This window comes from Anguilla rostrata, chromosome 5, assembly GCF_018555375.3.
Source record: "Anguilla rostrata isolate EN2019 chromosome 5, ASM1855537v3, whole genome shotgun sequence".
NCBI classification, from domain to species: Eukaryota; Metazoa; Chordata; class Actinopteri; order Anguilliformes; family Anguillidae; genus Anguilla; species Anguilla rostrata.
This window is the reverse complement of record NC_057937.1, coordinates 4427424-4563075: the sequence shown is the minus strand read 5'-3', so window position 1 is coordinate 4563075 and position 135652 is coordinate 4427424. Positions and strand designations below refer to the sequence as shown.

Here is a 135652-nt window from a genome sequence, read left to right as displayed (position 1 = left end):
TTGGTCTGTCAGTTACTGCACTGATAACTGATCACAGCATATGGATGTGGGGGTCCCTGGTATCAACACTCCGAAACACTACATTTTGTATTAATACAATCCTCCACATTGAAGCGAAAACAAAACCGAGTTATTCTTTCAAAACCAGTTTCCATAGTCCTCTGACCCTTAACTCCACAACAACCTGGGCTGGGAGCTTTTGCTTTTCACTCATTTTCACTGACTTTGTGGGATTAAAAAAGCAGGTCTGAGAAACTCAAGCAAAACACACATTTCTTGACACTTAAAACGGTAATATGCACTCATTTCTGTGCGAAAAAAAACAGCCATGCTTGTGTTTCCTTTGGAACTAGTTTTGTACTGCAATGCAAATGAGCACTTTTGATTTTATTTTTTTAATAAAACATTTTGGAATTTCATTCCGCAACGAATGACGTTAAGGGCACCAGAGGTTTCGGATTTTAGGCTGGGTGGTCTCACGGTTTTCGGTTACCCCACAGGGTGTGACTACAGAGGTGCTGAAGGGACGTCCCGAAGCTAGCAGAGAAGAGAACACTTAGCCACTGTTGGCACGGTGATGATGTCATCACGGCTTCCCTAGCACAGAGAGGGGAGGAGCCTACGGGCTGGAAACCGGCCTATACCTACTCCACACAGGCAGGCCTACAGAACCATACCGGTGAGTGTGTGTACGTGGGGGTGCATGTGGTTTGTGTATTTCGGTGGAAAATAAGCATATATTATATATTTAATCTTAGACCTTTAGCTTTTTTAAAGATTCAAAATTTCACATTTAAATTTTTTCTTGGTTATTCATTTCACTGGCAGCGCATCTGCATTTTAAAAGAGTAGAGCAGTACACATTTTCAAACTGGTTAATGAAACAGCAGTAATATCGGTTTTCAGTACATTGATCAACAGGCAACTGACAGAAAATATACAAATCTGCCATTAAAATATCAATAAAACTATAAAAATGCATTATTATAAAATTGAAAATTACAAGAAAATAAATATTGTGACAAACAGTAATCGCAGTAACAGTGTTTTGAAAAATATTTATTTATATTTATATTTATAAATATATATATTTTATGTAAGAGGGATTCACAAAGTGTGTTGTATATAGCGCCTTGTATTTTTTTGTTTCTCTTTTTGTGTTTGCGCCTCTCCACAGAGCTCATCACTCAGAGCAGAAACATCTGCTAGCTGGCGATGGCTGAGCTGCCGGAGCCGCACGGAGCGGGATATTTCAGGGAACATTCTATATTCCCCTCAGTAAACAACCCAAAGAATTTCCTGACCAGGAGAAGAAGGTTGTAAACAGACCTAAAATGGAGGTCCAGAGCGGCGGGCTCCCAAATCGGGGCGACCTCGCCCTCGCGCTGAAAAGCGCGTCCGCATTAGCGGCTGTGGCGAGCGGGATGGAGGGAGGGAGAGAGGGAGGGAGGGAGGGAGGGAGGGAGAGAGGGAGGAAGGGAAACCGCTTAAAGCATTGCCAAAGCTGGGGCTTTCGTTGTCCCCGCTTTACTCAAAAAACCACCGAAGCTGCGGTGGTTCCGTGTTTACGAAAAAAAAAAAAAAAAGGTCCCAGTTCGGAAGAAAATAAAATAATTATTAGTTCCAGTCTGGTTGAAATAAAAAAAAAAAGAGGGGCTGCATAGTTCCATACTGTGAAATGTGTAACCCTTTAAGGTGCAAGAGAGAACAAATGTGTGATCAGAATGTCCTGTAACTGAACATTCTAACGCTGACGTACGCAACAAGCACCACTGGCGGATGAAAGCAGCGGAGTTCTAGAACACTGACTTAGACTTTTTAAATAACATTCCAAAAAAAAAAAACCTACTCTCTCCAACAGGGTAAATAATTTAACGGCCGACGTCACGTCAAGAGAAAGCGAGACAGAAAAATACATAAGCTATCATCGCAGGGTACAGGGAGGGTTTGATTTGTTTACCGACAGTCTGTCGCGAAAGTTCACTGCAGTTTGGTAAAAAAAAAAAGGGGGGGGGGAGGGCGAGGGGGGGGGGGGCAGCAAACCTTTGTTCTGTCTGTCTCAACACAGTTTGGGTTAGCTTTGTTTGTGCAAGAAGACGTGCCACAGAGACCCCCTGACACCAGTGGACACAGCAGTGCCAAATTAGGAGGTCTGCTGGAATTAAAGCACACTGTTGTGCAGACAAGGTGCCCAAGTCATATAACTACTGTGGATAAAAACATGCGACTGATCGACTGGTTTCCACCACCTCCTCCCAGTCCCCATTTTGTTTCGCAACCGGCACTAGTGCTGCATGCTCACGTGCCCAACAGGAGGCCATGTTTAAGTCCGTTCACTCCTCAGACACACTATCCCAGGAGAGCCAGCGCCTCTTTCCCCCACAGTGAAAGACACGCTGGAGATAGTAGCCAGAGCCAATCAATCTCTCGCTGACACGCGGCCGGCGACCCTCCTGGACCTCGACCGGGTCTGCTTACAGCTCCTCTTTCGGGTCGTGAGGACATTCTTCCGCTCGTTTTACGAAGCGGGTAGCGTCGGCGAGAGCTGGTGAGGCCTTCGCCCCTGCAGGAGGAGCGAGGAGCGTCCCCCCCACCTGCAGACTGACGTCCCGTACGATAACGAGGTGGTAAACGAAAGAGATTCACGCTGACACCCCCCCTGCTACGAGCCGCCCACGTCCGTCTCTCTCTCTCGCTCTCTTTGGTAACGTTGACACAGTACACAGCTACAGAGGCCCAGAGGCAGTGCTAACTCAGAGGCCCCTGGCTAGATCATAGCCCTCCTAACCCCGGTGGGAGAAAAACCTATTGGGTTTCCACCACTGCAAACCCCTTGACAGTGTCAGCAAATTGCATGCCGAGGCTCCAGTTAGCAATGCTACGGCTATGCTGGCCTGTGCACGTGGCAGGCGTCTTTCCCAGCTCAGCCACTAGGGGGCTCTTGAACAAGTAAAGGACATCAGGTGAGCTAAGTTTGGGGTGTCTTGGAATTAGGATCTGTCAATGAACACGTCAATCAGAGAATGTAGCTGATGTTGATCATGTTGTCCTAGCATTTTATAAGTATATTCATTTTCATTTCACAATTTCTAATCAGAAAGCCACAAAATCATTAAAAATTTTGCGAGGTAAACAAAACACTGAAAAATAAACGGGGCTAAGGCAACTTCAGTTTAGTCATAGGTCCCTCAGGTTTAGAAACAATGAAGTAAACTTTTTATCTTGGCAGCCATAGAAAACCCCACCCCTTTTAATGACAACCAGTCAGACTCCATATCAGACTGAACACAGTGTGAAAAGGCTTAAAGACTGGAAAGGCCTCCGATTTCAGCCAGACTTTATGGAGCGAGCATTAAATATGTCCTGATAAGTGTCTGGCTGATTACCATTTTTATTTTTTTTGCCTTCATGTTTAAGATATTCTTATCTTCACCACCAGAGGGCATATCAATTTGAGATATTTTCTTTTGATTTGGCTCCATTGTAAGAAAAGATTAAAAAAGAAAAAAAATCCATTACACTAATAAAACAATTGCTGTATGTTAAGCATCTACACTGAGGTATACTCTTAAACTGCATCATAAAACTCAAAATGCATGCTATATTAAACTGTCAATACAGTTGATCACGATTAGATTTACGCATGGATGTGCAGTAGAGTATCTGCGTTTCCGGTGATTGACAGGAAATCGAACCTGACAAGTAACACGATTTCAATAATGCCATGTAATTATTTTCGTAACGAGAGAATAGTTTGACCGCACTGTTCCACTTGGCACGTGGGTGGGTGGGCGGAGCCTCTTCACACCAACAGACGAGCTGCCTGTAGGGCTCTTTACACCCATAAGTACTGAGCCAATGAGCGTTAAATATCAGCAGGCGTGTCACCGCGGATTTTTTATTTTAAACGCTCGGCCCCAAAGTGGTTTCACTGTTTACTTGGTGTCCTTTCACGAACGGACGGGTATTTGTTTTGAGAGTTTTAAAAAAAGATGCCACCGTGAAGTGCACACCAGCCACAAAGGAGACCTGGACCTCTGTCAAAAAACACAGTTAGTCATTTTCCAAATGTTTAGGTAGCGGGGACCAATTTAAACATTAACTTTTCCCAACGTAGCGCTATTTGCCTGCAGCATGAAAAAAATAAAAAAATGTTTTGAACTGGCAGTCTATCTACAGCTCCCAAACAAGGGTAGATGTGAAGCAGACAGACAGACAAGTATTTGCTTATTTACTTCAAAGAGCCAATATGAACGCACCGCAATGACTAACACGCTCATAAATTAGTCATCCACAAGTATAGTTTAGTATCGTTTCGCTCCTTCCAAAATCATACTGCATGGCCTGCACTTGGACAACGTTTTCAGCCAGCTCACTAGTCACTGTGATTAACATACGGTGCATTATGCTGCATCTGCATTTGTTCATAAATCTGCAACATCGGGAAAGTAATTCAGGAGCATTTGATTCACCAGAGAAACGCTACTGTGCAACCTCTAGTCTATTCACTGACTACTCTGGCCTTAATCGTTGCCAGAAAAAAAATGATTCTTAGTGTGTATCTGAGTGGGAATCGCACAATCAGATTCTCGCGTTGCAGCTCTTCGCGTTTCGGCAAAAGCAATCTGGCCCGGTTCAGCGCTGCAGTCCTGCTGATTCTTTATTCATGGACAGTCGGTGGAAGGGACCCGCTTTTCCCCGCTGCCGCTCAAGCAGCGCGCGCGGCCGGGCTAATCTCTGGGATGGAGGAGAGCAGTCCTCGCAGTCGCTGCTGTAGCGTATCGGGCCGAAAGGAATACTATTACAGGACAAAACATGGGGTGCGTTCCTGTGATTAAAATGGCGTGCAGAACGTCAACATCGGCGTTTGCAATTAAAAAAAAATTATTCACCAAATAAATCGCAACCCATTAAAACACAGCTGACTAAAAATAACAATCATTCATAAATGCATCATTCAAATTCATAAAAACAGCTTTAAATACTAATACTAATCTTTATACTAACGTAGAATGTTCATGCAATCTTTGTTTCTGCGTTTGAAGTGTCTAAATAAAAACAAATAGCAGCGTTTTATACTTCAGGAGCAGTAATTAGGGATAGAAACAAAAGGCGAAATGCGCGGGGGTTCTCCAAGACTTGGGTGGGGAACCGATGCGTTCCATCGTGTGCGTTTCCATGGAGAAAGAACTCTGGCATTAATACAGGATGCCTGTACCAGAAAATGCCAATAAGAGGCAGACGTGCAACATCAGTTATTCATAAAACGAGCTATAAAATAATCATGTCGCCAGATCCTGCTTTTAGTTTAAACAATATTTTTCCCCCACACTTTGAATAAATGAAGAACATGCAACAGATGAATGCGTAGTTTACACACAAGTCCATTTTTATGTTCATGAATTAATTGATTCGACAATATTTATTGGTAAGTGTTTTTATATTAAGGGATTGAATTGGCCACCGATGGGCTTTCGCCGGTGTTTTGCAGTCACACGTGCAACAGAACCAGCACAGCAACCGCCGTTGCAGCGCCAATGCAATGTTGAGAACACCATAATGCTTCTGCAAACTGAATGGCGTCCGTCCAGCAGGCCAGAGGCGTTCGGTCCCCCTGCGTGATTAATCCGAGACGCCTATCCCGTCTCTTTCTTCGCGCGTTCGGAATGTGCGTCTCTTTTTTCGCGCGTTCGGAATGTGCGTCTCTTTCCTCGCGCGTTCGGAATGTGCGTCTCTTTCCTCGCGCATTCGGAAGACGCATCTGTCAAAACTCGCCCGAGTTCGAGCCGTTTTTTTCTACAACGCTTTGAAATGGCATCCAGGTCTGCCCACCTTAATGGTTTTCACGATACATTAATTCCACTGGTGAAAATCCCAACCTCAATTACCTGGAACAAATTGCCCGGGTGAACTGCAAAAGGGGCCGACAAGTCAGATGTTTTCTGCGCAGCGAGAGCCGCCTCGGCTGGGTCTACACAGCTGTTTCGGTTCTCATTTAACCCTCTCCTCCCAAACGAATGCGCTCTCTCCGCTGCGTTTTCCCCGCTACAATATTAGAGTAATCCCAGCCCTTATTCCCACGGCCTCACAGCTACCACGGTACATCTGTTGAATTGGGTCGCCAGGCCGTTCAGCGTATTCACAACGTTGCTGATTGGCTGGTCTTCAACCACCCAGAATACACAATTACCTCTCCTGTACATCTAATCAAACCTGAAGACCCCTGCGCTGCAGTCTCCCACTGGGCAGGTAAGGGCGTGGCTCCTCCTCACCTGCAGTCCCCAAGCATCTTCCAGTCACCTGGCTGCTCTGTTCACCTTCACGGCCACGCCCACTAGCTCACCTTTCACCTGAACAAGCAAGTTGCAGGTAGGCATGGGTAAAACATCCAACCTCACAAGGTTGACTTTTAGTGAACGGGCCCGTTTAGGGTGACAAAAAAACACTGACACTTCGTAAACAAACAAAAATCATCACGAAGACTAATGAATGAAACAAAGTTTATCGATCATAAAGCATCAAGCTTGAAGCAAGAAAGGGCAGCAATAGGATACAAACTCCAGCCCAATTAAGGTCGTGCCCTAAACTGTGACCACAGAACAGCAGGGACCAACAGGCAGAATCTCTGTAAAGTCTTTCCCAAAATACTTCGTAAAACCGCCCGTCAAGGGTACACTCGTTTACATTTTTTAGACACTTCACCCACCCCCCACAACTCCTTTCAAAATCTCCAAACCCACACAGACACGGGGAGAACACGCACCACTGTGCCGTCCCAATATCATCATATAGAAAATGTAATAATTATCAGTAAAGAGGACTCATATTTTTGGCGGCTGTCCACCGGGCATTTCTGCCGTGCGGTAATTTCTGCAGTCAAGCGTTGGAGGTGAAAAGTGAAGCCCTTTGTGTGAAAGACAGCTCAGCCAGCTGTGTTTGAGAAACCTGTTTGAGAGCTGCGTTCCCTCACACCGCGTGCAAACACGCAGCTCCCCCTCCGTGACGTGGGCTGGATCGGCTGTCAGCTCGAGCGCAAAGGGCGCGCTGCGTAGCACACATTTTTCCCCACACGTCGTCCATTTGCACAGCTGGGCGGCTCACCTATGCAGCTCACCTGGGTCTCGACCTTACGACCTCCTCCTATCGACCTCTCACCCCCCACCCCACCCCACTCCCCACTGTCCCACACAGCCAGCCAATGTGCTGAGATGACCTGCAGTCACTGTTATTTCTATGTTTTATCGCTACTTTTTGATCTATATTTCTTTTGTGTGTGTACGTTTATAGCACCCCCTGCTCTAACACTCGGCCTGCTTGTTTACGTGTTGTGCCTGCGTTTAATCAACAAACAAACAAAGTAAAGAAAGCGCGCCTCATTAAAATCTGGACGTGCCGGACATTATTACAGCGCGTGTATTCCATCCTCTTCATTTGGTTCGAGCCGTACTCACGGGAGTGACAGAGCGTTGGGGTTTAACCCTCCCTGCCCCCTCCCCTCCCCCACCCCGCCCCGCCTCCCTGAGAGAGGACGGGGGGGGGGCGCGTATTCGGCGAATGCTGATCCACGGGGGGGGGGGGGGGGGCGCAGCGTGGTAATTCGGAATCGATTGGGGCGCTTGGCGGCGGAATGCGGCGAGGCCGGACGCGAGACCCTGATCCCGCGCGTAACCGGAGACCAGAATGCCCTGGCTGTTACTGTGCCAAATTGGTGATTTGCTCAGCGTGCCCCCCGCTTCCCCCCCCCCCCTCCCCACCCCTCACCCCCCCCCCCAGAACAGACTCAGGGGTCAAGTGAAGCTTCTTAACAGGTGCAGAAAAACAAGCCCCCTTCTCAACGTCTTCCCCCCTCAAACTCATCTCTTCCAGCCCCCATAATCACCCTCACAAATAGACCTGGAGATGTATTCAGAGACCAAAGTATTTTTGTTTTTTTTGGGGGGGGGGTTTTGTTGTTTTTTTGCACATCTCCTAACCAAGGTTCCTCTGAAACACTGCATCTGTGGCAGACATCACAGGTTCCTCCGTGAGACGACTGCATGGCCTTCTCTCCTGCTGGGTGTGTGATGATCACCAGACAAATAAGAAATCGAATCAAAGCTGCAGAACTGATACAGAGGCGACATCCACAGGCAGAATGAAGCTGCTTCATCTCCTCACGGGTGTGAAAGACACATTTCTGTACCCGATACCTTGCCTTATTCGCGTGTGTGATTCAGAGTGTTCATTGTTTTTGGATAAAATATCTGGTGCAACTTCCCTGCCCAAACAGTGCAAGATTACCCAGAGATCTCAAGACACCTGACAGTTTAATTCTCTGATTCCTAAAATAATTCCATAATTGGCTTTTATGCCCCCATCCTTTATTTTTACTTTGTCTTTTTTTTTTTTTTTTTTTTTTTTTTTTTTGAATTGAACTGAACTGCATTCTCCACTGAAGCCCTGTTTATTTGAGTCCTGTATTGAACCCTAGACTATGTTTTCTTTTGGACTTGTTTTTTTTTTTCTTCATAATTCTCAGTGTTCTAGAACTCCACCGCTTTCAGTTGCCAGTAGTGATTGTGACATCGGCATTAGAATGTTCAGCCGAGAACATTCCAGCCACATATTTGTGACCTCACAGCTCAAAGGGCCAATAGCTAGGTAGCAGCAGACCTGGGGCTCCAGACTGGAGTGTGATGGCGTGCCAAAGCCAGACGATTGGTGTTCAGCTCCACCGGACCTGCAGAGCACTCACCCTCTTAATGTTCTCTAGACCTTTACTGATAACAAACAAAATGGCGGAACGTTTTTTTCCGCACTGCTTAATTCATCCGTTCCCCCTCCGCTTTTCCACTCCGGTACCTGACTAGAATTCAGTCTCCCCCTTCGACCATGAAGCTGGGGTCTCCGCTGATGTTACACGCTGTTTACTTCTCCCCATGTGGACGTAATTGCCTTCATTATTTAATGAAAAAACAAAACAAGCAGACGTGTCTGTTTCAGATCTCGTTATCGTGACAACCAGGCTTCACCCTGTGACAGGCCAAATGTTGCTGCTAAACACCAATTGGCTGATAGCAAGCATGTGACCCCACAGTCTTGACCGTGGAGGTCTCTCCAAAACTTTATCCTGCTACACGCAATTTATGCATGGATTTTTTGCGGCCATGACAAGCTGTATTCTCATGATCAGAAATCCAAACTACTTGAGCTATAGAAAAACAGCTTCGAGTGTGTTTGTGTGTGTTTCTGTGTGTGCATACACCCACTGTGCCCCACTCCTAACCCCCTGCACCCCACACACTCACACACACTCACACACATTCACACACACACACTCTCTCTCTCTCACACACACACACACACACATTCTCACATGGATTGAGGAACAGGTGTGCTTAAGTCCCTGCTAATCCCTCTCGTTATCACGTTAAACCTTTAGACCCCACCCCCTCCCAGAGCTGGGACGCCACCCAGCCGTATATCAGTACGTTCCCGAAGACCTCTAATGAATAATTCACCAGCTGAGAAACTGAGGCAGTCTCGGGATCAGCCGTTATACAGAACTGGTATTCATATACCAACCCCGACGCAAATCCCTCTCCCTTTGCACCGAATTTAACATTAAATCTGCCCTTTAAAGCTGTATTCTGTGCATTTGCAGTAGTACATACAATTGCATTTAATACACAAATCCAAGATATAATCAGGCTGTGTGATATGTCAGGAAACTGGTGAAAACAAGTGAACCCTTTAAGGTGTGAGATCACAAATATGCGATCAGAATGTTCTTAAACTGAACGCTCCGATGCTGATGTAACAATCACTTCTGGGGATTGAAAGCGACAGAGTCCTAGAACACCGAGTTAGAATTCTGAAAATACGTTCCGAAAAGGCCTACTCTTCAAAGGGTGTTGCACGCACTCGCCTGTCTGTGTGCTCGCTCTCAGGCTCCCTTTGTCCCGGCTGCAGGGGTGCGAGCCGCGTGAGGGATGTGCTGTCGAGGTGCAGAGAGGGGTACGGGGAGTCCCGGGGTACAGCGTCCGCCTCTCACCGCCTCAAAGGCCCTCTTGTTTCATCTGCCCCGGCCCGACGAGCACAGCAAATTGGTAAATTACAGTGGCCCAGCGCGCAGGCCCAGCTGGGAAAGGGCCACAGAGGCCCCCCCCCCCCTTATTGTGCATTCAGAGCGGGGCCCCGACCCCCCGGGGGCCGTAACTCAGGAGCGCGCGGGCCCTCGGCGAAGGCTTCGGCCTTCACGCCCGCGGGGAGAGGGCCGCCGCATGCCGCCCGCGCCCCCTCTCCCCGACAACGGTTGCCGAGCCGGGGAGAACCCAGCCGGGCGTGGTCAATAGGCCCCATTCAGCCCCGACTTCCTGAGAGCCGGACCCAGTGAGGGAGCGAATGTGGGGAAAGTGTTTTTTTTGGGGGGGGTGTTGGGAAGGCGGGTGCTGGAGGGAGAGTGAGGGAAGGGGGGAAGGGGGGTACCTCCTTCCTGTTTGTGCGCCCCTGCCAACTCGCCTGTCAGATGACTGTAAATTCATCCCTGCCCCCCAATAGCAGGTCCCACCTCCAGCCCTACACAGCTCCCACTCACTCCAGCAATCCCACACATCTGGCACTTCCCCCCCCCCCCCATTTCCCCTCCCCTCCCCCCCGGACTCCCACATCCGGCACCTGCTGCGTTGGTAATCTGGGTAATCTGGCCACGGGTCCAGCTGAGCTCCTGGCCATTACAGCCTCTCAGAGGCCACTTACCGGGGATAAATCATTCATACAGTCAGAGGGGAAAAGGCAACGTTAGCACTGTGGTCCGCCGTACGCTGTTACAGCACGCTTTTATTAACACAGCGCTGCTGAGAGAGGGGCGTGGTCTTCTACAGCACTAATGAGAGAGGGGCGTGGTCACTAATGAGAGAGGGGCGTGGCCTCATACAGCTCTAATGAGAGAGGGGCATGGCCTCATACAGCTCTAAGGAGAGAGGGGCGTGGTCACTAATGAGAGAGGGGCGTGGCCTCATACAGCTCTAATGAGAGAGGGGTGTGGTCACTAATGAGAGAGGGGCGTGGCCTCATACAGCTCTAATGAGAGAGGGGCGTGGTCACTAATGAGAGAGGGTGTGGCCTCATACAGCTCTAATGAGAGAGGGGTGTGGTCTTCTACATTACTGAGAGAGGGGTGTGGTCTCCTACAGCTCTAATAAAAGAGGGGCGTGGTCTTCTACAGCAATAATGAGGGGGGCGTGGTCTTCTACAGCACTGCTGAGAGAGGGGCGTGGTCTTCTACAGCACTAATGAGAGAGGTGTGGTCTTCTACAGCACTAATGAGAGGGGCGTGGTCTTCTACAGCACTAATGAGAGAGGTGTGGTCTTCTACAGCACTAATGAGGGGGGCGTGGTCTTCTACAGCACTAATGAGAGAGGGGCGTGGCTTGAACTGCCATAGGATGGGTCCAAACTCATGAAGGAACCTGAGGAATGTCTCACCTGTCACCTGTCACCTCTGAGGGAAAACATGATGACAAAGAAAGACAGAAAGTGTCTATCAGGATAACAAATAACACTGAGTCACAAATTCATTCTTTAGCAGAGTACCATCCCTGCTATCTCTCAGTGCACACAGCACATTACAGTACTATTGCGTACATATATGTGCACATTGTCCATAGAAAGAGCAGGTGACCCAGATATCAGTCAGCCAGCTAGTCTGTATTCTCATACACAGCCATTTACAAACAGGCTGTCATACAGTCAATATGCACATTTTCTAAAAATAATTTAAAAACCGGAAAAAAGTAAATGAGCCAGTTCAGGAAAAACTGGAAACATTTTTTTCCCCTCAATCCTTAATAGGTGATAAAGCCAAACCTCCAGAGTTCCAGAGAATGGTATAAATAAAAGTGTCACTCAGTGACCACAAAAATGTGGGCTACAGGAAAGAATTCTACAGAAAGTTCTACAGTAATTAAGCATAGCATAAAGCAAAAACTCTGGAGTCTAGACATGGGCCTTGATTGATTCAATATTTGTCCCTGTTCATTTTACCTTCGCTAAAACAAGGTTTGACAATCACCCAAATTTCATTCACCCTGCTGCGTTTGTGAAGAAAGGAAAAAAGGAAAAAATGTACTTTTAAGTCAAAATTAAGGACAAATGTGGACTGAATCTTTGCCTGAGTATACTCTAATCTCCACTGTCACCCGAGCATGAGAGAGAGTGTTGAATGCAAACTGTGACTGAGTAAAACAAAAACAAAACAGCCTGAGTTCTGGAATGAATACATGCCTTCTCAATGTCCTCGTGGGGTACTGGCAACATCGTCAGCGTAGCCTGGCACGAATTTCACGGTCCTCTCAGCCTCCAGGCCAAAGATGGTGCACATATCTTGTCCTGCTGGTCGAACGGTCTGCAAAATTCTCTAAAATCCTCCAAGTGTCCTCAGCGCATCTGACAAAGAGGCCGGTCTGTTTAAATCCTGTACATTTTCTTTAAAAAAAAGTTTCTTAAACAGCTGACCAAGCTATCAAAGCATTGAGGGGCGATTTGGGGGATAAGAAGAAGAACATGGAAACACCTCAGGACCAGGAATTATCCACAGGATGGCAAACTTCTCAGGTAAGAGAGGTCTAAAACGTGCAACTATGAGTGATCCACAGGATGAAAGACTTCTCAGGTCGAAGACAGGTCTAAGTGGATGGTGGGATTCATGCCAACCCTACATGGAATGTTGCCAGTACCGCACAAGAACAGTATGAATGCATGCATTCATTCTAGAGTTTTGGTGCATTCTGGTTCCGTTTTGTTTTGTTTTACTCATTGTGTCTCATTGTGTATTCAAAACTGTCTCCTGCTCGAGTGACGTTGAATGTTACAATACAATGACATCGGTCTAGCCAAAACAAGGTCAACATCGGCCAAATCAAAATTGTCCTTCATTTTGACAAGACAGGGGTGGACCCATTAAGACGTAGGCCTGAAATTAATCAGCCTGCGTCCTCATATTCGCTCAAAGTTAAATGCAAGTGAGTTACTGTCAGATAAATTTCTGCATTAGCCAGCATGACATGTACAAGGAGTACTCAAACCTAGCGCTTTGCAAAAGAAGGCTCCAGACCGTCTTGTGACGGACAGGCAGGGTGTTTACAAATTGTGGCGAAACACGCCCAGAAGGCACGTTCATCCCCTACGCAGGACCCACGGGGCATTTTCGGATGATACTTCACGGGACAGGCGCAGAAACTTAAGAAGGTTTTTGTGGGATAAGACATGCTGGCATCTGAGCATTTGAAAACCACTTTCGCAGCTCAGTCCATTGTTTTAAATGGTAACCAGCTGGGATGAACCGAGCCCGGGGGTGGTGTGATTTACGCGCTCGTATGAAGATCCTGGCAGCAACGCCGGGTGTGTCTGAGTCTCTGTCAGCTTCTGCCTTCAAAGGCCGGAGACATGAAAGCACAATGAGACGTGGGAGATCGTCACCAGCCAGCCACACTCATGTTTCTCCGGGATCACTGAGAATGGCAGAGAGAAATCCGCAAGGGTCCCCCGTCGATACCATCCACCCATGCCTGCGGTCTGCTGCAAATTATAACCATCCTGCTTCGGCTGATCAATGCAATAAATTCATTTCCCTTTAAAAAAAAAATTTTTTCACTTGCAGCAGCCACCTCATTCTACTTCCTCATTCTATCTCTGTTTCAGCCCAATCTTCTCGCCCTGAGGACAGATGCCCTGAGGGAAGATCCCCTGAGAGCAGGTACCCTGAGGGCAGATATTCTTTAGAAATCACACTGAAACCACAGTGATTGCAAGCCTGTGCACACTGCCCCTTCTGGTTTCCTCATCTACACACTACCTGTGTATTAGACCCCACACCTGTGTCTCAGACTGTATGCCTCCACCACCGGACAAGGTTTGACTCTCCAAGCAAGTCTCCTCACACTGGTGACATCATAGCCTTGTCTTCCAAACCGCTCCTGCCGCCCTAAAAAAAAAGGGGCCTGATTTGTTCTTAAAAAGCCTTGACAAAACCCAGGCCACAGCGCCCCATCTGCTGTGCTGTGGGGCCGGGAGCACAGGCCGCGGGAGGACCAGCGCTTTTACTCCACCACTCCTCCAGGGTGACCTTTGACCCCCTCAGAAGAGGCATAAGGAAGTCGGTGCTGACTCCATCTGTTCCTCACTTTGAGTAATCGGGAGCCAAACTCACCCCCCTTCCCACATCCCCAAAACCCCTCCCCCCTCCCCACTCCACATGCAAACACACACATACAGCAGGTAGGCTGACGTCCCGCGAAGATAATTCCACAGCTGGCGCACGTGAATCGCACAAACAATCACTGAGATGCACGAGAATCAGTCATTTTATCTACACTGAAACAGTGAAACCTCTGATGTTGCACTGGAACTTCGATAGTGCACTGAAATGCAGGGGAAAAGAAACCTGACCCCAAGTGAACCCCCCAATACACGCCTTTGTGTCCCTAGCCTCGGGCTCCGGACAGGTACACTGAAGCGCGTACACACCTCCCCAAAATACAGCGAAACCGATGATTTTTCCACAGACGGACGCGGGGTCCGTCGGATCATAAATGATGAGAGCGAAGAAGCACGCGGTCAGACTTCCATTCTGAAGCAGAAGCCCAGGACTGCAGGGACAGAACTTTCATATTCCATCATTTCGTATTTATACTATACGTATATTTACACGTATTTAGGCCACCACACTTGATAAAAGCTTGGCAGCTCCGGGCAGCAATTTCAGCGAAAGCGAACACCAGTAATTTTCCATGTGCGCTGTGGCCCCGGCTTCTCGGAATAGGCCTAAATTAGGGGGTTGGTCTTCGGGTTAGGGTAATCATAATAGTAATAAAACAGAATGTAATATTGCCTGGTGACGCTCGAGACATTCCTGGCCGTTTTTTAAGTGCCAGGGCACAGGATGTGTAGCCGCTTTTGAAAAGGGCATTGGTGGGTGGTGGGTGGGGGGGAGGGGGGGGGTGGCACGACCTTGGCACAGGTTCCTCGCGGTGCGCGCCGTGTGCCACGGAGTACGCCATCCCCTTGGCAACTGTCCACCGGCGAGCGGCGGGGCGGGGCGGTGCCCTTCAAAAGGGGCTCCCCAACCTGCCGACTCCCCCCTCCCCAGCCCTGCCGAACGGGAGGAGGGAGGGGGGAGAGGGTAGGGAGGGGGGAGGAGGGATTAGCGCACAGAAGTGTCTGACGGGGGGGGGGGCATTTTTGGCCAAGGTGAGCGCGCCCCTCACAGGAGCCAGTCTGTCCCGCTGCCGAAATAAGTGAGAACACACCGCTGTCCACCCCAAAATGAAACTGCAAACGGGCCCGTTTCAGAGGACCGCTCTGCTACCTTCGGGCCTTTCCTGTCCGTGAGTAATACAATCCACACCTGCCAGAGGCCTTCGGACGCCTGATTGGACAGGTCAGAAGCCGCCTCCCATTCGCTCACAGGCTTGGTTCTCCCAGTGCCACGCCCACTTCCTCACTGATCGCACCTACTGAGCATGCTCAAACCCATATACTGTGTATACTCGAACCCCTTTTTACTGAGTATGCTCAAACACCTTTACAGGTGGTTTACAGAGACTGTGTAATAAAAAATATCTTCCTAGCACACCTACTTCAGGTGATTTAAGTGCGGAGGAAAGCGTTTTGCCAGGTCAGGTCAGGTCTTTCGTATGTTAGTGATGACACTAACTGTAAAATTACTTTTCAAATTACTCGAGCGTGTGATCATATAAAATATTTGAGTAATATCAACTGCACTGTTTGAAAACACTCTAATTTGCGATCACAGAAGCGTAATCTGCCAGTAAACTCCTTGTAATGCTTTGGCCGAGTTGTCCGTGCCTCTGGGGCATTCCTCACACAAATTATTCGGTTTATTATCGCGACCGTATTGGACCCATATGGGAGGTGGGCGAGCGACCGGTACGCAGCGAGCGAGACGAGGATTACTGTGTGTTTATTGTGCGATGCTAGGCGTGTTACGGGATGCGAAAATAGCATGAAAATAGCACGCAGAACAGATGGCAAACAAATCAAACGGCCAGTGGTTAAGGCAGCTTCCACTGCGCACCGCAAACAGGGGAATCAGAACTGAAATGGATATGATCATTACAACAAAAACAATTTAGAGCCCTTAGCCGACTACACAGATATTACCTGAAAGGTTTTGGAGTTTGCGGTGACCACATATGCTTATGCCATCAGATTTATGCTGAGCATAATACTGTTATAATGTCTTTCTACTTTTTTTTTAATTTACAACAAGGTTTATCTCCCTTTCCACAGACACCTTTGTGTTTACTGGATTACATGGCCCGACGTAGTTAATTTCTACTGGATGAATTATCAGCACGTTATAATTATCGAGCATGATCTGCTGATCCAGAAACCTGTGCCTTTCTGTCTGTCTGTCCTGACTAAGGCTACTAATATGATATTTGAAGTATGTTTCAGATGGAAAAAATGTTTTATAGATAAATTTGTCAGGTGTATGGTTCAGTTGCTACAGTGCCAAGCAGTATTATAGTTAGGCATCTCTCTCTCTCTCTTTCTCTCTGATTTGCATATTTAATCTGGGGAGTCGGGTGCCCTTGTAACTCGTCTCCTTCGCTAGGTCGTCCGAGCGCGGCTCGGGCCAGGGGCAGATGGGCGGGGCTCCGGAGGCCCTTTCCGAAAGGCCGGAATGCGCCGGTAAAACCCCGGGATTAGGGAGAGGAGACGGGCATTACCACAGCACCCGGCATCTGCCACGGACAGCTCCCCCCCCGAGGGTGGCGTCCGGTCCGGGGCGGAACCGGACTCACAAAAACAAGAGGTACGCTCCGGGGAACCAATGAGGAGCCTTTTGAGTTGGGGATGTTCTGATGGTTACAGCGCCCGTTCCCCACTCCTACAAAAACATTTAAAAGCCTGAGCTGCTTTATTCCCAAAATGTCTGTCATTTCTTCAGACGATCAGGAGAAATGGCAGACTGCTCTTGTTAGCGTTAAACTGAAGCTTCGATTACAATCACAGCCAGTTAGCCAAAACGCACTGGTTGGGCCACGCGCCTTTTCAGTCTGGCCCAACAGCCTGGTTTTTCATGCACTGCGACACACGGTGAAGTCATGAATGCCACAGCAGTGAGGTGGCCTCGCCACCGCTGTTGTCTGGGGCTGAAGCAGCCCTGTTTAAGGTGCCCGCGCGGGTCGTTCACATCAGCCCTCAGAGTCCCCGCTTTGCCCCGGCAAACGGACACTGACCCCAAACCCGGGGCCATTAGCGAACGGGAGAACAGGCCCCGCAGAGGTCGGGCGGTAAAGAGCGGCTCTCCCTCGCTCACTTTAGCACAAAGGGTGAGAGTCTGCTGGTATAGTATATATGAAATAGTACTTGGCACTCATTGTTTTGTGTACTAAGTAATAGTGCACAGTATAGTACGCAGATTAGAGCTGCAATCTGAATTGATGTATGTTGAGCACATCCATCTGTTTGGCCGGACTGATCACAAAAACCCATGCTGAAACTTATGAAAAATATGTGTATTTGCTAGAATCATAGGGCAGGATCATAATCATAGTGGAGTCTGTAACATATCATTCTCTAGAAAGTAAGCGATCGGGAGGAAATCCTTTTGTCAGGCAAAGGTCAGTGTTTGTATGTTTTGGATGCTTACGGTAATAATTCAGTCGGTCTCAAAATGCGCCAATAGTTATAAAACCATGTCATTAAAACTGAATCTGTGTACGTCTAACTTTTTTGGAAAGGTTTTGCTTTTACAGCTCCACAGAACTCTTTTTTTAAGTTTTTTTTTAAATAATTTATTTCTGGCGAACGGAAACGCCGGTGCTGACCGCATCGGCTGGCGTTCTGACCGTACGTCCCTGCCGTCAGCCCTGATGAGGGGTCTGGTTGCCAGGGCGATGAGGGGTCTGGTTGCCAGGACGATGGCGATCACAGCCGTTCCGGTGACCGCGGTAACAGCGGAGGCTGCCAGAGGGCGTGAAAAGGATGTGGTGTCGCGTTGCCCGGGAAACGCCCCCACCGAACACCTGCATGACTTTCTTTTTTTTTTTTCTTTTTTTTTTGAAGGAATGCAGTCTGCTTAAAAAAAAAGAGTAACCCGAGTGTAAATGCCACTTGCATTTCCCTTCACGTGTTTGTTTTCAGCAATGTAAAAAAACACTGGTAATGCATGTGTGCACCAATCCCTCGCCTACACCAATCCCTGTGAAACGGGGTGTTTTTCTGAGAGAGTGATGTTTAAGTGTAACCAGGAGACGTGATGTCTTTATTTAGAACAACACAGCCACCTGTGTTCTCCCCATGTCTGTTTAACAGGGTCACGGGGGGGTGGGGGGATGGGGGGGGTGTATCCTAGACAACTACGTGAGCATAACTCACCACACAATGAATCTGATTCAAAAGCAACAATTCCTCAGATAACCCAGGTTTGACAGATATGCACTGTTTGTCATTTGTGCTGCTGCAGAATTGATTATGTGTGCATCCATTAGAAGTATTGGGGGCACAGCACTGCATTTCCCAGCATGCACTGATGTTCTGAGGAGCTCTGCCTCGCACACAGTTACCCCACTTTCAGACACTAAGGTGTGAATGGACTAGATTCTCCTTTACCTGCAAGGACATAAAGTCCCCAACTAGGTCACCACAATCTAGTGCCGGTTGCTAGGTAATGCCACCCCTACAAAGGGCCACCTTTGGTTCTTTGTGTATAGCCATTAAAACAGTGATGATTTTGATTGCATACTTTTTCCAACAGATCAGTATGCTTGTGTTCAGCTACTGTATACGTATGTAAAACTCTGTAAATATATGTATGTAAAAGTCAGTATAAACGTGTAAAGCAGTGCTGTGTACAACAACCTCTCGTGCTCTGGGGCTGGAGACGCCCAGTAAAATGGTTTTCTGACGCATGCTGGAGGACATTTGCCATATTGAATGCAGATATTATAGATGGCACATTCTGCAGAGCGCCAAATGCCGGAGTCTAGTGAAAACAAAGAGCAACAGCACCACCTGCTGGCCCACCAGCTGTACTTCAAGCTGGAGGTTGACTTCACAGCCAACCCACACAAGTGCTGATTAATGGGGATTTTAGAGAATTCTCTACTGTGACGAAGGGCAAATAAAAATTAATGCACAGTACCTTAGGAAACGGCTTCCACTCATCCACACTCTTGACTAGAGCCATACCTGACTGCCAGGGCCAAGCTGTGCTGTGGTAGGCCACCAACATGGGCATATTCTCCAACCACAGTCTACTGCCGGTGTGGAAAAGGTTCACACAGGATCCATTACGGCTCTGGCCTCTCTCTCTCTCTCTCTGGAGTCCCCGGGGTAACAGCTGAGCGCTGCCAAGTGTGAAGTGTTCAGATTAACAAACTTTAAAGACCCATTTGTTCAACAGGCTGCATGTGTTAAATGTGTGATCTATCTCGAGGGGGATTTAAATCCATTTGCAGCACCGGTAACGCGATGCTTAGCCGTGGGAGGTTTCAAATCAAACATACGCTTCGCAACATTACTGAGGAACAGAAAGTTCTGCTACCGCACCAGTCACCGCGTCTTTTCAATCTGCAGCAAGCCAGCTGAACTGCGCAGTAAATGCATTTCATTTCAGCAGGCTAGCTTTTTCATGAACACTTTCTCTACCATATGAATAGCATCTTCCTCGGGATCTTTTTTATTTAATTTTGAGGTTTGTCGTGTTCGTTTTTTCGGTTCATGGAAAAAATAATGGAACGAATGGAAATTACTTTACATGTGAATTATTTTTAAACAAAATAATTACAAACTTGAACTATTTATTTATTTATTTATTTTTCGTATGGGGTAGGGCGGTTCTTATGTTAGGCCTAATTACTCAGTGGCAATGGCCTTCCTCTCCTGGCCAATTTTTAAAAAGAATGTAGGTGTAAACCGTTTTCCTGACCTGTCTTGAAGAGGCGGTGTGTCAAAACGCTGCTCTTTAGCAGTTGTCTCTGACACTTACCAAAAGTTCATCTTTCAGACACTGTCTTAGTGGTGGAAAAACTCACTATATAGCTATCTGTTTACATCCTTTTTCCAACAGTAATCCTAATGGCTTAAATGGTATTCTTCCTCGGGAAAGCAATGTACGCTTAAGTATTACGTGTTAAGTATTAGGTTTGTTGCACACAGAGATAGAAAATACCTGCTCTTATTCTTCCTTTACGAATTCGGAAAGTGGCAATGCTGGTAACCAAAAACCGGAGAAAGCACCTGGGATACTAGAAGAAATGCCAACCGTCCCCGGTTTCCGATTCACACTCCGACTCGCTAGACGGCGCCAGTGCACCATCAGCGTGGTTTACACCTAAATAAATTCCCGGGAAGAAGAATGGCCTTATACCTGACGTCACTGCCGTCTATCCAATAATATCAGAGATGTCATACATTTGAATCGACTGCTAGCGGTTGGTTTATGGATAGCTAAATAGAAGGTACGTTCAGTAATCTATTGGTTTTCATTATAATAATAGTTAATATTAGCTAGCTAAGTTCAGTTAAACATTAATCATAATGAGAATGTTCGAAATTCGCTGTACTTTGTTAGTTTGATAACTCGGTTCATACTAACGTTAGACTACTAGTTTATTCTGATGGCAAGATGTGCTGTGATGACAGCTAACTAGCCAGCCAGCTAACAACAGCTAACTGCCTTATACTAGTTATCAAACGCTGGACTTAATTGCTTATTCTGTTCAGCTTTCTAACGATTTTTGAATATTCAACTGTACAATCGGATACGTGCACTATTGAAATATGTTGGGCACTCGAATTCAGGTTATCCACCAATGTAGGTATTCCAGTGAACTGTTACTTTATTTATTCATTTGTTTACATTATTATTTTTTAACTTGTGTTAACGTTACCTGTCCTGTCCTACCACTGGTATCCATTCTCAAAATTACAACTTACATGCGAGCATAAAGTTCACTACGACTGCTCACGTCTGTAGCCTTATAATGTTAGCTGTCAAGGCAAAACTAAGTTTATTTTCTAGGTATTAGACTAGCAGTTAGTTGTTCAATGAACATGGAATTGCGTCCTTTATATCCGTTTCCTTCACTTTCAGCTTTCAAGTTGGCTAATAACGTTATACAGTCTTGAGATCCAGTTGGCGGATTCATTTAGTGTTTTTTCACCCTCTTCTTACTTGTGGAGACCTTTTTAATTCACGATGGCTGCAAGAAGAGGGTTCCAAGCTAATGGTGATATCACAGTAAGGCAGATTTATTTCTAAGTAAACATTTGGTTTTCTGGTCTGATTTTTCCAGCACAAAACTGTTGTAAAGTAAGATGTTATGTTTCTGTCATCGGTGTAGCCTGTGATGAGGCCAGTCGAGAGACTACCGTTGAGAAATCTACAGAATGAGTTGCATGGTCAGCAACTCACCTTGTCTGCAACTAAACTGATGTCCAGTAAACCTGCTTTGAAAAAGAAGGTAGGAACTGTAAATACATCGCACACACATTCCCGGTTTTATTCTCTTAAACCTGGTGTGCCGGGTGTGGCGTTGCGATGACATCACCTTTCTCTCCACGCAGGGTGAACCGGTCCAGGTGGAGGAGCTGCCACATTGCTCATCTCTCCATGGCACGTCCATCGGCAAGGCGCGTCTCGTGGATACGGAGCTCACAAAGGAGAACGGCACAGTCGTGGTGGCTGTGGATGACGAGCCGGTCCTTCAGAAGGGCTGTCCCGATTCCCTCAGAGCTGAGGTGATTGACAGGGAGATGGAGCTTCAGTCCAGGACCAGCTCTAGCACAGTGCCGGTACAGTTGGAGCACACGGAGGACATTACCGGCAGGGTGCTGACAGAACGTGCAGGGGAGGGGGCGGACACTGTTGACACACAGGACCAATGTGCTTCGGTGGGCTGTTTGAGTGACAGCTCGACCAGCTGTGTAACTCAACCCGCCACAGCGGACTCTGCTGTCGAACACTGCACCGATAACAGAATTGGGGACGTGACCTTCAAATCCTTCCTCTGTTCTGGGGTTGAGCTGGAGATCCCCGACGCCTCTGTTATGACAGAAGAGACCCTCCTGCTTTTGACTCAAAGTGCGGCAGACGTGTCCAGCGGCTGCTCATTTCAGAACGATCTCAGTGGTCTTCTGAGCTTCTCCCAGCACTTGGACCTGGATTCCAGTAACAGGCATGAAGACCATGCTTACTGCTTCCCGGAAAAGGATGACTCCTGTTCCAGGGATGAGCTCCTTCCTGTTGGAACCTCTGTTACGGAGCCACTGGAGCTGGAAGATCCTCCGGGTGGCCTGGACCCTACCGGCCAAGCTCTCATGAGTTCTGAGTGTTTGGAGACCATGCAGGACGGTAGCTCTTCACATCTTCTCCAAGAAAACAGCATATGGTCATCTTCAGCTCTGGAACACCTTACAGCTATGCAGAGCATTACTGCTGACCAATCACAAGACAAGACAGAGAAGAGTGTTTCTGCTGACCAAACACAGGACACTGCAGAAAAGAGTCTTACTGCTGACCAATCACAGGACACTGCAGAGGCGAGTCTTACTGCTGACCAATCACAGGACACTGCAGAGCAGAGTGTTACTGCTGACCAATCACAGAACACTGCTGAGCAAAGTGTAACTGCTGACCAATCACAGAGCACTGCTGAGCAGAGTGTTACTGCTGACCAATCACAGAGCACTGCTGAGCAGAGTGTTACTGCTGACCAATCACAGGACACTGCAGAGAAGAGTGTTACTGTTGACCAATCACAGAACACTTCAGAGAAGAGTCTTATGGTTGACCAATCACAGGTCACTGCAGAGAAGAGTCTTATGGTTGACCAATCACAGGACACTGCAGAGAAGTGCCTTATGGTTGACCAATCACAGGTCACTGCAGAGAAGAGTCTTATGGTTGACCAATTACAGGACACTGCAGAGAAGAGTCTTATGGTTGACCAATCACAGGACACTGCAGAGAAGAGTCTTGGTGCTGACCAATCACATGGCACTACAGAGAGTATTCTTGGTGATGACCAATCGCTGGCCACTGCAGAGAAGAGTCTTCCAGCTAGCCAATCACAGGACAAGGCAGAGAAGAGTCTTTCTGCTGACCAATCACAGGACAAGGCAGCAAGGAGTCTTACTGCTGACCAATCCCAGAACACAGCAGAGAAGAGTGTTACTGCTGACCAATCACAGATCGCTGTGGTTCCGACTCTTGCTGGTGACCAATCACAGTACATAACAGTTCAGGGTCTTGCTGCTGAGTGCAAAGAGAGTGAAACTCCCTCAGGTTTGCAGAGGGGGATCTCTGATGTCACCGCTGGGCATGCTCAGCCGAGACGCCCCGAAGGCCCTTCCTGCTTTTCTCCCTCCTGCGTGGAGACAGGAAGTCCAGCGCAGGCCAGGAGCTCCCATCTGAGGAAACCGGGCCCCGGGGGCCCCTGGGACGCTGCAGACAGCCCTGTGGGCCCCAGAGAGAGCCGGCTGTGGATGGGGAACCTGGAGAGCCCCATGCCTCTGCCACAGCTCAACTCCACCCTGATACAGTCCATACTGGGCTCTGCCATCGCCACACCCCAGACCACAAAGTCTAATTCAAGGGTACTGCCTCCTCCTGCTGAGGGGGGGGCTGGCCCCCAACCAGGACCCCAGCAGGCACCTGAACACCTGACAGGCACCCAAACAGGGCACCATCAGGAGAACCTAGGGCCACAGACACCTGAACACCTGACAGGCACCCAAACGGGGCCCCATCAGGAGAACCTGGGGCCACAGACACCTGGTCACCTGACAGGCACCAAGTTGGGCCCCCTGCAGGAGAACCTGGGGCTTCAGGCACTTGGAGACCTGGCAGGCACCAAGTTGGGCCCCCTGCAGGAGAACCTGGGGCTTCAGGCACTTGGAGACCTGGCAGGCACCAAGTTGGGCCCCCTACAGGAGAACCTGGGGCCCCAGGAGCTTGGAGACTTGGCAGGCGCTCAGTCGGGGCCCCTGCAGGAGAGACTGCGCCAGATGGGGGAGCTGCTCCTCCGGGCCTCGCAGAACCTGGTCCCCGCGGTGGAGCGCCACAGCGCCTCCACGTGCACGAGCCCGGTACCGGTGGCCGAGCACGGCGTCAACACCTCGGGCCTCTTCGAGCGCAAGAGGGAGTTCACTGTGGCCGAGGCCAGCACCAGCACTGACAGTCTGCCCTGGAAGTGAGTCTGGCCTTGAGTGTGCAGTTACAGTGTGTGATGGGTGATGGGCTCTGTGTGTGTGAGAGTGATGGTATGGTATACAGTGTGAGATGGGTGATGGGCTCTGTGTGTGTGAGAGTGATGGTATGGTATGCAGTGTGAGATGGTGTGGGATGCAGTTAGTGTGTGATTAATGACCGGTGATAGGCTCTGTGTGTGTGAGGATGTAGGGATGAGGTGGATGGTGATGGGCCGTTGGTGAGATGATGTATGGTATGGGTGTGATGGGTGATGGGCTCTGTGTGTGTGAGAGTGATGGTATGGTATACAGTGTGAGATGGTGTGTGTATATAATGGCGTCTCTGTGTCTCTCAGCCTGGCCCCCGAGGCCGTGGCAGGATACTCGCGGCAGGACCTGGAGCAGCGGCTCTTCTCCATGCTCATCATGGTGGAGGCTCTGTCCCAGCAGCTGGCCTCCGCCCGAGCTCACAGAGGCCACGCCCCCCCGCCCTCCGACCTCAGAGACCGACTGGTCCAGACCGACCATACAGAGCTCAGCCAGGTAGGACATAATCACCATCACCACACACGTACACACACACACACACACACTCAGACACACACACAAGTACGAACGTGTGCTGGTTTGATGGGCGGCTGTGTTTCCAGGGCGTGGTCTTCAGAGAGCTGTATGTGAAGGCCCAGGAGAGGATCCGGGCCCTGGAGCTGGAGCAGGAGCAGCAGGAGCGCCTCCTGCAGGAGCTGAGGAGCAGCAGCAGTACCATGGTAGGGAGGGCCTGCGCTCTTCACACCCGCTCCTCTTCATCTTCATCGCTCAGGGAAGAGTACTGAAACAGTCTCTCCCGCTTCTCTCTCTCACCAGGCTGCTTTAGGTGCAGAAACTGAGCACGCACTGTCCAGTGTGAACGAGATGGGCAAAATAGCCAGTGAGGACCAGGTCAGCATCTCTGAACAGGTAAGGTGTTGCCGTAGTGACCAGTGAAGTGTGACATCACTAGCGAGCCCCATCTATGAATTATGCAAAAAAAAAAAAAAAAAGCCATTCTCAGAAAGGGGAGGTTGTGTGTGGTGACTGTAATGGTGTGTGTGCGTGCGTGTGCGTGTGTGTGCGTGTGTGTGTGCGTGTGTGTGTGCGTGTGTGTGTGTTGTGTGTGTGTGCGCAGATGCACCGTATGAGGACCCTGTACGGAAGGTTCCGGGAGGCTCTGAGGAGGACGGAGGAGCGGATGCGGCGCTGCACGCAGGAGAAGCTCCTCATGGAGCAGCAGAGGGAGGAGGCGCTGAGGACCAAGGAGGCGGTAAGGGCTTGCTCCCGCTCCTGTCCAGGCCCTGTGTCTGTATGACGTCACTGCCCTGACCTCTGACCCCTGACCTCTCACCCCCACGCGCAGTCCCTGGCGGTGCTGGAGCAGCTGCAGTCTCGCCACGCAGCCCAGGTAGCCGAGCTGGAGAAGAGTGTGGGCTGTCACCTGGAGCTCCTCCCCGCGCTCTCAACCACCTACCAAGAGCAGGTACAAACACACCTGAGGACAGAGCACACACTCTACAACACACCTGAGCACGTAGCACACACTCTACAACACACCTGAGCACGTAGCACACAGACTCTAATCTATAACACACCTGAGCTGGTGTCTCACTTCTTCTTTTCCTCCAGGTGTCTTTGAATGAAGGGTATGTGGAGTCTCTTCAGGCTGCTGATGAGCTCTTGAAAGACACAATAAGCGATCAGTCCAGGATCTATGAGGAGGTGCGTTTCACGCTAGCTGTAGCACGGACTCACGCTGAACCTGTGCTTTAATGGGGGTCTGGAGAGCTTCGCTTTAGTGAGCTGGAGTGTCTGTTCCCTCTGCAGCTGAGCAAAGCCCAGTTCCTGCTCCGGCGGACCGGTCCGGTTCTGCTCAAGCTGCACCAGAAGGCTGCGGCGGCCCTGCAGGCCCACGACCTGCAGACACGGGACGCAGACCGGGTCGGTGTCAGAACCTGTCCGTCATCTCTGTCCGTCGTCTCTGTCCGTCGTCTGTGTCCACGTCCGTGCAGTCAGAGCCTGTACTGAGACCAGCTGGCCCCTGAGGTTAAAGGTCGTGTGTTTTTTTCAGATGCGGGATGAGCTGGAGCAGACCACGTCCTGCCTGCAGGACGCCCAGCAGGAGATAGGAGACCTGAATCTGCAGGTCACCATCCTCACCTCAGGTACGGCTGTCTACGTGCTGTTAGAGAGGTGCTGTGTAGAGATGTGTACATGCTGTGACTGTGCTGTGTGGATTTGTGTATATGCTGTCTCTGTGCATAGATGTGTACATGCTGTGTAGAGGTGAGTACATGCTGTGTCTGTGCTGTGTGGAGGTGTGTATATGCTGTGTCTGTGCTGTGCAGAGATGTGTATATTCTGTGTCTGTGCTGTGCAGAGATGTGTGTATGCTGTGTCTGTGCTGTGTAGAGATGTGTATATTCTGTGTGTGTGCTGTGTGGAGGTGTGTATATGCTGTGTCTGTGCTGTGCAGAGATGTGTACATGCTGTGTAGCGATGTGTACATGCTGTGTAGAGGTGTGTGTACATGCTGTGTAGAGGTGTGTGTATATGCTGTGTCTGTGCTGTGCAGAGATGGCTGTGCTCAGGCAGCGGTTGAGTGAGTTGGAAGAGGACGTGCAAGGCAGGCTGAGGGCCAGAGCTCGGCACGCTGAGCTAACGGCGTCTACCTTCTGCGCAGTGCGCTCAGGCGAGTAGAAGTGAGCGTCCTAACAGCACAGTCATCACTGGCACAGGTACCCTGCGCTAAGTGGCACAGCTTTCCGCTGTTTCTGTGCCACAAACTGCAACGATCAGTGGTGTTAACAGGAAGTGCCACCTGTAATGACCGTGCAGCCCTATCATAGGGCGATAATGCAGCCCAATCAAACTGCCATACCTGCAGTAGATATGACCGCCACAAAGCCTTATTACGAGCTGTACCTTAAACAGAGTGTGTGAGGCGTTTCAGTACAGCGCAGTGTACGATGTTGAGACTGTGTTTGGGCACACTGTGGTGGGTAGCTGTGCTGTGTTGTGCTGTGACCCCGCTGTGCGGCTCCTCCCCAGGCTGGAGGAGGTGCAGGGGGAGTCGTCCCGGCGCTTGGAGGAGCTGGGCGGGGCCCTGGCCGAGCGGGACGTCCAGCTGGCGCAAACGCAGAGGTGCCTGCACGAGCTCCAGACGCAGCTCTCCAGCACGCGGGTCAATGAGTTAGTCTGCCTGCCCGCCGACCTGTCCCATCTGCGCACCATCTCGCCCCGCCCCATCCTGTCCCGACCTGCCCCGCCCTGCCCCACCCTGTCCTGTCCTGCTGCACCCCATCTTGCCCCGCCCCACCCTGTCCCGTCCTGCCCCGCCCCGTCCCGTCCTGCCCCGCCCCATCCTGTCCCGCTCGCACATAGCCACTGTGCCCCGTAAAACTCCCATAGTGCTATTTCATTACAGTTACTAAAGCTCAGACTGGAGGGAGGAACTAATATTAAAATTCAGTGTTCTCCGACTGAAATCATTTTTTCTCTTGTTATATAACCACCAAGCCACACGGGGGCAGCCATGCTTTATGGCATGTGTTTGTAAGGCTAATAGCGGTGACACGGACGTTGTGTGTTGCGCGGTCCAGTTCCTGCAGATGGAGAGCGAGGTGTCGCGGGAGCAGGTGGTGCAGAGCGAGGCGCTGGTCAAGTCCCACCTGCAGGGCCTGAGGGAGAGGAACCTGGAGTGTGAGGACCTGAGGCAGGAGCTGCGTGCGCTGCGGTAAGAGCTGCTGTCTTAAGGACGCGGCGGTGTGTTTGGTTCTGAACGCGGCTGTGTGTTTGGTTCTGAATGTGGTGGTGTGTTTGGTCCTGAACAACGCGGCGGTGTCTCCAGGCTGCAGCGGGACACTCTGCAGGAGGAGGTGTTCAGCACCCAGGAGAACGCGCGCAGCTTGCTGCTGGACATGGGGAATCAGCTGGCCCTGGCCTCCACTGACATCATCCTGCTGCACCACAAAGTGTACACGCTCACCTCCGCCCTCAACACCACCCTCAGCACACAGGTACAGCACCTTTACCCTCAACACCACCCTCAGCACACAGGTATAACACCTTTACCATGAACACCACCCTCAACACAGGTAGAACACCTCTGCCCTCAACACCACCCTCAACACACAGGTACAGCATCTTTACCCTCAACACCACCCTCAACAGAGGTAGAAAACCTCCACCCTCAACACACAGGTACAGAACTTTTACCCTCAAGACCACCCTCAACACACAAGTATAACACCTTTACCCTCAACACCACCCTCGGCACACAGTTACAGCACCTTTACTCTGAACACTACCCTCAAAACACAGGTAGATCACCAGTGTGAAAGCCGCACTCTTCTGAGCGTGAGGGTTTTTTGCTGTTTTGTTCCAGACTGCCTGTTGAGTCTGCTGTGTGTAAACGTCCTGTGTGTGTCTCTCCCGTCTGTACGGAGTGATCACTCTCCAGTCCTGACTGTCTGTCTGTCTGTTCATGCAGAAGCCTGACAGCTCCTATAAGGACACGGCCCCCCCCTCACTCGCCGCCCCCCCTCGCCACTCCGCCCGGTCGTTCGTGGACTCCATCATGGTGGCCGCCACCACTGAAGAGGCACAGGCATCTGAGACGGGTACAGCAGAGCAAACCCAAATATTTACACTCGCCTGTGAGCAGAGATGCTGTGGAATTAGGCACTACGTGACCGGTGTGGTGTGTGTCACGTGCACCCAGACGAACAGTGACGTGCAAAAGTGTGTGTTCATGCTGTTTGAAGGGTGTATAAATGTGCTGGTGGTGTTGAATGTGTTTGTGTGTGTGTCTATCCTGTGTTGCCGTAGACGAATGCCCGTCTGCAGCTCTGGGCAGTGGAAACAGCGCTTTCACTCGCATCCCCACCACCACCCCGAAGAAATGCGGTACGTCACCCGCCAGTTCCTCTTTCCGACCCTGGGGGTGTGGCCTGACATTTCTAAATGCTGCTGTTCCCATAGCGTGGGTGTGGCTAATGCCGGCCGGCGTGGGCGTGGCTAATCTCTGCGTCTGTGATTGGCCCTCTCCCCGCAGTAGAGGAAGGGAGCGAGGTGCCGCAGTTGCTGGGGGGGCTGGGAGACGCCGTGTCCCAGCTGGTGTGCACGGTGGACCGCGTGCGCGAGCTCAGGGACCGGCAGTGTGAGGAGCTGCAGCACACAGTGTAAGCGCTGCCCGCTTATCAGCTATTAATACTGTATTTCAAACTAAGGATGGTAATCGGTCACCACTTTTGTAAATGTTTAGAATTTCTTCTAAGAGGCTTAAAAGAAAACCCAGATTTAGTCTCCAACACAGGCAAGTGTTGTTGTTGGCATCTGTGTTGGTGTCGGTGCCTGTGTTGCTGTAGATGTTTGTGTTGCTGTTGGTACTTACTGGTGTTTGTTCCAGTTCCCGCCTGCAGGGGGAGCTGGACTCTCAGGCCGCGGTATACGGGTCGCAGGTGGCTGATCTGAGGGGGCAGGTGGCGCATCTCCAGGCCCAGGTGGAGAAGGATGCCGTGGACCTGCAGCAGAAGGCCCAGGTGAGCTGTACACGTCACTGCAGCTTTAGGGCGTGTCCCCATGGGCCCAGACACTGCACCAGAACACAAGAAATTCAGTACTGTCAGAAGAGACTAAAAAGGTCATTTGAAGGTTGAATTGTGGATCTTGTATATACAATATATCATGTATTTAGGTGTTTAGACTTTACTGGTGTAGACACAGTGTATGTTGTATATTAAGGTGTGTATCTTACTGTTGTGGTTGTTACAGAGTGCATTTTGTAAGCTGTGTATCTGCTTTAATAGTGTATGCTGTCCTGAGTTACTGAGTGCATGCTGTACTGAGTGCATGTTTCTTATACTTTGTGTTCTCTTTCCTTTGTCTGTTCAGGAGGAGAAAACCTTGAGGAAACTCTGCAGTGACCTGGATGAGAGCAGAGAACTGCACCAGCAGCAGAAATCTGAAAATAAAGTAACGCATGCGCACATTACATCTTTGTGTAATTCTGTATCACTAACTTCTCCCGTGTGTTTGTGACTGTTTAAGTGATACATACTTTTGTACAAATCCAACACTGGCAGTGGTCAGTGACCTGGTTCCATGTGTTTAACCTTTGGATTGTCCAGAGGCTGTAGTTTGTATGTGCGCACGTGACTAGCTGAGTGTGTGTGTGTGCATGCGTGTGACTCGCTGCGCATGTGTTGCAGGAGCTGCGCAGAGAGCTGTCCGCGCTGCGGTCTGCCCTGCAGCAGGCGCAGGTGGAGGCGCAGTTCCTGAAGGAGGAGCTGTCAGGCGGACAGTCCGCAGGACGCTTACCGGCCCTGGAGGAGAAGGTCCGCCTTCAGAAGGAGGTACGAACGGCACCTCCGTCCCTCCTCCTCCCCACCTCCCCCCGGCCATGTGCTGCGAGCGCTGGACGCTCGTCTCTCTCTCGAAAACGGGCGAGGCCGAATGTGCATTTAACGCCCGGTCTGCGTGTCTCACAGGTGGATAAACTGAGGAAGAGTCTGAGTGAGACCGAGGACTCCAGGAGCAAACTTCTCGAAAGGGCCAAGAGACACGTGAGTGTTGTCGTGCGCTCGGCTGATGTGTGTGTGAACGTACGCGTTTATGGTGTGTGGTGAGAGTAACGATGAGCCTAACTATCTGTGCTGCTTGTGACGATTAATAAGGATTTAACGGACTCCTCTGATGTGAATCGCTACTTTGGCGGACATGTCATGTGTGTCATTCTGTCCCAGAATGCAGTTCTGCAGCGGTTATTTCCTCTGTCTTTCCTGCAGCAACTTGTGCTTGAAGCCAACCAGAGGAGTCTGGAGAGGGAGCTGCACATTCTGGACCAGACGCTTGAGACTGTGAAACGGGTGAGAGGGGCGGGGCTTGGGAAGGATGACTGACAGTCAGAATGAAGATGGGCGGGCTCATTCAGTCTAACCCTCAGCCTTCTGGCAGTTAAACTGCATTCACAAACCATTGTTATAAATAATGACCATGTGAATTTAGCTCAATGTTTAATGGTAGGTGTGTTACTTGAGCGAAGTGTTGAAATTATGTAGAATGTGAAGTATTTGTAACTGGGTGCTATCAGGCAGTGTGACCAACTTGCCCACTGAATTCTGGGAATTGGAGGCAGAGAGACCAAACTTGGAAATATCACTATTTTGGTTTAAATGGCTTAAGTTTGAGGGCATGTGCAGTAAATGCTTTAACATTGAATTTCTTGCCATTGCAGACCCTGTCATCTATTCCAGAAGTGGTCAAGGACTGTGAGCAGCTACAAAAACTTGTCACTTACCTTGGATAGTGTCACATTTTAGTTTTTTCTTTAGATAATCAGATAATTTTTATATGTTGTGTGTCACTTATTATGTAACTAAAAATAAACAGTTGTATATGTGGGGGGGCATTTTAAATAATAAAGATAATTAAATGCAGAACCTGCAAATACCTATTGTGTATTATTTTGCTTTTTTACAACTTTGGTTTTGTACTTCTAATTATAACTACTAGTACCTTTATTTATTGTTCAAAAAAGACCATAATAGTGTTGTGAATACTAATGATAAAATCTAGGCATGTAGTGCTACTTGTTTACAAACCTAAATTCTGTGTGTTAGCAGAAAGTGGCAGAATGGTGCCAAAATGCTGTCAGAAGTTAGTTTTTAAAATTTCAAGAATATTATGTGCAGATTGTGAGCCAGGGTTTACTTGCATCCTAAATTCTTTCAACTAACAAATTTAAGCAAATGGGGAAAAATTCAATTTTACCTGTATTCTGTATAGTGGCCAAAGACCTTGGTCAGACTCGGACTTATAAACATGCCAAGTGTGAGCTGAGCGACTAAGTCAAATCAAAGAATCTAAACAAAATATAAATCAGATTTAGGATGTTTATTTTAATTTTTTTGAGTTACAACCACAACAGATTCAGCACTGGAACATGCATCAATCACTTTGATCACCAATGTTCTACAAGCCGAATATAAGCTAGTTTGACACAGCGGTGTGGTTCTTGTGAGCATGCGGTCTCTACTACTCTTCCTGTTATAAGGAGGCTTTACCTTCAACAAGACAAATCAACGTTCTCTCGTTTCAGCTATAAAAATGTTCCGGAACGTTCTCTCGTGTTCCGCTATAGAACGGGAACGGGTCGCACAAGCTTCTGGACGGCTCAACCACTGCCTCGTTACACACGGAAGAAAACCTAGTGGTGCGGAACCACTGACAAATATCATCAACCAGAGGTCCTTTTTAAACTCTCAGGTCTAGCCTGCAATATAAAGCCGTGCATTAACCAGTGCTAATCACGGTAGCTTCTTGTACATGGAGAGATAGCTAACAGATCACCATAGCCCCTTCTGTAATTATGTTCCCTGGCATGTTAACATGTGAATCCTGCACTAGGTTAAACCCCTTTGATGGGACCATCCAAATGATCACAAAGTGGATGCGGTTCATGTGTAGGGTGTTAAGATTTTAAGTAAAATGCTTAAGCAGGTTTGGGGCGGTGTGCTATCATTCTCCAGATCAGTATGGGCTGCTTGTGTTACAAGAATATATGTGCAAAATTGTACTGTGTACAATAAACATTAAGTTTGAACTACTGGATATTTTGATATGGCAGACCTGCAGGAAATGTTAAATTCCTCTAAAATTTAAGCAGGTACCTGCATATAGTGAACAAACTTAGTTCTCCGTGTTTACAGTTCCAAATTTGAACTGGTTATTGTAATCGAGTTGACATTGGATTGATTATTGTGGTTTTTAAAGTGCTCGTTTACTTAAAGGCATCACTAAGCCTATTTGGCTCATTTATTATGACAATATTATTATTTACAACTTCTTAAGGACAAACACAGTGAAACATTGTGCGTAAATAGGGCTTTATGAAAGGCTTTTAAAAAGGGAGGCCAGCTCAATCTCACATGCTCGGTGGGAGTAGCTTGTGCCATATTTGAGTGTCCCCAAAAAGGCGGTGTGTAATTCCAGTCAGCGAAATAGTAGTAAGCAGGTTTTTGTTTCCACCAATTACCCTGGCTATAAACGAGTTATATCGACTGTACGCATCCATCCTGGTTCACTCATAGATTAGATCAAAGTAAGATGTTTCATACAGGGACACATCAACAGACAAATGTGAGATGGGGTAAAAGTGGGGGTTAATTATGTATTTAAGGCCAGAGGTTGGCATGGAAACCAGAAAAGCATATGGTCCTCATTGCCCACCACTGCCTTAAGAGTAGGCCACGGGGTGGCCTTACTGAGTAAGTGGTTTCTCTAACAAAGGTCAGACCCCCCAACCGATCACGAATATACAGGCAAAATGGCTTCTGGCTTCACATAACACTGATAATGGACTGAATATGTATGGGGAACCAACAGTGAGTGTTGAAAACGCAAGGCTAGAAGAGTAATGGGAAAAAATGATGGAGTGATGAGATTTTGATTGATGGGAAAAAAAGAAACTGAAGGTACAAAATGATTAAATGATCAAACAAACTTTTATTGAGTGAGCCACAATGCTGGGGAGTTGCCGACGGTAACTGTGGGCACTGGCGATACAGTTATGAATCACACCAACAAAACAAGGCTTCAAGTTTTATGTTCAGACTTGACTGAAATAGCTTTTAAAATATAAACATGGCAAAGTCTCCTTAGCCTTGTGGGCCAATATCCAGTCTGTTTCTTCGCTCATTTCTTTGTCAGTTAAATACATGTCACTGAACGTTAAAACTTCTGTGTCATCTCCGCGCCAAATGTTCTATGTTTCCAGTGATGCAGTCCCGCTACCGTTTTGGCCACGCCCCCTTGCATCAGCCACGCCCCTGTCCAATGGCCCGCACACCGCAGCTTGCCTGAGCAGTGTTCCGATAACGTTACAACTTTCGGAACGAAAACCTAGCTGCGCGTTCTATTCGATACAACTTTGGTTATGAAAAGCACTATGGGAGTGGCTGAAAGTAAGCATGATAGGCAGAGGCTGAAATTAAGATCAATCAAAACGGAATAAATAAAACATTCGGAATAAACAAAATGGACGTGTGTACAGTATACTCGTATTTAACTTTTTTACTTTTTTTTTTTTTTTTTTTAATTATTTTTTAAATATTTTTTAATGCAAGACATGGTCTCACGGCAACAATCAAAATCGTTCTAGAATGTTACGCCAGACTAAAATTCTGTAGCTCCGTTCACACAAGCTGCCTAAATTTCCCCATTCAAAACTGCAGGAAAGGGAAACGATCGCGTGAACAAAACTAGACACAGAAGTCTGGCTTCCTATGAAGTCAAGTACTGCATCAGAGATGCTCCTTCCAGTAACTTGCAACAAATCATAGTTCTACCCTCACTTCTCCGGTAAAAATAAAAATAAGCCTGATTAACATGTTAAGAAAAACTACCTCATTAAATATAAAGATTTATCAATAACAATATACGCTTTACTGCATAACACAAATCTGCCTTGAGAAGTGGAACTAGACTACTCAAGGCATACCTCCCTCCCTCGCGTTAAATTATGGGCCTGTCCGAATCAGCACACTTACCTCTTATTGAGTATGCAACTTGTATACTCAGTAGTAGGCAAGTGCACCAATTCAACACACTTGCCTCCTATTGAGTATGCAACTTGTATACTCAGTAGTAAGCAAGTACGCCAATTTGGACATGGCTACGGTACCAGTTTTAAAGCAGAGAACCAGTGCAATGTATCACTCGCTGCTCTGAGACTGGAAAGGGGCGTGGTGCGATTAAGCCCCGCCCCACCACAGACCTGCCCTTTCGACACCACATTCATACCGAAGCCCAAACACAGACTGAACAGTCTGAACATGAGCTCATTTAGTGCAATTATACATAGGGTAGCTTCCAACCGACATTTTAATCTGTTCTGGGTCGCTGTGAACCCACCGATTACAGTCACATCATTAACGCCTATAGACAAAGCCGATCTACAAGACACTACGGGTGCTCATATAAAAGCATGCGAGCTAGCGGTTAGCAGACTAGCTAGCTGTGCTCACCTCGAGATCTGCAAAAAAACACTGAACAAAACAAAAGAGGTACCCAAATGCAAACGCCAAAGCCTGTACAGAGTGGTTTGGAGACGTACACACAGAGGTATGTTTTAAGATGCGGGTTTGTGCGCTGTAAAGGTGCTGCCGTACATTTACACTGACCAAACGAAAGCCTGTCCACGTCTCTAGACCGCGCGGCATGGATCCCACTGTTCATATATGCGAGTGGCTTTCAAACAGCCCAACTGCTTCTCATCTCAAGCACCGTTTAAAGCAAGTGCTGCTGTTGGACATGTCTTAACAGCCCAGTGACTCCACTCCTAAACACACAATCCAGGGTCATGAGAGATGATAGTGTCCTACAGCTGGACTTCCTTCTTATTTTACAGAAGGTGGGAGCTGAGGCCGTATTTAGAACAACTGCATCTGCTGAAAGAAACACTTTGGGGGGGAAAAAAATCTCAATTATCACAAGCCTCTACTTTAAAGAATCTTCCTTGCATTAAGGAAACACTGGGGGATTTACAATGTGAATGTACACTGCTTGTACACACACTTTATACAGATTTTCACTGTATAAAATGACCAAACCGCAAAAAAAAAAATTAGAGGTATTAAAAACTGAATGATCTTTCAACAGGTTATTTTTAAAGGGATGTTTCCCCCGTTTCATTATTGATTAAGGGGGAAACGTTTCTGGGATAGTTAAATATTTCTTATATTTTAACTATTATGCAATGAAAATCAGTTCCCTTCAACAAGGATTTCAGTCATCTGGGCAAATAAATAACCATTGTACAGCAAATACTGCATTTCTGGTGTACGGGAGCAATAATAACCATCATGAATTTTGATGCTGTAAGGTTGTGGAAAATATGCATTTACATGCAAGAACACTTAAGAAAAGTGTTATAACAAGGAATAATAATTACAAGGATGTATCTTGAATCCTTCCTAAACTATTTCTTAGCACAGTCCTAAAAGGTAAAATAATTTTCCCTGGTTTAAGTATTTAAGTATTTGTAAGAGAATACTCTTATAATACAAGCACCAACCTTAATAGAAATCTTATGTGTAGGAACTACAAGTATTCAAGTGATTGTTTAAAGGGGAATATGTTAAATGGTCATTTCAGGGTATGAAAAACTCTCTGTTCTCCAATAAGGTGCTTCTAGTGTTACCTCATTTTGCTCAAGGTCAACATCAACACATGAAAGTGCTCAAGAAGCATCTCTCAATTTCAACCAAATTTCAACCCCCAAGCATCTAGGATTCTTTGTATTTTTAAAAATAAAACAAACTTTTTCCTTTGGTATATCAATTCAACAGCAGCAGTCCCTTACCAAAATATATTTAAAAGCAGTGTTCCACTTCTATAAGCTTTTCAAACATCTCTTTTTTTTTTCCCCTGACAAAAAAAATGTAAATTAATTTGATAAAACCCTGTTTGATTATATAACACCACATCAACATTTGATTTCTGCATCGCAAAAATACATTCAAGATCATTTCATGGTTCACCAGTATGGCAGCAAAACGCTAACAAAATCTAAATTAAATAAATACTGAAGTACTGCACTTCTGGAATGACGGTAACGAATTTAGTGTGCAAAGTCGAGAAATGCCACGATTGCATTTCTTCAGGATGATTAAGTTAACGAATGAAAGGCAAATTTCATGAGTTCAGACGTTACTTTCAACTTCAGTGGAATTCTGTCTCATGTTTCCCCTCAGTTAGATAACAAGTAGCACACCTAACCAGATCCATGGTTTATATACAGTCTAATATTATTATTATTATCTGGCCAGTGGAACGAAAATTGTTCATAATTTGCTCCTATATATACACACATTATATACTAGTGACCACTCATATTCTCTCTCTCACACACACACACACACACACACAGCTTACTGATTACAGAGTAAAACTGACAGAGGGAAAGCCTTGCTCTGAAAATCTGTTCATGATTTTCAAAGCCCCCTGTCAGATGGCCTCTATTCGCCGGAAGCTTCCAGAAAGAAGAGTTAGCTGGTAGCGGTAGCGTCTTGGTAGCGGCGGGGGGGGGGGGGCGTGGCGTGGCGGGGGCGTGGCCGGAGGGCGGGGCTCAGATCTTCACGGCCTGCTCTTTCTCCGCCTTCTCCTTGGCCTTCTCCTTCTCCACCAGCTTCTCCTCCTTCTGCAGCATGACCATGATTTCCGCCACTTGGGTGGTGGAGATGTCGATGTCCTCCTTGTCGATCAGCTCGATCACCTGCCCGGCACACACAACGCCACGCGGGGGCCTTAGACAGCGTCTCCGAACGAAACCTCGTCCAATCACAGCGAAGGAGCCCGGTGTACTCCTCACAGGGAACCAAACAGCGGCCACATCTCTAGAACCCACCTCAGGTGAGCTCTGTGAGTATGAACAGTGTGGTATAACGGTTCCCTCCTGATAAAGGTTAGTTCCTACAAGCCTTGCAGGGAGTTTTCACTCTAACCGATGTCACCTCTGCTTTGCGCTCTGAGCGTTTATGCCAGGGTCTACTGAAAATTGTTGTTGTTACAAATCTCCTGTAAATTTTAATTCACTTTACGTGGCATTACCCACGATGCATCGGTGTCGGCCCGTACCTTAATGACGTCGTCTATGTCGACCTTGCCGTCCTTGTTGTCGTCCAGCGCGTCGGCGATGGCCAGAAGCTTTTGCTCGGGAATGTTCTGGATTTGGCGCATGACCGCGATCAGCTCGGCGATGCTGATCAGGTTCTCCCTAAAGGTGAAGTACATGCTGCGTACAGGAAGCCGTTACTCGGTTTGACAGGCAGTAAGATGGTGGCGAGGACAACTTGCCCGCAGGGGTCCGAGATAACATGCTCGCAAAACTCTCCCCCCGATTGGACACGGCTACAGAAAAATACTGTCTGTCTGATTGGACACTGTGGTCAAACTCTTTTTCTGACTGGACACTCTTACTGGGAAAAAGTATTTTCTCTGAATGGATATGCTTACAGAAAGGCTTTCTTCTGATTGGATACTGTGGTCAAGCACACCGCATTCAACAGCTAAAGATTTTGTTGAGCTGCTAATTAGCAGAGCCAAATCTGGGTTGAAATGGAAGCCTACAGGATGGTAGATCTCCAGGAGCAGGGTTGGGAAGCCCTGTGTTACACCATATGCTCTTACAGTGGCCAAACATGGATTGGTTAATGTTTTATTTAAAACCTCCACAATAATCATTCAAACATAGTAAGGTTTCGTCTTTACAATTAACTGTAAAGGTAAATGAATGTAAATATTGAGTAAGCAGCTTTCAGGCTGTGATTTTAGACAAAGCAAAATCAGTAAGAATTAGTTTGTGCCTGTATCATATCATATGCTTATAAGACCATGAGTAATTAAGTAATCACCGTGTTCCTTACATCCTAATTAACAGGCCATGCCAGTAGTTCATAAATATTCAAATAAAAACAATTTATCTTTGCAATTAGCAGAGAAAATTTGCAGCACAGAAAGTTAGTCTGCGCACCAAAAATTAGGGTAGAAAAATGCATTTTCAACTTCTTACCGTGATTTGCCAGAGAATAATCTGTGAAATTTAGGCAAAATTTAGACTTTATGGAACAGAATGATGTTGCTTTTAGAGACTGGGACCCCGCCCCCCTGTTACCAATAAACCAAGGCTCAGTTCTGCACCACCATTTTAACACTGAAAACCGAACATCAACACTGAACACTAAAGACAGTCAGCAGGCACTTCCCAGCATGCACCAGCAACAACAAGACTGTTCTCTTCGTACAGCGTTCTGAAACTCAACTCTGCGAGCCACCTCCAGGCTGAGGCCAAACTACCATAGATTAAACCACTCCCTGAACAGAGCAGTAGTCTGACGCGAGCGTAACCGCTCTTACCCAATGGGAGGGGTGGTTCCGCTGTCCATCTGCCCGTCCAGCACGGTCTTGTCCCTCTCCAGCTCGGTGATGATGTGGTCTATGCGCCCGATCATACGGTTGACCCTCTTGGCGAGGCGCTTGCTGGCTTTGGACTCCTGGACCGCCTCCTCCTGTCCCGCCTTGGACAGCTCCTTCTTGATCTCCTCCACGTCCTGCGAGGACCACCCCAGTTTAGCATGCTACACACACACACCCAGGTGCACAAACCTACAGGCACACTCATACACACGGTCCTGCAGCAGCAGCAACAACCCAGGTACATCTCACTCATACTCACATATGTATACACACACACACACACACCCAGGTGCACTCACACACAGTCCTGCAGCAGCAGCAACAACCCAGGTACATCTCACTCACTCATACTCACATATGTATACACACACACACAATATACAAGCACACGCACTCACTCACCACACGCGAGCAAATACACAATATACAGTACACGCACGCACGCACGCACCTCGTTGTACTCGTTCACGTCGTCCTTCAGGTCCTCCAGCTCCTCCTTCTCCAAGGTCAGCAGCTTCTTCTGCTCCTTCAGTTTGGAGCAGGCGTCGCTCAGCATGTCAATCTCCTCCTTAGTGATCTCCTCCCCCTGGGGATGGAGAAAAAGGCACCGTTCAGCCCATCCACACACACAAGCCTCCATTCCACCGATCCATCCCAGCTGCAGGTATATCTGCAGCGATATCAGAGGTCATTCCCATTATCTGCTTCAGCTGAGGTCAGCTGGAGGTCGTTCTGACTCCAAAAGAAAATTCTGTGTTCAGACTCAGATAGATGATAGTTGGTTGGCCTTGCACCTGGGCAATATTACTGTTACTTCGGCAAACCACTGTTCCCATTCCTACTCACATTTTATTCTGTATAAAAAGCCAAAAAATGCTTGCCACTTGCTAAATGGCCCTGTTCACATTTCACACTAGAAACAACGCCTTTCTAACAATGGGTACACTCGTTTGTCCATTTTAAGCTAGCAAACTCAGGAGCAACTGTGTCTGTCTCAAGCTAGAATGCCAACTAGCATCATTGTCCATCTTAAGTTAAAATCACAGATGCAGTTTTGAGGTCCTGATATCCCATGGGGCATTGCTCATTGTCCTGGCAAACACAGGATCATAATATTGTGTTATTTGAGTCTGTAATGAAGGAAGACACAGAAAAGAACAGGATGTATAAGTTCTAAAAGCATGCACGTCACGTGCTGGCATGCTCGCAACAGACCACCTGAAAGCAGATCTGCATCTCACCTGTATACGGAGATACTTCTGCCATTTCTCAAACTGCGCAGCATGCAAGGAAATGAGCATTTAATATGGATGGAAGTCAAGCGGTTAGTGACAAAGAGCCATGTCCGTTCGAATGAGCAAAGTATACACTAGAGGAAATAACGGAAGATCTGAAATCAGAACGTAAAATTAAATCAGTGAGCAGACACGATCAGATGGAAACTGATGTTCTCATCTTCAAAACTGAAAGTTTTAGGCTCAGGTTACCTTAATGCCCTCCAACACAGGGGCGGTGTCTCTCAGTGTTTCCGAGTGGATGGCCAGGTCCACGTTTACCAGGTCATGTTCCGTGTCCATGGCAACCTGGCGCTTCTTCGCACTGACCACTGTGGCCTTCTGGTCCACCGCAGACTCCGCCCCTGTCTGTGAGAGCAGGAACACGCCCCATGTCAAGTCCAACTCCAACAAAAAAAAAAAGTTGTTAGTTGTTGATGTGCCAAGCACAACGTCCTCACACCCTCCTAACAATGTCCTCATGATGTCCTCACAACCCCCTTAGCAGGCTCCTCACGATCTCCTCACAGCCCCCTTAGCAGGCTCCTCACCTGCAGCGCCTCCTGCAGCACCTCCTTGGCCCTCTCGGCGGCGTCGGCCAGCCTCTCCAGCTCCCGCTCCTGGTTCTCCTGCTGGATGGCGGCCTCCTCCTGCAGCGTGGTCTCCAGCTTGGTCTTATTGTCCACCGCAGAGAGCTCCAGCTCCGCCACCTTCACCTGCGCCTCCTTCGCCTGGGGGGGGGGGGGGGGGGAAGAGAGAGAGAGAGAGTGAGAGCGTTAACTCCGGCTTTTACCAAGCGAGCTACCCAGCGGCAAAAAACTTGATTTGTTTTGGCTGAAATATGTTAAGTGTGAATGAAACGTTCCAAGATTAAAGTCCCCTGTCCTTCAGGACAGGCCAGGAACAGCGACAGGAACATGGTTTACATCACCTGGCAGATTTACAAAAGCACTTTGAGCTTTTGATAACTACAAAACTACAGAATTAGCGCAAAGGTTCTTTGGTAAAAAATAAATTTAAAAAAAAAAAAAAAAAAGAGAAACGGGTAAGTGCGGGGCCACGTAATGGTGAGGAGAGCGGCGGATACGTACCACGATCTCCGGCAGGGTCTGCAGCGTGGTCTTCAGCTGGTCTGCGGGGGACAGGGTGTCCGGTAGGAACATGGCTCGGGAGAGCAGCAGCAGAGAGGTGGGAATGTGCTGGTTCAGGTGCAGCTCCAGCCACTGGGGGGAGACAGAGAGCCTCAGACACAGACACACACAGCTGCATACTGGGGAGGGGGGGGCCCCTTTCCACACAATACTCCCCTGCATAACATTTCAGATATGATGCAATACCACTGCAAGGTAGCATCAGCTTTTTTCAAAAAATATTAAATAAAATAATCACCGTAAGTTCTAGCTTTAACAAACACCATACGGCTTTATAGTGTTTTAACAGGAACACAAACAGGGGAAACCAGGTAAAAAGGTATTAAGGACATTGAGCCTGTGTGTGGAGGTCAGTGCTCACCTGTTTCAGCTGCTCCCGCAACCTTTCCTCAGTCACCCCCAGAGAGCGCATTCCGCGGACCCGACAAGCGGCCTGCACCTCCGTCACGTTCAGACTGTCCACACCTTCCTCTGCGATCAGCTGCGCGCGCGCACACACACACACACACACAGTCAACATCCAATGTGCCACACTTGGGCCACACTTGGAAAGGTGTGGTGTCTAGGGCACACAGTACAGTGCAGGGACTAGAGGACACTGGGTGGGGACAAGAACACCACCACCACCCCGCCCCCCCTCGCTCCCCCTCCCTCTGGATGGGGCCCAGAGCACTCTGCAGGGCCTGACCTTGTCGTCGGCGCGGATGGCTCTCAGCTTCATGATGAGCTGGAAGCGCAGGAAGTTGTTGGTCCCCATGGACTGCAGCTCCAGCAGCTTGCAGAGCGCCACCAGCTGCGGCCGCGTCAGGTTGTCCAGCGTCAGCTCGTCCTCGAACAGCTTGGAGAAGCGGATGATCTGCTCGTTACTGGGCCGCTCGCCCGAGTCCCGGATCTGAAGGGGGGGGGGGTAACGGAGACGCGTCTGAGAAACCCTCCACAAATTTACCTGCGATTACATTTACTTGGTCGGCGCAAATCTCAGATAAAGAAGCAAAATATTTTCACAACACAAGCCGCAGTTCTAAATCAAACGCAGCTGACAAGCTCACACAACACTCATCAGGAAAGCGTTACGATGTACTGAAACTCGACAGCCGTTGAGGTGGACGGCACTGGAGGTAAACTGAGGTCAGCGGAAGAGCTGAGTGACATTCCAGAAGAGAATTACCACCCAATACAGCTGCTCTCTGCAGACACCGTAATTATCCTCCTGGAGCCCTGTCAAGCTGGGTTACACTGAAGCACAGTGTCTGGCTGAGGTTTCTGAAGCGATCACCTTCGCTCACCTCCTAGGTACGGCTCTCAGAAGCTCACCTCCCTCACCCGGGCCACGCCCAAAGCTCAGCGGACTCAGGAGGAAGACTCTCGTAAAAGCGGAGCGCCAAATTACCTTCTGGAAGAAGGTGGAGAACTCCTCGGTCACGTTGCCCTTGACGGCTTTGTTGCGCAGGGCGATCTCCTCCACCGTGTCCTGGAGGAACTTCGCCATCTCCAGCTTCACCCTCAGCTCCTTTTTCAACCGCTCCGCCTGCAGCGGGCAGAGACAAAATAAGAGTCAGATAGAGACTGAACAGGGTTACACAGAGTCTAAACACAGCTACGCAGAGACAAAACAGAGTTACACAGAGATAGAACACAGCTACACAGAAACAAAATAGGGTTACACAGAACAGATGTACACAGAACAGAATCAGATTTCAGATTTAAACTGTTACCAAGACAAATCTGAAATGTGTTCAAATCTGTATCATCTAAAATGTTCATCCAGCAACTCCCTTCAATGACTCTCTTCACCCACTAGAGGGTCCTGACCCGCTGATATTTACTGCATGCAGCTGGTACCTTTTTAGACTGAGTCTCAAAGGTGGAGGGCAGCATATTTGGGAAGAGCTTCAGCGCCACAGGAAGCAGGAACTCCATGAAGGGCACGATGATGAAGACCAGGAAGGGCAGCAAGCGGAACACGTCCGCACACGTCCTCAGGAACTGCAGGGGAAACGGGGGAAACCGCAGGGTCATACAGTGAAACCAGCCACTCAGGTTCACCACAAGGGGGTGCTGTTGCATCAGTCGTACACCATTGCCGAGCAATTCAGCCAAGTGAGAATGAGTCTTTGGTTTAATCCGGGTGATAAGGAAAGGGCCTTAAGCGCGGCTGTGACCGTTGCCGTGACGACGCACGCAGGCGAAGGGGGGGGGGGGCGGGCTCACCTGTCTCCGCTCACGCCGGGACAGGGCGTGGCCATGGAGGACCCTCCAGAGCATGCGCCCGGCGATGGTGGTGTCGATCCACAGCAGGCGGAAGCCGTGGTAGTAGTGGCGGATCTCGTCGGCGACGCGCTGGCCGATGGTCCGGCGGGCGAGCGCGGCGTCCACCACGGGGCTGTACACCGGCCCCCCCTCCTCCAGCTTCTTGTTCTTCTCCTTCAGGGACAGGAGCGACTTCTCCACCTTCGAGTCGTCCCGCAGCCGACCGGTGCTGTGCCACCACCGGACGGGGGGCGCGCCCGCGGGCATGCCCCCCCCCATGCCCGCCGCCACGCCCCCCCCCACGCCCGCCGCCACGCCCCGACACCCGGGGGGCGTGACCGCCACGCCGCTGTACAGTCTGTGTGACCCGGAGGCCCAGCGCGTGCGGCCATGTTTGTCTTTAGCGTACGCGGACGGACTGAAGGACAGCACAGAGACGTAGCTGCATCCACTGAGCTCTACGGACCTGAGGCAGAACAGCATAGACCTCCGTTACACCACAGACCTCCGTTACACCACAGACCTCCATTACAGCACAAACCACCTGGTCTAAAATAGACCAGGGCCCTGTTTCACAAAGCAGGGTTACTGAGTTAGCCGGATAACAACACCGAGTTAAACCCACAACCCTCACAGATCTGGAACATGGACTGAAAAAAAAAAATTAAAAAAAAAAAAAAACACCCAGCTGTTCCGGGTTTTACACAGCCATTACCCAGCTAACTCAATAATCCCGCTTTGTGAAGTACCCCTTAATGACCAGTCAAAACTGCTGTCCACAAACAAAAAAAACAAGAAAAAGGATAACCTACAATCAAATACAATTAAATTAAAAAAACAAAACAAAAATGTCTGCCATAATTCCTGGTCCCTGTCACCACGTCTGCGTGCATCAGGATTGAGTGGCTGGTGTTGTGGCTGTGGTGGAGTGCGAGGAGCTTACTGCTTACCTTTGGCTTGAGAGTCTGAGGGCTATGCAGCTGAAACAGACCCCATCCTGCGCTTTCCCTGAGAAGGAAAAAGGGGGGGGGGGGGGGTCACTGTACTGAGCCTGACATCATCATAACAGAGGGGCACACAATCTTAAGGCAAAACCCTTCTGCACATTCACCAACATCTCAAAACAGAACGCACATCGGATGTGGCGCACTGCAACGCTGCTTTTTAAAGTCACTCAGCAGAACCTTGTAACAGGTTCCAAATCAAAGTTTCAGTTTCCAAATCTAAATATTTTGTCAACAACTGTGGCTTCCTCTCTATGCATCCACACCGGTGTCGGGTAAACGAAAAAGATTTTTGGGTGAGCCCGTATGTCGGGACGGCGAGGTGACGTGCCAGCGTTACCGTAGCGACAGCAATCAAACAGAGCTCGGGGATTACATAGAAACCCGGGAAGTCCCATGACGACCGCGGCACCATTGTGGAAACCCTGACTAAAATGCAACCGCTGCTTTATGAAACACGGCCACTGGAAGCCCTGCTAAGCCACATCATTTCAAGCCATAACATGCAATGTAGATAATCTCTACCAGTTCTCCCTTATTTCATATTTTTTAAGAACTACAGTGTAAAAGCACTGACCACACCTTTTCTCAGGTGGTTACACGAGAAAGTTTACACAGAAAAACACTCCCTTTCACATTACACAAAAAACGGAATGCAGAAATCATAAATCACCGTTTCACTTCATTTAGAAACGCGAATGACACCTTTTACGCAGCAGTAAGAATGATAGCACTCATATTTCAAGTTGCAACACGTATAATGTCTTTTTAACAGCTACACACTCATTTAAAATAAGAACGTAGGATCCTCAAATCCTCACATCTCAGAGGCTGCATGGTTTCCTCCAAACATTATTAAAATCACTTTATTTCCAATGAACACAAGGTAGCCTAACCCCCCCCCCCCCCCCACCCTCTGCCCCCCACACACATATCTCTCCTAGATACACACACATTAACCCGCCCCCCCCCCTCCACCCCCACAGGCCACACTGGCAAAAACACTTCAGAATCACCGCGATTAGGCACTTTCGCACTTTGGACGTTAATCCCTGCGACAGCACGTGAACGTGCCACCCGCATGCACGCATGCCCTCTGCCCCGCAGGTCCTGTGAGCAGGCCGTGCAGGGGATTGGCTGCACAAGGAAGTCGGAGAGCACCATCCTGAAAGGGGACTGGCTGAGGAACTGCAGGAGGAAGAAACAGGAGACGTGGCTTTTAACGGTGGGGGTGAATCTGCGGTTACGTTTCCTCAGTTGTAACGCGGCTGTGCCAGTTTCACATGCCCGGGCACCGTCCTCAGACCTGCCCATTTCATGCCAGGGCACGGTATCCATTCCAATCATGCCAAACCACTGCTCCGGAAGAGACTGGTCACACAGGCACACTGTGTAAGGCCACAGAGGACAGAGGTCATACAAGTGTCTCCAGTATACTGCTCAGGGTCCCAAGGGTCAAACCGATACACTGTTCAAGGTCATGGTACAATTCTACACAGTGTGAACCCCGAATCCCCATCCCAAGGGCTATCAAATTAAGTTTCTCTTTTTTCAGTGCTTAATGTCATTTTATGATTGAATCTTTTTCCCTCTGGGTTTAAAAATATCACTCATCCTAAAGTTCCCAAATTAATTTTATGAGATTTCTTATTGACTTACAGAAATTAATAAATGGGTGGTGATCAAATTGAGTAAGTTCATCAATAGAATTTTAAGCATCTTCCACCTGGGAAAAGCAGAGACGATCCAGAGCAGTGGAAGCCATCCCTGTTCCCGGAGATCTACTGTCCTGTAGGTTTTCACTGCAACCCTAACAAAGCACCCCTCACTCAACAGCTAAAGCATCTCTGCCCAACCCTGTTCCTGGAAATCTACCAACCAGTAGGTTTTCATTTCAAACGTAAGGAAGCACATCTCATTCTACATCTAGAGCAGGGCTGCCCAATGCTGTTCCTGGAGATATACCATCTAGCTATTGGATGAGGTGTGCTTTGTTAAGGTTTGGATGAAAACCTACAGAAAGGTAGATCTCCAGGAACAGGGCAGGGCAGCACTGCTCTAGCTGTTGAATGAGGTGTGCTATGTTTGGGGGGGGGGGGGAGTACAGGAAAGCTGATCTCCAGGAACAGGATAGGGCAGCCCTGCTCAAGCTGTTGAATGAGGAGTGCTTTGTTTGGGGTGGAGCGAAAACCTACAGGACGGTAGATCTCCAGGAACTGGGTGGGGCAGCCCTGCTCTAGCCGTTTGGATGAGGTGTGCTTCCTTAGGGGTGGAGTACAGAAAGGTAGATCTCCAGGAACAGGGTTGGTCACCGCTGATCTAGCCGTTTGGATGAGGTGTGCTTCCTTAGGGGTGGAGTACAGAAAGGTAGATCTCCAGGAACAGGGTTGGTCACCGCTGATCTAGCCGTTTGGATGAGGTGTGCTTCCTTAGGGGTGGAGTACAGAAAGGTAGATCTCCAGGAACAGGGTTAGTCACCACTGATCCAGAGGTTCCTGCTGCAGGTCCACCTCCAACGTGATGGCCCCTCTGTCCATCAACTCTGGGCCTCGGCTAGATGCCTGCTAGGACTCCACCAAGCCCTAATCTGTCTCAGTATCCCCCAGAAGCCTTCAAGGAAAGCACAATGCTCTAATCCAGTCGTACGGACGCTTGTCCTTGGAGAACCACAAAGTGTGCAGATTATCAGACGCTCAGGCCTCAATAGGCCAGGCTTCCAAGACTGAACTGAACACCAATCAATGACCTCGCCTCACATGGTTATCTGGGTCTGCACCGGCGTCTGAATTTAAGGTGAAAGCAAAAATAAAAACAAACCCCCCGCTGCCGTCCGAGGTCAACAGTGAACGCCAAATCCCTCCCAGTCTCCCCAACAGCCTCATGGGTAACACAGGGCTTTTAGGACAGCAGCAGCCCCACTTGTGCATAACAGTCAAAAGCAGAGAAAGTTCCACCTATTTAAAAGACAAATCAAAAGCTAGAAGGTTCTCCATGGATTGGACTGTAACCTGGCATTTTTAAGTGGAAAACTGGGATTAGTGCAGCAATGTAGAACAGGTAAGCAGCGGGTCTTGTACCCTAAAGGTCATAGGTTCAATTCCCAGGTAGGAATTCCCACTGCCATTGTATCCTTGCGCAAGGTACTTAACTTGCATTGCTTCAGTATATATCCAGCAGTATAAATAGATGCTATTTAAATGCTATGTTAAAAATAAAGAGTTCTTTAAGTCACTCAGGATAAGAGCATCTGCTTAATGCCTTAATGTAATGAATTAGTCGGCAGCACAAATTCATAGAAGAGCATCTGAGACAAACCAGACCAAAGCACCAATACACTCCAGAAGTAGAACTGCTTCCTGAATGACATTCCACTTGAGTCCTATTGCCCAGCATGCTTCCTGTTATTTTAGCAGGCCTACTGCTACAAGAAATAGCCCTAAGTAGCTAAAATTATCATCATAAACTCATTCATTTTCAAGCTCTGAAACACTGCACAGCTTCCTTATGTGTACCTGTGAGTGCGCATGTTCAGCTTCAGACAAGCCAATACACAGAGCCTTTGGAGAGACAACCAATCACTCCCCACCGGAGGATTGTGGGATTGAAACAGGTGAGATATAGGCCTACATCTTTCCCTTTAAATGGATCCTTACTTCAAAAACTGAATTATTTTCACCTAATTCAAATAATTCCCACCTATTGGCAGCCAGTTCATTTTCACTGGTACCTCAAAAGTGTGAGCAATCCTTTCCTCATTGCAACACAACAGAGAAGACAGAGGCCATTTTCATCATTTTGAGAAACAAATTTAATTGTGCAAAACCCATTTCATCATTCAAAGGCACAGTGCTTGTATCAAAAAATAAAAGCACAACAACGAGCCAACAAACCAACAATGACCTGCTGTGCCATCTCCCTGGGATTAACTCTAAACTAATCCACAGCATGATCTGATAGCAGGGCATCTCACCACCTGGAGACATGATCTTTGACCGTGTGTGTGCAAATACTGGGGCTGGTTTCTGGGAGCACAGAAATAGACTGCTACAGTACATAAATAGAACAAAAACAGAAAAAAAAATTAATAAAGAGCACAGGCTGACGCTTACCACAGACTACTTGTAATTCTGCACTCGATATAAACAAAAATATAACGTACAGAGCCTGAGAGAGAGAAAAAAAGAAGGTTTATACGTTTCATTTCTGCTTCCTCCATTTTGAGCGAGTGCAGAGTCACTGCAAGGAAAGCCGCAGCCAGCGAGGCCCAATATCAGCTGGGCCAGTGTCCTCAGACAACCTCTCCAAGAGCCGAGTATTCACCCTACAGCTCGTGCGTCACAGAATACAGCCAGGAATCTGTGCATCGTGACAGTGTCGTACCCAGTGGTCACGTTCATTCATAAAAACGGTCCGTTATTCCTTATAAAGCTCCGATTTCCACCCTCCATGCAATGAGGGGAAATATCATTACAACATTTGAGAAAAAAAACCATGATGGAATTCATTTTCTGCACCTTGCCTTGTTCTGTTTCCCTGAGAGAGGTACTGAAAAAAACAACAGAGCGTTTTGAGCGACGTCATTTTTTTTATATGGAGGAGAGGGATTTATACAGCCACAGAGCAGGCCGGCGGCATCTAAATACTGAAAGACGCCAACGCAGTTTACAGCCTAGGCCCACATCCAACACAGAGTACCCCCGGCTCCCAAGACTGTCCAATCTGAACAGAGAGACTAACCACACCCCTAGGCCTGTCCAATCCAAGGGCTAACTGAGAGAAAGCATCAGCAGTGCAGACTCGTCCCATCTGAAAAATAAGAACACCATCAAACGCATTCAAGGCATACCTGGATGGGTGCAGCTTAAACTCAATGAAAACCTACATTGCAGAAACACAGGCCCACACAACCCTATTCATTCAGAAAGCACACAAAATGGAGAAGATTCTGATGCGTGGGCAAAGTCTGCTTTTATTAGATATAACCCACAACAGTGCTGTTGGGAAAGCAGGAATTTCAATGTACAGCAAGTGTGGCAAAGTAAAGACGGTGTCATCCGTCCTATTGATAATTTAGGAGAGGGTGCTGGAAATGGAACAAAGACAACCTAGAAGCATTTACAGTAATGCAATACAATGAGACTGGTGCTAGCATGCTCAGTGTCACTACCAATTGTAGTGGACTGAAAACACACAAAAAACAGTTATGTTCCATGCCCAATTCTTATTTCCTTTGACACGTATCTTTTGCAAAATATAATTATAGAGAGCTGAGATATTGGAACGGGATTGGAAGCACCCCCTTTGCACACAGAGGTCTGAAACTGATTTTTATGTCCAACAACGCAATCCGAGTAAGTCAGAAGACAGTCTTTTCGTTATGAATTGTGGACTATTTGGATCGATATTGTTACAATATCTAATAGCACGGTTTGAGGCACTTCATGGTTGATACGCAAGTACAAAGGCACCGGTGTAGTTACGGGAACTATGACGTCACGCCAGGATTCTCGCATTCGCTCTGTTCATCTAAAATGAAGGCTCGGCATGACTCAAACATTTATTTTAAGCGTAGCTATGATACTTTACAGATGTGGAAAAGACTCGTGTGAAAGACCAGCAACAAAAACCAGGATTCAGACACGATACCACAACTTTCCAGAAGCTCTTGTTACATCAAAATGTTGGCTAGCTAACGTAACGCGCGTGTGGTGCCGACATAATGGTTGGTTACAGTCTAGCTCGCTAAACATGAAAAACACACGTCTGCCTGTACATGCCCCAGCTGGTTGGTTAGCGGTAGGCTAGCTGCCCTAGTTTGCACCGAAAACATGTGAGTGACCCCACTTCATAAACAGATTTTGGGATGTCAGCATGAAACTTAAATAGAATCGAGTTTTGTCCATCTACACAGCACCATAAAAACAATCATTCAAATTACATTACTAATGTTGTCCCATCTGTTTAAAAAAAATCACCGGCACGAAACAGGTAACTTAACACTAGCTAGCTATCGTTACCTAGCCATCAGCACTTCACTCGCCGGCCGGTCGGCAGTCACGAAGTACCGTCGTACAGTCACTATTAACTTGGGCACTTTAGGCACTAACTTAGCTTTAACGTTATTTTGCGGGTTGGTAGGTTTGACTAGTATGCTATCAGGTGCATGCATATGTTTGTCCGTTATTAAAGTGCGTAGTCTAACGTTGCTGCCAACGGGCTCGCCAGCAAGTTCACACGGCAGCGCGAAGGTCAAACAATATTCGCTATGGGCAACAGGCTAGTATAACAAACTAGATAACCAAACCAATTTGTGGTCAGCACACTAGCTAAACACGCATGTTTATGATGGATGATTTTAATAACCAAGTCATTCCGCAAGTCAACCATCGCACTTACACAGTTGCAAGAGAAGGTAACATGAGGCCAACTTTGTTTCAGTATCGATATAGTACCAGCAGTAAAGGCTTTGTCCACAGCTAGCAATTAGATCTAACAATTTAAGGCATCACTAGTCAGCATAAACGTAATTATAACGTTAAAACGTTAAGGTTAGCCACATAATATATTTATTTAACAGCAATAGCAGGCTCGTGCCGTGTTAAATATCTAGACAGTTAACTGTTGGTTAACTAGTCAAACACAGCGAGTTAACTGGCAAATTTACCATCGTGCTTACTAACGTGAAATAAAAAACAGCCAACCTACCTTTTCGAAAATCCTTGTTTAACGACCGGGATGTTTTAATCAATGGATACCGCGATCTCGTAAACAGGATTAACGCCATTCTGAATTTGTCAGGGTTTAAAATCTGTGCGGCCAGCAGTTAGTTGACTTGGCTAAAATCAGTCAAACAATAAAAAGAACAGCCAGGGCCGGTTTAATGTGACTGTGGCTAATTAGAAAGCTAGTGATTGAAGTTCTTGCTCCATGTCCTATCGCCGGTGGTGGCGTTGATGCGCTCCCTGCTAACCCTGCGCTCGTTTCCGCCTTCCTCGCTGGACAGATTTCAAAACAGGGCAGCGAGCTCATAAAAGCGGCCCTGTCCCTGTCGCTGCATTTTCAACCAACGATCAGACCATGAACGGCTCATCACCTGGCCCCCTAATTAATCTCAAAGGTGGGGATCAAATAAGAATCTGAAAAGAAAATGATTGCGAGACGCCCGCTAGCGCGACAGTAGTTTCATTTAGCTTAACGGATTTTCTATGTATGGCAACCTCGCACTAATAATTAGGACGGCGAAACTGACTAATCTAAAACCATCGGAGATTAGCGCACAGTGTTAGCGCAGAGCTAAGCAACTACTGTCGGTGAACATTGAGCCGTCAAACCACCGACATTCAGCTGAAACTAATGGTCCTAATGTGTGTCGTGGAAATGGAGGGTGTCGCGGGCATGTAAGGTTTCTGTCCTCAAATGCACCCAGATGAGCGCCTTGCAGACCCGCCTCCTCACCCTAGATGCTAACACATTATTGGTACTCGATTCGGTTACAGTCTGAAGGCAATTGGTTTATCATTTCTGCAGCTTGCTATAGTTGATGCTCATATGCTGCTCACTGTGAAATTTCTATGGTTTTAAGAAAGGATTGTTACTTCTATGCGCTTGTTTATTTCCAGGTAAGTAGGAAGTCTAACTCTACGACGAACCCCTCTTCCCTGAAATTAAAAGCAAGTTCTTCTGGCTAAAAAGGGAAAGATTTATTTTTATTTTTTGCAAATTTGTTTAAGATAGGGCTTTTCAAACTCAGAGGAACCGTTTGTATGCTGTTTTTTGTTTAAACTACAATTGCAACCACACTTACTTGCTGTTTAGAATTTACACAATATGTGAATTATGTATGCTATAAAGAATTAATGTCCCATATTCACATCTCATAGTGGTTAATCAGTAAAACCAGCTGATTTTGTGTTGTATGCTAAATGACAAATGATTCCCTCTAATAACTTTTTTTTTTTGTCAAATCGGTGAATCATAGGTGATAGGTGAAATCAGATTTCATAAAAATCAGTGGAATAAAAATAGCTGAAAGTGTCAGTGAAATGAAGTGATATACAGTATGGAAAATGAAGTGCTGAACTGCATTGTGTTAATAGAAAAAAAAAAAAAAATTAAAACAACCTGCAGAGCCGTGAAACTAATGTCCAGACCAAACGTTATGGCCAGCTGGTTTTAACCCAGAACATTCACTGCATTTTCACAGCGATTTGGGCAACGGCAGCATTCTGTGGTTGAGTCTTGTGGCAAACGAGGACGGGAACGGGTTGGGACGCAGTACGGCCGTTCCGAAACGGACAACGAAAGCCTCCGTCACTCCCACCCCCTGCAGACGAAGAGGGGCGTCCTTTTCCCTTCGAAAGCCAAGAGCCTCTCAGCTCCCTCTTCCCAAATCACCACATCTCCTCCTCGGTCCTTCATTAAGTGACGCAGCAAAGCAAAATAATTGCAGTTGCACCCAGATTTCATACCTTTTTTTGTTGTTGTATACTTTCCATTTTCACTTAAAACAATGGCGAAAACGTTCAGCTTGTATTTGTCATGTAGGTGTTCACATTGCACCAATCAGAGGTAAGGAGTCAAAGGAAGATGATCAATTATAGACACAACGATGAAGAGCTAGGAGGTGTGAGTCTAAACCAAGAGTATCTGATCTTAACCAAAAATAACCAGTTTGGGTGCAGGGTCTTCTTGCCCAGTACGAAAACACCCCATTCAAATCACCTGCACCCACACCGACCCACCTCAGGTAAGACTAGACACCCCTGTGTGTGATGGAATGATTATGATATCCTGTATCACCCTTTTGGTGTTAAGAGGGTTTGAAATACAGGTTAACAAAAGAAACACAAAATCAATGGCTGCAAATATCTTCACAAAAATAATGGTGTCCAACAACTCCTGCATACCATGTAAAGACATTGTTTGTAAAAGGTTAAATTCATGGGAGGCAGTGTACAATCTTGTAAATCTTTTTTTTGTTCTTTCCTAGAACTCTTTCATGAGCTCATTAATTCAGGACTGCGTAAACCTCAACTTTGCCTTGAGCAGAGCCATTTTTATTCATGATTTCAAACACAAAACTAGTGCTAGAATTTGTTATTCAGGCCTAAAATCCAAGGATTGAGACACAATAATGACGTATAACTGTTCCCGGTAGTCAGGTTAACATGTAGTGAAAAAATCTGCTTGCAGTTGGCAGTAACTGAAAAAGGTATAAAAATGTGAAGTTCAGAAAAGGCCCATCTAAACGTACGGAGACAGCAAGCGAGGAAGTGGAGCAGATTAATCCAGAATTTCACCCGACTGCTTTTATTTTGGTTTAAAGATTTTAACACTCAACTTTGGGGCACACTGCGTCTCACTGATCTTAATAAATACTATCATCGCTATTGCTACGGGTTAATGTGTACCTTTGCTTCCTGGTTTCAGCTGACTGGACTACACGCCATATTGGTAACCAAACATCCTCAGTAAAAACCTCATTAAGGGGGGGGGAAATGTAAAAAATAAAAATACACAGTGGTACAGAAGTCAGTTCTGGCTGTTGTAAAGCCCACTCACATGCTCAAACTCTCTCACCTGTCTGGCATGTAATAAAAAAAGCTTCCTATCATTTCAGTGTTTTCATAACATTCGTATTCCACAGTGTGTATGGGACCAGATTCCCATTTAAAAATGAAAATAAAAATAACACTCTGCTTCTTGGAAAAAAAAACCACAACAACCTGTTCTGGTCCTGGATCAAGGCCAAAATCATAAAGTGTAAAAGTACGTTTCACCATGAAAACGCTTTCATGACTTAAGGCTCAAAGTCCTCTTCTCAAGTTGAGATCAGCTTCTTGCGTCCGTGTGCTTCCTACCCAGGTAAGATTTAAACGCCACCATGTTGGAGGCTTCCAGTAACCACCTGCTTGTATTACTGCTAAGCACTGTTGGTACATTATCCCTTTATTAAGAAAAATTATATATACTTTTCAATGCAATATTACTACATTTTAAAATGTACAGCTAATTGTACAGTGTAAAGGGAAACAAATACTGAGCAGCTGCCCCAAATTCACTGGAGAGCACTAGACAGAAACGCAGAGTCTTTACAGAGCGGACTGGAGAAACTGCAGCTCAAATTTCAGCAGAAGCTTGTATCAAATTTGACAGCCAACGGTGTTTGATGAAAAATTTAAAAAAAAAATCGGGTTGCAGTGTTTTGAACACAAAACCCACACACAATGCTTGAGCCCACTGCTGAAATTTCTACCCAACGTCAAGCAAGCCCACCTTCAACTGCACACACAGTTTGACTCCTCTTTTAATGTTCTCATCTGAAAATGGTAGATTCAAACCCCCCCAGTAAGAATCATCATACCATATTTATGCCAATTCAAAAATAAGCTACAAAACAAGGCAAAATAAATTTACTGAGCTATTAAATTCAACCTACACCTATAACATGAAAAAGACAAGTCGTTAAGAGCTACTAATAGTGTCTTTCCTCGTGTTTACGATATTACTTCTAAAACAGGTACTGGTTGCCAAACTGTCACTCTATAACAATATTCCAGTCGTATAGTTTTGGTCTTCAATATATAACTCTACCGTTTTAAAAAAATTATCTTTCTCAAAACAAAAGTGGAAAAAAATTCAAGTCTCACTGTAATGCTGTGTAAGTCATGAGGTTGTTTTCTCTGTTGTGTATTTCGACTTATGTGCTTAACACATTTTGTTCATCAGTGTAGAGGCAATTTTTTTTTAAATTACAAAGAGAAAGCAGGCCTTTGTCAAAGGCTAAGTGGAACTCCAAAGGCAACTGGGCTTCCCTGACAATGAAGTTACCTGTACAGTACTAAGGAATTGTGGGTGATTTCTGCATGATTTCTGTACAGGGAAGTGTGCACAGGACGCAGGGGTTCGGTTAGTCTCTGTCCCTCTTTAAGATCGCTTGTAGCCCTTGGACGCTCTGGGCCCGTCCATGAGGGGCACCTCGGCCTCCCTCCGGTCCAAAATGGGGCGCAGTTCCATGTCCTCGTGCTCCTGGCAGCACAACTGTCCCGTGGGGGCCCAGATCCGCAGCGCCCCCTCCTGGTGGGCCTTGCAGAAGGAGTTTGGGCACAGCTGGCAGAAGACCTCAGAGTTCTTCCCGCACACGTCACAGTGATGCCAGGGGCAGTCCCATCGGCCTGCAGAGAGACTGACAGTGAGCAGCTGTGCCCTGTACTGAGAGTGTGAGACAGTGAAACTACGTACTAAGTACTGCGAGGGTGAGGTACAGTGAAACTATGTACTGAGAGGGTGGGGTACAGAGAGGGTGGGGTACAGTGGAGCTCCATGCACTGAGAGGGTGGGGTACAGAGAGGGTGGGGTGCAGCGGGGACCCACCGAAAGGCCGCTTGGTGCGGTCCAGGCAGGACAGGTGGTAGGCCTTGGTGCAGCTCTTCTTGTCGCAGAGCACCAGCTGGCCGCCGTCGCCGCAGCGGAAACACTCGTCCTCCGAGCGCTTCCTCCCCTCGTTACGAGGCCGGCGCTTCTTCGGCTTCTTCTTCACCTTCTTCACCTCCGAGGCCTGGCTGGAGTTCTGCAGCACGGGGAAGCCGAGCGAGTTACACTCATACAACACGCACACACACATACACTCATACAACACACACACACACACACTCGCGCACATACACTCATACACAACACACGCACACATACACTCATATAACACACACACACATACAACACACACACACACACGCACATACACTCATACTACACACACACACAACACACACACACTCATACAACACACACACACACACATACAACACACACACGCACATACACTCATACAACACACACAGGCGCACTCATACAACACACACGCACACATACACTCATACAACACACACACACATACAACACACACACACACATACAACACACACAGGCGCACTCATACAACACACACGCACACATACACTCATACAACACACACACACATACAACACACACACACACATACAACACACACAGGCGCACTCATACAACACGCACACACACATACAACACACACAGGCACACTCATACAACACACACACACACACACTCGCGCACATACACTCATACACAACACACGCACACATACACTCATATAACACACACACACATACAACACACACACACACACGCACATACACTCATACTACACACACACACAACACACACACACTCATACAACACACACACACACACATACATACAACACACACACGCACATACACTCATACAACACACACGCACACTCATACAACACACACGCACACAACACACACGCACATACACTCATACTACACACACACACACATGCGCACATACACTCATACAATACACACACGGCCACAGACACGCATACAACACACACACACACACACACACAGACAAATACACAGACACTCACCTTGGGACGGTCTCCCAGGAAACCGCTGCAGTTGGGAGCTCCACAGCGGCACACGGTCTTCTCGTTGCCCAGGCAGTCCAGGTTGTAGTTAAAGGTGAGCTCAGTGCCTGGAGATCACACACACACACACACACAGACACACACACGCACACACACACACACACACACACACACACACACACACGCACACACACACACTGCCTGTTACAGACCAGAGCTCAGGTGTGCTCTGCTCCAACTGCAATAACAACAGCAGCAGCGACACGCCGCGCTCACCTGCAGGGACGTCACAGACGGCGAACAGACCCACGCGCGTGTCCCCGTTCACGGTCCACTTCTGCGTTTCGCAGTTGGGCTGGCAGCTGTGGTTCATGAACCGCGAGTAGTTGCCTTTGGGGCCGGCGTCGATGATTCGGTCCTGGGGAGGGACAGACGGGGGGGGACGGGGACGGAAAGGACGGACTGAAATTCCCTGCGTTTTTGCGTTGGTTCCTAAACCTTGAGCCCACAAACTACTTTTTCCTGTGATTCACCTCTTCTTACAATGTAGCCCAACATAGATTCAAAAATATGAAATTTTTTAAAAGATCTGTCAAAACAGTCACGTGCACACCGTAATGGTGGCTATGTAGGCAATAAGGGCAATGTTTAATTTGGCTGACAGGAACGCCTGGGGAGACCGTATGAAAAACAGCAAGTATTCCGTCACATCTCACAACGTAACTCATTCACTCACTACCCAGCAGTAGGTCCCCCCATTTTGCTAGGCTATTGCACTTTTCCTATAGTGCCACACAGGCCTACAGTGCGGCACACCCAATACAGTGCAGTTCATCTCCCTCCTGCTCCAGAGGCCCAGTCACGGTTAGCACAGAGCCCTGCTGGAGCACAGAGGAGCAGCACTAAGGGCGGTATAGCGGCTAGGGAACTGGGCTCGCAACCCAGAGGCTGCAGGTTCAATTCCCTGATAGGCAGTGCTGCCGTATTCTTGAACACAACACATAACATGACCTTCTTCAGTACATATCCAGTTAAATGCCAGGCGCGCATAAAGTAGTACACACAACAAGATTATGAATGTTCAATATCCAACAAAGAAACTGAAATCATTTGCAGACATTTTTAGGCTGTATTTTCAGTCTGCAGTCAGCAGTATGACCACTGAACGCCTCTGGGCAACTGGAGGTCTCTGATGCACTTCATTTGGGAGCGGTGCAGGGAAACGCTGGCTCCGTGCGGGTACCTTATCGATGGTCAGCATGTAGAAGTGCGTGATGTCGTTCTCCTGGGCGTACTTGATCCGGGCGCGGCACTCCACTTCATCAATCAGCTCGCCCACGTACTCGTTAACGAACTCGCCCTGAGGGTCCACACACGCACACGCACACGCACACGCACACGCACACGCACACGCACACACACACACACAGACAGGGTTACCCGTACAGCTCAAAGGGCTCCAAGCGGCCATGCTTAAACTTAGCAGCCCACTGCAAGCCTGTAGGTCATTTAAGACAAGCATCCCTCCCCCTTTCCACAACTGCCCCAACCCCTCATGGTCAAACAGCTCACCCCCTCCCACCTCCTCATGGCCACACCCTTGCACTTCCTCATGGCCACACCCACAGCCCTCAGAGCCACACCCTTTCATCTCCTCATGGCCACGCCCACAGCCCTCAGAGCCACACCCTTTCATCTCCTCATGGCCACGCCCACAGCCCTCAGAGCTACACCCTCCCACCTCCTCATGGCCACACCCACAGCCCTCAGAGCCACGCCCTCCCACATCCTCATGGCCACACCCACAGCCCTCAGAGCCACACCCTTTCATCTCCTCGTGGCCACGCCCACAGCCCTCAGAGCCACGCCCTCCCCTCCCGGTGGTCACCTTCTTGATGTCCCTGAGAGCCAGCAGGCCCCAGCCCTTGCCGGCAGTCTTGATGATCTTGGTGTCGGGGTACTGGCGCTTGGTGAAGCCCTGGTTCTGGCAGCGCTCGCCCGCCGGGCACACCTGGGGGTGGCACTCGTACATCAGCATGCGGTTCAGGCACTCCGACTCGAACCCGCACGGCTTCTCGTCCGTGGGCTTGCAGTTGCACTTGGGGATCTCAGAGATGTCCGCCGTGTAGATCTGCACCCGGCCGCAGGGCTTGTTCACCTGGAACACGGACGCGTGCACGTGAGAACATACACGCAACTACACAGTGTTCAAGCAAACACGCAACTGTAAACATGCATGTAAAAATATACACACAACTGCTGCTGAATGCATGTTAATCTACCATAAAAGTCCCCATTAGATGTGTTACAGCATCCTGTTAAAACAGTTCACGGCTAAGCCATCCAGGTCAGTGTTAACACTGCATACACGCTAGACTTAAGCCTCAAGACTCAAGCCTTAACATCCACCACTATCGCCGTGCCAAGTAAGCACTGAAGCTACATTAATCCCAGAGGCGTCTTCATTGTTTTAGCACGGGAAATAAACTGCAATCTGCAGCAGGCTGTTCTGGACTCCGCCCCCCCCCCACCTCTGACCCCACCCCCGAGCCTGTCCTGGCTCCTCCCCCCCAGCTGAGGACAGACCTTGATGTACTTGTAGGGCGGCGGCTTCCGGTCGTTCTCCTGCGCCTCCTTGGCCTCGCGCTCCTGCTTGATCTCCCTGAAGCGAGACTCCGCCTCCAGCAGCGCTGAACGATGGGAAATCACACGTCAATCATCAGTTTCCCCCACAGGCTCGGCTTCAAACACACAAGGAGGGCTGTACCCAAATCATAAAGGGGGTAAAACTGACGACACAGGGTGTCCTGTCCTGTCCCAAACCATCAACCATCAATCCCAAAATAAAAACCTCCTCTGTTTTTACTGCAAAAATGAACAAAGACCACCGACAAATAAGACCTTTAGCAATTTCTTTTTTTTTTTCGTTTGCGGAACACTGCTGTCTCGTGGCCTCGTTTCCAGGGGGGACACAATAGTCTGCCGCGCAGCCAGAGCTGTGGTCTCACCGTTCTTGAAGACCTTGCCGATGCCGTTCTTCTGGTACTTGCTGCCCCGGTCGCCCTCCATGTAGGGGAAGACGCGGCCCTGGTGGGTCCAGAAGTAGTCCTTGGAGCCGAAGAAGAAGACAGGGAACTCGCCGATCTCGTGCCGCAGGTGCTGGATGTTGGAGGGGATGTTGCGGGGGTGTCTGATCTCCGCAGGCCACCACCTGCAGGGGGGGAAGGGAGGGAGAGAGGGAGGGGGAAAGGGAGAGACACTACTGAGCTCCTGACAGAATGAGGTTACTAAGAAAATTAAGTATCCACACAATACCATCAGTAGGCCGCATCACGAGTCCCTGTTGCCTAGGAATCACCTCTTCCCCCCACCATTTTGAGCAGAATATAGATTCTGACTCAGAATCAGCTTCTAAAGTGATAATTTAAGCAACAGCCAAAAATTAATCTTTTAAATATGATTGCCAAAATATATATATATGTATATTTTTTTAATCTAGCACTTTAAAGGATCTCTGTCAGTGTTATGTGCGAGGCGGGACAGAGGCGGGGGCTGTGCTGACCTGTAGTTGCCCAGCTTGACCCAGATGATGTCCCGGTACTTGGGCTTCTTGCCAGCCCTGCAGTCGTTGCAGTACCAGCTGCCGTCAGGCATGGCGATGTTGAGGCAGTCTGGGTGGAAGGCCGCAGGACAGGACTCGCAGCACAGCAGACTGCCCCCTGCAGGCAGTCAGGGGGAAAAGCAGGAAGCTCAGTACAACACACACAGGTTTCAGTTTTACCTTGATTATAGTTCATATATGAACAGAAAAAAAGGACTTTGTATTACTCTGTCTGTGAAATATTTTAGGCCTTCAATAGTCACACTGAGAAAAAACTCATTTGGACACTGCATGGATGAGCAGACCGTTAAAAGTCTGATTTAACTGTGTGGAAAGTTCAACATACGGCCAGCCAGCAGCTTACATCATAAACTGGCAGCCCCTGAAGAGCCGTTAGTTTCAGTTGTGACAGACACACCCATCCCTGCGCAAGCAATCGGCTGTGCCTCAACACGATCCTTCCTGTGGTTTCTCTTTGAGACCACTCTCCTGCAGCTTTGTCCACGGTAAATAACCAACAGGTCAGCTAAACAGTCACATTCTTCATTAAAACTTTTGAGGAAGTGCAACACATTTAAGGTTCATTTCAGGTTTTACACAATTAATAAATAAATAATTGCTAGTTGAGCACGCTGACTTAAAACATAATTTTAAGTGGCTGAAGTGAAGCAGGCTCTTAGCAGAATGTGTGTGCATGTCCCCAAACCGTAATGGGCCTTTCAGCAAAGTATTCTCATGTCTCTGGGACCCCTGCAGAACCACTCCTGGCCTGCACCCGTGGGGGGGGGAGGGGGGGGGGGTCACTGACCTTTGGAGCAGACGAAGCACCAGCTGACGTTGACGTGGGAGTGGTGGCTGTAGCCCTTCTTGGCGGAGAAGTGGCTGGTGCACACGATGGCGCTGGAGGTGAGCGTCTCGCTCCCCGCGGCAACGCAAAGCTCCCCGGCGTGATAGGCCACTGGACACCTGACACACCGCGTCAGCTTACCTGGGAAACGACAGGGTTCAGGCTAAAGGACAGGTGTAGCTGGGTTCTGAGGAGCAGACAGGGGTTAGTTGCCCTGGGCTGACCTGGAAGCACTAGGGACAGAACTGACCATGCTCAAGCGGTGAAGCGCAGGGGTTAGAGACGTGACTGCTCACCTGGGAAGAGGACAGGGTTAGCTGCCTGGACTCCTGCTCCTTGGGAACGAGCGGGGTCAGACTGACCTGCTCACCTGGGAAACGACAGGGTTACAGACTGACCTGCTCACCTGGGAAACGACAGGGGTTACAGACTGACCTGCTCACCTGGGAAACGACAGGGGTTACAGACTGACCTGCTCACCTGGGAAACGACAGGGTTTACAGACTGACCTGCTCACCTGGGAAACGACAGGGGTTACAGACTGACCTGCTCACCTGGGAAACGACAGGGGTTACAGACTGACCTGCTCACCTGGGAAACGACAGGGGTTACAGACTGACCTGCTCACCTGGGAAACGACAGGGTTTACGCTAGAGGACAGGTGTAGCTGGGTTCTGAGGAGCATGAATGGACAGGTGTAGTTTGCCCCGAGGGGCTGAGTTTTGGAGCACTAGAGGATAGATGTAACTGGCCTGGGGGAATGCTAGAGGACAGGGGTAGCTGGTTGTGAGGTGTAGCTGGGTCCTGGGGGAATGCTAGAGGACAGGTGTAGCTGCCTGGGGGAGCTCACCTTTGCTGGCCTTGGGCCGGGAGCGGGTGCTGTAGTGGCAGGACAGGCAGGCGTGCAGCGGGCAGCGGAAGCCTTTGGCCTCGAAGACGGCGAGCGCGCTGAGCCGGGCGCAGGCCTCGTGGTAGAACTTCCCGCACTGCTGCACCATGCAGCGCCTCAGCTCCCCCTCACACTGCTTACAGGAGAAGCACGAGTGCAGCCCTGCGGGGAGGGAGGGGGGAGGAGGGCTCAATGCGCTGAACACACTCAACTCACAGTCACTCAACACGCTCACACTCAACACGCTGAACACTGAGCCACACTCAACACGCTGAACACACTCAACACAGTCACACTCAACATGCTGAACACTGAGCCACACTCAACACGCTCAACACAGAGTCACTCAACACGCTCAACACACTCAGCAGTCACACTCAACACGCTCAACATAGTCACTCAACATGCTGAACACACTCAACACAGTCACACTCAACACAGTTACTCAATAGTCACACTCAACACAGTCACACTCAACACAGTTACTCAATAGTCACGCTCAACACAGAGTCACTCAACACGCTAAACGTGCGCAACACAGTCACTCAACACGCTTAGCACACTCAACACATTCACACTCAACACGCTGAATGCAGGTACAGCAGTCTTACCTGAGCTGCACTCCTGGCACAGCAGCTTGCCCTGGGGCCTGCAGGTGAGCCCCAGGCACTGCAGGTGGAAGGTTCCGCAGCACTGGCCCTCACAAGGCAGCAGGGCGTCACCAGCCTCCTCACACACCTGCAAACACACAGCAGTACTGAGGACACGGCAGGTACACACACACACACACACACACACACACACACACACACACAACTACTACTACTGAGGACACTGCAGGTACACACACACACACGCACACGCGCACACGCACACGCACACGCACACGCACACGCACCGCCACGCACACGCACACACACACACACACAACTACTACTACTGAGGACACTGCGCGCACACATACATAAACAAACTGAGGGCATGGTGATGTGACCTAGTGAGTCCCTGTGATGGGAGCAGACACAGGTGTGAAAGGGCAGCAGTGCGGCTCACTCACGGGGCAAACGTTCTCCTTCTTGGCGGCGCCGTTGCGTTCGCCTTTCTTGGAGGCGTGCGTTTCGTCGGTGCTGTCACTGGGGGACTCCGCCCGCGACTCGCACACCTGGCGGAACGGGAACGCGTGAGTCTCTGCCACGCCCCACACCAACACCCACACCCCCCCCCCTCCCCCAAAAAAAACAGCCCCAACCTCAGGCTCCGGGCAGGGCGGGGTACGCCGTTTCCTGGGTGCTGGATCGGGAGACTGCGCACCTGGCGCCCGCCGCCTCTTCTTCAGTGGCTTCGACTCTGCAGGAAGGAGGAGGAAGAGGTGGGTGAGACACAGAGCTCTGCTACAAAAAAAAAATTCTAAAAAAATTTTAAACGGAGGAAACAATATCATCCGTCTTCAACCAAGACCCTTGATGAGTATTTACAGCATTCAAGGATTTACTCAGCAACAAAGGGAAGAATATGTGGTGAGTACAGAGTTGAGTTGAGCTCAGAGGTTAGAGCCCTTGAGCTTTCCATCGTCTCTAACGAGCACACCGAAAGCTGAACGCGCATCGGAATCGTACCGGAGGTGGTCGCCGGGGACGCCGAGGACGCGGTCTTCCTCTCCGCGGCGGATTTCGTTCTCGACTTTCTCTTCACCGCAGTGGTGGAATCGGACTGGAGCCCCGCAGGAGAGGGGAAAAGGATCCGATTGGTCACACGAGCAAATGCAGCACAACAGCCTTTTATCAACGGCACGAGGAACCGAGGCGCCAGCTTGTGTGGCGCGGTCGTTAATTTAAACTACGTCACGGTCATTCAGCTCTTACCCAGAGAGGCGTACGAGACTACATTCCCACTCAGACATCGCTAATTACATGTCACTGGTAACTGCACTGTCATTTCAGCTCGACACTGGAGATGTACTGGAAGCATACGGAAGTTTACAGGGTGTTCCATCCTTTGCTTCGACAAACCGCTGCCCACCTTGATCCTTTTTTTGGGACGCTCGTCCTCCTCCGGCTCGCTCAGTGGCCTTTTAGGAAGTCTCTTCTGCACCCCCGCCTTTTTCTGTCCTGCAGGGACGTTTAAATACGGGGGAGCGTTAAAAAAAAAGCCTTTCCTGTCAGAAACGCGTTCCCAAACGTATTCTACTCCTAGGCCTAATGTCAGTGCTGATGTTAAGTTCTACCAAAGACAAACTTTCTGAAGGCAAGACAATGAACATATAAAGCTTATTACGTTGGCAATAAAGACAATACGAGCTGACCTCATCTCTGAGGGAAATCAAGCATGCAGGTCCCTCTGGTCCAGACAAACACTGCACAGAAACTATAAAAACAGTCATGCCCTGCTTCACCTTTCAAATCAGACTTCGTATTTTCCTTTGTCCTTTCCTTCGTAGGGAGGGGTTTGGACCGTACAGGTTTCTTGGCTTAAGGAAACGAGATAAAGACTTCTTAGCAGAGAGGTTTTTTGAAATAATTATTTTGAGAAGGTTTTTTGTTAAATCTCCGATATGAATGTGGTCAAGGCGGGTCCCTTACCCGGGGTGGTGGAAGCAGGAAGTCCTGTCAGGCGAACTACCAGCTGGGTGGTCTTCAGTAGCCCACTGTCACACAGGGGGCGGGGCTTCTGCAGCTCCTCTCCCAGGAGGGCAGCAGAGGGGGTCTGCACGGAAACACACAGAAAAAAAAAGCTTTTTATTTATTTATTTTTTTTTTTTAACCTCAAGTAGCTAAACACTGCAAATGCTGAAAATGCTCAAAATGACCATCACTTAGTGCCGCGGCAAAGTCACACGGACACACACTAAAGATCTGATATCAGACCTTCAGACAGAATGTAATATTAGACAAAAGGACACCTACCGAACAACACATTCAAATTATTTCTTATTTAATGCAAAAATGTATCAAATTTAACTGATAATTAGCTCCAGCTGATTGAACACAGCCAGTCTCGATTGCAACCAACCCTGTTGAATCTAAACCTCACTCATACCGATTCAAATATGCAACAATAGAGGAAATCAGGAAGCAAGCAACCAAGCAGCAAATACGAGTACGGTGCCGTGAAAAAGTGTATTAAATGTCAACTGCACAAGCAACCAGTCAACTATGGAAACGGGTCTACATGAACACTAAAGAGCTATTAAAATACAACACATACCTGAAGAAGCAAATGCATTCAGACAAACTCTCAGAGGGTTCACCTCAGCCCTCAGCTTTACACAGGCCTACATACAGGGGCTGAGACCCATCCCTAAGCCCCAGGACAGGCATTATTTTACATTAACTGATTAAAAGTGTAGTTTACGGCTGGCAGACAACCCTTGCAATAACTCTGCTGTACAGACCTGTGAGGGAAGCTGCACAGGCTGATTCGTCTGCGCGGACTGCTTTGGCTGCGCTGGCTGCTGCTTCGTCTGCGCTGGCTGCTGCTTCGTCTGCGCTGGCTGCTTCGTCTGCGTGGGCTGCTTTGTCTGCGCTGGCTGCTGCTTCGTCTGCGCTGACTGCTTCGTCCGCGCTGGCTGCTTCGACCGAGCGGGCTGCTTCGTCTGCGTGGGCTGCTTTGTCTGCTGCTTCGTCTGCGCTGACTGCTTTGTCTGTGCGGGCTGCTTCGGCTGCGCAGTCTGCTTCATCTGCTTCTCCGTGCTGGGTTTAGCGGCTGTGGGCTTGCCTTTGGCGAGCGGCAGCAGTCTCCTCCCCTTCCCCGCAGGCTTTGTGCTGTTTGGAGTCTTTTTCAGAGCAGTCTTTTTGGCCTGAGAAGTGCTGCCGTTTTGAAGGGGGAGGGCGGGGTCTGTGCGGTCCGCGGGGGGGCTGCTCTGGTCGGACGCCCTGCCCGGTCCCGGCTCCAGCTCCCCCTGCACGTGGGGGTTGAGGTGCGGCTGCCCGCTGGTGTAGGTGAAGGTAAACTTGGCCAAGCGCTCCTCCAGCCCCATGATGGCCGCTCGCGTTGCCTGGGAGACGCCCGTGTTCCACTGCCCACGCAGCCGGTGGGGACCGGAGCTCAACGTCTGGACGACGGACAGACAGACAGACAGACATGACTCGACTCTTTACATATGAGTACAGCATGGCTGCTTTGCCCCCCCACTGCCTGACCCATCCACCTCCTGAAAGCTGGTCCTGCAGCAGACCAGGACGGGCCAGAGACAAGCCCATCAGTGTGTGCAGAAGTATCAGAAACAGGCCCCCTTATGCTCTATGCAAGCCACAGAAGGAAACTCTTGCTGGTACAACCAAGTCTAATACAGATGAATTTCCACCAGATGGCAGTGCGAAGCCTAAACTAGTTATCACTTCTAACTGCACTCTCAGTACTGAAATTAATCAACCATTTCCAAAAACAATTTATTAAAATCCCAGCAACACTAAAGAACCTAACCAAATAATTTACATGAGCAATTGGAAACTGAAATATTGCAACTCATGTTATACTGTATTTGTTACTCTGGGACAGAACAGTAGTCATTATATTTAATGCTAAATATATGGACATGCCCAATAATTGGGTTACTGAACCAACCAAGCGAAACAAACAGCCAGCAAACAGCTATACCAGCTACTAAGACCAGTCCCACTTCACTTGGTAATATGGGTTTCTGCAGGTAGAAGATCCGAGATTGAAAGCTTGTTCCCTTCATGCCATCTCACACAATACCAGGCTCACTGCAGAGGCTGCACAGGCCTGCTGAACCGTTAGCTGGCTTCCGTCAGCCCACGGATTTTCCAGGGACCGCGAGGGCCTACCTTCCTGCGGTTGCTGGAGACGGCCTGCTTGGTGCTGCCCCGGTGCAGTTCCTGGTACTGCTCCTCGCCCCTGAAGGGCGCCATGCTCTTCTCCGAAACGTAGCCGCGCTCCGGCGTGTCCCCGAAGTACTGCACGTGGTACAGCAGGACGGTCCGGCTGATCACCGCTGGGGGACGGGAGACACGAGCAGCGTCACGAAAACTTAACTTCGCCAGGGGCTGCAAATACGCCCAACGCACTGCAAGTGCTTTTAAAAAGACGTTAATCTGGGCCTTTTCTTTGTGTATGAAACACACGTTGTGTTCGCGGTAGACCGGTGTGGGTTCGAGCCCGGGCTGCGCCGCGTCAGGGGAGCGACCGCAGGAGGGCGCGGCCGCTGAACGCACCTTTCGGTTTGACGTGTTTGGCGAGCGCCGGGTCCTCCGTCACCATGCAGGGCCACCAGGGGTAGCCGGACACCTTGGTCCACACCAGGTCCCCCACGGCGAAGCGCACCTGCGGCTGCGGCTCCTCCTCCTTCACCTGCGCCACAGGCTCCTCCTCCTTCACCTGCGCCACAGGCTCCGCCTCCTTCACCTGCGCCACAGGCTCCGCCTCCTCCTGGCACACCTGGGAGAGCAGAGCAACTCCGCCATCAGTCAGAACAGCAACAATCCCCCCGACACAGGCAGCTAAACAATCCCTAAAGCAGGCATCAATCTTTAACGCTGGTAACAAATCCCAACAGCAGTAATAATCTCCAATGCCTACAATAATCCCCAAAACTGGAAATATGCCAAACGGCTGCACAATCCACACAACATTGGCAATAATCCCCAACCTTGGTAATCTGTGATACGGTGCTGCAGACACTGCAGATTACAGCCCTGCCAGAGCTCTCCAGTGCTCCAGAAAACTGACGTGTGCTTAACTGGAAAAATAATTTAGCAGCGCATCCACTATCCATTGGGACGCATTAGCGTGCTCCAAAATGTTAGCATAGAGCCCTGACCACAGTGCGCGTGCTCCTTCACTTTGACTGCTGTGGCGACTGCGCAGTGAGTACGTCATGTTTCCATATTCAGGCAGGATGGCAGCCTACAGCTACACTACTTCCGGGTTTTCGTACACTATTCCGCATCCCTCATTGAAATACACTCGTGACATAGGACATTGCTACCTGGAAAACTTTGAATAAATTATTAATACAGGCCGTACGCTGCTTAAGCAGTTAAATTAAATGATTGCAACGTGCACCAATCTCAGATGACAGAATCCATCAGCAAAAGCTGTAACAGAGGCAGTAATCTGAGGTCAGAAAGCACAGGACATGAGAAGGCGCATGTTCAGTACAGAACTGAGAGTGAGGTCCCGACCTTGTCCAGCACCGCGGCGCTCGCGTCCTCTGGCACCCCCTTCACCGGAGACACCGCGGGACCGGCGAGGAGGCGGGGCTTGGGCTTGGCCTTCACGGGCGCCTTCCTCTTCCTCTTCCTCTCCCTGGCCTTGCCGGGGGTGCCGGTGGGCTCCGGCCGGTCCCCGCCCCCCTCGGGGAAGCGCGGGGGCTCGAAGAGCGGCCTGCCGTTGGGCACCAGCTTGGTGATCTTCAGCTTGAGCTCGGGGGAGCTGCTCTTGCGGCGCGGGCTGGGGGGCGGCAGCGGGGGCGCGTCGGCCCCCTTCAGGAGGGGCCCCTCGGCCACGCACAGCTTGGCGGGCTTGTCCTGCTCGCCGTTGAGCACGCGTGACGTCAGGTCCTTCAGCCGCTCGTGGCCGTGCTGGCCGCCCATCTTCTGCAGCACCGTGTCCTGCAGGGTGACGGCCAGGTGGGCGGCGGCCTCGTCCATCAGCAGGGCGGGGTCGCTCCTCAGGGGGGCGGGGTCCGTGCTCTTGTCCGCGCGGCCCTTGCGGCCCCCCAGCGGCTCGGGGGGCGGCGGCGGCTTCATGCTGACGGGGTTCAGGGGCTCGGGCATCACAGGCAGGGAGCACCCTTTGCAGTCCATGGCATTCGACCCCACCGTGTCCACACTCATTCAGCTGCACCGGACACAGGGGGCACAGGGGGACAGGGTACACAGGGTATACAGGGGCACACAGGGGCACAGGGTACACAGGGGGCACAGGGCACACAGGGTACACAGGGGGACAGGGTACACAGAGGGCACAGAGACACAGCATACACAGGGGGTACAGAGACACAGGGGGCACAGGAACAAGTCAATACAGAGCACAGGAAACCAGCTCACCATCAATCACCTCATTCTCTGAGAACACACTTTCAAAAATAAGACACATTTTAGATCTGGGCTACACAACTCAGTTCCTGGAGATCTACCGTCCTGACGATTTTCATCCCAACCCTAACAAAACACACTTCATTCAACAGCTAGAGATCTCTTTGTGCCAAATTAGGGTTGAAATGAAAACCTACAGGTGGTAGATCTCCAGGAACAGCGTTGGGAAGCCGTGTTTTAGATGCATTAGACCAGACCTAATTATACTTCGCAAAGTCCCAACATCTGTTGTAGAAAATTACAACTGTTGCAGAAGAGCCGCAGAAATCAGTAAAATGCATAAAAACTCTAGAATGCATTCAATACATCAATGAGATGCTTATGTTCACCAAACATTTCCTGTAATTATGACAGAATTGTGCAATATGCATATATACACACAAGAGAATTTCACTGAAGCTGTTTAAAAGTTCAACCCAGCGACCAATTCCAGCAAATGATATATAGACTTTCAAAGCTCATACGAGATCCACAATGTTACATGATCTGGTTAGAATCCTGATAAGGTTTTTGTATGCATTTTTGCTGCAGCTAGCACCAGCTAGGTAGCGCTATTAGGCAAGATAGCCACACATATTGGCTCAGCAGGGTTCCAGCTGCAAAAGGCTGCACTGAATGGTTAGCAAAACATCTAATTTGGCTTTTAGATTACAGTAGCATGGCTTCAGGCTCTCCAACTGATTCTAGTAAAAATGCATTAGCATTCTATAGTGCTGCAGCTGCCTAGCTAGTAAGCTAAATTAGCCAAGAGAGGGCCACCCAGCAAAGGAAACTTGCCAAAATGAGCTGCCAGTTAAGTTGCTAGGCAACATGCATTTTCTGAGCTCCACTGAAGTTAAATGAGGAAATGTGCTTTTAAAAAAAAAAAGAAAAAAAAGTACATCAATACATTTAGTACATCAAAGTGCAATGTTTTGCAGCAAACACATCTGAAACAAGTCAAGCCGGCTAAAGTACTACAACAGCACCAAGGAATGGTTCCTTGAGCTTGCAAGTCTTACATTAGGACCAAAACCTGGATTTGACCAGTGATGTCACCAGTGATTAAAGACCATTAGACTTTTTTTGGGTTGCATTACCACTAACCTCACTGTAAAACCAGTGGGCAGCATAGTTCCAAAGATCCCGTTTACAAGGAACAAAGCAGCGAGCTAAATACTTAGATTTCAAAGAGGGGTTTCAAGTTGTAATGATCTCATTTTTTATTATTTACATTTTATTTTCCAAAAATAGTGTAAAGAAAACATAATATTAGTTTGGATGCACGTCATTTAAAACGTGACGGTTTATAGTTCAAGGAACAATGTACGTTTTTTTCAAACCCATATGGAGCGTCTCAAAATCTGAATGGGCTGCGTTACGTGATACAAAGAACTAACAAATATGAAAGAATTAGAACGGGAGTATCTTCACATTCAGCAAAAATAAGCGAATGTGCAGCCTGACTCCGAGAACCATGATGGCCACAAGAGATACGGGACAGGTGTCCGTGTGGAGACCGGCCATTATGGCGCCGGATGTAAGGGGGAAATGGACAACATGAATTTTAATCAGTCACTACGGCCCTAAAATGATAGCTGTACCGGCTTGTATTTCCTTAAAAAAACATCCGAAGCACTAGAGCACTAGAGTTTTTCAGGGTAATTGAACTGGTCATGTAAATAAAGGACTTGTGTCTTTTTAAAAAAAATCGATCTATGCGTTTTTGATTTATGAATCCCTATTTATAAAGATTCATGTTTTTCCCTTGACAGAGTGGTTACGTTCATGCCAGAAAGCGATGACTTTTTGCATATCTACGAATACAGCGTGAACATCTTTTTAGGGTGAGCTTAAGGAGCTATTCAAATTCAAATGATGGTTGGAAAGGCTACTCTGCTGAGGACCGAGCGCTGTATTATCCGTTAGAAGGAGAAGGACCAAGCGAGCTATCCGGCTTTCCAAAGCTGACTGCAGCTTGCTTAAGTTGACACCGCGGGGGGGCCGCTGTCTTGCTAAAAAAATGGCCTCCCATTCAAACTAAGCCCGATGTGCATCACTAGTTACACATACATTCTAATAAATGGGTATAAGAGTAGGTGAACTATATTAAAATTATTAAGTGAACGGGTTAAAGTAAATTTTCTGGTTCATTTATTCTAAATTCATCCAGTTACGAGGGAAACGGTTCTATAGTATCAAGCGCAGAATACAATCAAATGGAGCTGACTGTATATTTAACAGGCTCGCAAGTTAACAAAATCATTCTCAGTAAAAATAACCCAACGTTACAGACATTCAGTAACCAACGCAAGTTAGCAACTTATCTATCAAGATCAGTTCACGCTTTTCCTTTACAGCTGTGGGGTTCGTATTGGCTGTGGCACGGCGAGATATGAGAAAACATCGCCCAAAATGATTCATTCGTCTTCATGCATTCATCCTCGGTTTCATTCACATTTAAGTTATCTGGCACAACAATTCAGTCCGTATTGATGCATTCCTCTTTCACGAGTTAGCTAGCTAACGTCACATTCAAAGAATCTGACAAAGCACCCAACCTTATAAATACATTAGGCAAACCAGCGCTACTACAGCTGCACCTAGCACTGTAGCTATTGCTAACATACTAGCCATTTAGTCGGGTAATAAGCCAGTCACCGAAAATCTATTTTTTTACGTTACTTCAATGGCCATTTTGACTAGCAGGTTAACACAGACATCGTTTCCACCCTTGTACCAAGCTAATTATCTGACACTGAAATAGAGCAGGTCAAGCGTACCTCAGCCAAAATCACTTACCAATGCGTTTAGCGTAGCCTGGCTTACTTGAGACAGAAGCCGTAAAGCTACCGTATGAATTGTTAGCTCCCTAGCTAACTAAGAATATCGTTTCCAATAGCAAACAAATACTAATTCCCATAGGTAACATTATTTAGTTCATTGTTAAAAGGCCAAACTATAACAAATCAGAAGTTACCAAATGATTCATCCGTGCCCCTAATTAAATGTATATATATGTCGATAAATTCCAATCCAAATTGCACATTTCAAGTAAATTGCTCACTGTGTGACTGGGACGTTAGCTGGCTGGCTACCACTGAATGACTAACCCGCGGCTAATTTCTAGCCAACAGGCACAAGAACCGATGGAAATATACGTATGACCTTCCCTCGTTTTATTTCTCAGGGAAGTGAGTGCAGTGATATTGTGGACATTCATTGCACGAATAAGAATTCATGACAAATGGAAAAGTAAAAATAACCTGTTTGTAGCATCTTTCCAGCGCCGACTATGTGAGTTCGATTCTGTGCTTGCGGGAAGCACTAATCCCAATCAGCGCGAAAAATACTCACTTCCGATTGGCTGGCGGCGGCGGAGAATTTAACCGGCCTTTTCAAAAAAACAACCGTGTCTTAACTTTGTCCAAAGAACATTCCCAACGTTTCGGTTATGTGCTGGTGAAAAATGTCATCGCGCCTCTTATCAATTACGCATTTCGAGCATTTTCCGTCAAATTAAACGTCTCACGATTCATAAAAATTATGAACTGGTCGCCCTTACCCTCATAGAGAGAGGAACGGCATCCTTCTTAAATGACGTCACACAAATTGTAATACCCGCTCCACAGAAGGTGTCCAGATTGTAGCCAATGCAGATTTGCGGGGATTTTACTTGACATCAGTTGAGGATATTTTTCCCATTCTCCTTCCTCTCCTACTTGGTCATTTGCATCTTATCGTATCTGCGACCTTTGGAGGGGTACCAGATAAATAGACATTAGTTATCTAGAGTTCGTGTATATTATGTTCAAATACAAAATTTGGGTTTGAAAAAGTCCATTATTTCTGAACGATGCGGTTTTGTATTTAATTACAATATTATTTCCGCAACAGGAAACATCGTCAATAAATTTACTTCCAGTCAAGAGTGTGATTTGTTTTATAACCATATGCAAACGAGCTTACTGATATAAAACTAACTGAATGTGACAAAACTATCTACCAACTAACTAAACGCTATATTCCAGTGTGCTGTCGGTATGTCAGTTATGCTATGAAAACATCGAAACGAGCAACATTTTAAAAATCAAGAGTTTTACCACCTGGCTTCCTTTTTTTTGAATGACCATTAACAGCATAAATAGGGATTTATCGAAACTCTGGCAACCTTCTTCTTCCGCGCATTTGCCAGTCATTATGGAGGCTGCGCATTCCCACCTTTGGTGTGACGTTTTGGTGACATCACAGAGTTCATACTTGAACCAGCGTCGGAGTTTCTGCATTTCTTTAGGGATTTTCCCGCATATGAACGGAAGGTGGAAGAAAAATTCTGATGAAACAACATTTAAATAATAAATGGTACAGTGTAACCAAGCCTTAATTAAATACAAAATAATATTTTAATTATTTCACTATTTGATATTAATATATGTGCCTTGCTAAATGTACAAACCTACAAACTGGGAAACTTCTGTACAAACTGGGGATTTCTAAAAAACTAGTTTTCAATTTACATTTAGGTGTGTCACAGAGGTTGGGATTGTCAGTGAGGTGGCTAAAATAATCTGGGCTTCACCGCTTGAGACTGATTACATGGCTGAGCCAGACAGGAAATAGTTCATTGAAATTTTAGTACTTTCAGTATTTTTCACACCCTCCATTCATAAGGATAACATTACAGAGACATATTTTATAGCAGTTTATGACACCGATGAATATATCGTTTGGTGGGGGGAGGGGGAGAATCCTTACAGAATCTTCCAAGATCCTTCAGATCCTTTGGTCTTTTGGTTGTGCAAATTGCATATCAGGTTCCTGTCTTCCTGTCCAGAGGTTGAGATGGTCACTGCAAAACAGTATTTTGTGGTCAGTTAACCAATATATGGAAAACATATATTTGTTGTATGTCGTTCTACTTTATAACGCTACCGTTTATTATACTGGAATAAAACTCATTTGATAACATCTTATTTCTCAGTTTTGAGCTGCCCTTAGTGAACTAGCTCATAACACACTTTATTTAGAATCACATAATGCCATACTACGAAAGTTGAAATTCATAATGCGATTATTTTGTTCTGTGGCAGCGAACGCGTAACTTGTGTGGATTTACTACCACCTAGTGGCGGAATGCTGAATTGCGAATTTAAATGGAAAGTGGCGCATCGTAGCGCCTTTTTAAAATATGAAGGGTCTGACTTCTTTTTTGGGAAGATACGATTGAGTAAAAAAAAAAACTGTTATATGTTGTTTCAACGCTTATTTCTTACACTGAGTAAAATAAAGGCCAGGCCTACCAACTTCTCATTTTCTCTTTGTTATGCTCAGGTTTCTCGCTTGGAATATCCTCATTCTCTGTTATCTCACTGAATTCTGAATAATCCTGGTCCAGGGCCATTTTAACAAACTCTTATCAATCGCAAACAATTTAGATAAAAAAAAGTTTTGCAACAATGCAAATTTTTCTTAAACATTTATCAAGTACGTAAGTTAAATAATGGACTAACCATTACCTTTAAACCACTGTGAAAATAATAGTTGTGCTGGGCATTAATGGGTGTGTGAAAATCGATAGCAAGGAGTGTCTGTAAACACCATCTTCCTGTTCGGGGCGGGGGTGGTGGGGTGTAATTCTATAGCGCACGCAACGCAAGGTGAATGAACAAAAGAAAATGTTCCACAACATCAGAAGACACACAGGAAGTACTAGCATTTAACAAAGCCTCCAAGTGTAAGAAGTGGAGGATCGCCTCACAATGTCCCTGTGTCTGTAGGAGCTGCTTGGCCTGGAGGGTGTGGACCCAGCTGATCTCCAAACTGACAAGCAGTCTGTAACTAACACAAATGGTTTAGAAGATGAGTTCCTTGAAAATAAACGTCAGCAAAGTGCATTCAACTCCAAATTTATGGCCTATATCTGCAATAATTAAATTGAAAAGAAACAAATGGTTCAAGCTGATGGTTTTTCAACCACATGCTTGCAATACACAGGAAAACCTTGGTGCTGTTGACACACTCATACCTGCCTGTCTGATATCATCAAGGATGGTGTGACAAATTATGTTATGACCACACCTTAGTGTGATAGCCTCCATTTGACGAAAAAGCCACTTCTTGTGTAACCACCTTTGACTGCTCAGGGGGACTGTAGCTGCAAGTAGAGGCCTCCATAAATCATTCATCTAAATCTTGAAGGAGTGATTTTTAGTGATTTCTTTTTTCTTAGCAAAGTCATGGAGAACTCTCTGCTTGCCATGCAGAGCAGGGAGAGTAGGGTTCATGTCTTGACACTTTTGCCACAGCATGAAAAATCTCAGTTTTTGCAAACCAAGTGCACCAGCCGGGAATCGAACCCGGGTCGCAAGAATGGGAATCTTGCATGATACCCCTACACCACTGGTGCTCTTGTTTTAACACTTTGCCTGCAATTGGTCATGCAAAACTCTGCCAGTCATGTCACAAAGGGACAGGTGATGTCAGCAAAACCTTGTGCTCAAGCATGCCATGAAGACTATGCCCAACTCATAACTCTGTTGCACTAATTTGGAGAGCTTAGCCTAATGGCCCCACTCTTTTTTGCTCATTTGTGGTATAACACAAGTTATGGTATAGTGTTTATGATGGGCATCAAATCATTACCAGATCAAGAGCTAAGGGATTTCCCTAGGTGCTAAGGGTGTCATTTTAAAACAGACCAATTTTCATATGTAAGGAAGAAACACGGTGTGTCTTTCATACATATTGAGAATCAAGACTCGGACCAGGACTACAGCGGCGAGAGCACGGAATCATAACCACTTGACCACCAGGGAAAGGAGCCAATTTGACTCCAAAACAACATTCCCTGACCGGGAATCGAACCCGGGCCGCGGCGGTGAGAGCGCCGAATCCTAACCACTAGACCACCAGGGAAGGGGGTTGGCACATTTTCATAGGGTAGGGTCCATGTGTAAATCAAAAGTCGGTGGAATATTTGAATCATAATTGAAGGCCATAATCTAAATTATGATCACAAAATGTCTTTGCAACAGAACACAAAAAGACCTACAGGATATTTGTACTTTTTTTGATGCATCTTTTGATGCAATTTATTTATTTACTTATTTTTTTGCAGTTTATTAGAACTTTAGGAACAACCAACAGATAGTTTCAAGGCTCTGGGGAATGAAAGAACTCCTCACACTAAAAAAAAAGATTTTTTTCCCCCAAAACTTGCAGTTTAAACAATATATATTCTCACAAAAATATTCCAACAACCGACCCACCCACACACAATTTAAGTAGTTAATTTTGCTCCTATAAAGGGCTAGCATTAAAGTTTGATAAAGCTTTATCCTCGAAGAACTGAACAGATTCTCTCTCCATGCCCTTCAGCTCAGCTATATGTGTAGGTGGCAAGACACACCTGTGCACTTCTGCCGCTAAAATGACAGTTTTGTCTCAATGATTGATACCATGATCAAAACTGCAAAGCCTAAAGTGAATATCCCATGAAAAGACTCTATATAGAAGTCACAGGCGCACCCAAAAACACACGCGCACGCGCAGGCAGGCACACACGCATGCATGCACAAACACACGCACAAACACAAACACACACAAACACAAACACACACACGCATATATGTACAGTGATTGGTCCAAAGGGGAATGATTCCTTTTTCAAGAATCAGTCAGCGAGAATATGTACAGGATTTTACAGCTGATGTTTCAGCAGGCTTAGGTGATGTCACCATTCAATGTGTTTCAGATACGGCGAGCAGGGATGATGTCACCGTTTAGAGTTCAGTACGTTTCCGACAGCACACAGAGATGATGTCGCCGTTCAGAGTTCAGTGCATTTCAGGGACGTAAAAGAGAGTAAAAGCCCTAATGAAAAAGACTCTGCCCATAAAGGGTCTGTGAAAGCAGAGAGACCAAGGCTGGGTCCAGACTGGGACTGGGGGTTGAGACTGGGACAGGGGGACTGGGTGTGGGATTGAGACTTGGAGAGGGGGACTGGGATTTAGTCTAAAACGTGGACTGGGTGTGGGACTAAGACTGTGACTGGGTGTGGGATTGAGACTGGGACTAGGGGACTGGGACTGAGTCTAAAACTGGGACTGGGATTGAGACTGGGATGGGGACAGGGACTAAGAGCTGAGACTGGGTCCAAGGACTGGGACTGAGTCTAAAACTGGGACTGGGATTGAGACTGGAACTGGGGGACTGGGACTGGATCTGGGACTAGGATGGGAACAGGGACTAAGACTGAGTCTGAGTCTGAGACCGGGACTGGGTCCCGAGGACTGGGCCTGGGGCCGTTCAGTTCCGCAGGGCAGCCAGCCTGGACTGCATCCCCTCCATGTCTTCCTCTTCCTCCTCTGATTCAGGCCCAGCTGCAGCTCCAGCAGGCTCTGGCTCCGGGAGGGCGTCAGTCACTTTACCAGCTTTACCGAGCGCACCTGGAAGACAAACACCACCTGTGTGAACTCTGCTTTACCGAACAGACATGGAACACAAGCACCACCTGTGTGTACTTCACTTTACCCAACACACTGGGAACACAAGCACCACCTGTGTGAACTTCACTTTACCCAACACACCTGGAACACAGGCACCACCTGTGTGAACTCTGCTTTACCCAACAGACATGGAAAACAAGCACCACCTGTGTGAACTTATTTAAGGGCTTGCAAATTATTTTCTGTGAGAATTCTAACATCGTCTTGACTAGTTTCCCATGATGGTTTCTGGGTAGGGTGTGGCATGTGCTATGTTGAGAGGGTGAGCTTGTTACTCACTGTGACACCGTGTGTGTGTCTAGAGCTTTTTCTTCAGAACAAACACATGGCAAATTTTGATGAACAAGTCTGAATTCCGAAACATTCTTCACCTGCTGTGATCTCATAGAGAATCTTGTCGACCTCGGCCTCAGCAGCCTCCTCCATGTCCTCATCCTCCATGCTTTCAAAGGTGTCCTCCATCATCTCTTCAATGATGCCGGCCTGAAGAACAATCATTACATCATCATATTACATCACAATCACTTAGCACGTGTTCTACAGTTAGCGCACAGCACTACCGAATCAGGTAAAACACAATGCACACATTACGGTTAACATATACAACCATCGCCTAACCAGGTAAAACAGACCTTGGACATCTCCTGGGAGAGTTCCCTCATGGTAGCCTGGATCTCCGGGATCTTGACCAGGTTCTGCATGGCCTTCATCACCTCCGTACTCTTCTGCATCGCACCTGCCACTCTCAGCACGGCTGAAACGACCCGCGGCAAAGCCCCGCCCACTCATTTTCCTCACGCAAAAACCACCGCACGAATGGCGCAGCCAAACACAAACCAGTGAGTGCACTGTGACACATTACATTAGGTGACCTTTAGGGTACAAGACAAACCCCAAACCCATTATACTGCATTGCCACAGCGCCCACACAAAAAAGCTGTGCAGTCGCACGTGCAGCACTGCGATAAGCACAGGCACCACTGCAGGTCATTTGTACACAAAATAATAACATAAGCATGCACGTGAACATTTTTACATCTTGCATCTATACTTAAGGCAGGAAGCAGATTCTCTAATCCAGTGAGATTTCGACCATGCCCAGGCCCACACCCAGGGGCCTGACCACACCCAGCCCCATGCCCAGGGTCCTGACCACACCCACAGTGCAGCACAATGCAGGTAATTCCTGAGATACTCACAGAGCTGGTTCTTCATGTTCATCATCACAGAGTTCATGTGCGCTTTGGTGGCGTACATTTTGCTGATGGCCTTCTTGGACTGGATTATCTCCTTGGCCAGAATCACGCACACATCCCTCTGCCCTTTCTTGGCTGCGTCCTTGATGGAGCGCTTGACCTTTTCTTCCTCTCTCTGGATATCTGAGCCATAATTACAGCAAAAAACCTCACACTCTTACACACCTGACAAACCTCACTCCATTACAGACCTAAATGCCTTGCAAACTCTCCTCATACTTCTACAAAGAACACACCCCACAGATATTCCCCACATTCCTACACATCGCACAAACTCTCTCACAAGCCTTACAAACACTCACCACTGTCTCTCAATGAATAACAATGCATGCAAGTGTATATACATGTGTGTATGTGTGTGTGTGAGATATGGCAACCAGTCGCTATGTCACAGAAAAATAACATTCTTTCGTCTGAACTCACCTCGAATTTGTCTGTCAATCCCTCTCATCTCCTTCCTTATTTTGACTGACCATTCACTGACCTACAGATATTGAAAATGTTTATCACATTTTAAAAATGCATTGCTAGATTTATTACAATAATGCATTTTGTAAATACAGAAAGTTCTACAGACATTCCTATTGAGAAAATTTTACAGAACTTATATTCTTTTATTAAAACATAAAATTTCTTCATAGAGCTGAATCCATTATATTCTGTACGGCCCACCTTAACGTGCACACAAACCTATATTTTTGTAATTCATCGAGTCAGTGTTGCGCTTTTCGCTCTTCACATCTTTGACGTACAATACTGTGTTGACAAATCTTTTTTTTCTGCCAAATAAACTGAATTGTCACTGACTAACTTTGTCCAACTGAAAGACCAACTGTCATTTTTAAATGTTTCCTGACAAGTCATATTTAGATTATTGCGCAAGAAGCCAGTTAGCATGTGGCAGTTGGCTGTTAAGGGTAATGGGTTTAGCTTCATCGTACCAATTACGTCATGTATTTTGGGCAGAGTTGTACAGCCTCCATTAAGCGTAGTATTAATTTCTGACTATTTATTTCAGTAATTTCCCTGCGAACTCTGTTTTATGCTTAATCCTACCAAACCAGCAGAGCAGAGTAGCCTAAGCTAAGGACGGGAAATTTACAGAGCAACTTACAGCACTGTGAACCTGCCTTCATTTTAAGTTTAAGACCCTCTAACAGGTTTCGGATAAATCCATCTCATTTGCACCTTTAACATGGAAATAAATAACAGAGCCAAACACTTACTAGTTCTTTGGGTGGTTTCTCGTGTTTTCCAAAAAGTCCCATTCTTGCTAGCTTGGCAGGCTGAATCAAACAAAAAAATAGTGGGCGTATAATAACTTTAGCTAGCAAGCTATCTTAAAACACAACTTTACTTCCTACTTCCTACTTGGTGTTAAATAGCCTATTGTTGATGCTAACGACACCCGCGCCGAAAACCTTGAAGTCGCGTCCTTTCCCCGGATCTGTAAAGCATGGGTAGATGAAAACAATGGGACAGAACAGAAATGCCAGTCAACACGCAGATTTTACATTTCCGATGAGTCAAATGAACAACGAAAAGAAGAGAGAACGAGTTTAGAGTAGACGGGGCAATCCGATTGTTTTTAATAATGTGAAGAGGCGGGGTCATATTCATATCCAAAAAGTCAAAAAAGAGTGAATTGGTATGGATAGTTTAAGACACTTTTATACTAATGTAACAACATACAACTCAAGGCTAGGCCTACTCTAAACGAATTCGATGTTTCCTATTCAGAAATGCCATGCCAGAATTGGAGATTCTACCTACATATTGAGAGTTCCGAGGGACTTTTTCTGAAATCGTGCTGCATGGGCTATTTCTAAAGTGCAACATGTTGAACAATCTTGACCATTTGTGAAAGGAAGATGGACATTTTGAAAGATTAAAAAAACGTTTTAAAAACTATTATTACTAATGTGCTCTTATTTTTGCAATCTGTGTTATGTGGCTAGCTTTGAGGTAGCAAACAAAACAAGCACGACATCATGACAAAATTTTGAAATAACTTCTGGAATGCCTCACACGGTTCAGGAGGGTCAATAAGTTTTGAAATGTTTGCAATAGTTATGTCCTACCCTTTTATCATCTGGTGTCTCGCAGTCTGGTACAGTTACAACCAGAGAATTTAACTGTAAAGCAATCTACCACACTGCACTGTGTACACTTCTTGGCACGTGCATATTTTCATCAGACTATATTCTTGACTACATAGACATTATTACTCAGTTATTAAAAATTACGTATGTTAACAAAATGGATCACTTGTGATAAGATTGGGAAAACCCACAGGCTTCAGTTTAATTTCCTGGGCACAATTGTTGTTAGCGTGGACAGAAAATCCAGCAAGTTTCCACTCTTTGCATCGCCTGCATTCTCACATCCGAGATCATTTTTTCAGTTCCAGGTCATTTGAGGCTTCTTCTCGATGACGACGCAGTGTCACTGTGTGTAAACCATGGTGTAAACATAAGTCACTTATAAAATATATATGAAGAATTGTTTTTTTATTGAAACAATATGGTACAACAGAGATGCATATCTATCCTGGAAATGATGTTTTTTTAAAACACGAACAATTCTTTTATTTTGAAGCTGGGGAAAGTCCACCGGAAGTCATATTATTTTGGCTGGCTTCACAGTTCTCCGGCTGCAACCGTCTGCGAATGGATAGAGGACTGTAACAACTTGGAAATTTGCCTTGTCGTCTGTAAATATTTATTTAATCTTATTTCTGCTTGAATTTCAAATTGAACCAAACAGACTTGACTCTACCCCACCAGGCTACTTCGCACTTACATTGAGGATGTAGTAATGTAAACCTGTTCAAGTAGCGTAGCCAGCTGGAGTACTATCATATAACGTGTCTAGCTAGCTGAATAAAATGAGCTGTCTAATGTTAGCTAGCTAGTTAACTCAACGGTTGCTAGCCTGCCAGAACAGTGGTATTTATTTATACATTTTGTGTGAATCCATTGGGTAATTGATTACAGCTAAAATAATAACATTCAGTCATTATCCCAAGTAGTTAGACTAAATAGTTTAAAGTTAACACGTGAGGTTAAGTTTAGCTATTGTCTAACTCCAGTCTGGACCGGGTTCACACAGGGATGTGAGCACCGCGTTATTAAGCGGGGCTGTAGACTATAACGTTGTGCTTCAGTTTATATCACCCTAAATTAACTTAACATAGCGGCTGATATGCACCGTTTGTATGCTTTTGAATCTTTCGTATGATACAGTCCTGAGCTTTTTTTTTTTTAACAAACGCATTATTAACTAACTAACCAGCAGTACATGGCTAGCTGAGTGGGCTATAGAGGTGATTAACAGTGCGAAAAGACTAGTTTGCGTTACTAACAGGAGCCGCTGTCTGTCCCGTTAGAGAAAGCGGTCATTAATTTTCTGCATCAGTTGTGTGTTGCTATGAGCATTAACTCTTTACAGTATAGACACCGTGCAGACATGTTTAAGGACCGCTAGTTGTGTTTTTTTCGCACTGGGTTGGCAGGTTTTGAAAGTGTATTGGCCTTTCGATTAATGTTAATTAAAAAGATATAATCAGTACTCAGCAGAAATAGTCAGACAGGTGTTCATAACTGACCCATCAATACGCATTCATAGCTCGCCTGAAAATTATTGACAATGAAGATTTTGCAAATGAAGCCCACAAGCCACAACCATCTAATGTGGTTTATCTGGAACGGAAGCTGAGAAATAAGTAAAACATTTAAAAAATATTTAGATATTTCGTTTTGTACAAAATGCTAAGTAAGTGAGGTGACATCTTTATTTGGGTATGGGCCATGATAAGACGTGGCAGTTCGAATTCCTTTTTTCTTTTTCTTTTTTTGAAGTTCTGAATGCGGCGGTTGGTTTATTTTTTTTCCTGATCGTTGGACTGCAGCCCTTTTTTTGGCAACAGAATTTAGAAAGTAATTATTTTTACTCATTTTGTGACAGACTGCTCCTCTCTGTTTCAGAAAATGTTGGGCTACATTTGGCAGTACTTGTTCAGTTCGTTCCTGAGGTTCTGGTTTAAGTGGTTCCTCAGACACGTCACAGGGAAGTGTGAGCTGCAGAGGATATGCAGTGGATACAAGCAGGGTGCGCCCAGGACATCACGGGCAGGTGGGGCACGTAGAGGGACATGTATGTTCCTTAAAACACTAACATGTGACAAGCAGGTGGGGCAGCACACTCCTTAACACATGAACATGTCACAAGCAGGTGGGACATGTACATGCCTTAACATATGAATATGTAACAAGCAGGTGGGACATGTACATGCCTTAACACACAAACATGTTCCAAGTTGAATTAAATTCAAGTAGTAATTGCATTGTCTGACATTTCGTAGTGAAATTAATCTTATATGATTACGGAATTACTGATACACAGCAAAATAACAGTGATGCTTCTGAAGATTAAGCTATATTTTAGTTTCAACTTCAGTTTTCTTTGATCTCATTGCAGAATACTCTCTGGAATCCTCAAAGAGTACGGTAAGGGAATCTCTGTCTTCTTTGAGTCTTACAGCATCATCGTGTTTAAGGCAGGACTGGCTGAAATATAGGCAGAGTTATTTGATCATTCATTTACATGTTCTAGTTAATGAGGATATGCAGGAGTAAAGCATAGTGGTAAGTTTACAGATCATACAAAAATCTCCTTCATTAAAGCCTTCTAAGAGATTGTCCATTTGCCAGTTCTTTACATAACTTACCCGAATATGGAAAGTAAGTAGATGGTCTGCCAGTGTTTGACCTGGAAAGTTAACTGAGCTCAATTATCATTGGAAATCAGAGTGGGTGGGGTTTGGGGAATGTAAGTGATGTTGGAGCCAATCAGATGAAGCGGGTGGGGAGACTATCAAGTGGGCAAATGCGGAGGGATAGTTTTTAAGGAGCTTGTATGCCTGTAAGAGTCATTCTGACCGAACTGCCAAGTGAAAATTCAAACTGGCATAGATAACATAATTCATGTTCTCTACACTGAGCTCATTTGCCGTAAGCTGTGTTGGATTGCTGGCAGTCTGGTGGTGTTTACTGGGGATTTGTCACTTCCTTGCCTATCAGGTATTAAGAGCAGCTGTTAGTGTGGAAGAAGACCAAGTGGAGGAGTGTGCCATGGCTATAATGAAAGAAAAAAAGGTGATATCACAGAAGGACCCAGAGTAAGTTTCCCAATCCTCTCCGGTCCAGCTAGTGCAGATGGACACAGTCAGGGCTGTCCATTTGATCTCAAAACCCCAAGCTTAAGTGGAATAAACTACAAAGCAGAGTTTGTGGTCTAGTTTGTGCTCTATGATAATGGTCACGGTGAGCGATGATGAATTGTATTATTAAGGATAAATGCAATTACCTGTCTCTGTTCCAGGTTTAAAACGAGTCTGCAGGTTTGCTTGTGGCAAATATCTGGATATAAGAGGCTGTATGCATCTGTGGAGGATCTGAGGAAACAGTCGTTTGACTGTGAAAATAACAGCCACGAGAGCATGCTACTGAGGGTGAGGGAATCAGCGAGATTAATATCTCACTTCACTTCTCATTTATTATCGTTTGAGAGAGAAAAGGGTTCTGTTATTTTCTCTCTCTCATTTATATTTGTGCTATGGAATCAGTAAGTGGTCTGTGTGTTTGCAATGCACACACAGACAGTGTGTAGATGTATATAAGCTTGTCTGCACTGTGTTACTGCTGTTTAATTCAGGCCAAGGACAGAACATAAACGGGCCAAAGGGGGACATTGTTAAAGGAGCATCCTTACTGAATAATTTTTGTAATTTTTCATGAGTAGCGATGATGTGCATTTGTACAGCAAAGTATTAAGATTTAAACCTCAGATTAGAACTTAAAAAGCCTACTGTCCAATCACTGGCAGTCTGGTTACCAATGAGTTTGTTTTTGGCCCAATCAGCTGTGGGACCTGCTGATGCCCTCAGAGAAGCTGGAATCCAGAATTACCAAGCAGTGGGGCGATATCGGTTTCCAAGGCGATGATCCCAAGACCGATTTCCGAGGAATGGGGATGCTGGGGTTAACCAACCTTATGTAAGTATGAGTTTTATGATGTGTTAGCGCTACATTCATTAATTACAGTTTCTTGATAAAGTTCACTTCACAAAAATCAGTGTAAATTTACTGAGAAGCAATCATTGAAAAAAAAAACATACAAGTGAAGGATCTTGGTTTGTAGCTATTATGCCGTTTCAATCTTGTCCTGGTTTTTCAGTTTCTTTAGTGAGAAGTACACGGAAATGGCCCGACAGGTGCTGTCACATTCAGTTCATCCCAAACTGGGGTAAGATCAGTAAAATCCTGCAGTCGTGTAAAGTGGGTAAATACCCTGCTCTTCTCTTGACAGATAAATACCCACACACTGTTTGTCCATGTAACACGGGTAAATACCCATAAATTCTTCACTCTAATAAACTGGGTAAATACTCTGCTTCTGTCACTCATGAAAGTGTTCTTATGCATTATATCTAATCTGGTGTCCTATCAATGTCATGTTTTTGCTATTTTATTGGCAGCGCAGAATTGTTTTCACAGTTGTTGCCAGTGGCAATAGATGTATTTTGAAAGGAGCAGAGTCGTTTTAAAGCCATTACTGTCGAAGCGTTTGACAGAAGTCTGATTTTTTTCGTGTTGCAGGTACTCTTACGCGATAGTGGGGATTAACCTGACGGAGATGGCGTACAGCTTGCTGAGGAGCGGCGCGCTCAAACCTCACTTCTACAACACGGTGTCCCAGAGCCCGAAGCTGGAGCACTTCCACCAGCTCTACTGTGAGTGAGAGGGGGAGAGGTTCCTGGACATGGCCTGGTCAAATTATAAACCAGGGCCGCCCAACCCTGTTCCTGGAAATCTATCGTCCTGTAGGTTTTCACTCCAAGCCTATCAGTGATCTTTTTCTCTCTCTCTCCATCAGGTTATTTTGCGTACGAGTTTGATAAGTTTTGGATTGAAGAAAAGCCGGAAAGCATCATGGAGTTCAACCGCTACAGAGAAAAGTTTCATGAAAAAATGAAGGCTCTCTTACAGGAGCCAGACGTGTCCCTTTGTTTGACAGTGGATTCTAAACTGTAACAGGGAAATGTTATTGGGACCAAAACCTTTTTGTTTGCAGGGACAGCATTTTGCGTAATAAAATGGGAGCATAGAAATCCCCTTCCTTTTAAATTAAAACCCCACTTTTTTACCGTAACATTTATAAAGGTTTAGATGTACAAAACTAGAAAATATTAATATTCAGCCATAAAAGGCCATCATTCCAGGTCTCCCATGACCACTGTGGTAAATGTGTAGACTTAGTGTTTCCCTTTGAATGGTATGGGACAAATTTGCAGTCATGGACCAAAGAAGTTAAAGCGCAATTCTTGAAACAGGGCCCAGCATTTATCAACCAGGTTTGACTGTAACTGAACAGTACAGCTTCCCCTCCTTTAAATCAGCTGTTGAGCAGTTGTTCAAACAATATAATTGCATTCCCTAAAACTTTGTGTGTGATAATTTAATAATTTAATGAGTACTAATTCAGAAAAATAAGTGTAAAATCATTGTAGTGATTACTGACGTTCATTTTTTTTTTTTTTCCAGTATTACTGTGTGATACATTAAAATTAACCAAAAACCAAATAATTTACTGTATGGGTTATTATTTTGGATGCTCACTGTAAATGAAATACAAAATAACATTTCAGTGTTAATGGGTAAGAAACCAAGCGTTGGGAGTGATTATGGCCAGAAGTTGGCATGAAAACCAGAAAGGAACACAGTCCTCGCTTCCCACTGATCTAAGGCTCACTGAATATTAACTCCAGTATGGATGTTACGGTGTCACCTAGCAGCATTAGCCATGAATTGCATTCTGCGTATCGAGGTGGCTCCATTCTGCTGGGCCTGGAGCATGTGGCTTACTAACTGGTGCACGACTGCCTGTCCACATACAACTAGGATTCACTGCTCTTCGAAACTACAGGCGGCACGCTTTTAAAATGTAGATTTTATTTATTTAGAAATTACAAGTCAACACACCAAAAAACTGCAAATGTGTTTAATACCACTAGCAATGTGTCAAAATATCAAATCTCACCGTTTGAGAAATTAATAACATTTCATAACTACCCATAACATCAAAAGTGTGAAATAATCAAAAATTAATGAACAAAATCACTACATGCCAGTTTGACAGTCATTGTGCCAGGACAAATTCCAGTGGTTATAGCTACACGCCATTTATAAACTCAACGTTGGCAGTAAAGTGCCTTCAGAAGGGTGGCCCCATTACAGGAGGCATTGCCCACAGTGCAAGACAAAACAACAGCGGCCAGTCAATGATTTTTATTAATTAGTCAAGTGTTCCTTTCAACATTTAAAAACATGGATAAAAGACAGACGAGGACGAAGACAGTGGTTATGTTCAGCGCTTCTGCACGTTCGCTATGAGGTCATCACAGAGTTTGGTGAGCTCTTCGGTTTCCTTTGCCTGCAGGGAGTGTGTCAGTGGAAATGGTCAGCAGTGCTTGTATTGATGTGGTGTTGGCAATAATAAGTACCATAAGTCTACCCTTCACACACTAAAGCCTTCAACCCAATGTGTTTTGGATATTCACTTAACATTAGTTATAATATAAAGTGCCATCTTATGCACAGACGAACCGGGATACCCAATAACCAATACCAAATGCTCCTGTGGTAGGCTTTGCGAGCATAATAAAAACAGTTGTAACTGAATAATTGGCTTAATATCATATTATAAAGAACAAAGAAAAATGAATACTATCATAGCCAATCAGAGCTCAGGTACAGGGGCAGAGAGCACGGAGCAGCCAACCAGAGCCACGGAATACAGGCAGAAAGCCCAGTGCAGCCAGTCAGAGCTCAGGTGCAGGTGTGTAGTGTGAACGGGCAGCGTACCTTCTGCTCCAGACTCTTCTCCAGCGAACAGACTTTCAGCTGCTCCCTGCGCAGCTGCGCCTGCAACGCCGACGTCTCCGCCTTCAGCTTAGAGCGCACCTGTGCAATCTCATCATTTGCTCTGCGAGAGAGAGAGAGACATTAAGACCTGTATCACTGAGGGCTCACGTATTCCAGTGTGAAAGCAATGCTGGGGCTAGTCAGCCATTCTGATTCGCCACAAACTCCATGATTCACAACAGTGCTGTGGATTTGTTTGAAGCCAGGAACCAATCAGAAACTTGGCACTGAGGTGTGCATGCATGGTGAGCGGTCAGTCTGAGCTCTAAGGAAGACTTACAGGCTGATCTTCTCCTCCGCGTGCACTTTCAGGGTCTGGTAGCGCTGCTCCTCCTGTTTGATCCTGGCGAGGTAATCCTGGGCACACTTTTTCAGAATGTCTTCATTCTGGAGAGGAGAACCAACCCACCAATTACAATCTACACAGCAAGCTTACAAAATGAGAACATGCACAAGTTCTAGCAAAATAACCATCCACTCCTTGGCATTTCTGGTCAACGTTATATTTAAACACGGAACGGATATTGAGAGTAGAAGCTCTTGGTTTAGGAAAAGTCAAGATGGATAAGGCAAAGTAAAAGGGTGCTGGAACGGGCTTCTGACCTTCTTATACCCTTCGATGACCTCCTTGTACTTCTCCAGCCTTCTGAAGAGCTCGGAGAAGGAGCGCTCCATGGCGTTGAGGTCCATCGTCACCTGCTCCTTCTCCTGGACCACCTTTTGCAGCTCCTTCTGGGCCTCCGCCTTCTGCTTCTTACTGTCCGCTGTGAGGAGACATGCACTACAGTCAGCCACACCCACACCAGTGTGCACTGCAAGGAGACACGCCCTTCAGGTAGCCACACCCACAACATGCTCTTAGCCACACCCACAGCCCTGACACACAGTCAGTCTTTAAAAATTTTACATACTTTTCAGACAAATTTTAAAAGCCAGTGAACATATCCAGGCATTCGTCCACATACTGTTGACACCACCCCCCACCCACTCCAGCCCAGCCCAGCAAAAGAAAGTGACACATACCAATAACCTGAGATACTGTTGCCTCAAAGTCAGCCATGATGTTCCTTAAAAATAAAAAAATAATTATTGATCTGCAAATTCAGCTACATGCAGACCAGGGTCTACTGGTCTGTCCATTGCATTAAGACACATGCTAGCCTATAAATGGCACATGAAGAGCCTGTGAAATATCAAAGAAAGCTTGTACAGTGTGAAAATGACTTTAGACATCTACCCCATCTCCTTGTTATCCTGCGTCAATTTGTCAAACTTTGCTTTCCATTCTTCATCCCTCGCTTTCGCCTGTAGAAAAATATGGATAAAAATACAACTCAGTCTCATAAAAACGCCAGTGGTCAAAACAAGCAGTGTGCACGTCTGGACGCAGGAAGTAAAAACCGGGCCCGGCAGTACACCCACCTCTGCTTTGACCTTGGCGATGACGGCATCCAGGTCGCTCTGGCTGTACATCAGGACCTCTATGATGGCGGCTTCCTCTCCGGCGGGTTTGGGGAGGGCGGGGACCAGCGAGTCGAACGTAGAGGAGGAACTGGGCACAAAGGGAGCTGCAGCCTTGGGGGGAGGAAATAAAAATTAGACCAGTGTTTTATCACCTTTTAAGAGCATTTCCAACGCTGCACACACTGGGCTGGGCAGCCTGTAGAGGACTTATTGTATATTATACAATTACAAGATTCACAGTATGTACAGAGAGGAAGACATACTATAATACTTTAATTCAAACCTCCCTATGGCATCTTCTTGGTCGTTCTGTATCTCCCCCCCCCTCCACCCCGTCACTTTTGTAGAGCAACGCACATTGTCGTCGTCAAAACAGCCACATGACCAGTAAGAGTGGGAGGGGCAGTCCGATGTGGGACGGAGAGCATTGTGCAGCGGGAAGACAGGTGTTCAGCTGGCAGGAAATCGTTTGAGATGGAGCAGAAAATCCTGCACGTCCATGTTCACCGTGACGTACGGGTGTTTAATCCCCTGCAGGGCGTTAATCGGACGGAAGGGCTCGGCTCGGCTTACCGGTGCTGCGAAACCCTCCAGCAAGAAGAACGCGTCTGGCTTCTCCGAGCTGCTCACCTCCTTGGGTTTGGCTCCACCGGCCTGCTTCTCCAACCTGAAACCACAAGGAAGGCGTTACGCACGCACACACACCTGAAACCGCACGACAGCATTACACACACAAGCCTCTCACACACATACACTAAATGTTTGGCACAGGCTTTAAAAACTCAAGACCCTATGGTTAAAGCTGCACATGCAAGAACGGAGGCTGTACATGAAAATGGCCAGTCGTACAACTACATTTCCATGCATGGAGCGCTGGTATCCATACCATGCACGGGGCTCCATGTGTTACCATCGTAGCAGAGATGGGGCAGGGGTTTAGTCAGGCGCTCCTATTGTCCAGCGGCAGGCTCTGGTGAGCTTCCATTCACCAGAGGGTCAAACTTCAGGTACAGAGACTGCTTCCTCAGCGCAGACTCCTTGAGTCCTTCACAGGGTTTGAGACATAATTAGTACAAACAAAATAACCAGGCGCAACTCGAACAAATTAGACTAATTCAACAAAATCGGAAACTAGTTGGAAGATTGAGAAAGTCCCTATGATTCAAAGTCAGACTTGACTACAAAAATGTGTGAACAACTCGATAATTTAGTACCACCCGAACATACAGGCCAAGCAGTACATTTCTATGAAGGAACACTGGTGAAAGACAACACAGGTCGATACAACTGCTGCAGTACGTCTCACACCATTTATACATGCTGCATTACAGCACATGGACAATGTACTTACCATGGTGGATCCAAACTGTTCAAGATAGTCGATCTGGCCAAAATCAGCAGACATGACTGAAGTAAGGAAGAAAGGAGAGGCGGTGATTTAGTACTAAACCGGGCTACACCCACAACACATCACACAACAAATCCGCGAGTACACGTCAAGCTTACACGTAGCTCCAGGAACAAACTCTTCCTCCGTTGCTGCAAGGCTGTTCTGGGAGTTCTCGGCGGGACCCAGGCGGACGGGGATTTCTGGGGTTTGCCACATGGGCTGCCTGGGAATGGGTTCAGGAATGGACTCCGGAATGGGCTGCCTGGGAATGGGTTCAGGAATGGACTCCGGAATGGGCTGCCTGGGAATGGGTTTAGGAATGGACTCCAGAATGGGCTCGGGAATGGGTTCAGGAATGGACTCCGGAATGGGCTCGGGAATGGCTGGGCACTCTGGCACATCAACAGAGACCGAGGTGCTCTTTTCCAGAAGGGTCTTCTCCTGCACAGAAAGAATAATTTTCACAAAATTTATTTCCAGATGCAAGGTACCAGTAGAGTTGCCATGTCAGATTCAGTTGTAGCAACAATAGCTGCCCCAGACTGGCTGATAAATGGATAAGAGTGAGCGCCATTTCTAGACAAGTGTATCACTCAGATTTACAATTACAGTCTGAGGACCCAACTGTGATAGAGCGTAGCAGTCACTGGTATAACTGTAAACCAGAAATTGATCAAATATGGAAAATCAATAAACACTCTCCCCCCAAAACTTTGCACAGAGGCAATAATAGCAATAAACTGACTAGCAACATGAGAAAAAAAAACATGGACCCATTTTTCAGGCAAAAATGAAGACACCCATACCTCTGTGGCAGGCATCACCAAGTCCACTTTAACAGGAGCGACGTCTCCAACCCTGGAGAAACAAGTCTTTAGCATTCACTTCCGTGGCCGACAACAACAAATTTTTTAGCTTTTGTAACTTTTTCGTTGACTTGCTTGCAAGAGTGTGGTCCATAAAATAGCTTTTGCATTCGAGAAAACAAGTATACAGTACTGAAGTATTCAGATCAAATTATACTGGTGGATGGTAGAAAAGAATTTAAAAAAATAACACCACATGGAAACTGAATCATTTTTTAAAGAATAATAATAGAATTCACCTGGGCAAAACCTCCTTTGCATTATCCTTTTGAACAGGTGTGTTGTCCAGTGCAATCTCAGCACCAATGTCATCTTGCACAGAAGTCTCTACCTGCACATTTCCAGTCAGGCTTGGAATGGATTTTGTGCGAGATTTGGGAGCGCTCTCCATCTCTGAGTCCATGCCAAAAGGGGAGAAATCAAAGCTGTACGAGGCCTTGGGCGTCTGGACGTTCGGTGTCAAAGCAGTAGGCTTGCTCTCCGGCAGGACGGACTCCTTGCCTACATCTAGCTCTTTAGGCACCTCTGGAATGGCAGGTGGGGCATTACTGGGCTGTGGCTTATTAATCACAGGGGAATTCTGAAGTTTGGAGCCACCAGTTTGGAAGGGGTTGACAGAGTCCAGGTTGTCGAAATCGAAGTCGTAAGCCCCTCTCGGTGTTACAGGGGGAGTTTCCACAGGCTGGGAAATGTCGCCGCTGAACAGGCCATCTTGTTTGGGATCCAGCATCTCAGCCACATCCTCCAGTCCCGCCTCGCTCTGGGACTCCTCGCCCATCTGCTTCAGGTCGATGATCACGGTGCTCTCGGTGGAGCGCACCTCAGTCGACAAGTCGGCCAGAGAATGCTCTGAGAAGGGGAGGGTTTCGTCCAGCGGCCCAGCAGCTTCGACCGCCGTTCCTGGCTGCTCATCAGCGCAGTCCGTCAAGGCCCCACCCTGCCCTGTGGTCTGGGGCACTGCAGAGACCAGGGGCTTCACTGGAGAGTTGACCATCATGTTGGAAGCTTTAAAAGCATCCATGGCCTCGCACTGTACAGGGGTCCGGATATTGACTGGAGAGTTGACCATCAGGTTGGAAGCTTTCAAAGCACCCATGGTCTCACACTGTACAGGGGTCCGATGCTCTCCAGGGGTCTGGGTCTTTACTGGAGAGTTGACGATCTGACTGCAGGCTTTGAAAGGATCCATGACTTCATGCTGCACAGGGGTCTGGGGGGCAATACTGGCCGTGATTTCGGCCTGAGGCTCACTCGGTAAAGTGGTCTGAAGGTCTGTAGGGGTTGGAGTCTTTACTGGGGAGTTTGTCATCAGACTGGCGAGGTTAAATGGATCAATACCATCACTGTGTGGAGCGGTCTGAAGTTCTGCAGAGATCTGGGTCTTCAATGGGGAATTGACCATCAAATCAGAGCCTTTGAAGGGATCTTGAGCTTCGACCTGTACAGTGGCCTGGACTTCTGGAGGGATTGGAGTCTTGACCGGGGAGTTAGTCATCAGACTGCAGGCTTTAAAAGGATCCATGGCTTCACTTTGTACAGTAGCCTGAAACCCTGCCGAGGTCTGGGTATTTACTGGGGAGTTGACCATCCGATCGGAGGCTTTAAACGGATCCATAACTTCACGCTGCTCAGGGGTCTGGGGGGCACTACCGGCTGTGGTTTTGGCCTGAGGCTCACTCTGTAAAGAAGTCTGAAGTTCTTCAGGCACTGGAGTCTTCGCTGGGGAGTTACCCACCAGACTGGATGATTTGAAGGGATCTTGGGCTTTGCCCTGCACTGTGGTCTGAAGGTCTGCAGGGTTTGGAATCTTCACTGGGGAGTTACCCATAAGATTGGAGGACTTAAAAGGATTCAGTGCTTCCAGGTTGTCGAAATCCAGCTGGTACCCTCCTTTGGTCTGGATTACCATGTCATTTGAAAAGGGGGATTCAGCCTTGCCAATGTCACAGGACCCTAAATTTAAGAACAGTGGTAAGGTGTCATCATTTATTGACATGCCAGATCAACTGCCCTCAAAAAAAAAAACAACCAAGGTAGTTTTAAGTATGAGAGAAACCAAACAGGTCAAACATTTACCTGGTTTTGATTTTTCCATTACAGGGCTCCCTTTGATTTCCAAAGATGCCATCCTGTGCGCAAAAAACATACAAAAGCTTAAAATGCATTACAATGCCCCAGGGCTCTACATTGATCCCATTCAGGAGGATGTGAGCCTGAAATTTGATTTGCCAATTAGAAAGATTTAGCAGCACATCTGACTGGGATGCATTAAATTTCCCAACTTGTGCTCTTAAACTTAGGAAGAGCACATGTTAATGTTAATATGGATCTTCTTAAAAATGCATTTTCACCAGAACATAAACATCAACTCACAGAACATCACTGCAGCTATTGCTGAACTACACTTCTCATAACAAATTACAGTAAGTATTTTGATCATTACGGAAAGTATCACTGATTGACAGTGTTGCTGCAGAAATCCAAATGGGTTATACAGCCAGCAAACAATTACACTATTGTACCAGAAGTACAAAGGCCTGCAGTACATCAGTTGGAATGGTTCAGACTCAAGTATCAAGTTATCAGAAATAGTGACAAATCCGTGCACTAAGGTATTTTCAGAACGCTTTACACTTCAGTGAAACCTACTCCACCCCTCACCCATTTATATCCTAGAATTATTATGTATATTGATTTTATGGAGTGAATTATTAACAAACTGAATGATGGTACAAATATTCTTATCCTCAAAATAATGTACGTACATCTGATAATATCCCAAAATCCTTAGCACATGACTGACAGTTCACAGGCACATCATATACTTACTGCTTAGCCAATGACTGAAACAGATCCGAAGAATCCGTAACCCCAGAATTTTGGCGATTTGAGGGAGACATGATCTTCTTTGTGACCGGGTGTCTCTGGGGCGTCTGAAAACAAACCTAACCAGAAAACCCATACGTTTAAATCCACACAAAAATTGGTTGAATTTGTAGAAAAGTGTGGAAGGTGAATAATTAAGCAATGACTACTCTGTAGAAGGTGGAAATGCACCTTCGCCTTTGGCATGTTTTTGGACGGCATGTTCTCCATCTGGGACTGGCGCAGTATGGAAGGTCTTCCAGTGGGCTGGGCAGTTGATAGGATGTCACAGATCACCTCCAAACCAACGGGCTTTCGGCTACAGCAGTCTCCAATGTTTTCATCATTTACAGCAAGGGTGCTCATCCTAACAGGAGGGAAGATACACATACACATACACCTTAGTTACATAGCCACCACCATATTAGGATCACCCAAGATGACCATTTCATATTCTGCATTTACCTGATCACTAGCTTGTGGATTAAAAAAAGTTGAGAAAATGTGGGGCTCCTCTTTCAATTTGACGTCATGGTTCTGGTTCTAGCAGGCCATGGCACGTTACCGTTATGTCACGGTTGCTTTGTACCCCGGTTAACCCAGATGCACACTTTACAACGATACCCAGCTAGAACAGTTAGCTAGCTACAGCCAAAAAGCATTACGCTGTATTTCTAGCTAGCTAATGTTATCATGTGAATGTCTACGCATAACATAACAATCGTAAGAATGGCTACAATAGAATGTTAATCAACACATGCTTCTGCTTCTAGTCAATATTTGCTAGTTTCAAACGACTTGCATAATATATAAACATAAAAAGCATTAATTACCTAACATATCTACCTGGTAAAATTTATCTAAGAGCGGAAGTCAGGCAATATTCTGAACACTAACGTTAACTAGCTAACTACCTAAATTGCACAGAATCTGGAGACAACCTTCTCAACACTAACGTTAGATAATTTAGCTGACTAAATTGCACCGAATCTGTACGTTAGGTTAAACTTCATTATGAAAGTTGGTCGTCTGACACAGTGAACTAGCCACAAGTTCCGTTTCTTTAAAAACTATTTAACAAACGTACCTTCAGTAAAGACAGATGTTCTCTTTTCGAGGACTTAGTTTCTACATCCAGCACAACCTAGATTAGGATGACAAATGCTTTTGCCACGGCCAGCAGTGTCCGGTACATTTTAAATTTAAACTACTGACAAGCCACCAATCGGAATACGGAAATATGTTGCCTTTGATATGAACGAGCCAATGGTGTGAGTAGTGGGCGTGGCGTAGACGTCCACAGTTTGACATGAATGATCAAAAAGACAGCCAATGGAAACTGGGCTTTCTCGCAAAGACAAGTGCAGTTGCCGCAGAAATACGTTTGCATTCTGTATTTCTCTTGTTCTTAGCAATGACCTAAGGACTAAATAGGAGGCAGTGACGAACATATTAGAGATTGCGAAAATGCAACTGTGAGAAGCTGGGAGGTGCTGAGGAAAACAGAAAAACACTAAACAACAGGAAAAACGCGTTTTAAAGCTAACTGCATTTAGTAAGGATGGATAGAATACACCAGAAAACGAAAGTTTTCCCACAATATACAAGCACTCGTACTTTTTGGGTAAAAAAAAAAGTAATTTCAGTGTCAGTTTATGTTTTCAGTTGGCCCATACAGTTTTTATGTTCAATGAAGGATATTTTAGGCAATTACAGAAGCTTCTGATGAACTGACTCAGAGCGGTGGGGCATTTGGGACATGGGACTCCTCAAAGAAAGAGAATCCACCTCGTGTAACTCTAGAGAGGTTTTGTGTAACAATATTATGCTTCCAGAGGTTGTACATGTGATTAATTCTATAGAATTTATTCTAAATTATAAAGGCACATCATGGGTGGCAGTAACCGGGCCAGTACAGACATACATTGTGACTGGGAAGAGTGACCATACTGGGAAGGCATAGTCATGCCCCCCAAAGTTGGTGGAACTTTTCTCTGCCCTGTAGGCAGGAACCAACGTGTTGATGTTGATGTAAGCTGGAACAGGAAGCGAAAAAAGTAAGGAATGGTGAGGAAAGGTGTGACATGAGTATAGTTGGTAAGATTATAAACATTCTCTGCAGTTGCATTCTGGATAAACTGCAGGGCTTTAGAGAGGCACAGATGGGAACACTGGGGAACTGCAGTAGTCCGGATGTGAGTACCAGGGCCGGGACCGGCGGAAGACCTACATTGCCCTCTAGTGGCCACAGATGTTATCGGTCATTGTTAAATAGCGGCTGAAATGGAATATCCATATCTCATCTTTGCGGGCTGCAGTCTGACACACAAGATGCCCATTTACTCAGTGGAAAAACCCCTAAATCACACCAAGGATCCACTGAATAATTTCATCCAGGGGATCTCTGATCTAAATAGTTTAGATTCAGCTGAACGTGTTTGACTGTAGCCTATATAATTTTGGTAACAATCAGTGTTGGTTATCCTAACGGTATCAATTTTCAGTATCATATTTTGTTCTAGGCAGCATGTGTTCACTTGAGAAGTTATGTGAAAGGTAGGCTACAGTCCAGAAGAAGTATGGTCATATTAAGATTTCCTGTACAGTCTTTTAATGAGGATACATTTTTCGAACAATGGTCAGAAATGAACTAAAACCACAATGTAAACGTGTGAACACTAACGTGGAAGAAAAAAAACTAATGTTTTAAGGCACAGTGTCTAAGTGTGTCTATTATCATGTCATCACAGGGCGAGAGACCATGGAGCGATGGTCGCGTCCCGTCGGCTACAGCAGGATTTGGTAACGGGCTGTCTTATTTTTGTGATCACGTCCGATCACGTTGGTGGGCTACTTATCCAGAAGTGTTATCAATATAGCCATTTCCGTTGTGATGTATTCGTTTAAATCATAATACAAGAAATATAAACCCAAAGATAACTCTCCGGTTAATACTTTGCTACATCCCTCAGCATATGGAGTCTCAAATTGTTTTGCTTGAAGGCGCGGTTTCGTGTCACTGACGTGCACCTCCAATGTTTTCATTGATATTCAGTCGAGTACCCCAGCGGAGCAGGCGGAGGGGACCAGCCGTGGTTAAATAGCGCAAAATAAATTCAGAATCGTATGAGAGGAAAGGAAAAAAGCAATCTCGATTCGGGCGTTCTCATTTGAGTTCAATGTGATCTGATGGATTTTGCCAGAATATGGTGGTGAAATCGTCCGCAAGGTCAAATACACCTTTGATGCCGTATGCTGGAAAGCTAACGATTAGCAAGGTGGGTTGGTCAATACGAATAACGCTGTTTCTGTGTGTCATTGTTATGCTTTTCAATTGTCTGTCCAAACTTGCATGTCGCACTTGACATTCCATCACATATTTTCATAATTCATGCACCAGGACCTTCCTCCCAGAACCAAGTGTAATCAAATTACATTTTATTGAGGTGATTAAGTCCCAGGTGAGGTGTTCAGTCCGTGGAAAGAGTAAAACCTAGGTTCGGTCTTTGGAACCCCTCTAGCCTATTTATTAGAGTATGCTAGGCTACCGTGTAGCTTGCAGTAAGATTTTCCGAAATATTAACAGAAATGTTTTTTTTTCTCTCTTTGGAAGCACGGTCTCTTCTGCCCGGTAAACAGTAGTCTGTCCTGTGGGAACGTGTAACCTATATGCCAGTTCCTCGCTGGATTTATCTTAATTGTCCTTAATGATATTGCAGGTTACATATCGTATTCATTAGCAGACATTCGTTAAGATGCAATGTCCAGAAATTGAGACATTGCCATTTTCTGAACTGTCAGCTGTTTTTCTTCGCTCAGGCCTCCGAATTAACCTACTTAGAAATGAAACATAATCGTCAGCATTGCAATTATGGAAAAAAGGCTATTACTGCAATTCTCACAATAGTCTTTATGTTCCCCGGTATGCAGTGTGTCAGGTGATATCGAGAGGTTGAGTTTTTCTATTATTATTAGTTTTGATTATGTTATTTGAAGCAAATATGATATAAATTCTATTATTTTTCAATATACAAAACATAATTAATTATTTATGCAAAAATAAACCTTTTATAACCCGGTAAAATATTTGATATTGGTTGTGTTAATATAGTCATAAAACATGAATATGAAAATGCAACGTACTATATGAAGCACACAGTGTATGAAATAAGTGATCAATAGTCTATTTAAACTAAACAATTACTGTACATTTCAACCTGCAATCGAGGCATTAGAGACATGTTATAATCGTTGTGTTTAGCCTATGGATTTTTTTAAAAGTGTGTAGTTGTGCATTACCAAAGACCTTCAGTTTTCTTTGTGACAAAACAAGACTCATACCAGCGTAAACAAATAGAACATAATGAAACATTCACACAATACATAAATTATGTTTTACAAGGACATGATGAGCTTTTCCTCTGTCTTAAGTGTTTCGTGGGCTATTTATGTATTTTATCGATAATTTATCCTTTTATTTTTTAAAATGCACAGCGTTTTACGTCACTGATTTAATTTGCCATCGGAAGTAAGATAAAAACCTTCCACATTTATTTTCGGAGGGAAGAAACCCGAAGCTCAGACTTGTTTCTGGCTGTATTGACGCACGCGAAGATTTCGTGAAGTATGTGTCAGGTATGTGCAGATTCTACTGCAAAACTGTTGGATTGCTGCACGAGCTCGGGTGGAATAGGTGTTGGAAGTTCAGGTGTTAATAATTATAAACTGTTGCACAGCTTTGAAAGTGAAGGAGATGAAGGTGTGAGTAATATTGCCTTTGAGAAAAGGCATTAATGTATATTTGAAACACGTCTATTCAAAGCAAATCTCCATGGACCCCTAAGGACACAGTCACTTATGTCTGACAGATGTACAACATTTTTAGGTTAAATTAGGTTTACTTTATTTTTCTATTTCATGTATTTTTCTATTTGAACTCCTAGTAGAGTGATCCTTGGTAGGCTATTCTCCTGAAGGTCAATCAAGTAATTCACAAGTTGTTTAGTTTTCTCTTAGATTTATAATGATATTAGTATGGTGTTGTGATGTGTGTTTTATTTTGTAATTGTGCATGTAGTTGCCGTTGAGTTGCTACGTTTTGTTCTGTGTAGAATTTCTCAGCAGAGCTGTCTGGATGACTTCTGCTCAGCTTGTGCTATGTGGCAGAGATTCATGACTGCGGTCAAACCACAATGGAAGTGGTGTGAATTCAGCCATTTTATTTATGCAGTCATTTTCATAGCCTGGACCCCGTCTGCAGGGACAGCCAATAGTTATCACAGGCTCTGTAGATCAGGGCTTCTCAAATGTGGGCCAGATCAGTAAGTCAACCAGGTATATATATCGGGACTGTAGTGACTATGTGTCCCACCCCCAGGGATTGTCTGCCATTTTAATGTCCCACCCCCAGGAAGTGTCCATCCACTCTATGTCCCATCCCCATGGACTGTCCATCCCCTTTATTACCCGGCCCCCCGGGACCTGGCCATTACCTCAAGGCCCCGCCTCAAATGGAATGATTGACAGGCACACCGACAAATAAAATTCAAAATTTATGGCTTTCATTTGTCAGGACGGTGATGTCCATTGGCAGTTACTCTTTCACTTTCATTACAGAATATATCAGTGCCCGGTGTGGGAGAGCGGTCTCCGTTTCACAGTTGGTGAAAGGGCTTAAATTCTCACGGCGCAGCTCGATATCGCGGCGCTGCTGCAGAGCCGCAGGCCTCGTATATCCTGAGGGCTCGACATTTATAGGCCATTTGCATTAGTGCACATTCAGCTGTGCAGTCGCACGGCCTGGGATCGGGTCACATTTAAAGAGCAACCCAGGTGTACCTAAGCTTACGCAGAGGCTGGCTGTCCTGGCTTAACGTCTGGATACCAACACCACACGTGGCAGAGAGATGCTAGACGTGTTAATTTCACATCGTGAAGTACAGTGTTTGCTCTCTCTCACACACACACACACACACCCTATAAAGAAATACTGTGTTGTGTTCAGCGTGATTCCATTCGGTGATCATTCTGTGTGAACTGCAGAGACCGGTGCCCAGTTAATGTATTGATTAATTGCATATTACCAATAAGGTATGTCATTGTTTAAAGGCTTTCGTTTTAAATTGTGTAAATCAAAAGTTAAACTCAATAGGGATGCAATCAAATAATTCTTCAGGCATGTACATTCACCAAGACTGCATGCAGAGCAAGCCAGCTCCTTTGAGGAGTAAGAATGAACTGCATAACTGACACACACAAGAAAATTCTCAGCTTACATGGCAGGCTTCCAAAACCTCTACTGGCAGTCTGGGACATAGTTGGTCTGTTGATGTTGAATTCTGTTAATTATTATATTGAATCTGGTGCCTTCCAGGGGAACTGAAAGCGGCATTCATTTAAATGACGATTCAAAAAAGTGTAATTAGTTTCAGTATTGGTAAAATGCTGGCTACTGTTAGTGTTTTCTCAGAGCTCAGGCCATGCTGGTTCATCAGTTGCATTCCAGTATAAAGATGCAATCAGAACAGAGTTTCTTATTGCCAATGACTGGCAATTATTACCAATGACTGTGTCTTTTAACATAGGTAGATAGGTTGCATATATATATATATATATATATATATATATATATAAATATAAATATATATATATTTATGAGTAGCAATATTATTTATTGCATGTATGTGCTTTTGTGAACTGCCATCGTTGGGCTGAAACATGTTTTCTTTTTTCTTTTGTAGGCAAGCATGATTTGTGGACTCCATTAATGTACAGGAAACTCTGTTTGACGGTTTGTCCCCTTATTTTGGGTTTATTGAAAGGCAATTAAAAATGGGTACTATTCCAGAGCCCAAAAGAACTGTCACAGCTGAGACGGTCCCACAGCCTGAGCCTGTGGGCTCCTTTGTAAGCCGGGACTCATGTTCCAGCGCGAATAACAAGACAACCCTGGACTCAAAACTGGCCTCTGTGTCAGCGGCAGAAGAACTGCCTGGTAACCTGTCCTTGAAGACAAATGATGGCGTAATAAAAAAATCTTCAGACAACAGTCAGCCAAATAAAAGGAGGGCTTCTAACACCTTGACCTCCCCGACTGGAGATCATGAGAAGTCGACTTCCACTTCCTCTGCTATAGCTAAGGAGAAATCCACCTTTACCTCCTCTACGGAAGATCACAAGAAATCCACCTTCACATCCAATCCTGGAGATCATGGGAAATCTACCATAATTTCCTCTACTGGAGATCATGGGAAATCCATCATAATTCCCTCTACAGGAGGTCATGGGAAATCTACCATCACTTCCTCCTCTAGAGATCATAAATTATCTACCTTGACGTCCCCTGCAGGAGACCAGAAGACCTCCAACATCATTTCCTCTACTAGAGATCATGAGAAATCCACCTTCACTTCCTCTACAAGAGATCGTGAGAAATCCACCTTCACTTCCTCCACTAGAGATAATGAGAAATCTACTTTCACTTCCTCTACTGCTGATCATACGAAACCTGAGCTTTTATCCAGAAAGGATTTGGAAACAGGCAGAGATCTGATAGGTGGGTGTGTGAGTGATGTCATAGAAAACCACAAGGACAGCAGTGCTAGTGTGAGAGTGTTACCTGCAGCTGAGAAGGAGGACATTCGTAAGACCAGCCTGTCAGTGTCGGCACTTACATCGAATTTACAATCAAATGATGCCAGAGGCAATGTGCAGAGTTCCACGGAGGTGTTGGTACAATCGAGAGAGATTTCTGCAAAGGGTGCACCTGAATATTCACAACCACCTCGCTATAAGTCAAATGTGATACAGAGGTCAGACCAGGCTTTTCATCCAACGCACACATCTCCTCTGGTACCGACAACCAAGCAAGAGAAAATCGCTGATGTTCGAACCTCGCGCGAGGATACCTCACTAGCAGCACAATCAAAGGATTACAAAGAGTCTACCGTAAGCCTACCTTCCGTCTTACCCAGCAGTCCAGTTCAGACAGGGAGCCAGCCACAGACCTCTGAGAGGGAAGCCACCGGATCAATCTTGGAAAACCTGCAGCAGGAGAAAAATGCGAAACCTAAGTCCCCAGAAGCAGAAGAGAGTAAGGCCATGTCGGTAAGCAGCGCAAGGCCTGATCCAGCACACAAAGGTCCGAGCCCTCTGAAGAAGGAAGTTGGAGACTCCGAGAGCACCTCGCGTAATCACCTGTCTGTTTTGCCTCGAAGCCCCTCACCTGGCGGGCCGCTCAGCGAGGCAGGCATGGTCTCAACAGTAGGCGGAGCTTCTCAAACCCCGGACACCACAGCGGGGGAAGACCACAAAGCCCAACGAGAGTGCGGTTCACGGTACAAGGAAGCCGCGACCATGACCGTCAGCACGGAGCATCGCTCGACGTCCGAACGCAGCCGCCACGATGCCGGGGTTCAGGCGGTCGCCAGCGTCAGCAGCCGATCCGTCGGGACCAGCCCTGGCCTGTCGTCACAGGGAGGACCGCTCAAGCTCAACGGCAGGGCGACGGAGGGGCAGGAAAGGCTGACCGTCACTTGCCAGAGGAGTAGCAGGTCTGCAACCGTCTACCAGATCACCATGGACGACGGCTGGTCTAGCCAAAGCGGTATTCTTAGCGACGTCTGCAGCCAAACTGTCCTCTCCACACAGATCCACGGCGAATCCTCTCACCTCACCAGCAAGCAGATCTGTGACCACCTCCCAGGGCAAGCCAGACTGAAAGCCGGCCAGTGTAACAGTCAAACTTCCGGCGTAAATCACAATTCAGACCCTGCACTAAAACCAGATGGAAGGGGACAGGGAAGCGCGCCCAAAGAGCCTGCAGACACGGCCCAAAAGTGGCTTCCACTTTTACAACCCGTTTATCAGATTAATATCGAGCCCTGCGGCCAATCAAACGTGACATCTAACACCGGCCCCTGTGATAAAGAGCCGCCGGGGCCCGGCTCGACGTGTCAGCGCAAATCAGGCACTGAGAGCGGAACCGGCAGGCAGCGGGGTGAGAGAGGGCGTTTCCCTGGAAACGCAGCGTCCAATGATGTGTGCCAGGCCTCTGCGGACGCGGCGGCCCTTCCCGCTCGCTCGGTCGGGTCCCCCGCTGCTAGACCCTCCCCTTCGCAGGTAGACGGCCTTTTGCCAGGTGCTCCTACCGGGGCGACGGAGAAAGGCGAGCAGGAAGCGAATCCTCCAGTGGCGGCAAAACAGGCAGCAGGCCGGCCAAACCAAGACCCTAAACGGCACGCGCCCCAGAAGGCAGATGGACGCGTCTGCAAATCGGGTAAGAGTGAAGAGAGGGGGAAAAAGAAGGAGCCCAACCCGAAAGAAGGGAAGAAGCAGTCGCAGACCGGCAGTGGTGAAAAGGGCAAGACCAAGAGCGTGCACGACGTGGTGTGGGACGAGCAGGGCATGACGTGGGAGGTGTACGGGGCGTCGGCGGACCCCGAGTCCCTGGGCTTCGCCATCCAGAACCACCTGCAGAGCAAAATCAAGGAGCAGGAGAGGCTGATCAAGGCTCAGGTGGAGCGCAGGAGGTCCGGGGTGCCTGCGTCGCCCGCGGGGAAGAGGACCAAGCGGCGGCAGCAGAACGTGTTCCGGTCCATGATGAAGAACGTCAGAAGGCCCAAGTGCTGCGCCCGCCCTCCCCCGTCCTCTGTGTTGGAGTGACTCTGGCTCTGGCTCTACCAGCATGGCCCTCTCTGCTCTACTCTCTACTCAAAGTTGCTAAGCCAGGATACAGAACCTGTTTTTTTTACAATCACTTTTCAAAATCACTACGAGCTTCATACTAAACATCAGTTTATGCAGAACACCCAATATACATTTGTGAAACAGGTATGCTCATGCATGCAGGTTATGACCTTTGACCTGCAGTGGGTCTTCTTTGTCTTCTTCTACTAGTTCTTAGACGTTTCTTTCTCATGGGGTGCTGTTTAACTTTTCAAGTAATTGGTAATGTCAGTATAACAGAAACTTGCGATTGGTAGCTACTGTTTAACCATCTCTAAAATAATTCTCTAAAGTAAAACTCTGATTCCGATTGGTAGGTGGACTCTAATGTGACCTGTGACTAAACGACCTGTAATACCTAGTAATGAGCGTGTGAAGTTAAACCCAGGTGGTGGCAGATTTGGCATAAATGTGTACCTCTGGATGTGGTTCCTACACCAGGTGTTGAAGTTGGTCATGGGCATGTTTCTTCTCTTTACACTGTAAAAGATGTACCAGTGACCCTGAAGAGAGGCCAGTGAGTGGCCCTATGAACAGGGAAGCCAATCAGAGCGAAAACAAGGAGCATAAAGTTTAGTATTATTGAAAACGAAATGACAATAATATGTAGTAAAATGCATGTGTCTGCTGTCGCTGTAGTGTTTGAAAATGGCTAATTATGTGAATGCATAATTGCAGGTACCTTTCAATATGTCCTTTTTTGTGCAATTAAATATTATACATGTTGGTTTTTAACCAAGTCTAACTATTTATTAAATGTTTATGAGGATTTATCTAGCACCCTGTATTTCAGCAAATTCATAATATTTTCTTAGTTGAAAAAAAAGGTATTAAGAATATTTGTCTGGGTAACCTATCAGCTCTGCTGGACTCTATATCAGTCCCAAATCAAGCCTGTGTGTAATGATGCTTCAATTAATATCAGTGTCCTGTTACTTTTATATTAGGGTAAGGAAATTCTTTTCTGCATTGTTTGATTTTTAATACTGACAAATAGGTATAACCCCAGCCTCAGGTTGGGGGGGCATTCTGTCAGATGTGAAATCTAGAATGTCCAATAAAAGTCCTCTAAATTTAAAATGACTGTTAACAATGTGTTTGTCAGCCTGTTATGTTCTCATTACTTGCCACAGACTGCACAGACATTAAAGGCGGTAAACTATAACTTGATGGGAAAAATAGTTTTTGATTAATAATTGATAATACTGACAATCAGAAAATCCATTCTTTTTTTTCTCCTTCAGAGAGTGTCTGATGTTGAGTGTTTTTCCCATTCTGCATAATAAATGAATATGTTTCTCCTGCTTTTCTCCCACGGATGAAATGCGTATAAATAAGTTTAACGGTAAACTCAAAGTCTGAGAGGCCTGTAGTCTGTGGGGAACGGTGGTTAAAAAAAGAAGGAAATTCACATGGGAACAGGATTACAAAATGCCAGAAGGAAGGTGCTGCTTGAGAATGTGGGTTTGTATTAATTATTTTTGTTAGACAATGTGTGTGTGTGTACAAGAGGAGCATGCTCTGTATCAGTGTGTGTGTATAAGAGGAGTGTGCTCTGTGTGAGTGTGCATGTGTGTATGTGTGCACAAGAGGATCATACTCCATGTGACAGTCTGTGCATGTGTGTATGTATAAGAGGAGTCTAAGTATCTTTAGTATTATTCGCTTTATTATTTCTACTGTTTGGGGGTGACCCCATGTGCTTATAATATGCAAAATAAAAGTCTGTCACAAAACCTTGCAGACTGAAGTTCAGCACTGATGATGCAATAATTTATCTGACAGAATGTGAATAAGAGTTTTATAGAAATCTCCAGTGAAGCCATCTCAGCCAAGTCCTTTATTACAGCCGATCAATATGCTGGCTTCGGTGACATTTGCACAAGAGATTTGTTTGTCTACATCCTCTCTTCCCACTATGGATAGTCTGGGATCTTTGTGCAAGTTCGGTTTTACTGGAAACACTGACTACAGTTACGGGCAGGAGGACTTATTTGTCATTTTTCATGCTTAAAGACCTTTACATACAACTTGAGTGAGGAAGGAGGGTATATTAAAATATAATATAAAATCAAAACTGCAAAATGTACACTGAGGGTAAATTTGACGAATAGGGACATGAACATAAATGGGTGCCAACACAAAGCAGCAACATCAAAAGCAATCATACACAGACGGCACTCGACGTAGCCTTCTGTGATTTCATTACCGTTACATTATAGTCATTTAGCAGCGGTGTGGACCGAGGGACTCATAAACTAGATCCGCTGGGTGGAAGAGGAAGAAAACAAACTCATGCGTGTGGTAGAGAGCCAGCAGTCACATGGGCACTAATAACAGGAGGCCGCATGACTTGAGTTATATTGCTTACTGCAGGTGTTACTTCTTCAAAGCTTTACAATTAGCCACATTCACAAAAGAATTGCAAAGCGAGTTGATATTAGAGATAAATTCACAGTATCGGACATTTACAGGGGGTAATAATACATATTTTAAGGACAGATAACCTCAATGCCTGTTCTTATCTCCTCCCTCTATCGTGAATAGATAGTAATATGCTGCCTCTGGCTGAACAGGACGGTGGAATGTTTACTAGTAAGCTCTTGGGTCTTCTATGTGTTTGCTGAGTGATTGTATTGTAATGGAATGAATATGTCTTTGGAGATTAATATGTAATTGAGAAGCCAGTTAGTCCATAAATTCAACTGTTCAGCTTCACATATGAAGGTTCCAGATCTTTCTAAGCTTGTTTTCTGAGCCTCCCCAATTTTCTGTGACTCACCCCTTCAAGTATATTTTGAAAACATTATCAAATATTGAATGAAAATGTTTCAAACATACACAATGCTAAGTACTGCTTTGCATACAACAAGTGTAGCTTTTAATGAATTAAATATTAAATATTTTATAATTTACAAAGGAAATAACACAATGTCCTCACTGGAGAATCTTGCCACAGAATAAGAACTGTCCTTTAATATTTCAACCCACATCACTATCAAAGCATTTGCTTTTAATCCAGTATAATTATTATTACTGTTATTGTTTTTATTATGATCACTATTAGTATTAGTAGTGTTAGCAGTACTATTAGTAATAGCAGTAGTACCCCAGCTGTGCTGATAAGGGCTATTCAGCTTTGGGAAACACTAGCCTGAGGCCCCAAACTTTATGAAAGTACAAAAGTCCAGCCTCTCAAAGGTCATGAGAGAGAGACTGTTATAAGCCTGAGATCCACCTTCAAGCAGACCTTACACGCCTGTGCTGTGCACAAGCACCCGTACATCTCCACCGCAGCTGAGCACCATGGGAGAGGAATGTTCCAGAAAGGGTCGGAAGACCTTCACCACCCTGGAGAAATGCCTGATCTTTCTCTTTGTGGCCCTGACCGGAGTGTGCATCGGCCTGATCGTGGCATACGTCTTAGAGCGCCAGTCCTCCACGGGGGGAGATGAAGAAGGAGAGGGTGAGTTTTAACTGCCAACTGGATACTACATCTGTCTAATTAAGGAGCATTTTCAGAGTCATTACAGCTCTCTAATTAAGGAGTATTCTCAGAGTCATTATAGCTCTCTAATTAAGGAGTATTCTCAGAGTCATTATAGCTCTCTAATTAAGGAGTATTCTCAGAATCATTACAGCTCTCTAATTAATGAATATTCTCAATCATTACAGCTCTCTAATTAATGAGTATTCTCAGTCATTACAGCTCTCTAATTAATGAGTATTCTCAGTCATTACAGCTCTCTAATTAAGGTCATTACAGATCTCTAATCAAGGAGCATTCTCTAATGAAGGAGCACACAAAGTCTCCAAATCTTCAGAGAATTTAGCTGACTGTTATTTGCAAGAAGTACCCTCTTTCACGTGGATTATATTGTGTTTTTCGGTTATCAGCTGGTTGTAGTGTCTAATGAAGATGACTGTGAGCATTTATAGTGTACAGATGCATGTGGTAGATTACACTTCGACTCTATCAAAGCTGTAAATTATTCACGAGCTGTTGGACATCTTATCTGCTGATACACTATATGACCAAAGGTATCTTGGCACCCCTTGGTCTGGGGCTGTTTTTCATGGTTTGGGCTAGGGCCCTTAGTTCCAGTGAAGGAAAATCATAATGCTACAGCATACAATCACATTCTAAACAATTCTGTGCTTCCCTTTCCAATTTCAGCATGACAATGCCCCCGGGTACACAGCTAGGTCCATATAGGAATTGTTTTGTTGAGAGTGATGTGGAAGAACCTGCACAGGGCCCTGACCTCAACCCCATCCTACACATTTGGGATCAATTGGAAAGCCAACTGCAAGCCAGGTCTAATTGCCCAAACAGTGCCCGACCTCACTAATGCTCTTCTGGCTGAATGAAAGCAAATCTAGTATAAAGAATTCCCAGAAGAGTGGAGGTTGTTATAGCAGCAAAGGGTGGACAAAGTCCACATTAATGCCCATAATTTTGGGTGAGATGTTGGATGTCAGGTGTCCACATACACCAGTTCAATAGTATCAGTGGAATCCGTTTTGAAAATCAGTTTTGAAAATGAAGAGTTAAAATGTCCTGTTCATTCACAGATGCCGTGATCGATTCTGGATGTGGAAATCCACAGCAGCTAACGGGGCCTTCAGGGGAGTTCTCCAGCAAGAACTACCCAAATAATTATGACAACGGCAATGGCTGCAGCTGGCACATCACTGTCAGCCCAGACAAGGTACAGGGCAAATTACGCATGAAAGACAAAAACATCACAATACAAAAAGAAGCTGGACATCTTTTACACATGACCTCATACTTATTCTGTTTTTACTTATTCAGGTCTTACATTTTAATTAATTTAGCAGATGTTCTTATCTAGTCACTGGTGGGTGGCATGCTACGCAAGCTTTGAATTCTGGGAATTGTAGTATGTGACTGCCCAGTGAGTTTTGATCCAGAGAGTACCACCCTGATATCTGATATGTTCGTTATAAATGACTGAATATGCACAGATATAAATATGCAAAATGGGTTATCTATATTTATTTTTGGCTGATAATAGTTCTTTTTGACTGATATGCAGGATGTGGTACACATTTTCATTTTACTGAAAACTGACACTCGGCTTGTGATCGCTCACAGGAATGTCTCTTCCAATGCACTGCCACTGTTTAGGTCCCATGCACCCTGTCATGGTTTAAGTAGCCCATGGCACTCTGCTATGATTTAGGTCATCCAACTGTGGTTTGAAGACTTCTCTCTAGAGGACACAGACTTGTGCTCGTCGGATTTCCTCACTATACAGGACAACCTGGGAACCATCGGTAAGCGTCCAAAACCATTTTTACGGTCTAATCTAGAGTGCATTTAATATGCTGTATGTTTGGCAGAACCGATGGCGAAATGTTTCTTTCTTTCTGGGTTTTATAGGGAAGTATTGCGGGCGCACAAAACCCAAACCGTTGGTTTCCCTGGGGAACAGTTTGGTGGTGTACTTCGACACCAATGACCAGGGAACAGACAAAGGATTCAAAGCCCGTTACAGCGCGGTAGCTCCGGAGAGCACTGCAGGTACTATAGCCCCACACTGCATAACAGCAGAGTTCTCATGGACAATGTACAGAAAACCTCCTTCCACTTTGCAATACGCAAATTCAGGAAATAACAGTCTGTGTTTGACAAATGTGCAAAAGGGCTGACTGGTCCATAGACCCTTTTGCCATGTCCACTTCAGGACTGTGTGTGTGTGAAGCTGACTGGGCCCTGTCCCACTGAACAGGTGCAGAAAGTGTACCTTCTTCAGCAGAAGGGTGTGGGTGAAAAAGTCCTCTTTTGGGGGGGGTCTTTGTGACTGAACGCTCTCTCTGTCTTTCCCTCCATTTTCCAGAAATAGCGGGAGGAGGTGGCCACCTGCAAGGTACCTATGGGGAGATCAAGAGCCCAGGATTTCCCTTCCAAAATTATGAGAATGTGGCGCTGTACCAGGTACCCCCCCCCTTCCTATTTGGGAGCTAAGCTGCTTGTTAGTATTGTTACGTGTGGATCCTCTATTTGGGGATCTATAGTGCTCTTCAGTAGCACTGCTACTTGTGTGAAACCTCCTGGGATCTCTGTTGCTACTTATTAGTACTTGGGTGGATTCTTGTGGGGCTGTAATACCGCCCTTTGTATTTCAGTGGAAGATCACGGTGCCCGAGGGACAGCAGATCAGACTCACGTTCTCCACCTTCGACCTTGTTCCGACCAACTGTGGAGACTACGTGGATGTTTATGACTCGGCTCACTTGGGTAAAGGATAATCACGATATGAAATGAATGAATCATCACACAGAATGCTTGTTTATTCTTTGCATAAGTCAGGTGTGGGTGGTGATGGTCGACATTAAGGTCTCAACTGAGACTCAGAAGTATTGTGTGAGAGATTTAACTCTATGAAATCTGCTCTTACGTGCTAGAGCACTATTCACATTAAGGTTTATGAGTAGAAAATTAATTATGTTAAAACTCACTTCTGAAGGGGCTTATAAAAAATTAAATTAGAACTTATAAACTTTACAAGGCCCTCATTAAATCCAACGCATTATATTAAATATGGATTTAATTTCAGGCTCGCTTAATCTAGTGACCATTTTTCAAGAAGAATGAAAATTGGTTCGAAAACAGAGAGAACTTAAGAGCTTGTGTCCTTAGGTCGTTTTTGCGGTGGAAAGACTCCCAGTCCAGTGGTCTCCACCGGCAACACCATGGTGATCCGATTCAAAACGGACAGCTCCCTGAGTAGAAAAGGCTTTGACGCCACCTACAGGCTGGCCAGTTCCAAGCCTTTTCCCAGCACCACGCCCCAGACCAGTACCAGTGCCGGTCCCAGCACAACACCACCACCTGTCGGTAAGGCCTCAGTGTCGCATTACCCAAAACTGGATTTTATACATTTCCAACTTTGAACTTACACACTAGTTTTGTACAAGCTTTTACATAACCAATATGATGGGTTTTTATCGCTTTCTTGTAGTTTTGTATGCTTGAACTCCCTGTAAAGTACTTCAGTTACTCTGATTCTGTAAAGTACTATTCCGTTAAAAATCAGCGGGCAGTAATCCAACCTCGATCAGCGCAAACAGAATTAAGTGAGCACCTATTCCTGTTTTACCCACATAGCTTACACGGCTCCTCCATTTTTTTCAATTACTTTCCAAAGATTGTGACGACGTGCAAAACCCTTAACACAAAAACCTAATGCCTGTGCTCAAGCAGAAAGAACTGTAGCCTCCGACAGCCCAAAAACCCCCGCAACGGGCTCAAATGGCATTTCACAAATCCAACTACGCTCTTCTCCTCCTCCGTTTTTAGACTCAGGCTGCGGCACCAATGCGGTGCTGACCGGCCGTAAAGGTGAGATCCAGTCCAAAGGTTACCCGCAGCCCTACCCAGCCAACCTGAGGTGCGCGTGGAACATCACGGTGCCAGAGGGCTTGCTGGCCAGGCTGCAGGTGACCGCCATCTCCGTGGTGGGAGAGGCGGGGAACTGCGGAGAGGACGGACTCCAGGTTTCCGACAGTCTGCAGTCGATGGGTATGTACCACGTGCGCCACTGGCGCTATCGGCTACAACACGGCATCACCTGCCGGTCCGCTCAATAATTAAACACGTAAACAATAAATGCAGGCTGTTTAGACGGCGAGATGATAGGTTGGTGCTTGTGTGTGTCCTGTACTCAGAACATTGACTGAAGTCTGAACACAGGACGTCTAATGTTTGTGGGCACGTGTGAGTGTGTGTACGTGTATGTGTGTGTGTATGTGTAGATTGTGTACGTGTGTGCACGTGCATGTGAGTGTGTGTGCACGTGTGTGTGTGTGTGTCTCAACACTATGGCTCTCTTTCAGGAAAACACTGCGGGTACGTTCTCCCTCCTGTCATCATCAGTTCCGATAACAGGCTGTCCGTCAGTTTCCAGTCCGACTCCCGATTGACTGACCACGGCTTCTCCGCCAGGTGGGAGGCGACATACCCCGAGGACATTTCAGGTAAGACACACACCTGGCTCGGGGTACCGTCGGTCAAAGAATTAGCCACGAGCATCGATAAAATCTTCAAAGAGCTGCATAAAGTACAAAAGTCACGTGAAATACGTTATCCAGCGGTGTGATTTGTGCTGCATGACATTGCATATACAGCAGATAAGATAGACACTATCGGAGAGTCAATTACTGGGACTGCAGACTTTCTGAAGCAATGCCAAATGGTGTTCCCTATGCTGTTGTCCAAAAAAATAAAAAAATATAAAAAAACTGGTAATTTCTGTGAAGCTAATCATGTAGCCAGATAAAACTGTGCCTGATTTGTCAAACAACATATTTGGCCTGTTGGTACAGAATACTGCCATGGGTATCAAACTCGCCCTCCTCCCCAGCTGAGATTAATATGCAGTAGTACGCTGATTTAAAATACATCGCCAGGCTGTGTATTTGCTTGCAGCTGCAGTTTTGGCGAAGCTGCTCATTCCTATTCATTGGTGTCATCTGACATTATGTCCCAGATGTGCTGCGAGGATGTGTTAATGAGGATCAGTAAATTAATCAGTGCCGTGGTACATCTCTGATGTTCTGCCCATTTTCAGTGCAGCCAACAAAAAATTCTACATCAGATTTTTTTCAGAATTGAACTTTTTTAGATCCAAAGCACATCATGGACATGGTTTGATTCTCCACAAGGGGACGCTATTAATACTTGTGGTGACTTGCATCAATGACACCGTGTTGCCTAGCTTCTTTCTTAGCTATAAAATCTGATATGTCTTTACTCCATTATGATTTGGGGTGCTGCTGAGACATTCTACTGGTTGCCAGATGTGGAAAATGCGCTTGAAAGGTCTCATCATGCATGACAATGCGCTGACATGTGAGATAGAGCCTACAGGTCTGGCGCTCTGGAGTGAACACCTGCGTGGTGTCATCCTCAGAGATCCAGGGGTGTGGTGGAGCTTCGCACGAGGAGGTTGGAGTCATAAAGACGAAGAACTGGCCCATGAACTACCCCGGTAACAGCCAGTGCATGTGGAGCATCCGGGTGCCGGCCGGAAAGACCATAACTCTGACGTTCACACATTTCGAAGTGGAGGAGCCCGGCCCACTGATCGGAAGATGCTACGATAACGTGGTCGTTTACGACGGCACGACTGCCGGAGCGAAGAAGCACGGTGGGTGAAGAGTGAAACTCTCAGCTCCTTTTGCATGTAAAGTCACACAGCACACGCTATTTTAATAGTGTTAATTAGATAATAATTTAACTGCCAAGTAGACATTTCAAGCTTTTGTCTGAGAGTACGATATACGATATTGCGCAATGATAAAAACTATTCAAAGTATCTTTTGACATATTAGTAGACCATCAATAAAATTCAGTGGGTTTAGTACACCCATTTAAGCAAGCAGCACCACTAGTGAAATGTCGGCTAGCATTAGCTAGCATAATCCAGGCTATGTTTCTGCAATATTATCAGTGTTGTATAGCAGCCCTACATGCAGCAGAATGAATGTACCTCTTTGTACCTCTTCCATTCCAGGCCCGTTCTGTGGGTCCAAACTCCCCGCTGTGATCCAGAGCACAGGGAACAGCCTGCTGATACGCTTCCACTCGGACTTCTTCACCGAGGCCAAAGGTGTCAGAGCCACCTGGACGACTGACCCCTCCCTGCCTGCCCCCACAGAGCCCCCGACGCCCCCCAACCCCTGGGACGACATCCCCATCGGTAACCATAACTGCCCATTTCCGTCTTTAAACACAGATGTCTAAGTTGTAAGATGTTTTCCTAACTGTGCCACACGGTCTTTAGACTGGCCTGCTACCTGCGGCACACCCGCCATCCCCCCGATGATCAACACACGCATCGTCAACGGCGAGCCCGCCAAACCTCACTCCTGGCCCTGGCAGGTTTCAATGCAGGTAAATTCAGGTGTATTTCTGGGCGTGGCCACTGGTGTGTTTGGGCGTGGCTGTGCGAACATGTGTCTCTCAGCCCCAGCACGTGACGCTGTCTGAAGCATTCAGCGGTTCTCCTGTGTGTGACTGGTTTGGACGTCACCGCTGACGCACCTCTTTGACCCCTCTACCCACGCGCAGGTGTGGCCGGCCAGCCAACCACAGCCAAGGTTCGCTCACATCTGTGGCGGGACCCTCGTCCACAAGAACTGGGTTTTAACAGCAGCTCACTGCTTCATAAAGTAAGTAAATCACTCCTTAAACTCCTTTTATAAATTCAGCCTTTAGTCATTTTAAATAAACCTTCACTCTGTTCACTCTGGGATTCTTCACAAAAACCTGACCTACATGTTGATTTCCATACCAGGGGAAAATATTTGTCGTTAAAAATATTTAACTAAATTTTTACTACTTACTAAATTGTGGGGACTGCTCAGTAGTTTTGAAGGAGTGCTCAGTATGACAGTGCTCAGGCGAAGCGTTGACGGCGTTGTGCTGTGTGCAGCTACGCAGACGAGCTCCCGCGCTGGCGCATGTGCTTCGGGAAGCACAACCTGACGCTGACGGAGCCCAGCGAGCAGTGCCTGCCCATCACCGGCATACACAGGCACCAAGGCTTCAAGTACCCACAGGTGCCCACCGTGGAGTTCGACATCGCTCTGGTGCGCCTGGACGGCGAGGTGTTCCCCACGGAGGAGGTCAGCTTCGCCTGCCGGCCCTCTCCAGAGGAGATCCTGGCCGGGGGGAAGAAGTGCTACGCTACTGGCTGGGGCGATGAGACGGGTGAGGCCCCGCCCCTTTTTCGCAAGGGTAGGGACAGGTAGCCCGTCCTTTAGCCGAGGGGGGAATGACAGGTGAGGCCCCGCCCCTTCTCTAACCCTGGGGCGATGAGACAGGTGAGGCCCTGCCCCTTCTCTAGCCCTGAGGGGAGGAGACAGGTGAGGCCCCGCCCCTTCTCTAATGCTGTGGTGAGGAGACAGGTGAGGCCCCGCCCCTTCTCTAACCCTGAGGGGAGGAGACAGGTGAGGCCCCGCCCCTTCTCTAATGCTGAGGTGAGGAGACAGGAAAGACCGCCCCTCTTAAACCTATGGTCTCTTCTGGATATCTAATTTATCTATTCCAACATCTAATCTTCCATATTTAATTTTATCCATTTCAAAATTAAATTAAATTTAAAATTTTAATTTGCTCCCAAAATCACTGGGGCATCAGTGAGACCCAACAGAGAGCTTAATTATTATTTATAAAAGCAGCAGGTTAAATGAGTTACCCTTGGTTTTGCCTAGACTCTAGAGGTAAATATAATCAGCCATAAAGCATCATTTTCTACAATTGTCCACTGGTGGTAATTATCATAATAATACTGATGATGACCACTATAATTATCATCATCATTCTGTAGTCCTGTAGTAAACCTCACATAATCAGTAAAAAGCTTTGACGGTTGAATAGAATTCTCTAGATCTGAGCAACTGAACAAGTGAAGCACAGCTGCTAATAGAGCTGACTGTTGATGAAGTTTTGTGAGAGATACTTGGGCACTGAATTGGCTCACACTGCCCCCTTGCAACCAGGTAACTCCACTGCTCCAAAGGCGGCAGAGACACTCAACCAGGTGGATCTACCTGTGGTGCCCTTTGACACCTGTAAAAGGATGGACTACTGGTGGTTCCAGGTCAAGCCCTCTATGATCTGCTGTGGCTACAACAGCCCGGATGAGCTCAAGTCTGTGTGCCAGGTCTGTATTCCCAGGTTTTAATGAGCTCCAGATAGACAATGCTAACAGCCACCTCTGAGCAGAGGAACTCATAGCTGGGCTTCACAAGGGGAACAAAGTCAGTGGCTTTTTGGTACAATATTTGCCAGATTGAAGGGGGGGCACTCTCTCCCCTGCCACAGGGGGACTCTGGAGGCCCTCTGGTCTGCCAGGACAATGCTACCAGCCCCTGGGAGATCCACGGCATCACCAGCTTTGGGCCCATCGGCTGCATCATGGACAAGAAGCCCAGCGTCTTCACCCGCACCTCGGCCTACATCCCCTGGATCGAGCAAGTCATCCGCAAGAACATCTACGACCTCCAAAGTACGATGTCTCTGTGCTTTGCTCATTAGTTATCATGTTAATTAGCGGTGCTTTGACTCATTAGTTAGCATGTTAATTAGCGGTGCTTTGACTCATTAGTTAGCATGTTGAATAGCAGCGCTTTGCTCATTAGTTAGCATGTTGAATAGCTGGGCTTTGCTCATTAGTTAGCATGTTGAATAGCTGGGCTTTGCTCATTAGTTAGCATGTTGAATAGCTGGGCTTTGCTCATTAGTTAGCATATCGAATAGCGGTGCTTTGCTCATTAGTTAGCATGTTGAATAGCGGTGCTTTGCTCATTAGTTAGCATGTTCAACAGCGGAGCTTTGCTCCAGTAGTTAGTATGTTGAATAGCAGAGCTTTGCTCATTAGTTAGCATGTTGAATAGCGGTGCTTTGCTCCACTAGTCTGTGCAGCTCAGTGGTGTGCCTGGCTCTCTCTCCCGCAGTCTCGGGGTGTGGGGGGGCCAAGGACGTGACCGGGCTGAGGGGAAGCCTGTCCTCCATGAACCACCCCCTCACCTACAGCAACAACGCCGGCTGCCTCTGGAACATCAAAGCGCCCCTGGGGAAACTAGTGCGCCTGCACTTCCGCAACTTCTCCCTGGAGGACAGCGAACTGTGCATGAACGACAAGCTCAGTCTCTCCGATCACATCGGCTCCCTGGGTGCGCCGCGCCGCTGCTGCTGCTATACTACTGCTGTTTCCGTTAAAGAAGTCCAGGGGGCGGGTGCGCGTGGGGGTGTGTGATGCGTGTCTGTGGCGCATTGCAGAGATTTACTGTGTGTGTGTGTGTGTGTGTTGTATTGCAGGGACTCACTGTGGAAGCTCTGTGCCCAGTGATCTGGTGACCACCAGTGACACTCTGACCGTTCAGTTCACCTCCAACAGCAGGGTGGTGGACACCGGCTTCCTCGCTTCCTGGAGTGCCATAGATCCTGCAGACATCCCCAGTGAGTTACACCATAGAGCCCACATAAATCTCCACTGAGTTACAATACAGAGTTACACCAGAGAGCCCACATAAATCTCCACTGAGTTACAATACAGAGTTACACCAGAGAGCTCACATAAATCACCACTGAGTTACAATATTGAGTTACACCAGTTATACCATAGAGATCACAGACATCCCCACTGAGCTATACCATTGAGTTATACCATAGAGCTCACAAGCATCCCCAGTGAGCAACACCATTGAGTTATACCCTAGACTTGGAGCGCACACACGTCATCATTGAGCCGGACCACGGGGGGCACAGATATAACCAAGCTTGCTTGTTCTGCTTTCAGCTGAGGTGCAGTGCGGGGGACATTTTGGCAGTGAGCAGGGGGAGTTTGTGTCCCCCGGTTGGCCCAATGCCAACTACCCTGCCCTGAAGGCCTGCAGCTGGCGAATCACAGTGGAGCCCACCCACCAAATCTACATAAACTTCACAGACTTCCGTCTGCAGGCTCAAAATGTGCTGGGAGCCTGCAATGATTATGTCACCATTTTTGACGGAGTGGGCTCAGACGTCTCAGTTTTTGGTCAGTATTATTTTTGCTTTCCTTCATATGCATCCAAACTGGTCTGAATTTTACATGTCCATTTTTTATTGCTTGATTTAAAAATCTTTTTTTTTTTTTTTTTGCATAATATCAGCAATGGTACTGTTAAACTAGTTTTTTGAGCAGCATTATTAGTTCATAGAACAAGAGTACATAGATCTAAATGAGAAACTTCAATATGCATACAATAACAAAGAACAAAAATGATGTTCTCAGGAACAGCTAAAAATAAAACATTTTTTTTTCTATTTGACAATACATTTTTTTTTTTGATGTTCCTGAGAAATCTATTTTGTTGTCGAGTGATGATGAGGTTTTTGCGAGTCACCGACAAAACACTGAATATACTGCATAACGATGGTTTGAATCGTGAAATCAAAGTCACGTTTTCCAAACTTCACACAGCAATCCAGAGTAAATGCAGTGTACGACAGAGTAACTCATAGTAACAGACAGGGGCTCAGAATAAGCCAGATTGACTCAATGTCCACACAGGCCCGTACTGCGGATCCACGGCCCCACCAGCGCTGACCACCAGCGGAAACGCCGCCGTCATCCGCTTCCTCAGCAACAAAGCCACGCAGGACAGGGGTTTCCATGGAAACTGGAAAGCTGTCTCTCCTGCACCCCCGACTCTGCCGCCCCTGCCCGGCACCACCGCTGCGTCGATCACCATGGACACCGCGCCCACCACAAATATCCCAAATACCACACCCACCACAAACCCCACACCCACCACGACCACCGAAAACACCCCAAACACCACGAACATCCCAAACACCTCACAAGCCACTCAGATGAACTGATACACCCCATTACCACCACCTGGGACGCATCACCTCAAGCGGCCAAAGACGCTGAGGTGCTGATACCTGAGCACCCCAGCCAACCCCACCTGGAGCACCTACACCAGGGTCATCATCACCCTGTGTAAGTACAGGAGTAGAGAAATCCTTCTTACCCTACAGGTACTGGTTATCATGAACATGGACTGCAGGGTTCTAACCAGGAGAAACCTACTCACCTGTACCGAGCTAAAGTACCTGTGTGTGTGTGTGTGTGTGTGTGTGTGTGTGTGTGCGTGTGTGTATAGTGAAGCTCTCAAAATGCAAAGGGAATTAAAAGGAGATAATTTAATTCGCACAAATGCCTTGACCAAAAAAAAAATTTTGTGAATTATGTTTTTCTAGTTTATACAACAAATAAAATTCAAAATGGTCTACCATAGGTAATTACCTGTAGGCATATTTATCATCTGATAAACATCTGAACCCTGCTTTTCAGCATGGTCTTGTTCTTTAGCTTCCTAAATGTTATATTCCTGTACATGTACTTGACTAAAGAGTCTTTTTTTCTAGCTATGGATTGAAATTAATATTATGTTTCCTTATGTATCCCTTTTCAATAAAGTTATTATCCACATCAGCTGAAAAGGTCCTCAGTTATTCTGATTTTCTCCAGTCCTCAGCAGAGTTTGCCAGCCTGTGTACTATTTGGAGCACTTAGTGTCGTTTAGCTTTCAAGACAATTTGGAGATGGTCGTACAACTGACATGTTGCTGCTGTCTTGTTATTTGTTCATGAAATATAATCATATATAGAGCGTTGCATCTTTTTTCTGTTATTTAACATCACTGTGCTGATATGCTGCAGTGTTCACTGTCACTAAGATTGTTGTGCTGATATATCGCAGTAATGAAGATGTTTTGTAGTCCTACCTGTCAATGTGTGGCAAAATATTAAATTATATTTCATATCTCCAGCTTGGAATATGCTTTAACGGACGACGCTGCTACATTCGGGTGGATCTTTGGGTGTTTGGTGTGGATGTTTCAGACACCACCCACTCCTGCCCCCCCCCCCCCCAGCCTGTGGGCCTCCAGGACAGCAGTGCATGCTGGGAAGTCTCTGGGGTGGTGAACACTGAGCTCTCTGGTTGTGTAAGGGACAGAAAGCCCCTGTTCTCACGCTGGCACCGAGACAAAACCCGACAACTTCTCTATGAGTCAATATGTTCCACTCAGCCACACATGAATGACCACTTATTTCATCTCTGACCAGACATACAGAGCCGAATGGGCCTGGAAAATATGAAAGGAGCTGATTACTTTGGCCATATTTTAAAACTCTGACATCAGGTTCCCATATCCAAGAGGCTGGCAGGCCAGTGAAGTATTTCTGCGAGTAAGTCTTTTTTGGGGTCATATACTGGACATTTCCTGATTATGGGACACATATCTCAACAGTGAGAATAATCATTCATTTCTGAGTTACATAACAGTGAATTCTATCCGCAGGGCATAGTAGATGTAAGGAAACAAACAGCTTTACGAGCTCTGAGTCATAAGAAGACAGCGAATTAAGAACAATGATAAACTACACGCTAACTTGAGTTGAGGACAGTAAAAGTAATAGTAAACATATCAAAAACAAAAACATGGTAAAATCAAAATTGGTTACATAAATACACCACAAACAAGGGACTTAAAACAAACAATAGTTGAAATGTATTATTCTTATACTCTTAATTTTTGTGCTAAACTGGTTCACAATTTTGGTGCACCCCCTGAGAAGAATGCCTTGCCCCTTTGTACACAGTTCAGGTTTGGAATACATGAGAGCTTTGCTGCAGCAGACCTCCGAGTTTTGACGACTGGCGTGAAAATCATGTGGGCATTTTAATCGCACCAGACGCGGTCAACAGGACAGAGAAAACAAGCCAAAAATTTAAACATCTTTTGGTTGCTCTTTTCTAGGGGTCATTTGTAGAGAATATCGACCATGCAAATTCAATTCAATTCCAAAAGAGCCTTTACAAAAAAACAACAACAAAGAAACAGGAAATTTGGGAAAGAATAAGCCTGAAAAAAAAAAGAAACTAGTGAGGTAAAAAAAAAAAAAAATCAATGGCAAGAGAAAAAAGGGTGCTATTGAGTGCTTAATGACATTTTCATTGAGTGCTGCTCACTTTTACAAAGCAGATGCTTTGTTGTATTGTTTTAACAAGGGTTTTAAAAAAGAGCGGAAAATGACAGTCCATTACACTGTCCTCTACTGCCACTGTGACTCATCGCCGTGTTCTGTTTATGCATCACCATGGCGATTATCAAAAGGACAGTTTTTTCAGTGGTCTCATATACATTTATTAATAATAATAATAATAATAATAATAATAATAATAATAATAACAGCAACATCCTTATGAAGCACAAAATATGGTTCAACCTACAGTTGATATTTTATTTTTTTTATATATACGCCTACAAGACAATATATAGCGTATTGACCATTTGAACAATCAATCTGTTATGTTTAAATATCATTGTGTAACAAGCACATACATTCTGTTGAAATAAGCAACAAACCGAATCTTGCAGCCTCATGTTTTGTAATACTTGTTTTGTTTCCCTATCAGAACTGTGCTACCGTATGGTTGCATTCAATGCCCATAGCACGTTGGGACGTGGCGAAATGTTTATTTTGAATGTGCCCTCGACACAATTAGCAACTTTTCACAACAGACCACCTTTGGTACCCTTTTGGAGTTTTCAAGCAAATATACGCTGATTTAGCACGTGCATGTCGGATTTAAAAGCCAACTGGAATTTTTGGCATTTTGTTGGTTTCCTGAAATCGTGTCTGTTCAATAAAAATACAATTTAAGAAACGTTAGCAATATCAAGATTGACTCCCACTTGTGTTTTTCTCTGGAAATTTGTATTTGCTGTGCTAGCTGAGAGTTAGCTTTGGCAAATTGCACCACATTTGGTTTGAAAGTTATCTTGGCCAGCCCTGCGAAGTTAGACGCGCTGTACTTCAGCAAGCGTGTTAATAAAACGATTTAGTGTTGGATGACGGCCGGCTAGGTGTGGCTAAAGACAGGAAATGTAATTCCTTTAGCTAGCAACGGATTCGTATAGCTAAACAAAACATCACCTCACGTTTTATAGACGATTTAGACCAATACGACTATGATATTAATGTTTGGTCATTTTTTCACCGTTATTTCTAAAACTTTACCTCAACTGTCCGTCGTTGTAAACGCCTTTCAGTCGAGTGTAACCTTTTAAATTTGGTGGTTAGACAAATATAAGCTTCGTTAAAGTTTGAATTTTCACTAATTACACGTGGCGGAGGCATCTCTCGCTCGCGTTCCATAGGCGCAATGAGCACGTGGTTTACCTTCGTTTTTTTCGACGTGTTTTGGAAACAAGCCGATTATACTATCGCAATTTGAATTTACCCCTTAATACAGTATCAGTGACTTATTTTGTCACTCGTAAATGCATCTCAGTCATGTTTATACCATCCATGTCAAAACATTAAAGGGATACAATGCAGCCTCTTAAATTTATATTCAATAGCCCATCCCAAACAAACTGAAGCGTTTGTGTAGGATAAGAGAATTATTGCCCAAAGCAATAGCAGCATTTAAGGACCACAGTTCCTGCTTCATAAACCCAGAATGACCTAGTTTGAGACATTTCATGCCATTTTCTAGCCTTTTCTGTTTTCTCTAGAACAGAGGTTATATGGACACTCCATTGTATTGTATTTAAATTCCCTTCATCATTACTTCACTGCTTCTCCTCTAACTGCATCCTCTCCCCCTAGCAAACTTGGTCCAGCCCCCCCATTCCCTTGAAGTTTCAGCCCTGCTTCTCACATGACGGGGCTGGCCAGCCAATAGCGGCGCAGGGCTCAGATTTCAGGCTGGAGGAGGCTAGTCTGGCCGGGGTTGTAAAATCAGAGCAGCAAACTCTTCCAGGGCGCTGGGTCTTTGTCTCGGAGGCTTGGAGGCTCAGCCGCCCACGGTTTGAGAGCACTTCTGCGTGCCCGGTCGCCTTCCGTCAGAGGGGCTGATGTGTGCGGTGGTGCCTTTTTTTGGGATCCTCTGAGTGGGGCCGTGGGGCCAACAGCTTCGCCCCTCTCCCCGCGCTCTTCCAGAAAACTATGGGGGCAGGAGCGCTCACCATCTGTGTAAGTACCAGCAGGCACTGCGAATCGGCACGCAGGGGACAGTCTTGAGTTTGTGTTTGCAGTTCCCCCCTGGTTTCTCACTTTTTACGCTGGAACTGTGACGGGGAGGTTTATGACATGCGGCTTGGCTCTGTGTGTTGCTTTAGTCCTCTGTGGGCATCTGGTTGTTCACAGTCTCTTGCCAGCCCTGTTCACTGGGCCTCCTGTTTAACCACTGAAGATGTGACTAACTTTCACTATGTCCAGTGCTTCTTAAAGTTGTTTACTGTTATGCATAAGGACAGATGCGAGAGCGGACATTTGCTATTTTCAGTTCAGTTTAGATTTTATGGCACATATGCAGTGGACTGTAAACCACAAAATCCATGGTTACCACCCTGTATCCCTCATTAGTATGAGTCAATGTTCCTGAAACAACTTAGGGGGGAAAGAAATGCAATGTACGCCGACACATTTTAAATAGTTAATGCAGTCATTTATTGTATTATGCCAAAAAAAAAAATGGAATTAATTCTTAATGGAATTAATCATGTCTTTTCACTGTCCATTAACTTATGTTGTCAGCCACAGTATTGAAAGGGAAAGTTGTTTGCCCGGTCTGGCATTGTTGCTCACATGTAACTCGGGTGGGTGTAATTCAACGTAATGCATGAATGTAAACAATATTGCTTTCAGTCCGTTACTTGTGCTTATTCACTGAAAGGAAAACAGTTTCTCTGATAAACCTCTTGCAATTTCAGGTTTTGGCCCTGCTTTTCGCTCTCGCGTGTCAAATTGTTTGTTTCCCTAAGTACTAAACAGAAGCGTTTTTGCTGTAAGGGGTCCCTCTATCGAGGCACACGTCTGTTTTTAGAGTTCAGGCCCTCCGGTTCCATTCTGAGCTTAGAGAGAGAGAGAGAGAGAGAGAGAGTGACGGAGGGAGGGGCGGGACAATTTTTGAGCATGCCGGGACCTGCTAGGAGGGCTGAGCGTGGTTTAGGACCCAGGGAATGAGCCTTCAGACCACCCAGTCTGTCAGGGAAGCGCAGACATAAAAACTATTCAGATATTCCCCGAGCGAGACAGCGCTGGCTCAGCACAAATACAAAAGGAGCCAATGGAAACGGTTTTTGTTTTGAGAAATCCCCTGGCAACTAGGAATTCTCTTTAACCATCCGCCAATTATTACTGTAATTATGTTTTTTTTTTTTTTTAAACATTTTTTTTAAATAAATGAAATTATGGCCCATTTTTTCAGTTATCTCAATCTTGTTGCTGCAATGTCCTCTGTCGATTGGAGAGAGTGCAGACAAACACTCACGCTCTCTGTGGCAGTCATTGGCCTGATGAGATGGGGAAAGTCCTGCCAGCTCGAATCCTCCCTCACCAGGCTATGCCCGTGGCCTGCTATGCACCTCTTTCAGAGCTGCCAGCTCAGACCTCACTGGTGTGGTGAGAGCACTGCATTCGAATGTAGCGGCCATGTTCTACGAACTAAACACCAGCCACGAGCGAGGCCAGAACCGGCCAATGAAAACTCTTCAGCGTAGAGCTAAAATTCCAATTATTCCAATAATTACTACCCAATTAAGTGTTCTAAATTCCAATTGTCAATTTCTACTGTCATCTTTAAATTTTCTTTGAGGGGTGTCTCATGAAGGGGGAAGTACCGTGGTTACAAAAAAAGTGCTGCGTTTAAGTACGGCTGCTGATGAGTGGGAAGAGGACAAAGAGAGGTTCTGTTCTGAAGACAGGAGAGGAAAAGAAGAGCAGAGAAAGGAGGGGAGAGGAAGGGACAGAGGAGGGAAGAGAGAGGGAAAAAGATGAGGGTCGGAACAGAGAAGAGAGAGGGAAGGAAAGATGTGCGGGGAAACTGGGATTAATACGCTAAACTCTCGGCAGAGTCTGTGGGGTAAATCTCATGGAGGGGAAGAGGACAGATTGAGGGGCATCTGTTTGTGAAGGGTGGATTCAGTCAGCTCAGACTGGCTTATCTCACTAGCATCTGCACCAGGGTTTGCATACATGCAGACTACCACACGCACACATAAACAAACTCACACTCACGCACACGCTGGACAGCAAAATGTACATAATTTACAATGGTCTACATTTATTTACAAACTGAAATTAATACACCACGGTCCCACACTATATTCTGTTCCAAAGTGTCAGATCCCTCTTCACTGTATGAAATCTAAACACCTGCTTACTTTGAAAAGGAAATTATTCATAGCAAAATGTGTGCATGTTTGTGACCAGTGTACTGGAAGTGTATATTTCAAATGCACATATTTGCAACTCTTAATTTTTCAGAATGTTTTTTGCACTACACTGTGGAGTGCTTACTCGGTAGGTGACGTGAACGTGTGCACCTTCATTGAGAAGGACCAGAGCATAAGGAGTGACAGACAACAACACCTGTGTGAAGCGGGTTTAGCGATGGACACATGGTTCTGTCAGCCTGCTGAGTCACAGAGGGGCATTATGGGAAGGCTTGCAAACATCCTGATAGGCCGGTGTCGCCCTGCGCCACCTGTTGCTGAACCTTAGACAGCCTGTCGGTGATGTGTGTGTAAAATGACTCCATTGTTCTGATACTTAACCATTAGAGCAAAAGCCTGGATACGTGGACAGATAGGGTATCGTACATATTTCAGACATTTTTCCAGAAAATATAAAAATGAACCAAAAGATTTGTGCCCCAGCTTTGTTAGTTTTTATTTGCGATCTTATTTCATAATCATAATTATAATTATAATAATCGAATATGTGACCAAATGTTGTTTCATGTTTTAGGTGTTCTTTTATAAAAAAAGGAATGGGTTTGCTAAATTTGGATGAAAGTGTTGTGCCTGTCGGTAGCTGTTTTGTGAAGACCAATAACCAGTATCTGTGTACTACTGCCTCCTATCTGTTATGGCCTTAACGACTTAATTTGCCCTCATATCTACGCCATCTGACATTTTAGTTACATTTGAATGACTGATGAAGACTGTTTTTGTGCCCCTATACAAGATGTATTGCTGTGTTCTAATCTACGAGTGAACCAGTGTTGGTGTAAAAACAGGTCATTTAGCCAGGGGAACTGGCAGGAAGAAAAACCCTGCACACACACCGGCTCTCCAATGCCAGGCTTGTCCAACCCCTGCAGTAGAAGCAGGATAATCAGTAAATAAAGCAAACAAATCAGTTGTCGGAAGCCGAGCCCATTCAGTCCTGTCCTCGTCTAACTCCACAGTCACTCCCCTGCGATTCTACATGTGCTCCTGCCTGCACCTTGCTCAAGGCCACTCCCCTGGATACCGACACCCTGGCAACCGGTGTGTGTCTTGGTTACCGGACCATGCCTCTTCCCTTCCTGCTGCGCTCGCGCGAGCGTTCAGTGCCCTGAAGGAAGTTGGAACAGGAAGTGGAGCGCTCCGCTCCGCTCCACGCCGATGTGGGGTCCCGTTTCGGGGGACAGGGGGTTGATCATGGTTCCTGTGGTGGACTGTGCCCTTCTCCTCTGCTCTCCCCAGCACAACAGGGCGGCCGTGCACATCAAGGAGGACATGAAGAGGATGGCACAGCTGCCCCTGATCCGGGCCAGGCCCGCCGACGGGAGGAAGGTTTTCGGGGTGTCCCTGTCGGAGCTGGGGGAGGTGGGGCTGCTGAGAGATGGGATACCCCTGCCCGTGAGGAGCATGGTGGAGTTCCTGAGGGAGCACGGTAAGGAGGAAGCCGCCAAAACATGAGCGCCCTCATTGGCTGAGCTCTGACGTGCCGTGAGCCGATTTGCTGATCTTAACCAATCAAAGCGTTCTGCTGTCAGTGTGCATAAGTGCTTGGATTGGTTCACATAAGTTAGTGATTGACAATGCATAGCATGAAGAGCACATTCTGCCCTCACCCTGAGTATCTCTGTCGGCAATCAGTTTGAGGTTTTTTTAAACAGCAAACTTTGAAAAAAGGCTTGTGTGACTGGATCTTGAAAGGACTTACAGAGTTCTGAAATTGGTGGCTTAGTTTTTCAAAACGTGTTTGAAGATCTTCTTGATTTTAAAGAATGTTTTATTTTAGAGAGTAGTTTTATTTTATACTTGTTTTTAGAGGTGGCGGGGCACTCAGGGAATGTTGTGGGAGAAAAATTTTCAGCACCATCAGATTTATTTAAGATGAGTGGTGAGGTAGAGTTTGCTTCTCCTAATTCATCAGCACACATTTATGTTCTAGCATTTGCACTCCTGGGCCACTAGGGGGCAATGTTGGAACATAAACATGTATTTTATGTTCTTGTAATGTTTCTGTCTCTCTCATCCTTACCCTCTATCCCCCCTTTCTCTCCCCCCACTCCCCTCAGCTCTGCAGCAGGAGGGCCTGTTCCGGGTCAATGGTAACGTGAGGGCTGTGGAGGGGCTGAGACTCAGGTTCGAGAGCGGAGGGGAGGTGGACCTGCGGCAGGAGGAGGACGCCTGCACGGTGGCCAGCCTGCTGAAGCAGTTCCTCAGAGACCTGCCAGGGGGCCTCATCACCGCGTCTGTACAGCCTGGCCTACTGCAACTGTACCAGGGTGAGAGACTACACCCACACACACACACAAATACACACGCGCACACACACATATGCACATACACACACACGCACACACACACGCACATACACATACATACATACATACACACACACAGGCATGCACGCATGTACACACACACATACACACACACACACACACACACACACACACACACAGTACAAACTGTTCTCCTTCGACTGCAGGAGGTCTTGTCCTTTGTGAGTTCGGGATCACCGCTTAATGGGGTTTTTTTTTTTTCAATAACTCAAGACACAGTTAATAAAACCGCGGGAGCAATTTCCTCCAAGAGCAGGGATGAAAAATGGGTTGTCGTGCTCGTAACTCTCACAGTTTGTAGCCGCTGCTCCTGGTCCTGTTGCTGCCTTCGCTGTTGCTCTTAGTTTCATCACCACTTCCTGCTGCAGCTTGTTTGGCCCGTGACAGCTGCAGATCTGTCTGTGCACTTCCATCAATGCCCCCCCCCCCACCCCCCACCAGCTAAACACTGCATCTCCCTCCATTCCCCTTTGACCTACTAATTATGACATCATAACTCCATCTGCCTTGTCTGCGTATGACCGCATGAACTGTACACAGTGTTCCTACATTCAAATGTTTGTTTCTTTTTTTAATGGAAATGTACTAGGTACTAATCCCCATCTTCATATTATGCTGTAATGGAAAAATTATGTGATATATTTATGTGCAGATGTAAACAGTACTGCTAGCATTCCAGAATTATTCTGGTCAAAGAACTAATTTGCAGCAACTAGGGTTTAGTGAAGTGTCACTGGGGAAAAAATAAATAAATTTAAGTTGAACACACATCCCTCTTCTGTTCACTGTTTGAGGACGTGTGTTTGCTCTACCTGTAGAAGCCCTTTGCCTGGGTATCTTAGCCTGGGTGTTTAGTAACACAGTACAGTTCTGTATCGCCATATCAGGGGTATCCAAACCTTTGAAAGAATGGCTGTTTGTACTACCTGTAGGCTTTTGTTCCAAATCACCGCTAAAATACCTGATTCAACAAACATGATTAAAGAACACGATTCATATTTGGTTAGTTGAATGTGGGATTTTAGAGCCGGTGTGAGAAGGATTGCACCACCCTGGCCAGTCAGAGATAAGATTGGACAGCTCTGCTCTATATAAATATGCATTGGAAAACATAATCTCGCTGTAGAGTGACTTGCAGTTTTGAGTTGAATGCAGTGAAGATAAATGTACCCCCCCCACCACCCCCCCTTAATATGAATATGTGTTATTGTGGAGTGCAGTTAGGGTCAGAGTAGTGTTTCTCTTTATGAGTATTAATATGAATATTATTACACAGTGCTGTTAGGATCAGAGAAGTGTTTCTGTATGCTAAAATTAGTATGAATATGTGTTTTTACAGAGTGCAGTGGGGATCAAAGTAGTATTTCTCTATGTTAATATGAATATGAACACGTGATACAGAGTGGAGTTAGGCTTAGAGAAGTGTGTTTATGTTTATGTATACTAATATGAATATCATTGCAGAGTGCGGTGGAGATCAGTCCAGAGCCATAAAGGAGATTCTGCGGCAGTTGCCTGATCTTCACTACAACCTGCTGAAGTACCTGTGCCTCTTCCTCACCCAAGTGGAGTCTCGTCACCTGGACAACCGCATGACCGCGCTCAACTTGGCCACCGTGTTCGGGCCCAATGTCTTCCAGTGAGTCCCCGGCAGAGCGCCCGTCCCGTCCCAGGCAGAGAGAGCGATACCGCCGCACTCCCACACCAAAACACAGCCGCAACTTAACCGCCGTCTGCTTCTCTTTCGTGAAAAAAAAAAAAGATAGAGGAAGAAAAGACAGACACAGACCACAAAAGACACAAAGTTCCGTGTGTTTAGAAAACAGAACCAAGTCCCTGCTGAGTCCGTAAATTCTATGATGTGTTTGATTCTCAAAGTGGTCTATCAAAGCTTGAATGTCCCATTTTGATTTAGATTTTTCTCATAGCCAGTGTTGGTTGAGCAACAGAGATTTGTCCCATCATCACCCCCTGCTGGCAGGAAATGAAATTGCGGTCTTATTTATGGATTCCGGTGTGCAACTGCAGTCCTGACCCATTTACACACAGAATGCAAATAGAGCTGAATGGTGTGTGGAACAGACTGGGATTACAGTGTAACTGCTCACCAGAAGCTGCAAGCCACCGCGTCACTGAGACAATTTTAGTCCTGACGAGCATTCTGCACACACTGATAAAGTTTGCCTCTTACATAAACAGCTTGAGCATGTTGAACAGGGGTGGGCAAGTAGGGCCATATCTGTTAATTAATTAATTAATTAAGCCTAGTAATTTATGTGTTCTGACATTTTAGCTAAATTTATTGATAAGCCCATCAATCACATCTGACAGCTGTTCTTATGTCCTTTTAGGATACGTTTCACTGCGATCATAAAACATAATTCTCTCCCATTAACCTCTGGCACTGAAGCCCACATGCGGCCCTAAAGGAGAACTGAATTATTAACTGAATTCATTATTAATTAACATTATTGTTATTGACAGTAATCAATATCAGCAGCAGGCAAAGGTATTTGACACTGTCGATCAGAAGCACGCTGAATACTGAGCTTACTGGACTTGCCCAGTTCAGGAAGTGCGGTGATTGATTATGTGCTTGCATGTCAGCCACCAGGTTAAGGGTTGCCATGTTTGCACCTGCCGACGGTGTTATCCTGCCGTGTAATCAGAGCTCTGGTAGCTATGTGACAAACTTGTTTGTCGAGGCTGATAGCAGTTGGGCTCCTAATATTGCTTTCATTTAGCCTCGCGGTCACATGATTGCTACTTTCCAAGCTTTGACATTTTATTGGACGTCAATAGCTAACCAAACCACAGAAACCTCTCGAGGGTTACATTTCTTATTTTTCACATCCTTTGTGCTGTATGTGTGTGCCTGTGTGTGTGTGTGTGTATACAAAAACATGTGCATACAAGCACCGACACACACAATTTCATATCGATACTTTCCATCAGTAAAACTATGGAATATAAAAGACGCTGAAAGACTCGTTGTGAAGTGCAGGAGTCAGATGTTTACATGGCTGCGGTGGGTTAACGGTCGGTTTTACGGGAAAGCCCCTCCTACTTGTGTAGATTTCCAGGCAGCCGGGTAACCGAGGAGCTCGGAGGGTTACTGTCACTCTAAGAATAAATCGGCGTGTGTGTGCCGTGTAAGGTTATCCTGGCAGTGTGCACATAGCCTCTTAGCGTGTGTCCGGAGGGTGCTAGGAGGCTATCGGTGGCCGGTGAGACACAGGACTGGCTGGCCGCTTCTGTACGGCTTGTTCTCTGTCCGCTAAGCGCTAATGACGTGGCACCTCGTCTGCGTTGATGCAGCTGTCGCAACAAGACACCCCCCCCCCAGGTGTGTGCGTAAGATGACAGAAAAATACTGCTGATGTTGTGCATCTGGCAGAATTCGTTTTTTTTTTCTTTTCTGGTTAGAATCACCTGAATTAAATACATTTCCCACCCTTGATACTAATCTGTGTTTGTATGTGTGTGTGTGTGCGTGTGTGTGGTGTGTGTGTGTGTGCGCGCGTGTCTCAGTGTTTCTCCAGGGTTCGATGGGATTAAGGAACAGAACTTGTGTAACAAAATCATGGTGAAACTCATCCAGAACTACAGCGCCATTTTTGAGAGTGATGTCAACGTTGAAGACCCCAAAGAGAACTGTTCGGACGTCATCACTGTCAAGGTGAGTTCTGTTTTACCATGACATTGGATAAAACCCTCATCATAATGATTGCTAATTTACAACAAAATAATTCAATATTTTCATAAATATTAGTATTAGCATTTATTAGAATAACCTCAGTAGTCACAGATGCAGCACATAGAAATAATACCAAGAACTAAACACAACAATTTACTTTAAGATTATGTTAATTTGCCCAGTTACTTATGGTCCCCTAAAAAAGGGCTGTAATTTCTACATGGATCACTGGATATAAATACTCTAAAACTGAATGTAAATACGCTTAAATTAAGTCTGCACTTTAACCTCATATTCACTGTTTCATTTCAATATCCAGTGTGCTGGAGTACAAGTGCCAAAACAACAAAAATTGGGTCACTGTCAAAATACTTACGGGCCGCAATGTGCTTGTGTCTCGCGTTCGGACGGACTGACGCATCTTCCCGCCTCTCACTCAGCAGTAGATTTAGGCAACTCCAGCCCCCTGTTTGTACATCGGGCTTGTTTTTGCTCGGCTCCATTACAGCTGGACGGAGACTCCTGGGTCCCTGAGCTGGGTCCAGTAAGGGTAAGATGGTGGACTCAGTCAGATCAGCCACGAACGCATCCTGAGTGCAGTCATGCGGCCAGGAAGCCCTGGTGTTTTTCCGCTGTTTTTTGTTGGGGCCCGGGTGTCGCTCCAGATCCCGCTCAGGCCAGTACGGAATCTGGCTGAGCAAGACCTGCGGTCGCCGCGCGAACACGACGTCGCCAAAAATAACAGATTGTTGAAATGTTTCAGCTTCGTCCCGCATTAAGTCAGTTCCCTGAGGGGGTTACAGCCACACACACAAAAAAATACTTACAGTAAAGCCGAGATTTAACCTGTGACCTTGCGTTTTGCTTTGTCACAGAGATGGTTTAGATGTCTTTTTTTTTTTTTTGGATGGACAGTCGCAGCTGTTAGGCCTGTTGCATCGCTGCAGTTCCCTCCCTCAGCTGTAGGGGGAGCACGGTGGCCCTAGCGCAGATCCTCTTAGAGCAGGTCAGCATCAGCCGACATTGCTCACTATTAGCAGAATTTATGGCCAACATAATTTTAGTACCTGAGGTTTGAGGGATTTTTTTTTTTGGATCAACAAACCATCTATCACTCATTTAAAAAAATTTCCTCCGGCTGTGTGGTACTGAACCGTTGGTTTTGGGCCGTCTGTGCCTGATGCACGTGCCTACCCTCCCCAGGAAAGATGAACCCCCGTGTGCAGCATGCATGGCTCTGACCTCCCTTTGCCCCTGGGGCTGTGCTCTCCCTAGCGTTCTGCTCATCACTCTGTTCATGAACTGGCTTTTTACTCTCGAATAGAGCCGTTTCCAGGAAACATTATCTGAATTCCTTTAAAGTGCACAAGTGAACTCAGGCTCTTTGACAACTACAAGGTAGTCACTTGAATTGTTAGGTAATAGAGGCGGTGTTTCTGAGTATTTTAGCTTTTAGTTTCTTAGTATTTGCCTATTTTTTTTTTCACGTATTTTTTTTTATCACGTATTTACCTGGAAAATGCCTCAAGGGACTGTAAATGGAAGCGTTCCTGGCAAACATGCTCATGGTGACACTGTCTGGGACATCGGTAACCAGCCCTGTTCCTGGAGATCTATCGTCCTGCAGGTTTTCTTTTCAAACCTAATTTGGCTCACCCGATTCTACGAATCAGCAGCGCAACAAGATCTCTAGTTGTTCAATGAGATGTGCTTTGTTAGGGTTGGATAGAAAACCTACAGGATGGCAGATCTCCAGGAACAGGGTTAGGCAGCCCTGCTTCAGCTGTTGAATAAGGTGGGCTTTGTTACTGTTGGATCCTCTTGAGTGATGTACTTTACAGACCTGTTGCTCTGGCTCCTCCCACCAGCCCTTTCTCTTGAGTGATGTACTTTACAGACCTGTTGCTCTGGCTCCTCCCACCAGCCCTTTCTCTTGAGTGATGTACATTACTGACCTGTTGCTCTGGCTCCTCCCACAAGCCCTTTCTCTTGAGTGATGTACATTACTGACCTGTTGCTCTGGCTCCTCCCACAAGCCCTTTCTCTTGAGTGATGTACTTTACGGACCTGTTGCTCTGGCCCCTCCCACCAGCCCTTTCTCTTGAGTGATGTACATTACTGACCTGTTGCTCTGGCCCTCCCACAACCCTTTCTTGAGTGATGTACATTACTGACCTGTTGCTCTGGCTCCTCCCACAAGCCCTTTCTCTTGAGTGATGTACTTTACGGACCTGTTGCTCTGGTCCCTCCCACCAGCCCTTTTTCTTGAGTGATGTACATTACGGACCTGTTTCTCTGGCCCCGCCCTCCAGCCCTTTCTCCTGAGTGATGCTGAATTTCTTACCTGTTGCTCTGGCCCCTCCCCTTCCACAGGAGGCTCAGGAGAACAGAGCAGAGCTGAAGTCACCTGCTGACAAGGTGCCCACTCCCAGAAAGAAAAAGGTGAATGTGTGTGTGTGTGTGCATGTGTGCCTGCATGTGTGTGTGTGTGTGTGTCGGAATGTGGTGTGCATGTAATTGTGTGCATGTCTGCATTTGTGCATGCGTATTTTTATGTGTTTGTACTCTGTGCAGTAAACTTAATGCAAAGATTGCTGGGAAAAATATTTCCAAAAATATAATTTCTTTTATCTTCATTGAGTCCTCCTTGTAGCGTAGGTTTCAGCATAGCAGAATGTACATATGGTTCTGGGGCTTAAGACCAGACACTCATGTCCTGTACAGGGTACAAAATTTAATTGCTAATGGAACAAATGCTGATTTTCCTTCAGGCTGCACTGAGCACCCAGACTGAAAATGTGGATTTGCTTGGAGAATCCGCCACTGAACCCCCGACACCCACCCCAAGGAAAAAGAAGGTAATCGATGCGCTGAGATAAATAAGAGGCTTGGTGGGGGGTGTCATATTTTTAACTTCTCTCTAAATTAATTGAATTTTAGCTCCTTTCTAAATTCATTGAATTGAACTGAATAAAAACTGAAGGAGTGAATGATGTGCGTTTCACAGACTGCCCAAATCGCAAAGCCTGAAAACGTGGAGCAATCAGCCATAGAAATCCTCACATCTACTCCCAGAAAAAAGAAGGTAAATTAGCGGTAAACATTCTCTCTAGGGGAGAGGTTCCCTAATCTTGTCACCATAGCGACCCGTATAACTGACCGCCCTGTGACAGAGCATCCCCAACATTTTTACCCAGAATTCAGTACGGTCTGCAATGCAGTGGCCATAAGTATATCGTAAGCATGTCTGAAATGTGATCCAACTATCACCTTTAATATTGCATGTACCTGATGCAATATACCTGTAAGTATGTAATAACTACAATGGTCACAAAAACATTGTCAGTGCTGAGTGAATCAGGCAAGGTCTGTTTTCCCGAAGTTCCATATTTCTAAAATATATAATTTATGAAATATGGAAACAGAAATTAAACGGTGTTGAGATGGACCCCAGGTTAGCTAAACCCCGAATAAAACCCGGGTTTCGTTTCAGACCACACGCAGCACACAGGCTGAAAACCTGGATCCTGTCGAGGAATCGGGCGAGGAAATTCTGACCTCCACACCTAGGAAAAAGAAGGTAATCACTAATCAGATATTCACTCTCATCTTGCTATCGCTCATTTTCAGCCTGATAAGCGCTGACCTTTCCTCAGCTGTAAGGCTTGTAAAGTCTCGGTCTCACCCCGTAAGGTCACCAGTTCATCTGTGAAAGTTTCAGTTTCATCTGTGAGGTCAATGATTTCACCTCTGAGTTTCCATTTACTTGTAATGTCAACATTTCGCCTGTAAACGGTTCTGTTTCACCTGTGAGGCTACTTTGTCACATAAAGAGTTGCCTTGCAGTTTGTGAGCAACAAAAAAATCTGAGCAGATTCCTCCCCCATGGGTGCAAAACTGTGATGAAATGTAATAAAGTTAATTAAATAAGTAAGTAAATAAATAAATTTAGACTCATTTATCAGATGGTATTACCCATGATTCACAGTAACTGAATACATTATTTGTGCTCCTTGTATACCCCTGTCCTTAATCC

At 46.4% G+C, this 135652-nt stretch overlaps 9 protein-coding genes and 2 non-coding genes across 27 annotated transcripts in view; 5 read left to right on the top strand and 6 right to left on the bottom strand.

Annotated features, from left to right (window-relative positions):
* Positions 1–19686: 19686 nt before the first annotated feature.
* spag5 (sperm associated antigen 5) lies at positions 19687–31690 on the top strand. The gene is made up of 25 exons (XM_064337907.1): positions 19687–20471; positions 21107–21253; positions 21357–21476; positions 21580–24206; positions 24561–24747; positions 24855–24971; positions 25069–25161; positions 25370–25504; positions 25598–25717; positions 25864–25956; positions 26062–26175; positions 26306–26399; positions 26810–26930; positions 27241–27430; positions 27837–27970; positions 28085–28253; positions 28727–28856; positions 29065–29142; positions 29291–29417; positions 29645–29777; positions 30130–30210; positions 30447–30590; positions 30726–30800; positions 31023–31103; positions 31472–31690. The coding sequence occupies exons 2-25, from the start codon at positions 21212–21214 to the stop codon at positions 31541–31543; spliced, it is 5277 nt and encodes a 1758-aa protein (XP_064193977.1). The 5' UTR covers positions 19687–20471; positions 21107–21211; the 3' UTR covers positions 31544–31690.
* Positions 31691–33721: 2031 nt separating this feature from the next.
* On the bottom strand, positions 33722–52317 carry letm1 (leucine zipper-EF-hand containing transmembrane protein 1). Of its 4 annotated transcripts, none has more exons than XM_064334678.1 (15): positions 51595–52317; positions 44836–44893; positions 43847–44351; positions 43478–43621; positions 43026–43163; positions 42324–42527; positions 41997–42116; positions 41576–41707; positions 41036–41215; positions 40698–40853; positions 39662–39796; positions 39151–39344; positions 38807–38827; positions 37873–38029; positions 33722–37510 (listed from the first exon to the last, which is right to left on the bottom strand). In XM_064334678.1, the coding sequence occupies exons 1-15, from the start codon at positions 51671–51673 to the stop codon at positions 37364–37366; spliced, it is 2370 nt and encodes a 789-aa protein (XP_064190748.1). In that variant the 5' UTR covers positions 51674–52317; the 3' UTR covers positions 33722–37363. The 4 variants fall into 4 exon arrangements, with proteins under 4 accessions (XP_064190748.1, XP_064190745.1, XP_064190746.1 ...); XM_064334675.1 differs by lacking the exon at positions 51595–52317 and adding an exon at positions 45927–46783; XM_064334676.1 differs by lacking the exons at positions 38807–38827; positions 51595–52317 and adding an exon at positions 45927–46780.
* Positions 52318–53918: 1601 nt separating this feature from the next.
* On the bottom strand, positions 53919–73434 carry nsd2 (nuclear receptor binding SET domain protein 2). 4 transcript variants are annotated; one of them, XM_064334674.1, is made up of 23 exons: positions 73265–73434; positions 68806–69463; positions 67837–68059; positions 67450–67616; positions 66054–66713; positions 65242–65365; positions 65055–65129; positions 64682–64770; positions 64279–64372; positions 63912–64009; positions 63720–63824; positions 63274–63400; positions 62624–62824; positions 61735–61914; positions 60888–61044; positions 60334–60536; positions 59912–60015; positions 59214–59483; positions 58569–58685; positions 57602–57743; positions 57326–57432; positions 56263–56458; positions 53919–56063 (listed from the first exon to the last, which is right to left on the bottom strand). In XM_064334674.1, the coding sequence occupies exons 2-23, from the start codon at positions 69457–69459 to the stop codon at positions 55816–55818; spliced, it is 4341 nt and encodes a 1446-aa protein (XP_064190744.1). In that variant the 5' UTR covers positions 69460–69463; positions 73265–73434; the 3' UTR covers positions 53919–55815. The 4 variants fall into 4 exon arrangements, with proteins under 4 accessions (XP_064190744.1, XP_064190741.1, XP_064190742.1 ...); XM_064334671.1 differs by lacking the exon at positions 73265–73434 and adding an exon at positions 72966–73258; XM_064334672.1 differs by lacking the exon at positions 73265–73434 and adding an exon at positions 73057–73258.
* A 2600-nt stretch (positions 73435–76034) lies between these two features.
* Positions 76035–76105, bottom strand: trnag-ccc (transfer RNA glycine (anticodon CCC)). Its single transcript has one exon. It is a non-coding gene; the product is annotated as a tRNA-Gly (tRNA).
* A 437-nt stretch (positions 76106–76542) lies between these two features.
* Positions 76543–76614, bottom strand: trnae-cuc (transfer RNA glutamic acid (anticodon CUC)). The gene has a single exon. It is a non-coding gene; the product is annotated as a tRNA-Glu (tRNA).
* Positions 76615–76754: 140 nt separating this feature from the next.
* Positions 76755–81708, bottom strand: LOC135254487 (charged multivesicular body protein 3-like). Of its 11 annotated transcripts, none has more exons than XR_010329908.1 (8): positions 80689–80748; positions 79886–79946; positions 79406–79585; positions 78839–78960; positions 78578–78689; positions 77954–78146; positions 77768–77841; positions 76755–77686 (listed from the first exon to the last, which is right to left on the bottom strand). XR_010329908.1 is itself a non-coding variant. In XM_064334667.1 (8 exons), the coding sequence occupies exons 3-8, from the start codon at positions 80728–80730 to the stop codon at positions 78007–78009; spliced, it is 657 nt and encodes a 218-aa protein (XP_064190737.1). In that variant the 5' UTR covers positions 80731–80748; positions 80834–80909; positions 81544–81708; the 3' UTR covers positions 76755–78006. The 11 variants fall into 11 exon arrangements, 6 of the variants coding, with proteins under 6 accessions (XP_064190737.1, XP_064190740.1, XP_064190735.1 ...); XM_064334667.1 differs by adding exons at positions 80834–80909; positions 81544–81708 and having other exon boundaries at positions 76755–78146; XR_010329905.1 differs by having other exon boundaries at positions 77768–78146.
* Positions 81709–81940: 232 nt separating this feature from the next.
* On the top strand, positions 81941–87611 carry elmod2 (ELMO/CED-12 domain containing 2). Its single transcript, XM_064334663.1, has 9 exons — positions 81941–82175; positions 83449–83596; positions 83942–83970; positions 84544–84641; positions 84845–84974; positions 85385–85518; positions 85700–85768; positions 86122–86255; positions 86399–87611. Exons 2-9 carry the CDS (start codon positions 83452–83454, stop codon positions 86554–86556), a joined length of 897 nt encoding a protein of 298 aa, XP_064190733.1. The 5' UTR covers positions 81941–82175; positions 83449–83451; the 3' UTR covers positions 86557–87611.
* Positions 87612–87795: 184 nt separating this feature from the next.
* tacc3 (transforming, acidic coiled-coil containing protein 3) lies at positions 87796–96273 on the bottom strand. The gene is made up of 17 exons (XM_064337906.1): positions 96119–96273; positions 95224–95398; positions 94996–95111; positions 94243–94295; positions 92406–94119; positions 92101–92158; positions 91417–91741; positions 91267–91317; positions 90873–90958; positions 90484–90594; positions 89869–90021; positions 89684–89751; positions 89470–89513; positions 89050–89210; positions 88727–88833; positions 88387–88507; positions 87796–87955 (listed from the first exon to the last, which is right to left on the bottom strand). The coding sequence occupies exons 2-17, from the start codon at positions 95395–95397 to the stop codon at positions 87890–87892; spliced, it is 3408 nt and encodes a 1135-aa protein (XP_064193976.1). The 5' UTR covers position 95398; positions 96119–96273; the 3' UTR covers positions 87796–87889.
* Positions 96274–97841: 1568 nt separating this feature from the next.
* Positions 97842–106164, top strand: gprin3b (GPRIN family member 3b). The gene is made up of 2 exons (XM_064334662.1): positions 97842–98309; positions 101772–106164. The coding sequence occupies exon 2, from the start codon at positions 101863–101865 to the stop codon at positions 104692–104694; it is 2832 nt and encodes a 943-aa protein (XP_064190732.1). The 5' UTR covers positions 97842–98309; positions 101772–101862; the 3' UTR covers positions 104695–106164.
* Positions 106165–107998: 1834 nt separating this feature from the next.
* On the top strand, positions 107999–119774 carry zgc:154142 (uncharacterized protein LOC555481 homolog). The gene is made up of 20 exons (XM_064334654.1): positions 107999–108223; positions 109333–109469; positions 109965–110058; positions 110165–110305; positions 110622–110719; positions 110911–111022; positions 111425–111622; positions 112085–112306; positions 112621–112761; positions 113697–113933; positions 114300–114485; positions 114570–114679; positions 114857–114957; positions 115221–115498; positions 116290–116453; positions 116615–116798; positions 117247–117465; positions 117611–117751; positions 118092–118328; positions 118845–119774. Exons 1-20 carry the CDS (start codon positions 108064–108066, stop codon positions 119153–119155), a joined length of 3471 nt encoding a protein of 1156 aa, XP_064190724.1. The 5' UTR covers positions 107999–108063; the 3' UTR covers positions 119156–119774.
* Positions 119775–123094: 3320 nt separating this feature from the next.
* fam13a (family with sequence similarity 13 member A) overlaps positions 123095–135652 on the top strand; it is a 44181-nt gene continuing 31623 nt past the window's right edge. The window contains exons 1-9 of the mRNA XM_064337905.1: positions 123095–123328; positions 126829–127018; positions 127650–127859; positions 129384–129558; positions 131451–131598; positions 133990–134058; positions 134388–134474; positions 134624–134701; positions 135110–135196. Coding sequence (XP_064193975.1) covers positions 123302–123328; positions 126829–127018; positions 127650–127859; positions 129384–129558; positions 131451–131598; positions 133990–134058; positions 134388–134474; positions 134624–134701; positions 135110–135196 — 1071 coding nt within the window. The 5' untranslated portion in view covers positions 123095–123301. The remainder of the gene's footprint in view (positions 123329–126828; positions 127019–127649; positions 127860–129383; positions 129559–131450; positions 131599–133989; positions 134059–134387; positions 134475–134623; positions 134702–135109; positions 135197–135652) is intronic.

Excerpts from the sequence above, each read along its gene's own strand:
- zgc:154142 (XM_064334654.1), top strand. The coding sequence starts at position 108,064 with ATGGGAGAGGAATGTTCCAGAAAGGGTCGGAAGACCTTCACCACCCTG. Across the intron at positions 115,499-116,289 it reads TGGCTGGGGCGATGAGACGG|GTAACTCCACTGCTCCAAAG; the intron begins GTGAGGCCCCGC and ends CCTTGCAACCAG. Across the intron at positions 116,799-117,246 it reads GAACATCTACGACCTCCAAA|TCTCGGGGTGTGGGGGGGCC; the intron begins GTACGATGTCTC and ends TCTCTCCCGCAG.
- tacc3 (XM_064337906.1), bottom strand. The coding sequence starts at position 95,397 with ATGAGCACCCTTGCTGTAAATGATGAAAACATTGGAGACTGCTGTAGC. Across the intron at positions 89,514-89,683 it reads CAGGATAACAAGGAGATGGG|GAACATCATGGCTGACTTTG; the intron begins GTAGATGTCTAA and ends TTTATTTTTAAG. Across the intron at positions 89,211-89,469 it reads AACAGTATCTCAGGTTATTG|CGGACAGTAAGAAGCAGAAG; the intron begins GTATGTGTCACT and ends GTCTCCTCACAG.
- elmod2 (XM_064334663.1), top strand. The coding sequence starts at position 83,452 with ATGTTGGGCTACATTTGGCAGTACTTGTTCAGTTCGTTCCTGAGGTTC. Across the intron at positions 83,597-83,941 it reads GCCCAGGACATCACGGGCAG|AATACTCTCTGGAATCCTCA; the intron begins GTGGGGCACGTA and ends ATCTCATTGCAG. Across the intron at positions 85,769-86,121 it reads TCAGTTCATCCCAAACTGGG|GTACTCTTACGCGATAGTGG; the intron begins GTAAGATCAGTA and ends TTCGTGTTGCAG.
- LOC135254487 (XM_064334667.1), bottom strand. The coding sequence starts at position 80,730 with ATGGGACTTTTTGGAAAACACGAGAAACCACCCAAAGAACTA. Across the intron at positions 79,947-80,688 it reads AGAAACCACCCAAAGAACTA|GTCAGTGAATGGTCAGTCAA; the intron begins GTAAGTGTTTGG and ends CAATATCTGTAG. Across the intron at positions 78,690-78,838 it reads TCTCCCAGGAGATGTCCAAG|GCCGGCATCATTGAAGAGAT; the intron begins GTCTGTTTTACC and ends ATTGTTCTTCAG.
- gprin3b (XM_064334662.1), top strand. The coding sequence starts at position 101,863 with ATGGGTACTATTCCAGAGCCCAAAAGAACTGTCACAGCTGAGACGGTC.
- spag5 (XM_064337907.1), top strand. The coding sequence starts at position 21,212 with ATGGCTGCAAGAAGAGGGTTCCAAGCTAATGGTGATATCACA. Across the intron at positions 30,801-31,022 it reads TCGAAAGGGCCAAGAGACAC|CAACTTGTGCTTGAAGCCAA; the intron begins GTGAGTGTTGTC and ends TCTTTCCTGCAG. Across the intron at positions 31,104-31,471 it reads CGCTTGAGACTGTGAAACGG|ACCCTGTCATCTATTCCAGA; the intron begins GTGAGAGGGGCG and ends TTGCCATTGCAG.
- letm1 (XM_064334675.1), bottom strand. The coding sequence starts at position 46,236 with ATGATTGGAATGGATACCGTGCCCTGGCATGAAATGGGCAGGTCTGAG. Across the intron at positions 44,894-45,926 it reads CGCAGGGATTAACGTCCAAA|GGAAAGCGCAGGATGGGGTC; the intron begins GTGCGAAAGTGC and ends TTTCCTTCTCAG. Across the intron at positions 44,352-44,835 it reads CTCAGACTCTCAAGCCAAAG|GTCCGTAGAGCTCAGTGGAT; the intron begins GTAAGCAGTAAG and ends GTTCTGCCTCAG.
- nsd2 (XM_064334674.1), bottom strand. The coding sequence starts at position 69,459 with ATGAGTGTGGACACGGTGGGGTCGAATGCCATGGACTGCAAAGGGTGC. Across the intron at positions 61,045-61,734 it reads GTGCTTCGTCTGCTCCAAAG|GGGGCAGTCTGCTGTGCTGC; the intron begins GTCAGTGACCCC and ends GACTGCCTGCAG. Across the intron at positions 58,686-59,213 it reads CTCTCAGGGACATCAAGAAG|GGCGAGTTCGTTAACGAGTA; the intron begins GTGACCACCGGG and ends GTGGACCCTCAG.